The sequence below is a fragment of the Lontra canadensis genome, unplaced genomic scaffold, assembly GCF_010015895.1.
Source record: "Lontra canadensis isolate GAN:19392208 unplaced genomic scaffold, GSC_riverotter_1.0 scaffold149, whole genome shotgun sequence".
Taxonomy (NCBI): Eukaryota; Metazoa; Chordata; class Mammalia; order Carnivora; family Mustelidae; genus Lontra; species Lontra canadensis.
Genome location: NW_022631143.1, coordinates 265,899 through 410,077, shown reverse-complemented (window position 1 = coordinate 410,077; position 144,179 = coordinate 265,899). Strand labels below are relative to the sequence as shown.

Sequence of the window (144,179 nt, the reverse complement as noted above, 5' to 3'; positions counted from 1 at the left end):
TACTCTCCAAATTTCTTTGTACCATATTATGTTAGCAGGAGAATTAGCTGAGCTTTATTATTGTATATTGTTGCCTGTTATAAACAATTTCTGATTCTGTTTTTTTATTGAGACAGAAAATAATTCATTTACATTAGTAACTATATCCTTTCAGCCTGAGGCAATATCAAATTTTCTCTAGCAAAGGAACAATATCGGGCACCACAGCTGAGATCTGGGCTGCTACCTGATAGGCCACTGGATTAGTTTCCTCAAGCTACTGTACCTCAGGCAAAGTACCACAAGCTTGGTAGCTTGAAACAACAGAAATTAATTCTCTCATAGTTCTTAATACCAGAAGTCGGAAATCAAGGTGCTGGCAGGGCCTTGTTTCCTCTGTAACCTGTAAAGGAGGATCCTTCCTAACTTCTGGTGGTTGGCTCTCAGTCCTTGACATTCCCTGACTTGAAAACAGCAATTCCATCTTTGTGTCATCATGGGGAGTTCTCTCCTCACCTGTCTGTCTCTCTTCACATGTCCAATTTTCCTCTGTGTTTGTCTCTTCTCTTCTCATAAGGACATCAGTCATATTTGGATTGAGAACCTACTCTATACCAGTCATCTGATCTTAACCAATCAGTTGTACCTCCAGTGAGCCTATTTCCAGATAAGGTCATATCCTGAGGTATTGGAAATTAAGACTTCAGCATATCGTTTGGGGGGAACATGCTTCAACCTGTAGCATTTATAGTAGCATACTACAATCCTTCCAGGATTATCCAGTGTTTGCCAGGGCCATACTGGTGAATACATGGTGATATTAGGGAAATCTCTACCCCTGTGCCTTACAAAATTCTTGAGGCTGGCACTAATCCATGCCTTCCCATGCTCTACTATGATGTGATACAGTTTTGTATTTATTATCTTGGCTATAAGTGGTTGTTTCGAAGTTTCTATGTGGCCTCTCCCTCAAACCAAGAACCCAATGTAGAGTTTGTACCAGCTTTATCAGCTACATCTGCAGATCAATAGATCCACTGTAACTACACCTTGGCCAGGACTCCCATTTATTATCTGATCCTTGTATACCCAACCTGGGGCCATGAGGACACTTCAAGTCTTTGGGTCTCATTGTCAGCTCATACCCTCAAATGCATAGCTTTCAAAATAAGTGGACTTAAGACCCTTCAAATAAAGAGCAGAGAGATGATGACTGTATATACTTGGTGTTGCAAAGTCCTTTTAAAGACCTAGCCACCTGCTCAGTTAATACAACCAAGGTTTGAAAATCAGCTCACATTTGGACACTGGGCAATAGATTATGATTATTTTCTTGGTGTTACTTTGCCCCTTGGAATGTTGTATTCTATTAACCACCTCCAAAACTCTGGCTCAGTTGCACTTAGCTGCCACTCTGACCTTGCTGCTCATGATAGTAATTCTGGCCCTGAATTTCAGTTTTTTTATCTCCCATCACTTGACCTCAACAATTTCTTCTCTATTGCTATGAATGATTTAAATTCTGTAATAACTTCTACAGTCCTATCCTCCAGAGATAAACTACGCCTAAAATTTTTAGTGATGCTTATTGTCTTCTCTCCAGCATATTCCTTATGGCTTTGATGACTGTTAAGTCTTCGGGGTCTCCCTGTGAAACACAATCATTTGTTGGGTCCTCTGATAATGCAAAGCATTTCTATTTCAGCATGCCCTCTTCACTAACCTTCCTAATCCGGTTCTCCACCATCCACTACACAATGATTCTGGCTGTTCAACTTCACTCAGCACAGGACATCACTTTTTCCCTGTCTCTGGGAGCATCCTAGTAGTGAGCTGATACATCATCTCCAAGGGTTCTAAATCCCTCTCTAATTTTATCTCCAGTCTTCTTGATCAAGCATCGTCATGCTTACTTTGCAATGGCTAGATCCTGTAGCTTCATTATATATATATCATATATATATATTTAGGATATATATATATATATGATATATAAAGGATATATATGTGTATATATATATATATCATATATATACATGCATGTCTATGTATATGTATGTGTATATATATGATAAGTCCTTTCGGAATTTTTTTTTTTAAAGACAGAACACAACTCAGTGGGGACTTATCCAGGTCATGCTATGTATCAATAGATCTTTCCTTTGTATTGCTGATTAGTATTCTGTGGTATAGATGTGCCATAGTTGGATTAAACAATTTACCCATTGAAAGATATCTAAATTGTTTCCAGGTGTTGGTTTTTTTTTTTTTTTTTACTGTTATAAATAAAGCTACTGAGAGCGTCAGTGTACAGGCTTTTATATGAAGTATATAGGCATTATAATGGAATAAATGCTCAAGAGTGCAATTGCTGGTCATATGGCAAGTGCCTAATTCATTGTATAAGAATATCATAAATGTTACTCGGCAATGGCATACTATTTTACATTCCTGCCAACAATGTCTGATTGAACCAGTTACTCAGCATCCTGAGTAACTCTGGCTTCTTTTTTTGTGTGTTAGCCATTATGATAGGGATATAGTGATAACTCATCAGTTTTAACTGGCAAGTTTGCTAATAGCTAATGATGCTGAATGTCTTTTCATGTGTTCATATGTAATCTTTATCCTCTCCATTGTAATGTCTCTTCAAGTCTTTTTCCCACTTTCTAACTGGAATGTTTGATTTTTTGTAAACTGTTGGGTTTCTTCAATTAATGAACTCTATTGTTTGAGAGCAGTTTTTGGTTCACCGTAAAATTGAACAGGAAGTACAGAGAGTTGCCACATATCCCTGTTCCCATACATACAGAACTACAGTATCTTGCATCCCAGTATTTGGCTTTGTGATGATTGATGAACCTACACTGACACATTAATATAACCTCAAATCCATAGTTTACCTTAGGGTTTACTCTTAATGTTGTACATTTCATAGGTTTTGACAAATATATAATGGCATACTTTTACCACTGTAGTATCATACATAGAATATTTTTACTGCTCTGAAAATCCTTTGTGCTGGACCTTTCATCCTTCCCTCTCTCCTAAAAGCTGCCAGCCGCTGATCTTTTTACTATCTCCATAGTTTTCCTGACTATCATATAGTTGAAATCATACAGTATGTGCCTTTTCAGATTAGCTCTTTTCACTTAGCAATAGAATTGAACATTCCTGTATATCGTTCTAAGGTTTGTTAGCTCTTTTATTTATTTGTTTATTTATTTTTTAATTTTATTTTTTATAAACATATAATATATTTTTTCCCCCAGGGGTAGCTCTTTTATTTTTAGCACTGAATCAATATCCCATTGTCTGGATGTGCTATGCTGTATTATCCATCCAGCTACTATAGGACAGCTTGGTTGCTTCCAAGTTTTGATAATTACCAATAAAGCCAATGCTGTAAACATTTGTACAAGTTTTCAGTTTATTTGGGTAAATACCAAGAAATGTGATTCCTGGATCACGTGGTGTTGAGTTTTATGCAAAACTGTCAAACTCTCTTCCAAACTGGCTGTACCATTTTTCATTGCCACCAGCAAGGTGTGAGAGTTACTATTGGTCCCCATTGTCACCAGCATTGCATTTTGACCATTATAATAAGTGTGTAGTGATACCTCATTGTTTTAAGGTCATTTCTTTTTTAAACATGTCTCATTCATTTTCATGAATTTTAACCACCCCTGATCCTTTTTTTTTAAATTCTGTGTTTCTTGCTGGTCATTTGTTTTGTTTATTTGCAGTTAAGACAGGTGTAGACAGGCTGATGAGATTGTTTTAATTTGCAATTTGCTATTGACATATTATGTAAAAGGAGTATCTTTTGATATGCTTACTTGCCATCTATATATCTTTTTTGTTAAGTTGTCTTCTCTGGTCTTTTGCCCATTTTTTTTAAATCATTTGTTCATTTTTCTTACTATTGAGTCTTAAGAGTGGGTCGAATAATCATTTATCAAAACTGTCTTTTTTTTATATAAAGATTTTATTTATTTACTTGATGGAGAGAGAGCAAGAGAGGGAACACAAGCAGGGGGAGTGGGAGAGGGAGAAGAAGGCTTCCCACTGAGCAGGGAACCTGATGCAGAATTCCAGGGCCCTGGGATCAGGACCTGTGGCGAAGGCAGATGCTTAATGACTGAGCCACCCAGGCACCCTTCTAACTTTCTTTCAGAGTTTTTATCAAATGATCTGTTCACTGTTCTTCCATTGTTATTATATGATTTCAGTATTTTTATTTTATTTGTTTATTTGAGAGAGAGATAGAGAGGGAGGGAGAGGGAGGGGAGCAGAGGGGAGGGACAGACAGAAGCAGACTCCTCACTGAGTAGGAAGCTGACACTGGGCTCAGTCCCAGGACTCTGAGATCATGACCTGAGCTGAAGGCAGATGCTTAATCGACTGAGTCACCAAGGTGCCCCTGACTTTTTTTTTTTTTAATTACTTCACTTTATTTTATTTTTTTCATCATGTACTCTTTAATCCTTATCCCTTATTTCTCTCATCTTCGCATCCATTTCTCTGATAACTATCACTCTGTTCTCCATAGCTAAGAGTCTGTTTCTTGATTTGTTTCTCTTTTATTTCCTCCTTGATCATTTGTTTTGTTTCTTAAATTCCACATATGAGTGAGATCATACATTTGTTTTTCTCTGACTGACTGACTTCATTTAGCATTATACTCTCTAGCTCTATCCATGTCATTGGAAATGGTAGGATTTCATTCCTTTTTATGGTTGAATAATATTCCTACATGTGTATTTGTATGCATACAGAAACACACACCACATCTTCTTTATCCATTTGTCTGTTGATGAACACTTGGGCTGCTTCCATGTTTTGGCTATGCTAAATAATGGTTCAATAAACATAGGGATCCGTGTATCCCTTTGATTTGATCCAAATCCCTTTGATTGTTTTTGTATTCTTTGGACAAATACTCAATAGTACGATTGCTGAATTGTAGGGTAGTTTTATTTTTAATTTATTTCAGGAACTTCCATACTGTTTTCCACAATGGCTGTACCCATTTGCATTTCCACCAGCAGTGAGGGTTCCTTTTCTCAGCATCCTTACCAACACTTTTTATTTGTTGTGTTTTTTATTTTAGCCATTCTGACATGTGTGGAATGATACCTCATTATGATTTTGATTTGCATTTCCCTGATGATAATTGTTGTTGAGCATCTTTCCATGTGTCTTTTGGCCATCTGGATGTCTTCTTTGGAGAAATGTCTGTTCATGTCTTGTTTCTATTTTTAATTGGATTATTTGTTTCTTGGGTATTGAGTTCTATCAGTTCTTTGTCAGTTTTGGATAGTAACCCTTTCTCAGATACATCATTTGCAAATACCTTCTCCCAGTCAGTTGGTTGCTTTTTAGTTTTGTCGACTGTTTTCCATCCATGTGCAGAAACACTTTTGAGGTAGTCCCAATAGTTTATTTTTGCTTATATTTCCCTTGCCTTAGGAGACATGTATGGAAAAATGTTGCTGTAGCCGATGTCAAAAGATTGCTGCCTGTGCTCTCTTCAAAGATTTTTATTGTTTCAGGTCTCACACTTAGGTCTTCAATCCATTTTTTTTTTGAAGATTTTATTTATTAATTTAACAGAGAGAGAGAGAGAGAGATCACAAGTAGGCAGAGAGGCAGGCAGAGAGAGAAGGGGAGAAAGCAGGCTCCCCACTGAGCAGAGAGCCCGATGCAGGGCTTGATCCCAGGACCCTGGAATCATGACCTGAGCTGAAGGCAGAGGTTTAACCCACTGAGCCACCCAGGTGCCCCTTCAATCCATTTTGCATTTATTTTTGTGTATGGTGAAAGAAAGTGGCCCAGTTTCATGCTTTTGCATGTGGTTCTCTGGTTTCCCAACACAGTTTGTTGAAGAGACTGTCTTTTCCCATTGTATATTCATTACTGCTTTGTCAAAGATTAATCGTAGGTTTTTTCTGGGTTTTTCTCTTCTCTTCCACAGATCAATGTGTCTATTTTTATGCCAGTACCACACTGTTTTAACTATTACCACTTGGTTATATAATGTAAAGTCTGGAATTGTGATACCTCCAGTTTTGTTTTTCTTCCTCAAGCCCACTTTGGTTATTTGAGGTCTTTTGTGGCTCCATATAAATTTTAGGATTGTCTGTTTTTAGTTTTGTGAAAAATGCTGTTGCTATTTTGATAGGGATTGCATTAAATCTGTAGATTACTATGGGTAGTATAGACATTTAAAAAAATGTTTATTATTCTAACTCATGAGGGTGGGATGTCTTTCCATTTCTTTCATCATCGTCTTACAGTTTCCAGAGCACAGATCTTTCACCAATTTGGTTAAGTTTATTCCTAGATACTTTACTAGTTTTGGTGCAGTTGTAAATGGGATTTTTTCTTGATTTTACTTTCTGTAGCTTCATTATTAGTGTATAGGAATACAACAGATTTTGTACACTGATTTTTTATCCTGTTACTTAATTGAATTCATTTATCAGTTCTAACAGTCTGTGTGTGTGTGTGTGTGTGTGTGTGTAGTCTTCAGAGTTTTCTATTAATAGTATCATGTCATCTGCAAATAGTCAGAATTCTACTTCTTTCTTACCAATTTGGATGCCTTTTAGGGACTGTTTCATTTTTTATAAAAGAATGAGGAGTGATTAATTCCAGCAAGGGAGGAATTTGTGTGTCTTATAGATATCCCACTCTGAAGAATGGGATTCTCAATGTTAGTGGAATTTTGAAGCCTCAGACACAAAGACCAATAGGGAGATTAAAATAAGACTCTGGGGGAAATGGTAGAGGAATAAAAAGTGAGGTTGAAGGAAATACCTAGTGCAGGCACCCCTTCATATATGAGGTAATTTGAACTTCGCTTACCTTAACATATGATGCAGTGGGAAGAATCACCTTTTGGTGTCATTCAAAAGACATAGAGTATGTATTTAGTCAAAAATGGGAGCAACTGAGCTCTCTAATAAGAGACTCTCTTTTTAGGTATTTTCAGACATTTTTGGTTTTAATGTGGTGATTACAAAGGGCCAGGCATCCATATATTTGGGGAATCTCTGGCTGTTGAAGGGAAAACGTATGCCTTGAGAAGTGGCCTGCTGCTACATTGTTAACAACCCATGGGCCTTGGTAGGTGTTAGGAAATGTACAAGATACTTTTGACCATGCCTCTTGTTTGAAATCCTTTTGGGAGAGCGAAACGTGTTTTTATTTCTTGGCCAAACAGGACAGTTAAAACGTTAAAAAATCACCCCACAAATGCTGGCATTCAAATTATAATGCCTGTAACTGAAGAACTATGTTGTTCCCTACCAGTTACGTACCTCAGAAACAGATTAAAAAATGTCAGAAATGAGATCAGCTACTTTGTCAGTGGGACATTTTAAAAAGTATTATAGTATTTAAGTCGTATTCTTTTTTTCTTGAATTCTTAACATATGCTGATTACCCTGTTCTTAGAGGTGCTTTGAGGTGAACATCAAACAATGTCAGGTGTAAATACAAACCCGAGTATATTCAGTTTTATGGTATGTGAAGACTAAGTTTCATGCCTCTGCTTCCTCCCATTGGATAGCCTGCAGAAGGTATGGGTAAAAGTATAGTGGGGAGTGACATCACATAGAGCCATTCAGTTAGGATTGGGCTGATATCAAAGGTCCCTTTGCCTGTTTCTCTCTGATAGTTGCCCTGGACTCTCATTTTCTGGCAGTCTCTGATGCGGTTTCACTCCCACTTGGCAACCTGCCCCATGTTCAGAATATTCCCAGGGTATAGTAGCTCTGTGTGTATTTTTATCTAGAGCCATATTCCACTTTGATGGACTCATTCTGCTTATACTTGTCAACTGGAAATTCCTGAGATTTACCGTTGTTTGCTTGTTTGTTTTGTTAAAGTATAGTTGACACAGAATATTACTTTAGTCTCAGGTGAACAACATAGTGACTCGACAATTCTCCAAGTTATTTTTATAAGCTTGAGCTTCACACCTTAGAAGGCAGAGGACAAGGGAGCCTATTTTGTTTGCTACCAGGGATCCTGATGAGTGGCTGCTCCGCAGTGAGATGAAAAGACCATGTATTTTGTAATACAACAAATAATGGAGAAAATGATTGAGCTCTGGATTGTCAGTTTCCTCATTTACAAATGGAAAAGGTAATAAGTATACCATGGAGCCACTGGGAAGATTGAGCTTATGTGAACAGTGCCTAGCATACAGTAGGTACACAAAGTGGCTTTGAACTGTAAATAAATTAAAATAGAAAGCCAGATATTCCAAGGCCATAGGGTATGGAGGAAGCATGACTGAACCTAGGGAATTGATATTTTAGAGGACATAACTGGTTAGCAGAACGTTTGTACATGAATCAGAATGTTAGCATGCAGCTTAATGTAGTCAGTTGTTGAGAACAGATGAACTATCATGCTGATTGCTGGTACTTCACTTTTGTGCTAGATATTTGGAACAGTGTTTCTGTCAACATAGGTCCATCATAACACTTGTAAAATTATGCATGAAATGATTTTCTATTTTGAGACCTGCAAGAGATTTTTCTTGGCCATTTGAAAAGGAATGCGTTGGTCTGGCCAACAGTTGAGTAAAATGATGCTACAGAAAAAAAAAAAATGCTGGGTCAGCTTCTTTTCTAACTGATACTTTTCTCTGAATAAACCAAGTCACAGCAGTCACACTTTTATCTTGTTATCGTTTCTTTTCTTTTCTGCTTTTCCTTCCCACCTGGAGAAGCCACCTTTCTCCTAGGATATGTCCTTCCACTCTCTGTACTTTTTATTCACACGTCTCTTCATTTTCATTGAAGCTAGTAATTGGCGTACTGACAGTCCCCTGGTGGTTGGCAGAGGAATCCTTTAACCATTTTCAGCTTAAGAAATCCATTTTTTTGCTGCTATGAACATTGGGGTGTACATGCCTCTTCTTTTCACTACGTCTGTTATCTTTGGGGTAAATACCCAGTAGTGCAATTTATGGGTCATAGGGTAGCTCTATTCTTAACATCCTGAGGCAACCTCCACACTGTTTTCCAGAGTGGCTGCACCAGCTTTCATTCCCACCAACAGTGTGAGAGGGTTCCCCTTTTCTCCACATCCTTGCCAACATTTGTTGTTTCCTGTTCTGTTAATTTTTGCCATTCTGACTGGTGTAAGGTATCTATCTCATTGTGGTTTTGATTTGTATTTCATAGCTGCAATGTCCACAATAGTTAAACTGTTAGATGCCCTCCAACAGATGAATGGGTAAAGAAGATGCGGTCCATATACACAATGGAATATTACCGCCATCCGAAAGGATGGATACCCACCATTTGTATTGACATGGATGGGACTGGAGAGGATTATGTTAAGTGAAGTCAAGCAGAGGAAGACAATTATCATATGGTTTCACTCATATGTGGAACATAAGCAATAGCATGGTGAACTATATGGGAAGGGAGGGAAATCCAAAGGGGGAGAAATCAGAGAGGGAGATGAACCATGAGAGACTGTGGACCCTGAGGAATAATCTAGAGGTTTCAGAGGAGAGGGAGGGAGGGGGTAACAGGGTGATGGGTATTGAGGAGGGCATGTGCTGTGATGAGCACTGGGTATTATGCTTAACTGATGAATCATTGAACATTACATCAAAAACTAATTAAGTACTTATACAGGGGCTACCTGAACATAAAAAAAAAAATTCCTTTCTTTGTTGTTGTTGTTGTTGGAGGGGACTCGTCATAGTCCGCTCAATCTTCTGAGGCTAAAAAGGCATACTGTACCCTGCTAACACTTTCTGACAGTCGGAGCTTACTGCTAAGTTTTCCATCAGATAAAAAATGTCCCATCCATTCATATGGCTGTGGAAGACAGATTGCAAAGAAGGCATCATTCTACTGTGTGTCTGTGTGCGAGATGCTGCCTTGGGGAGTTTGTTCATGTGTGTGTTTTTGGATTGGAAGTTGATTTTCAAGTTTTTTCAGAATTTGGGCAGTTCTTTGGTTTTGGGGGTTTTTTTTTTTTTTTTTTTTTTTTTTTAATTTTACTTGCACCAGGCCCATCATCAGAGACTCAATCACAACCAACCTGTGAATAGAACCACATTGTTTCTAAGCAACCTCACGAATAAAAAAGGCAACGATATTTGCCTGTGATTATGGGGGCGAAATTTGATAAGGAAACAGATGGTACTTCATAGCTTCCAGGAATTTTCAATAAACAAGCTGATATTGGAAGAGGCTTGCAAAAAAAAAAAAAAAAAGAGAGAGAAAAGAGAAAAAGGAAAGAAAGAATGCTTAAGTAGAATATATTTTTTGAAATTGAGTATACACTCAGAGTACTGAGCAATACCATTGTCAAAGCTTACAGATCTCAAAATTTAATAGTTCTGGTACAGTCTATGGCAACCAGGGCTCATTACGGACATTAGCCTTCCTTTGCATTCATGCACTACCTTCCCCAAATTGGAAGCCCAAACACCACATTAATTACACAACAGGTGGCAAAACTCCTACTAATCAGTGAGTCAAGAATGAAGCACATGTTTAAAAAAAAAAAAGAATGAAACACATGTTAAGCAAATATTGTGGAGGCTGTATGGCCTCACAAGGGCTGTATTTCAGGGGACACCAGTATTTTCTCATGGCAGTATTTTGAGTTTTCAAAGGACATGCTATAAATATAGTATAGCCTCCTCATACCAACATTTAACATATATTAAACCACATGCACTTAGGCCTCTGTCTCATGGTATGAAAATATTATAAAGTGATACTGTCACAGGGATGCTTTATTATATTTTGTATATTACTCTATATATTCTATACACATTGATTCTATATACATGTTGAATGTAGTCAAACCTCTATGTGTATTTATGGGGGAACTTTTAGGCATTTTCAAAGATAAAGTTGACCCCAAGTGCTACTTGCCTATGCAGTGAGTTTGAATTATCCCCTGTCACTACAAACATTTGCCCTTAAATAGTTTTCATTCGCCCTGCTTTCCCTCTGCTCATATTTTCCTGGCCTCTTCTCTCTCCCTCTTGCTTGGGTTCCTGCTTTTGCAGTCTTTGTCTGTGATCATTGACAACTTGAGTTATTTGAACTTTGTCCTTGGTTTATTTTCCCACATAGACATATTACTTGTATTACTTGCTTTTGAGGTTTTGTTATTTTGTGCTTTTCAGCCTTATTTCTCATTTCTTTCTCATTCTTCCTCCTTCTATTCCAGGATGTGATGGGTAGCAAAAGTCAAAAACACACTAATGTAGGTACTCTGATCCTAGAGGCACTGGCTTTTTTCCATGGGTCCATGGTATCTGGCTGCCACCATGTCAGCTTCCATTTTATGAGGCTGACACTGTCAGGAGGCTATAGATGTCATTGAGGGATACCTGCTTCAGTCACCATAAGGCCATCCTTGACACCAAAGAAGAGGTGGGACTCTCTTAGATACAGATCAATTCTTCTTCTATCATGCTGGCCACGCAAGCATTTTAGGGCAGTATTTAAGGTTATGGGTTTTGGAGGAAAATTGTCTTGGTTCAAATTCTAGTTCTACTATGGATGAACTGTATTACCTGAGTGAATTAAGCTCCTTAAACTCTCTAAATTTCCTAACCTGTGGTAGAACTTGATTTAATTTTGTTGTGAAATTGAAAGGAGCCAATGCATGCAAATCGCTTAAGGCGCTTCCTGCCATGTAGTATGAACTTCCAAAAAGTTAGCTTTGTAACATAGGTTAGAAGCGATGTTATTCTGCCATTCATTAATCCTTTCAACACGCTTCATCAAATACTTTCTAAGTGTCTTACTCTCTGCTGCTCTAGGGAAATAAGGATAAATCCAACAAAGCATCTGCTATCAGAAACCATAGAATCAAGACTTAGAGACAAATGGAGCCAAAGTGCCAACAAGGTTATTGTCCACATACTTCCTTCACCTGACGAGCCAGGCCTTACCTGAGATATCAGTTTCAGAGGATGTTTGTGGGCTGACCAGACACCAGTCTCTAAAGATCTGGGGCCTTTACTCAAGAGTTAAAGGCAGGTGGAGAGGCAGACTCCACTCTCTGGCCTCCAGGTGTGAAATCTGTGAAGGCATGGGCCCTTCCTCCTGAGAAGTTCTTAGGAAACAACATATATGCTGCATCCTCAGCAGAAAGCCAAGGCTTCGTTATGGTAGGAGGTAGGAAAGTTCTCTGAACAGATATGAGTGAAGAGAAGTTTTTATTTTTACCATGTGCCAGGATTTCAGAGAGTCCAAAGTAAAAGGCTGCATAGAACAGAACTGTGGGAGATTGTGTCAGGAGAAAGAAAGCACAGCCAGGTATACACATGAGAATATCAGGCTCAAAGATGGCTGACAGGGCGTATAATTTTGAAGTGACCAGGGGCTGGCAGAGATGTGACATGTGGTAGGATTAATTGCCTATAGATTTTCACACAGAGCTCTCCACTTAGGATTTTTGAGTTTCATTTTGTAATATTACTTCATGAATGCATTGCATTATCTAAACACATATATGGAAGTGAAACTGTTAAGGTCAGGGCCAAGGCCTTCAGACAATAGAGCAAATTCTCTGAGCTGCTCAAAAGGCCAAATTTTTTTGGCCTTATTTCTCATTTTTTGTTAAATTTACCCCTGTGAGAGGAACGAACAGAGTTTTATATTATTAAAAGAAACACCAGAACCTTAAAAAAAAAAAAAAAGTACTTGCTGATTCACACATTCATATTGGAGCACTGACAAATGTTCGGGTTGTCTACACTGTCCTGATTTAAAATGGCTTATTTTCCACCATGGACTCAACATCTAATTCACTTCAAAATACTTTATCCAAACTGATCACTTTATTTTATCAAGTATAATGTTCTTTTGTGATATTACTATCTACTAATTTATGGGTCTTTAAAGCCACTTCAAATGTATAGAATATTCCATTGATGGTTGTGCCTCTAAAATGGATCAAATGATGTTATACTAATGCTTTGTTAGCTTACCATTGTCTGTTTTAGTGTGTAAATGGTGGAACACCAGGACGAATGCAATCACAACAAATCAAATAAATGTAGCTGTCAGAACCAATCAAAGTAGTCAAGCCTTGGGATCATTGTCCAACTTTTGCCACAGACATCAGGCTATGCCACAGTAAGAAATGAAATAAATTTTCCAGCTCACAGAATAAGCTATTGAGAAACTTGGGAATGGAAGCTATCAGTATATCATAAATATATTTCAACACTTGCTTTATGAAAAAAATTAATTCCCAAAGCCAAAATGTGAGGCGGATTTGGTCACCCTACCCAATATACATAGGAAGTCATTAACATGTTATTTTTTTAATCTCTGGGTATGACATTTTTATTTGTGAGATGTATCAAAAGTGTAGAGGTGAATTTAAATAAGTCACTTCTTAGGATAGTTGCCCTCGGCAAATGGTAGACTCTGATTAAGACAGATGCAATTTAAAATACTTAAATGTAGATAATCACTGAAGAAATACATGTCATATTCACTTGGGCGTTATTTATTAAAAACTGAGGCTAAGTGTCAAAAGCACAGCCACTTGATACTGGAGAACTTAATGAAAGTGTTGGTAGTGGTGGTTTGGCTGAGGGAAGGCAGAGTTATATTATCTCCGAGTCAACATTCACACATTCAGAAATTAGACATTACAAAGTCATCAAAAAGTAACCAGTTTCTGGGGAAATACACTAAACTCACAGGATAATGATTTATTAAATAAAAAATAACACCAGGAGTTGTTTATCTACCAAAGTTATTATTCATTGGAGTGGGAGATTTCCTTTTGTATATTCTGAAGAACACATCAAGATCAGGAGGTAACTTGGTATTCTTAAAATTCAAAGAAAAAAAGAGAAAATGAAAACTCATTTTAAAAATTAAAAGCCAAAAACCTTTATTTCACATGAACAGACACATCTCCAAAGAAGACATACAAATGGCTAACAGACACATGAAAAAATGTTCATCATTGTTAGCCATCAGGGAAATTAAAATCAAAACCTCATTGAGATACCACCTTACACCAGTTAGAATGGCTAAAATTGACAAGGCAAGAAACAACAAATGTTGGAGAGGCTGTGGAGAAAGGGGAACCCTCTTGCACTGTCGGTGGGAATGCAAGTTGGTGCAGCCACTTTGGAAAACAGTGTGGAGGGTCCTCAAAAAATTAAAAATAGAGCTACCCTATGACCCAGAAATTGCACTACTGGGTATTTACTGCAAAGATACAGATGTAGTGAAAAGAAGGGCCATATGCACCCCAGTGTTCATAGCAACAATGTCCACAGTAGCCAAATTGTGGGAGGAGCTGAAATGCCCTTCACCAGATGAACGGATAAAGAAGACTGGTCCATATATGCAATGGAATATTAATCAGCCATCATAAAGAATGAATACCCAACTTTTGCATCAACATGGATGGAACTGGAGGAGATTATGCTGAGTGAAATAGACAAGGAGAGAAAGTCAGTTATCATATGTTTCACTTATTATGGAACATAAGGAATAACAAGGAGGACATTAGGAGAAGGAAAGGAAAATGAAGGGGGGGGATTGAAAGGGGGGATAAACCATGAGAGACTATGGACTCCAAGAAACAAACTGAGGGTTTTAGAGGGGAGGGGCTGGGGAGATGGGTGAGCCTGGTGATGGGTATTAAGGAAGGCACGTATTGCATGGAGCACTGGGTGTTATACACAAACAATGAATCATGGAACACTACATCTAAAATTAATGAAGTACTACATGATGACTAATATAATAAATAAAATAAATTTTAAAAATTAAGTTGCAGTATCCTCATACTATTTTTGGATAAGATAATCTGGCACCACCTATTAGAACAATAGCATAAACAACAGTCTTTAAAAGTCTGAAAAAGAGGGTTTCTGGCTGCATGTGTAAGGAGCTTAGAAATTATCACCCCATCCTCACAGTAATGAAAAGCTGAGCCCTGAAGTCTGTAACTATTGGATCCATAAGAACAGGAGGACGCAAAGAAAACTGTTGCCCCAAGATTGAAGAGACAGACAGGTGAATATCGAAGTCATGGCTTAGCAGAGTGGAAACTCAAGAGCAGAAACCATGACAGGAACTACTCCATCCAGCAACAGCAGAGTGAATATATTGCTCAGGCTTTCATCAATCATCTGATAAAATGAGTACGTGTAGACTATCCAGCAGCAACACAATGTACAAAGCATTCCCTGTATTAGACCACAGTGTGAGTTATAAAACAAACCTTAACAAATATAAAAAAAATAGAAACCAGAAAATGTCTGTTCTCGTACTATAATGAAATTAGACACAAATAACAGGAATATAACTAGAAAATCACAAATAGGTGGAGATTAAACAACACATTTCTAAATAGTACACAGGTCAGAGAAGAAATCTCAAGAGAAATTTTAAAGTGTTTTGAACAAAATGAAAATAAAAACACAATTCATCAAAATTTGTGGAAGTCTGTGAAAGCAGTAGTTAGAAATTTATAGCATCAAATACATTTATTAGAAAAGAAGAATGACAAAATCAGTAATCTAAATTTCCATTAGGACAGTAGAAAAAGAAAAGCAAATTAACCTAAGAAAGCAGAAAAAAAGAGAAATAATAAGAGCACAAATCAATTAAACTAAGAATAGGAAATCAGTAGGAAAAAATCAACTAAAACACTCATTATTTGAAAAGAGTAATAAAGCCAATAAACCTTTAGTGAAACTAAAAAGAGAGAGGAAAAAATTACTAACACCAAAAATGAAGGGACTTCTTAGAGATCCCAGGAACACAACAAGAATAATAAAAGAAAACTGTGACCAACTCTATGCCCATGAATTTAATACCTAGATTAAATGGACCAATTCCTTGAAAGCACAATGTGCCAAAACTCATACAAGAAAATACAGATGATCTGGATGGGCTTATGTCTCTTAAAAAATTAAAATAATTAAAAACCTTCCAAAACAGAAAGCTACCAGGCCCACATGGGTTCCCTGGTGAATTCTCTCAAACATTAAAGAAGAAATGATACCAATCATGTACAATTTCTTTCAGTGTATAGAAACAGAGAAAACACTACCTCTTTCTATGACACAAGCATTATCCTAATACTAAAACCAGACAGAGATATTACAAGAAAACTAGAGACCAACATCTCTCATGAACATAGATGGAAGATTTCTCAACAAAATATTGGCAACTCAAGCTCCACATTATATATACTAAGAAAAAAAAAATGAAAGGCTGATTCAACATTTGAAAATGAATTAATGTAATCATAGCCACAGACTAAAAAGAAAAAAAATCACATAAAGAGGTGCAGAAAAAGGATTTGACAAAATCCAGTGTTCATTCATGACAAAATATCTTAGCAAATTAGGAATAGAGAATTTTCTCAACTTCATAACAATTATCTGTATAACATCTATACCTGACATATTTAATGATGAAAAAATCAAAATGTTCCCACTAAGATGAAATTCAAGGCAAGAATGCCCTTTCTCACCACTCCTTTTCAACATCGTATTGTAAGCTCCTAGTAGTAAGCACAAAAAGGAAATAGAAGGTCTACAGATTGGGAAAGAAGACCCAAACCATTTTTGTTGCAGGATGACATGATTGTCTATATAGAAAATCCAAAAGAATCAATAGTAACAACCACAAAAAGCTCCTGGAGCTAGTGAGTGAGTATAGCTACATACAAGATATGATTTTAATATATGGATCAGTTACTTCTCTGTATATTGACAATAAAAAAACCTTGAAATTAAAAACATTATACAATTTACATTAGAAAATGAAATTCTTTGGTATAAATCTAACCAAATACCTGTAACACCAATATGAGGGGAGCTATGAAACTAGGAGAAATGAAATGAAAGAAAAACTAATTAAATGGAAAGAGCGTCCACATTCCTGGATAGGAACAATTAATATTTTCAAGGTCTCAGTTCTTCCCAACAGGACTGACAGGTTCAAAGGAATCACAATCGCAATCCCAGTGACAAGGTACTTCTAAAGTTTAACACAGTTTATAGTTAGCCTAAATGTATATGTGTACATATATAGAGAGAGAGATTTTTAAAAAGAGAATGAAGAGGACTCCCGGTTTGTTATTCTTCCAGATCTCTTATGGTAATATAGTCTTTTTTTTTTAAGATTTTATTTATTTATTTGACAGAAGGAGAGAAATCACAAGTAGGCAGAGAGGCAGGCAGAGAGAGAGGGAGAAGCAGGCTCCCCACTGAGCAGAGAGCCTGATGCGGGGCTCGATCCCAGGACCCTGAGACCATGTAAACAGTTTAACCTAACAACTTTTCAGAGTCTTTGTGATGATGGTGCTTTGTGAATCTATAAGATGGAGTTTAAAACCTACAAATTCTTCTATTTATTTTAGAACTTAAGCCTTTCTCCATTGTGGTTCTTAGCTTTGTTTTCTTCCTCCTCAGATTCTTATGGAATGGATATTCTTCTTCAGAATAAAGAGAAATAAATTTAACCCTATATTCCTCACATTAATTAACACCATTTCTGAGAATTCTGCTTCTGTGGTTCACTGGGCTTGTTTTCTTCACCTTGATTTTAATTGGCTGTAATTTCAGATGGCAATATTATTTGATCACTTCCCAATAGAGGTGACATTTGAGGTTGAAGGGGAGTTTTTCTTATCCATAATATCTTGAGGGTGTCTTTAGATCCCTATTCGCTAAGACTGCTAATTGGTAATGAGTCAAGAAGACTTGCCCCTTTAAAAATTTATTTTGAAATAATTGTAGAATCATAGAAAATTGGAAAAAAAAAGTGTTGAAGGAGATCTTGTATGACTTGCACTCAGTTTTCCCAAGTGGTAACATACTTCATGACTACTATAATACCAAACTAGAAAATTGACATTTGTACCATCCACACATTTTACTCAGATTTTACCAGGTGTGTGTGTGTCTGTGTATGCACACATATCTAGTTCTCTTGCCTTGCATGCTTTAAGAATGTGAACTTAGGAAGCTCTTATAAGATAGTACTAGGACAAATGTGTGGGGTTTAATTTACCCAGGACAAGTTTGTTGTTGTTGTTGTTGTTGTTGTCTGTAGTTGTTTGTTCATTATTATTTCAGAAGTGCTTAGAAGACCCCTACATTTCCTTTTTTTTTTTTTAAATATATATATTTGGTTTATTTCACACAGGGAGTGAGAGATCACAAGTAGGTAGAGGCAGGCAGAGAGAGAGAGGGAAGCAGGCTCCCTGTTGAGCTGAAAACCCGATGTGGGGCTCGATCCCAGGACCCTGAGATCATGACCTGAGCTGAAGGCAGAGGCTTAACCCACTGAGCCACCCAGGTGCCCCAGAAGACCCCTACATTTCCTAAATAACTTCCTCATATTGCGTCCTCATGCTGGATATGCTTTTAGTTAATGGATAAAGCTTGTTACAATAAAAATTTAATAATGGTTTTACAGATGCCTATTTAACAAGTATTTAGTTAGGTCTTACTATGTGCTAGATTGTTAAACATTTTAGGGAAATTACAGTGAACAAAACTGTAAATCTTTACTCTCATGGTTTTTTTTTTTTTCTTTGTTCTTTAGCTGGGGAAAATTAGAACATCCACCAAGCATAAAACCCACCAGATGACAATAAGGGTTATGAAGAAAATTAAACTGGGATTAGGTGGAGACAGGGGCTACCTCATAAAGAGCAGTTAAGGAAGATCTCTCCAATAAGGTGGCATTTAGAGTCCATCTGAAAGGAGAATGTGAGAAGCAGTGTTTGAAGCTTTCCTTGTAGAGGGAACAGCAAATACAGAGCCCAAAGTCTGGAGCATGCTTGGTTTGTTTTCAGAACAGCAGAGAGGCTGGTGTGACTCTAGCATGGGAACGGAGGGAACTGCAGTACGATCAGAGAAGTAACAGGGACCCAACCGTGAGCAGTTTTGTAAGCCATGGTGACAAGTTGGGGTTTTACTCTTAAGTCATCTGAGAAGCTGCTGGATACATTTAAGAAAAGAATGTAGGCAGTTTAACTCATGTATTAGAAAAATACACATACTAGAAAAATCACATGCTGTCTTCATGGAGATCAGCTGGAAAGGACAAGGGTAAAAATAGATCAGTTACAAGGTTCTTAGTCACAGTGCAAGGGAGAGTTGATGGAGGCTTGTGCAAGAGTTGTAGCAATAAAGGTGCCCATGGATATGTACGTGGGGAATGAGACAGAGATGAATCAAGGCTGAATGCCCCATTTTGGCCCTGCTCAACTTAAAAGGCAAAATTGCCATTTTTTGAGTTGAACAAGACTGTGAAGATTGCTAGTGTAGTGCAGAAGGGTGAGGGGATAATCAGCTCAGTTTTGACCGTGCTAAGTCTGAGACAGCTCTCAGGTGCCCTGGCAGCCAGGCACACAAATCTGGAGCTGAGGAGAAGAGTGTAAGCATCATCACGATGGCACTGATGTGAGAGGCCGTGGGACTGGATGCGAACAGCCAGGGAGAAAGTTAAGATAAAGAGAAAAACCTTTGCTGTAAACCAAGCAGAGCTCTAAATTCTTTGTGTTTGTTTGCTCATTTAATCTTCTCAACAACCCTGTAAGGTAGGAACTATTCTTTCTCCCTGTTTTACAGATGTGAAACCTGGAATTTAGAGGGCTTATGTAAGAACTTATGTGGCACAGTCAAGATGGACTCCAGAGGCCTTCTGGCTGGTAGAGGGTCGACTTTTAACCACCATATTTTATCGGTCAAGCTTGACATTGAGAGAGCAGCAGAGTTAAGGCACTGACTTAAGTGGCCCGTTAGCTGGCAATGACTGGTAGCTGCTCTTTAAAGGACAGCAAACTTTGCCAAGACCAGAGAGTAGAAGAGTTCATTTACCTTCTTAGAAGAAGAACTTCCAGTATGCGATCTTGATCTTATCATTATTAGCTATCCCCAGTGAAGCAGAGCAGAGGTTACCAGGGCTTCCCCACCCCCACGCCATGGGGCGTAGGGTAGTCCTCAAGGCAGATGAGACTCGTGCAAGAGGATGTAGAGCTCCATGACCTGAATGTTCCTTATCTACCAATGCTCCTCCTCTTTGTGTTGGTGCCACTGGGTGGCTAGTCCTTCATAGTTTTTGCGTTGGACCCTATTAAGGGGACTCATCCTATCTTCCTTAAGAGTCATTTTCTGATCCCAGTTTTCCGTTTGGACTGGGATGGGATCATCCATGCATCAGACATGTATTTCTGGTGTGCCTCTTATGAGACAAGTATTGGAGATAGAGGAATGAATAAAACAGAAGCAGTCTGTGCTCCACCAGGTGAGCTTTCCTTCCAGTAGAAAGTAAAAGATCATGGCATGTATGCAGACAAATAAATAGAATAATGAACAACTGTGACAAATTCTACAAGGAGAAGAATGAGACAGCTCAAGCAGACAGTAACGGGAAGATCGAGTAAGGATAAATAAGGAAGGTGTTGCAAAAGAGGTGGTATTTAAGCCAATACCTGAGGGAGGAGCAGAAAAAATACATGATAAAAGTAGAGAAGGACATTTCCATATAGTGAGGTCAGCAAGGGTCACAGGCTCTGAGATTTCAGCAAGCTTTGCTATTTTGGAATAGCTCAATGTGTTTGGAGAAAAGTTTTGAATAAGGGGCTGTGACTTTTTTCTTTTTTCTCTTTTTCTTTTTACACTAGAATGTGAAAGAAACTAATCTAAAATGACTTACATATTGCTTTCCTTCTGTAATTCCATTTAGGCAAAAAATATTACTGCTAATTCAAGAAATCAAGTATTTTTATGGCAGAGCCAATATATTGGTTTTGAAAAGGCCACCAAGACCCTGATCCTGTGTGGTCACTTGAAGTTAATATGCATTCAGTCTAATTGTCTTGGGAAATGTTCTTCTGGCAATCTCAATAACCAGCTGATGCATAATCAGCTGCATTAGTCCGTAGTTGTTGGCCTGCATGAACAGACCATAGCTAATCTTCCATGTCTTACCCCACAGAAAAAGAACCATGGCTGGACATTTCTGTACTGCTTTGGCTCAGTCCTTTTTTAATTGCATGCAATAATAATATCTATTAGTCACTTTCCAAGATGTGTAAGGACCCCAAAGAACTTTCCCATGTAAGAGGGAACAAATGTAGATTTGTTCATCTGTATAATGTTCATTTGGATAAACGATTAGGTCGGGCTTACCTCCTTGGTTGTCAGAGGTAGGAGTCCAATTTAAACTAAGACTAAAACATCCTGTCTATTTTGTTTGATTCATTTTTTACTGGTTTATAAGTGCAAATGATGAAAAGGGGAAGAATAGAAAAAGTCTCACATAGGATGGATCCAAGAGTTTGAACCCCATCCAGTTCATCTTCTGCTCTGTCTGTATATGGGTTTGATTCTTCCTACTCTTTGGGGGTTTGCCCTGCAGTGATTAATCCCATAAAATCTTACTGGGCATCTACATATGTAAGCACTGTTGAACTCTGGACAGAGAGTATTACTCAAGTCAAATCAACTTTATATCAGGGTAGATAGAACTCCATACCCTTATTACCGTTTTATAAAAGATAAAGATAGAATTCAAATTAAAAACACATTTATACATAACCTAATTTCAAATAGCAGTACATTTTATAAAAAGAAGCAATGCCTCATAAAGTATGGGCCATGCCTTGGGGAGGAGAGTGATTTGCTTTCAACAGGGTGGGCAGGGGAGTCTCCTCTGAAGAAGTAATCTTTGAGTTGAGACTGGGAGGAGTAAGTAAAAGCAGAGCTCCAGGACAATGAACTTTCAGGAAGAAGTCTCAGCAAATACAAAGACTGCAAAATGCAGATGATGAGTATACGTGGGGCAGAGATGAGGCTGATAGGAGTGGAGAAAAGCTCTCCCTGGCAAAGTACCTAGATATGGAATAGATAAGGATCTATTCTTGAAGACCTGATAGTCCATGGAAAAGGGGGCAGATTTTATTTCAGCTTTAGTAGAAAGTCAATGAAAAATTTGTGGCCAAAACTGAAAGTATCAGGTTTAATCTTTAAAAATACCTTTCTAGCAGGGAACAGGGTATAAGAGGTCACTCCTGGAAGCAGAGAAGCAGGTAGGAGGTAGACACTCCAGGCCTACTGAGAAGTCACAGTGGTTTGGACCAAGGTGAAAGCCATGAAGTTAGCAAGAAATCTCTCTGTTCAGAATATATTTTGACGCATCCTTGCAGATAACCACTTGTCTAATGAAGATGAGAAAAAAAAACCAGTATCGGAATACGAGGTCAGAAGGTAAGTATGAAAGTATTGTTCTTGGAGAGCTAATACCATTCATTTTTCTTAAAACAGTTATCCCTGAGTGCCAGACATGGTGCTAAGCCTTGAGGAGACATAGTTGAATTGCATGTTTTATTCAATTAAAAAAAAAAACTTTTTCTGATAGTTTTATTGGCATAATTATCAAATAGCCAAAATAATAAATTGAGGTATAACATATCAAAGAAGGTGAATGAAAATAGAATATTTCACTTTTTTTTTTTTTTTTTTTTTTTTTGGCTGAAGAAAGATTTTCAAGGCTGAATAATTTCCTCTGTTCTTTCTTCATTTCATGTATAGCCATGGGCAAGGAACTCCCAATAAAGCATTTCTATTCCCACAACAGGTTGTAACTTCCTCTGGCATGGCATAAAACTTCATTTCACGTGCCCCAGCCAACACTGTTTTCCAAAGCTCAAGCTAATTATATGAGATTTATCTGTGTGGAAACACAGGGATTAAGCAAGCAGGAAAAAGAGGGAGAATTTATTTAGTGGCTGTGTTTAACAAAGGATAATGAAAACAAGAGTTACACAAAACAAAATCTTCCCCAAAATAAATACCTAACCAGTGAAGGGAATCATGAGCATTCTGCGGCTGCGTTTATCCTGCTCTAACAGAAGCTGCTACCAGTAATACAGAAATACAAAATGGGTATTTCTGCCTTAAGCCAGTACTGGAACCTCCACGAACCTTTCCTCTTTGACATACTTGTTACTAAGCTTGCCAGTTCTAAGTTTTGAATTATTTCTTAGTAGAATTGTTGCGAAAATACCTTATCATTGCACTATGTTAATTTTCCATGGAAAGCAGATTATTAAGAAAAATACTTTAACCTGCAAATAATTACTTATAACTAATTGTTTTGTCTTTAAGCCTTAATTCTATTTGTCCAAACATCCCCACCCAAGAATTAGTTGTTTTCCTCTTATTACCTAATTGCACATTATATCCTGCTCCAATTTTCATATTACTCAATTACTTCATCTGAGGGAAAAAAGAGAATGTGAGTATTTTATTTCCCTTATTGCATTTAGTTTCCTCAATTTGTAGTCTTAATATATATCTTTTTCTTCATGGAGTTGTTTGTAATATTTATTTCTGTGATGGCCCTAATCTTTCAAACATGAGAAGGAAATCTTAAAAGTGCTACATCATAGACATCTATTATTTAGATGGCAAGCCTTTCATAAGAAATCAGGATAAAAACATGGCTGTTTATTTATTGAGGTTAAAGCAAATTTTCAGAATTTAATTAGTATCCACCTTTTCATCTTTATTTACCATTCTTCTCCCAGAACAAACAGTTCTTCGAAGTAAAGACATTCTTTCCACTTTGACAAGTAGCTGCACAGTGGATTTCAGTATCACCTCAAGTGGAACCTTGGTGTCCTACGGTCTACTTAGGATTTAGGCTTAAACGGAAACATACAGACTCCAGAGTAGTTTCCCTCCCTTCTAAGGCAGCAGTTCTGGTTTGCCAGTTACAGTTCACTTGAAACAAAATTTTGCCTTTGGTGTCTGAAGACGTGGGGTAGGTTCCTGGCCTGAGGACTGGGGTGTGTTCCAAAGTCACTTCTCTGTGGTTTTGGGTAACTCTCCTCAGTAGCTTCTCCTCTTTTAGAATTTCCTTATCTATAAAATATAAAGAAAAAATACTTATGAAGGTAAACTGTGCAGACCAAATGCGATAAGAGGAAAGAATGCAAAGAGAAGAATGCAGTTAGAAGAAGGCAAAATACATTTGTATGTTAGTGTATGATAAAAATAGACTAAACATGCTGAATCTTGGGACTACCAATGGCTGCTGGATCTGGAATTTCCATACACACAGGCACCCAGAGAGTGGAATCTGACCAGAAGGAGGACAGGACGTGGTTGTGAGTTGTGTTTGCATAAGCACAGTTTTTACGCATTAACTTTCTGGAAGGCATACTTCTGAGAATTTCTTGATAAACTTCCCGTGTTCCCCCTTGCTGGTGCCTTCAGGGCCGAGACGGATCTGTTGAGTTGGCATTAACAAGCTCCCTTGCATTCTGGCTTCCTATGGGGTTTGACAGCAGTGCACCTTGGCTTTGTGTTGGTGGGAAAGAGAAGAATGAACTAAGTTGTTCTTCCCCTCCTTCCCTTCTTGCAGAGCCCCTCTAGCTTGGCTCATCTCTTGACCAAAGTAACAACTCCTGAGGGGCAACTTCTCCACTCAACTCTCATTTTTGGTCTGGGTTCCATTATACTCCCTTTTGTTCCTTCAGGACTGGAAGTGTTTATTGTCCCCAAGTTTGCCAACACCATGATTCTGTACTATCATTTGTCATGTTCTTACACTCTGCTTATAGGTACTGCATTGGATTGCTCAAATTACCCACTTGGGCTTTTTGGAGGTTTCTGTTTTTGTTTTTGGATTATGCTGCCTGGGCAGGTAGGATAAATGCAGGTTGTTGGAGGGGGAGTTTGATGTCGTAAATTCGGTCCAGGCTGAGTTGGTTCGTATGTTTTTCTCTTCTCTGGGCACTTTGTTTTTTGGAGAAATGACAGATATGCAAATAAGTATTTCCAAAGGATGATGAAATTGAGGCTACACAGAGACCCTAGCAGCCAGTAACTCTCCGGCCTAAGTGATGGCAGTGATAATGATGATTTTTGCATCCCTGCCTTGGGTCAGACCCCTGCCATATGTCACATACCCTATGGTTATAGCCCCCAGTCACTTTCTCAGCTGCCTATCTAGTGAAAACCACTCTCCTATTCACGTCATGCAGTGATATGTCTCAGTATCCGGCATAAAATACTATCTTCTTGTCATGATAAATATGGTATTCTCCTATGTTTGGCCCTTGCTCACCGCCCTGGTCTTCCCTTAGACCCTACCTGTATTTATTCATTCAGCAGCAAGAAGTGCTGATGATTTTCAGGAATACTTTCTGCTGAGTATCACCTGTATGTTTTTGCTGCTTCTATTTCCTCTCCCTGGAATTGGAAGCTCGCCTGTCTGATGAATTTTTCTTCACCATCTAATCATAACTCACAGGACATCTCCTTTAGGAAGACTTTTCTGAAAATTTCTTCCACCACCCCCATAACTCACATCACATAAATGTCCCTCTACTATGATCTGTAACACCCCCTGTACATTTTATTCTTTATATCTGACACACTGTGTAGTATTTATCCCTTTAGGTGTGTCTTAAATTGCAAGTCAATGAGCCTGATCCAATCTGGCATTATCAAGACCTATATCATTAATTAGTCTTTAATTGAATCAGTTGATTGACATATTTAATGAACCACTCTCTTGTAGATAATAGATGAATTAACTGTTTGATCAACTTAATTAATTATTTGAATTCTTCTCCTTTAACCCTCTAATCTCACCAAACACAACATACTCAGCCTAAATATAGGACAAAAATTCAGGTACCATATTGGAAAGCATTGCCAGCATTGTTCTATTGTGAATCATGGAGTTGAGCTTTTTATGATTTTTTTTCTGTCCATATTCACCCTCTACTTCTCTTATTGTGAGAAACCTGGCCCAGACACATGTTATTTCATTGGGAATGGGCCTAGGCACCTGACTCCAGGAGCTCACACCCTGGCTCCATCGTTTATTAGCTGTGGGATATTGGTTGGGCTACTAAATCTCTAAGTTTATTTCTGAATTGATTAATTTGGAATTGTATTAGTATCTGCCTCATCTGTTTGCCTTGAGGATAGCAGTGTGTAAACTGGTGGTGTCAAAATGTAAAACTCATGTAAAAATAAGTAATTTAGGAATCCTAACCCATATAAATATCCATAAATGAATTTTATATGGACTGGAAGACCTAAGTATGACAGTCAAACTTTAATGTTTTTAGAAAAAAAAGCAAACAATTTTATGATCTGTAGACAGGAAATGACTTTAAAATAAAAACACAATAAGCACAAAGCATAAAGTAAATATTTATAAATTTGAGTATTATTTTAAAAATTTATTTAAAAAAGCAAAAAAAAAAAATTCCCGTGACTGGGAACAGATGTTAATAATATAAGTAACTAATAAAACATCAACATCCAGAATAAAAACAATGCCAACATGATGATACAAAAAAAGTGAGAGCTTAATTAAAAGTGTGACAGATATAAGAACAGAAATGTAGAAGAGGAAAAAATCTGGCTACAAAAGAAACTTGAAAAAAATGTACTCCATGTCACTAGTAACAAGTGAAATGGCATTTAAACACAATTTAATTTTAATGGGCATCCATCAGATTTGCCGAAATGTCCACATTTGATAATATCAATTGCTGAAGAATATGCAGAATAAGAGAACCCCTTGTACATTCTGTGGAGAACAATTGACCATACTTGGTAAAGTTGAAGAAATTAAACATTTGGCAGTAACTAATACGGTTGAGAATGTTTGTTGCTTACATAACAATTCAGTTTCTAGGTGTGTGTTCTAAGGAAAGTCTTGTACATTTACACATGTGCATTGTGTAACATATAGATATTATATTCAGAAACAAATGTAGTGGGAAAAAAAACAGAGAAAAATGGTTAAATAAACTTCAGTATTTTGTCAAAATTGTATAATATTCCATAGTGAAATTGAAGAAATTAGAGTTACACATATCAAAGTGGATGGCTATCATAGCATATACTTGAATGAAAAACTTTCTGGCTAACGTGAAGGACAAATGCCATAGATGGAAATGAAAATAAACTAAACATTGCTTTATATCATCTGGGATTAACACATAGAGGCAAAGTATAAAAAACGGAGATATTAATTATTGAATTCTGAATATTAGTTACTTGGGATGAGGGGGTGAGGATGAGGGAGTGTATCCACAGGATTTTCGGCAGATACTGATTTTCTTGTCAATGTTTTTACTTGATGTGGATGTGAATACAATCTTATTTAAAATAAGTGTAATGACTTCTTGAGGATTTTAGTGAGAATTAAGTAGGCTGTACATGTCACACAGTGAACGCAGTGCTAAGCATATGTAGAGTAGACACTGGAGAAGTGTTAGGTCTCCCGTCTTCCTTCTTTTTCTAAAAGTAGGCATCACTTCTGTGTTCTCTTCTCATCTCTCCATTTTGAAAAGCAGGGAACATCTGGAAAATGTACCGGCTCCAACACAGAGCCTGGATTCAAATTTCTGATGTCAGTCAAGACTGATCTCTTGTCTCGGGTCACACAATTAACCTCTTTGAGTCTTCATTTTCTCCATCTGAACAACAAAAAGAGACATTATGTTTATGTTGCTAATTTAATTTTATATGAATGGATTCCACATAAAATGTTTAGTAAAAACTTTGGCCTAAAAGAAGAGTTCATTAATATGTCTGTTAGTGTTATCAGCTGGCCAAAAATCACATTACCGGTTAATGACATAGTTAAGCCTACTAAGATTAATAGCTATGATTTATGAGTAATCATTTTGCCATGCACTCTGTAAAATTACATTTTCTAGATAATATCTCATTTAATACTCACAACCTAGAAATTAGATACTCTCCTCATCCAATTTACAAATGCAGAAATAGAGGCCTGGAGCCTAAATGATCTCAGAGGTAAAGTGAAAGGATCCAGATGAAAACCTACATTTTTCTGTTTGATTTCAAAGCCCAGCATATTAATCATTAAGTTCTCCCGTCAGTTTTTAATATTCTTCCTTGGATGTCATCTTGCTGCCTCACAGATACACAGTAATGGTGTGAAAATGAAGACTTGGCTCTATTAACTGATCAGTGAAGGCATTGTTGTGTGAAAGAAGGAAGCGGTGCCTTCATTGCTTTCCCCCTTCTATGAGCGAATGCTCATTTTGTTCCAAATCCATGCTATGTAGAGATGATTACTGATGGAATAGTCGGCCACTGCAGTTTGAATCAACCAGTTAGATCCTGCGGTGCTTTTACATAGAGGTCTCCTTGGAACCAGAGTTTGAAGAAAGTCCATTAAGGAAGTGTAGGTTACTTGGAGAATTAAGTATGTTGCACATGATCCCACTGGCAATTGGTTTGGACTTAACTCTTTTTTAAAATATCTATCAAATAGTTTTGGGGGTTTGCATAAATAGTTCAGTGAAGAGAGAAAAGTCAATGAAACCAGTCGCTTGGCATTGTGTCAGTAAATGACCAGCCGATTTTTTCAAACTATAAACCAGTTTGTTCCATGTAGGCAATATTTTTACTTAATGTAAAGAACACCTTACATGCTTCGAAAAATGGAACAAAATTCTGCAGGAGAGATGTGTGTGCTTGTGCCTTGGAGGGAGGGAGTATGATGATTCTGTTCCTCTGGAATTGCTACAGTCAGCATTTCCAAAGTCATATTTCATCAGACTTTATAGAGACACTTGAAGCCACTATCTGCACACTATCAATCTTCCCATCACCCCAAATCACAGAGGTTCTATATCAGAAAAAGCAAAACCATTCTGTATTTGGTTGCTTAAATCTACTTTGGAATTCTCTAGATCTCAGTTAAATAATGGCATAAATATTAATAGAGACTGTGTATATGAATAATAATATTTTTTCATTTTAGTGTGCAAAGGACTAACATGCAGTCCATAGTAACTTTGAGCTTTGGGCAAGGTGATTAGTTATGTCCCAGTTATCTCCAGTCTTTGTAATGTTCTTCATCTGGTAGGCTTCACCAGGGTATGTTCCCCTGCTTAGAGGTTCAAAGATAGGTCATGTGACAACATTCCCCTGATTTTTTTTTTCCCTTATTTTAGGCTCAAACACATGAAGTTGTTGTAGTCATCCATACCAGGTTCATACTTGGAGCCATTCACTAATGATGCATGCCAATGGCATCAGTGCATGTTTGCCAGCACATAAACCCACACCCAATCCCTGCACCACATGGAGGTTTAAACATTTCATGGCATGATACATTGCCATGCATCTTACTTATCTTCTTATATTTACACTGTCATAGTCCATGAATAATATGTTTTTACTCTCCCCATAGATATAAATCCTTGAGAATATGTATTTTTAATGGTGTTCTTCTTAGAAGCATTTTAGTTATACAACATGGGCTCACAGAATTTATGAATTAAGAGCCCGATAGATAGTTGGTTATGTAGAATTTATGAGCTCTTGGTTGGACTTTAATTTGAATGGAGCTGACTCCACAAGTCTCATCAATTTTCACAGACACATTACTGGTTTTCTTCTGAACAAACCTTAACAACTTGTTTGTTGGTGGTGTTGGTTGTTGTGCTTAATAATGAGAATTTTACAGAGAGGCACCCTATGAATCATTTATTCAACAACCTATTATCTTCCAGCCTATTTTCTAAGAGATGAAGACATGGCAACAGACAAGATACAGCCCTTGCGGTTGTGGAACTTAAATATTTGTAGAGAAAGAGGACGTCTGTCAAACAGTGGCTTTTTTTTTTTCCTCAACTCCCATGAAACAAGCAGTGAACCCATTACTTTCTGAACAGGAAACGTGTACTGCCTTCATTTATTTATTTATTTGAGAAAGTCATAGATAGCAAGAGAGAGATACAAGTGGGGAAGGGAGGGAGAAGCAGGCTCCCCACTGAGCAGAGAGCCTGACGCAGGGCTGGATTCCAGGCCCCCAGCTCATGAGCTGAGCTGAGGTCAGATACTCAACTGCCTGAGCCACCCAGGTGCCCCTGTACTGTCTTTAAAGTTATGAATAGGGAGTTAGCTTTCAGCGTTCAAAAAGAGATGATAAGCCTTAACGTTTTCACAGCCAAGTTAGTAGCTTCATGAAGTAATAATTGAGAAGGGCTGGACTCTTTGTTGTTCATGGTCCTGAATGCATCTAATAGCTACAGAATAGACAGGAACATTGCTATTTATTTGATTGCTGGAATAAATTTGATAACATTTTAGAGTAATTAAATGGATGCCAAAAATGTATATGCAAACATGGCCCAGTCATGGCTCTCAAAAAGGTTTTGTGTTCATGAGAAAACTTCCCTAGGTCACTGTATTAATTTTCAAACAATTCTTTTTGTTGTGACCTAAGTATATGCCACTCTAACAGCCTACATGATAGAATAAAACTAGGTATTGATTATAGGCAAGGGCCATACTGAATAACTTCCTTTGGCTGTCACTTTTGCTACAAGTTTTATTTTCTCTGTAAGTGAAAAGAGATGAATGGATAAATGATTTTGTGATCAGTAAGCTTACTTTCTTAACCGGTCAAGTGCATTAGTATTGGGTATCTGTGTTACTTGAGGATTTTATAGGAAGTTACCTAGGCTGTAACTTCAGTGATGAGAATTTTGTTTACTGCCATGGAATCAAGTTCTGAATATATTGTGAATCTGGACTGTAATATGATTTGAAAGTGACACTTTATTAATTTAACTTTTTTTTTTAAGTTTATTTATTTATTTATTTGACAGACAGAGATCACAAGTAGGCAGAGAGGCAGGCAGAGAGAGAGAGGGGGAAGCAGACTTCCCACGGAGCAGAGAGCCCGATGCGGGGCTTAGTCCCAGGACCCTGAGATCATGACCCAAGCCCAAGGCAGAGGCTCAACCCACTGTTCACCCAGGAGGCAGACCTTTGAGAAATCAGCCCCTGGACTGCCCAGTTCCAGGGACCCTGGCTCCCGTCCCCGTGCCAACCCCTCCCCCGAGCCCCGAGGCCCTGGGCCCACAGATCTCTATTTATCCCCAGCACAGGGTACCATGAGTGTGCGGGGAGGGGTAGCCATTTCTGCTGTCGGCAAATTATTTAAGAAATCTGCTTTGTCATTTTACTCAAAAAAAAACTACCAGATGACTTCTCTGGAGATAACAATGCTTTTTCATAATAAAGACTCTGCCTCTGTGGAAAAAAAAAAAAAAAAATTAGGCAGGAGGCTTAACCCACTGAGCCACCCAGGAGCCCCATGAATTTAACTTTTTTTTTTTTAAGATTTTATTTATTTATTTGACAGAGGCAGAGGCTCAACCCACTGAGCCACCCAGGAGCCCCATGAATTTAACTTTTTTTTTTTTTTTTAAGATTTTATTTATTTATTTGACAGAGACTACAAGTGGGCAGAGAGGCAGGCAGAGAGAGAGGAGGAAGCAGGCTCCCTGCTGAGCAGAGAGCCTGATGCGGGGCTTGATCCCAGGACTCTGGGATCATGACCTGAGCCAAAGGCAGAGGCTTTAACCCACTGAGCCACCCAGGCGCCCCATGAATTTAACTTTTAAATTGTCATTTTTAATGTAGTCATTAGTTTATATAAGACATATTACACGAGTTATTAAGGCAGCCAAAACTTTTGTAAAAAAAATGCATAAAATGAAACAGGTAATAATGTTGAGATAATGAGCACATATGGAGGCCCACGATGAAATTTTTACATTGGAGATAAGTTCCAGAAGTTCCTGGATCACAAAACCTTGACATGAGCTTTAAAATATTAATAGGGACAATCTTAAGATTTCTTTAAAAGGAGGCATATTACAGGACTATGTTAGACATTAATTTCTTGAATATTTGCATATTTCTGATAGATGAATATTGATGAAATGCTAAAGTAAATACTGATGAAAGACAAAGTCAAAATATGCTTCCCTTACATTAGTGCAATAGAAGCAATGTGTGAATGGCTTCTTCATTGGGAGATGATAGTTTTAATGTAGAAAATTGAAAGGAGATTTACTATTCATTGTGTTGGGTTGTTATTTGATGAAAACAAAAAGCATCTCAGAGAATATTAATACTCTTTATTGCAACTTTAGGACCACAAATCCACAAACCTAGTGATTACTGTCTTCGTAGTTATTTATCTAAATGAATAAAAGTGAATTGAAAGATCTGCATGAGGAAAGATGTGCTTTCTGTCTTTTTAATTTTTTATAGGAAAAAGAGAAAACTAGAACAGCAAATTTCTCCTCCTTACTGTCTTCTTTCCCAGTGGAGATAAAAATCCTTTCCTCTTCCCATTCATGCTTCAGGCATAAATTCCTCCAAATTACTAGATTGACATAAAAGAGAATTTAAGCCAATAGTGTTCCTTCTGGAGTAAGTTTTGTGGAATTTTAGTCCCCAGATTCTTCAACAGTGCCCCCTCAACTCAAATCACTAACATTGTGTTTATAAAATCTTCACTTACCAGGGATATGAATACATTAAAATTTATTAAATAAATTGGAAGCCACCAAATGCTCGATGTTGATTTTCAACTTTGTAGATAATGGTTTAAAACAAAGGGCATAATATAGATGAAAAATCTCTCAGTTCACTTTTTCACTTTTCATATAATGGTAGTTCTTAATCTTATAAAGAACTCTAAATGGTTGAAAGACCTCAATGTGAGACAGGAATCCATCAAAATCCTAGAGGAGAACATAGGCAGCAATCTCTTCCACATCGGCCCCAGCAACTTCTTTCAGGATGTGTCTCCAAAGGCAAGGGAAACAAAAGCAAAAGTGAACTTTTGGGATTCATCAAGATAAAAAGCTTCTGCACAGCAAAGAAAACAATCAACAAAACCAAGAGGCAGCCTACAGAGTGAGAGAAGCCATTTGTTAATGACATTACAGATAAAGGTTTGGTATCCAAGGCCTATCAAGAACTTCTCAAATTCAGCACCCAAAAAACAAATAATCAAAGTAAACCAATAAAATAAATCAAGTAAAAAAATGGGCAGAAGACATGACAGACACTTCTCCAAAGTCATATGAATGGCTAACAGACATATGAAAAAAATGTTCATCATCGTTAGCCATCGGGGAAATTCAAACCAAAACCACATTGAGATACCACCTTACACTGGTTAGAATGGCCAAAACTGACGAGGCAAAAAACAACAAATGTTGGAGATGCTGTGGAGAAAGGGGAACCCTCTTATACTGTTGATGGGAATGCATCCCAGGAATGTTAACTAAATATAGTCCTCATATTCTGTAAGAATTTGGGCTTCACTATTTTATACTGGGCCCACTCTTTTATACTGGCTTTATATAAATGGATTTGTATCTGGGAATAGCCACGTAACACAAATTTAAATTACAAAACCAATAGAAAAATTGATCTGTAAAAAGAATCCTATTTTTTAGTGCTAGGCCTTAACTATAAAATAAGTATTGTTGCATTTGTTAATTTGTTTTCCATACTCCTAAATAATTGTAGTGACTAAGTAATATTTTGCAGATATTCTCTTTAGATTCACTAGATGTCATTTTAAATCCTGGCTGACATAATATTTTTGTCAGGAGGTAAGAAAAAATCAGAAGCTTATTGAATCAGGAATGGAAATGTGTTAATTGTAATAGCAAATATAATCTATAGGTATTTATTTGATACCTGAGTACCACATGACTATGAAGACACATGGAGATAGTAATTCCTGCTATCAAGAAAACTATAGTAAATTGATAAGATAGAATAAATATAGTAATTTTATTTGTGTAATTTAATAAGAATATATAAAAATAGTTGATCTTAAAACTTCAGAAAATAAAGATATGTCATAAGGAAGTACACTCTTGGTATAGTAAGGGGCTTCATAGGGTACTCACCAACAGTTTTTCAGTTGCTAAGGAGATAAATCATGTTCAGTTGACTCACAGGCCAAGGAAATCCAGAGATATCCACCTCCACATATGGTTGGACCCAGAAGCTCAAGTAAGGTCTTCAAGAATCTGTGGTTTTTCCATTTGTTGGCTCTTTTGTCCCCCATTTTTGAGTTTAGCTTCAGGCAAGCTCTTTCCACATAATCATAAAGGGCTTCCCATAACTTATGGCTTATATCCCACCGCATTTAGGCTAACCACCGATTAGCAACTCCACAAAAAGACAGCTCCTCTTTCCTAGTAGTTCCAGCAAAACTCTTGGGATTGCATTTATTGCCCTATCTTGGATGATATATTTAATCTTGACCCAGGTAATAGGACTGATTTGCTAGGTTTGATCAGAGGCCAGTCATGATAGCTAAAGGATTAATCACCTTCATATGAACCGTAGTTGGTCATTGGGAAAAGAATGTTCCCTATGCAACAGAAGACTCTTAACACAAGAAAGAGGGAATGAACATTGAAGAGGGAAATATAGAGGCCTACTACTATATGTTAACTGATTTAATCCTTGAGACCAAGCTCTGAGCTAGTACATGTTTTTTCCACTTAGATAGAAGGAAACTAAAAACCAAAGGTGATAAGCAAGTTTCACAGACTCATAATTCCAATAGATGGTGAATATGAGATTGAAGATCTGTCTGACTTCAAAGCCTATACCTTAAAAGTTATATGACACTGCTTCCATTATATCTTTACTTATTTTTCAAATGGTTCTTCTTTTAGCATAGAATAGGTTGACAGCAAAATTGAGTGGAAGGTACAGAGATTTTATTTTGTTTTATATTAAAATTTTTTATTTAAAATTCAATTTAATTAATATTTACTATTTTATTTATTTATTTGTTTGTTTGTTTGACAGATATCATAAGTAGGCAGAGAGGGAGGCAGAAAGAGAGAGGGGGGAAGCAGGCTCCCTGCTAAACAAAGAGCCCAATGTGGGGCTCGATCCCAGGACCCTGAGATCATGACCTGAGCCGAAGGCAGAGGCTTAACCTACTGAGTCACGCAGGTGGCCCTAATATTTACTATATTATTAGAGGCAGAATTCAGTGATTCATCTGATGCATACAACACCCAGTGCTCATTACTTCAAGTGCCCTTCTTAATGCGCATCACACAGTTATCCCATCGTTCCACCAACCTCCCTCAGTTTGTTCCAAATAGTTAAGAGTCTCTTGTGTTTTGCCTCCCTCTCTGTTTTCCTCTTATTTTTCCTTCCTTTCCCCTATGTTCATCCGACTTGTTTCTTAAATTCTACATATGAGTGAACCATATAGTATTTGTCTTTCTCTGATTGACTTATTTCGCTTAGCATAATATCCTCTAGTTCCATCCCTGTCATTGTGAATGACAAGATTCCATTCTTTTTGATTGCTGAGTAATTGTCCATTATCAATATCTGTATTTGTATCTGCATCTGTGTCTATATCTGCATATCATATCCTCTTTATTCATTCATTAGTGGATGACCATTTGGGCCCTTTCCACAGTTTGGCATTGTTGATAATGCTGCTACAAATGTGAGGATGCCTGTACCCCCTTTGAATCTGTATTTTTCTTAATCCTTTGGGTAAATACCCAGTACTGCAATTGCTGGGTCTTTTTGAGAAACCTCCATACTGCACCAGTTTGTATTCCCATCAACAGTGTGAGAGGGTTCCCCTTTCACTGACTCTTCCCCCACATCTGTTGTTTCCTTTAATTCTAGCCATTAATTTTAGCCATTCTGACTGGCATGAGGTGGTAACTCATTGTAGCTTTGATTTGGACTTCCCTGATGCCAAGTGATGTTGAGCATTTTTTTCAGGTGTTTCTTGGCCATTTGGATGTCTTCTTTGGAGAAATGTCTGCTCATGTCTTCTGCCCATTTCTTGACTGGAATTTTGTTGTTGTTGTTGTTATTTCAGTGTTGAGTTTGTTATTTATAGATCTTGGATACTGTTTATTTGATAAGACATCTGCAAATATCTTCTCCCATTATGTAGATTGTGTTTTAGTTTTCTTGACTATTTGCTTTACTGTGAAAAAGCTTTTTATCTTGATGAAGTCCCAATAGTTCATTTTTGCTTTTGTTTCTCTTGCCTTTGGAGAACTGTCTAGCAAGACGTTGCTGTACCTGAGGTTAAAGAGGTTGGTTCTTGTCTTCTCCTCTAGGATTTCAGTGGATTCCTGTCTCACATGTATCTCTGTCATCCATCTTGAGTTTATTTTTGTGTATGGTATAAGTGGTCCAGTTTCATTTTTCTGCATGTGGCTGCCCAATTTTCCCAACACCATGTGTTGAAGAGACTGTCTTTTTTCCATTGGACATTCTTTCCTGCTTTGTCGATTAGTTAACCATAGAATTGAGGGTCCATTTCTGGGTTCTCTATTCTGTTCCATTGATCTAGATGTCTGTTTTTGTGTCAGTACCATAGTGTCTTGATGATTACAGCTTTATGATACAGCTTGAAGTCTGGAATTGTGATGCCTCCAGCTTTTATTTTCTTTCCAACCTTCCTTTGGGTGTTCAAGGTGTCTTCTGGTTCCAAACAAACTTTTTAGGATTATTTGTTCCAGTGGTGTGAAAAATGTTGATGGTATTTTGATAGGTATTACATTGAATATATAGATTGCTTTGTGTAGCATAGACATTTTTTTTTTAATTTTTTTTTATTTTATTTTTTTTTTTTTAAAGATTTTATTTATTTTTCAGCGACAGAGGGAGAGCGAGCGAGCACAGGCAGACAGAGGCAGAGGGAGAAGCAGGCTCCCCGCCGAGCAAGGAGCCCGATTTGGGACTCGATCCCAGGACGCTGGGATCATGACCTGAGCCGAAGGCAGCTGCTCAACCAACTGAGCCACCCAGGCGTCCCAGTAGCATAGACATTTTAACAATATTTGTTCTTAGAATCCATGAGCATGGAATGTTTTTCCATGTTTTTGTGACTTCCTCAATTTTTTTGTTAAGTGTTATATAGTTTTAGAGTATATATCCTTTACCTCTTTGGTTAGGTTTATTCCTAAGTGTCTTTTGGTACAGTTATAAATGGGATCAATTGTTTGATTTCCCTTTCTTCTTCCTCATTGCTAGTATAGAAATTCACCTGTCTTCTGTGCTTTGGTTCTGTGTCCTGCCATGTTGCTGAATTCCTGTATTAGTTCTAGCAATTTTCTGCTGGAGTCTTTTGGGTTTTCTACATAGAGTATCATGTCATCTATGGAGAGTGAAAGTTTAACTTTTTCTGGGCTAATCTGGATACCTTTTTGTTCATTTTTGCTGTCTTATTGCTGAGGCTGGGACTTCCAGTACTATGTTGAACAACAGTGGTGAGAATGAACATCCCTGCTGTGTACAGAGATTTTATATATACTCCCTTCCCCGACATGTGCACAGCCTCCCCATTTCCGTTATCAACCTCTTCCAATAGAGTGATATGTTTGTTATAGCTGATGAACCTACACTGACACATTATTATTACCACATTACACATTAGTATCACCCGAAGTCTATAGTTTACATTAAGATTCATTTTTTATTTGATAGTTTTGACAAGTGTATAATGGCATTTATCCACCATTATAGCATTGTGTAGAGCACTTTCACTGTCCTAAAACATTCTTTCTGCTGTATTTAACCCTTCCTCCCCTCACCCTTGACAACCTTGGATATTTCCGCTGTCTACATAGTTTTGTCTTGTCCAGAATGTCATGCAGTTGGAATCATATTCTATGTTCTCTTTTCAGATTGCCTCCTTTTGCTTATTAATATACATTGACATGTTCTCCATGTCTTTTTATGGCTTAATAGCTCATTTCTTTTTAATACTGAATAATGATCCATTATCCAGATATACCACAGTTTACTTATCCATTCATCTACTAAGTTGGCTGAATCCTAAGTTTTGGCCATTATGAATAGAGGTACTATAAACTTCCCTAGGCAGGTTTTTGGGTAGACACACACATTCAATTCCTTAGAGTAAACATCAGGGGATATGATTGCTGAGTGGTATGGAAAGTGTATGTTTAGTTTTAGAAGAAACTATCAAATTGCCTTCCAAAGTAGCTGTGCCATTTCGCATTGCAACTAACACTGAGGGGAGTCCCTGTTGCTCCACATCTTTGCCAGCATTTAGTGTTGTTAGTGTTTTGGATTTTCATTATTCTAACAGATGTGTAGTAGCATCTTGTTCTTATACTTAGAACACCAGGTACAAGTCAGAACACTTTTTCTTTATACTTTATTCTGCTCATTTTATCCTGCTTTAGGCTTTTTCAGATTCTCTATAGAATTGTGGGGCCCTGCAGTAAAATACATTGCAACAGCAAGTAGCTTATCTTCTTGTTTTTGTTCTCAAAGAGAGTTCCTTGACTGTGAATATCCTGAACATGGAAATATTGCTTTGTTTGACTCTGCATTCTTGCCTCATAGATTGTCTAGCATATGGTAGACATTCTTCACAATGTTTAGCAAAAATAAAATTATAACATTTCTGATCCCATGAAGGTAGAAGTTAAAATGTATTTCAAACCTGGGCACATACCTCAGAGACCTGTCTTTTGTTTCAATATGTCTTTGGTCAAGAGGCTGACTCTTTGGGATGTTAATTCCTTTATCTATAAAAGTGGGATAATAATATCTAATGGTTATTTAATGTTTATCTCATAGAAATTGAGATGATGTATGTAAAGCATTGTTTTTTCATGGAAATTGGTTATTTCATAGAAATTGAGATGATGTATGTAAAGCATTGTTTCTGACACACAGAAAGTATGCAATAAATGACAACTATTATCAGTATAAATTATACCATGGCCCTTGAAATAGTGCTACAAAAAAATTTATATATTCCACAAAAACTGCAGTAGAATTGTTGATATAGCCCTGCATGAACTTAGGCATGCAGCACACACCCAAGACTTACCTGTCTGTGTGTCTGAATGTTAAAGTCCATGAAATTTCTACAATTCAATCAGTCTGGATCTGTAACACAAACTGATTTGATAAGGGTGAGATGCTGAAACTATTTTGTGAATAATTCCTATCTGCCAGTTCATCTGTGAAAAAAATTTACTTGATTAAAACCTTTATATTTTAAAACCCATTGCTTTGTATATTCTTAAAATTGTCAGTTACATCAAGAAAGGCTGCTTTGTTTCACAAATCAGCTTTCACCATTATTATTAACTTCTTCTCAAAAATATTTTCCCATCATGTATCAACATAAGATTATTTAAAATGTTGCTAAATTACTATAGTGATTAATTCTGTCAAAATTCTATTCAAGTATTAAGTTAGTTGAGAGATTTTTCTTTTTTTTTTAAGATTTTATTTATTTATTTGAGAGAGAGAGAGTGAGAGAGAGCATGAGAGCAGAGAAGGTCAGAGGGAGAAGCAGACTCCCCATGGAGTTGGGAGCCCAATGCGGGACTCGATCCCAGGACTCTGGAACCATGACCTGAACCGAAGGCAGTTGCTTAACCAACTGAACCACCCAGGCACCCCTGAGAGATTTTTCAATTGCATGTGACAGAAACCCAATTGAAATTGAGTTAAGGTGGGGGAAAGAAGGGAGCCAGGAAGAGAGGAGGAGAGGGATAAGGAAAAGGAGGGAGATTTATTGGTTTATGTAATTGAAAAGTTCAAGTCTTTTAGAAAGGCTAGATCAAGGGATACAATCACTGCCATTTCTTAATCTCAGTTTTGCTTTGCTTCATTTGTCTCAGGATCAGGTTTTCTATCCCTTTGGGAGGGTAAAATGTGTAGCATCATCTCCAGTTTTGCATTCTACTTGTTAAGTAACCTCAGTGGAAGTGAGCTTCACTTAAATTTCCATTAGAAGTCCTGGGATGACATTGGCCTACCTTGATCAAATGCCTTTCCCGGAGCTAGTCATGGAGGCTGGGGTAGGTACACTGTACAGATAGGCCACACCTAGCTTCTTTTCCTCTTCTAGAAATAAGAGATAGAGTCAACCTGAACTGAACCACATGGACCCAGAATGGAGAAGTGGTAGTTCTCAAACCTAATGTGAGGAATGTGAGTGCTCTTAGTTTAAGAAAACTTAATTGATGTTGGATCGGCAAAATATATAGGATGGCTTTTGTACACATTCTTAAATTTTTCTCATTATGTAATAAAAATATAATAGTGTTTTGCTCTGATAATTGTAGGAAGATTAGAAATCTTGCCATTTCATCATATGATTTAAAATGAGACGCTCAGGAGCGCCTGGGTGACTCAGTGGGTTAAGCCTCTGCCTTCAGTTCAGGTCATGATCCCAGGGTCCTGGGATCAAGCCCACATCAGGATTCCTGCTCAGCAGAGAGCCTGCTTCTCCCTTTCCCACTGCCCCTGCTTGTGTTCCCTCTCTCGCTGTGTCTTTCTCTGTCAAATAAATAAATCTTAAAAAAAAAAAAGGAGAGATGCTTGTCACCTACTTATATTTCCCTTACCCTAAAATGTAGAAAGAGACTTAAAGCAAGAATCTTATATTCAAAACTCAAATTCAAATACCAGTGTAAAATAATTTGAAAGGAAGAAGTCAAGATTTTCTGACCTAATGACAAATGCTCTTAGATCATAAATGTATAGCAATTTACTACATATAATCAATCATCAATTCTGAGTCTTTTGAAAAGGGGTCAGGTTGGTGACATTCCCCACTGAGATTAATATGACCTCTTCCTGACATAAGGCCAACTAAACTCCCCCCAAACCATGTCATTCTACAACAGATGACAGGAGGTCACAAGCTTTGAGACATTAAAACAGATTTATTTAATGTATAACACAGAGAAGGCTAGAAATGACAAATGGCACGAAGATTTTTATATCCTGTTCACCTAAAAAGAATGTAGCCTGTGATAGATTTTCTTCCTTTGCACTGAGAGGCAAGAGACTTTGAAGCTACTGGCAGGCCACAGACTACCTGGGGAGTTCAGCTCTGGCCCAGAACTCGGCTGTATAGCACAGACACATGGGCAGTGGGGGTGGCTTGAGATCACAGAACACAGATATTAATAAATAATAAAAGATAAAGTTAGATCAAGGCTACTCACAGAGCTGGAGTTTGACAGCTTTAACCAGTCAGAGAAGGAATGTATTTTTAGTTACACAGCTAATTCATATATTTTTTAACAACAGCTGTAGTGTAGAGACATGACTGTGAATCAAAGTGGCTTCTAATATAAAGAGCAGCAAGAATAACCCAACTGACCAGGGCTATACAGGGAAGAATTAAACTGGCATGATAGAAGATAAATAAGGAAGATCTGTACCAATCTCCATGTGCTAGAAAGGAGAGAAGATTTCTCTCTTCTTCTGACTCGCAAAAATTAATATCTAAACTTAGTTTTTTCTGTGTTCAGTATCAAACAAGAAATGTGTCTTTCATGGTCCTGGTCTTTAGGAAATCATCATAAGACATACTCAAGTTTGGAAAAGATAAAACGTAGGCAATTATGCAGTTAATTTCAAAATTTTTAATGAAACAGAGACTAATATTCTGATAAAATATAACCAGAACACCTATATATGGATTAGATGAGACAATGAGTGCTTTGAGTGAAGATATCATTGGATTTAGAGCCAGAATATTTGGATTTGAATCTAGACTGTGGATCTTGATAACTGTGTATATTGGGACAGATCACCTATCTTTCACAATACCCATTTCTTCTGTGGCACAAGTGGTGATGTTAGTGCACTTACCCCCTACAAAGTAGGCACATTGAAAACAAAAACAGGTACTGCATCTGACAGCATCTAAAAGATGTCTACTACAGAATTATAGGAAGTTATTAAGTCTTATAAGAGGATTAATGCAAAATTAACTAAAATATTGGATGGTCCCATTTAATTCTTGGAAAAGCTGATAATCATCATGGAAGAAGACAATATCAAAAGTCTCGATGGAAGCAAGTAGGTGATAAAGAGATGGGCCAACTGGTTAAGAGAAGATAGTGAAGCCTTTCATGTTAAGAATCAAAAAGACATCCGTTTTAATCATTTAAGGAGAATGTTTGGACTATCTGACAACAAACAGGTATTTGAAACATCTGAATGACTGAGATTTTAAAATTTCATTCAGATGTTTAGGGTATCAAAGAAAGAATGTGTGTGTGTGTAGAAAGAGAGAGAGAGAGAGAGAGAGATTATAAACTGTTGATATTGTAAGGAAAAACAAAACAAAGTGTTTGAAAACCCACTCACAAAGATTAGCCAAGACTTTTGCAGGTACAAATGACAGAAGCCTAACTCTTACCTCTATGCAAAAAGAGGTAAAGAGACATAGGTGAGTGAAAATGGACATTTAACAAGGAAATCAAGGTGGTGGTTCTGCTTCAGGCAAAGTAGGATGTGGAGATTAAATTGATGCTATTAATCTCCCGTTCACTGTCTCTCTGCTCCCTTTTTAGATTATTCTATTGAATTTTTTTCTTCAAATTTGTATTCAAGTTTCAGTTAGTTCCCATACAGTATAATACTAGTTTCAGGAGTAGAATTCAGTGATTCATCACTTAAATATAACCCCTAATGCTCATCACAAGTGCCTTTCTTAATACCCATCTCCCATCTAGCCCATCTGCCCACCTACCTCCCTCCATCATCCTTCAGTTTGTTCTTTATCATTAAGAGTATGTTTTCTAATTTGCCTCTTTTTTCCCCCTATGTTTTGTTTCTTAAATTCCAATATGAATGAAATCATAAGGTGGTTGGCTTTCTCTGACTTATTTTGTTGAGCATAATACTCTCTAGCTTCATCACATTGTTGCAAATAGCAAGATTTCATTCTTTTTTGTGGCTGAATACTACTCCATTATATATGTGTGTGTATATATGTGTGTGCATATATAGACACACATACATACTGCATCTTTTTTATCCATTCATCAGCTGATGGACATTTAGACTCTTTGCATAGTTTGGCTGTTGTTGTTAATGCTATTATAAACATTGGGATGCATATATTCCTTTTAATCAGTATTTTTGTGTCCTTTGGGTAAATACCTAGTAGTGCAATTGCTGGATCATGGGATAATTCTACTTAACTTTTTGAGGAACCTTCATACTGTCTTCCAAAGTGGCTCTACCAGTTTGCATTCCCACCAACAGTGTAAGAGGGTTCCCCTTTGTTTCCTCACCAACATCTATTGTTTCCTGTGTTGCCCATTTTCACCATTCTGACTATCATGTGGTGGTATCTCATTGTAGTTTTGATTTGTGTTTTCCTGATGATCAGTGATGTTGAGTATCTTTTCATGTGTCTGTTGGCCATCTGTATGTTCTTTGGGAAAAAAGTCTATTCATATCTTCTGGTGATATTTTAACTTGATTATTTGTTTTTGGGGTATTTAGTTGGCAAGTTCTTCCTGGATTTTTGACAATAACCTTTCATCAGATACATTATTTACAAATATCTTCTCCCATTCCCAGGTTGCCTTTTAGCTTGGTTGATTGCTTCCTTCACTGTACAGAAGCTTTTTATTCTGAGGAAGTCCCAATACTTTATTTTTGCTTTTATTTCCTTTACCTCAGGAGACATATCTAGTAAGAAGTTGCATTCCAGTCTCACATTTAGGTCTTTCACCCACTTTGTATGGTGTATGAAAGTGGTCCAGTTTCATTCTTTTGAATGTTGGTGTCCAGTTTTCCCAGCACCATTGTTGAAGAGACTGTCTTTTTCCCATTGGATATTCTTACTTGCTTTGTCAAAGATTAGTTGGCCATATAGTTGTGGATTCATTTCTGGTTATTCTATTCTTTAGCTCTCTCCTCACCATTGCATAGACCATGGAAGCTGCTCAGGATTTATTTTCTTGGGGCAGCTGGGTGGCTCAGTCAGTTAAGCGTCAGCCTTCAACTCAGGACATGATCCCAGGGTCCTGGAATCAAGCCCTGAATCAGGCTCCCTGCTCAACAGGGAGCCGGCTTTTCCCTCTCCTTCTGCCATTCCCAGTTGTGCTCACGCTCTCTCTTTATCTCTCTCTCTCATGCCTCCCAAATAAATAAACAAAATATATTTTTTAACAACTTTTCTTCTTAAATGTCACAATCCCCCAATCCTTCTTCTTCTTAGTGAATATATCATTTATTTTAAAAGTAGCACTGGTTGGTCCTGCTTGCAGCACTTTTTATTTTTTGCTACCTGTTCTGGATTGGGTGCTATAATTGATCCATCCAGATTGGAAGTCTGTCCCTGTGGCTGGGAAATAGAACCCGAGATTGACACCCTTATCAGTAGCACATGGAATGGAGGAGGAGTGAGACCTAAAAGGTAGGTAGACAAAGGCCATTAAAAATATATAAGAGGATTTGATGTTCACTACAGTTCCCTTAACAGATTTATAACAGATTGCTTTTTATAGTTGTAAATATTGAGACAGAGAAAACAACATCCCTTCATTGAAGGTAAAATAAATTTGCATTTCTTAGGTTGGCCACTTGAACTGTAATGTTCCAGTGGGAATGTCAGAGTAGGCTGATAGCAGCCCACGAATGATGAGATGTGGACTTCTGCTGGGACTTGATAAGGAGATCAAGGCTGAAACAAACTTACAGTTTTGAAGTTAGGAAAGTCAAACAATCCCTTTGACCCAGAGAGGGAATCGTAGAGAGAACTAAAGTATCAACTCTTGTACTGTGTAGCAGAGCTCTGACCCTTCCCTGACTAGCAGGACTTCGCATACCAGAAATGTCATGACTCTCCCTTTTATAGAGCCCATGGTAAGACATCAGCACAGTCTGAAGTAGCCTTTAAAATAGGTTAAAATCCAACAAACAAATGTGATCAGATCATCAGAGCAATATCCTCTTGGAAAATTTGAATGCATATGGAGAATATGAAGAAACAGTGTACAGATTTATTGATAACAAGAAACAAAGAGTGACTTCAGATAGTTTATTAAAAAACCAACTTATTAGAAGGCTACTGTGCAGTCATGCAAATGAAGGCTATATGAAGAAAAATTAAAACCTGGTATCCCTGTGGATCTAGGTAGTAGGAAGGAATAAACCATTTCATCAGGAAACTGCTGCTGGTGTGGATCACCTCTAATCAGTGTTTGTGTTCTCCAGTTCATGTGTGTCAGGAAATGGTAGAGCCTAGTGCTAGAGAGTGCTCTCACACCAGACAGGTCTGAATTTAAATTCCATGTCTTCTCTTAACTATTGGCTCCTTGGAACATTTGTTTCATTTGTAAGATTGGGATGATAATAGCATCTAGTTAATGGAGTTGTTGGAGGGACCCCATAGGGCTTAGATTGAGGCCATTGCACATGAACAAATATTAAGTAGTAGTAGTGTATGTAAGATTTGAAGTCCTAGAAAGTAAAGTCCAAGTGGTCAAGCATAACATCTTGAATAATGAAGTGATTAAGACCACCCTGTAGGAAAAGTTTCCCAAAAGAGCGTTAGAGTATGGTAGAGCAGAAAGGATAATGGAAACTGGGAGGTAAAGCACAGCAGTAGCACAGCAGTGTCCACTAGAGTAACCAATCCAAGGAATGTACAACTCCCTCTGAGTTCCTCATGGTTTTTCTCAAATGGACACAGCATCCAGTCAGAAACTGGATTTCATAAAGACAGTACTGAAAATTTGGTGACTTGGTGGCAAGAATACATTAATATGGAAAAGTTCATCCTGGTATTCACATCCACAAAAAGGACCAAGTTGAAACTCTGACTGTGGTCTGCAGTACAAATCCAGGCTTTGGCTAGTTTTTGTATAGCCTCTGAACTAAGAATGGATTTTACATTTTTAAAGAGTTGTTGAGGGACCCCTGGATGGCTCAGTGGGTTAAAGCCCTTACTTTCGGCTCAGGTCATGATCCCAGGGTCATGGGATCGAGCCCCATATCGGGCTCTCTGCTCAGTGGGGAACCTGCTTCCCCTCTTTCTCTGCCTGCCTCTCTGTCTACTTGTGATCTCTGTCAAATTAAAATAAATAAATAAATAAATAAAAATAAAGAGTTGTTTAAGGGGAAAAAAAGAAGAAGAGAATAGAAGAAAAACCTTATGTGGCCTAAACGCTTAAAATATTTACTGAGCCACTTACAGAATAAGTTTACCAGGTCCTATACTGAAGTATGTTTCTAGAACATGAGTCTGAATTCAGATAGACGTGGCCTTAGAGTTTACCTCTGCCACTTATCAGCTCTGTGGCCCTGAGACTCAGTGTTCTCATCTTCAGCATAAAGTAGTAATTAATGTCTAATGTGAAAGCTAAATGGCATTCTAGGCAAAGCTCTCCAAGTGGCTACTCACAAAAAGAGCAGAGAGTAAATAGTATTTTTTCTTTGTTCTATTTGGATTCCATGAGGTCTACTACACTTTCTGTGCTCACAGAAGAAAAGCTGAAGTACAAGAAAGGCAACTCGTTTTCAGGCCAGTATGTGAACCAAATCTCTTAACTACCCTGCGATTTGCCCTGCCATCCATAGTGATAGATTCAAGGTCTGGCACACCCATTTAAACACACACACACACACACACACACACACACACACACACACCGTAGGGGACATCGTGGCAAATACATCCTATGGAGATGCTAGAGTGGAAGGAGAAAAATAGAAAAATTGTTTAGCTCTAGGTTTTTGGGGGAGAGGGACATAGGCTGGAATAGAATATCCCTAGTGAACACAGAGATGGTGAGAGTGTGCATTATTGCTAGGCCATACTCTGAATGTGATCACTCAGCTCATGATCCTCACAGAATGCTTCACAGCATTAATGTCAGGAGCAGGAGAGGGAAAGAGATTAAGAAGGAAAATGGGCTTTCTAATTAGAGCATTGGACCTGCCCTGGAAAAGGAAGCACGAGAAAGTGGCTGAAAATAGGTGCTTTTCTTTTCTTTTTTTTCTTTTAAGATTTTATTTATTTATTTGACAGACAGAGATCACAAGTAGGCAGAGAGGCAGGCAGAGAGAGAGAGAGAAGCAGGCTCGCCGCTGAGCAGAGAGAGCCGGATGTGGGGCTCGATCCCAGGACCCTGAGATCATGACCTGAGCCAAAGGGAGAGGCTTTAACCCACTGAGCCACCCAGGTGCCCCAGTGTGTGCCTTTCTGGGCCTCAACTCTCAGGAGAGGAGGGGGTGAGGGACAAGACTGGAGCTAGGAGTGGAGAAGGAAGAAATGAGGAGCGTACCTGTGTGCACGTATCCAGAATTCTCTTTCCTCAACCACCGCCATACTTGCAACTTTCAGATGGGTAACTGCATTGATTGCAGTGGTCTGGCAACTTTCTGGAATCAAAGTTTACAAATAATAATGCAAAAAGCAAAGAAAAATTATTTCATCAAGTCCTTTTCATCAGGGAGCATGCTTACTGGATGTCCATCTGGCTTCCTTGGGTTTATGAGAACTTACTGGGGAGGTAGATTTAAGACTCCTCTGTGTCTTAAGACATGATGACAAATGATCCTTGGTTGAAGATTCATGTAACTTTGGGGAAGTTGTGAGCACCATCAGAAGGGCCCAGAAAGCTTTGTGGACTCGAATCTTCCTATCCTATTTCCTTTTTAAGCCAATAAAATTTGTTCTGGAAAAAAAATTGTACAAATCTCTTCTGATGCATGTAAGAAAAGCAAATGGTATTTATACAGTAGTGCAAGAGCGCTTTTGTTAACTCCCTCAAACCCTGTTCTGTCTATCGAAGTTGTGGCCTTGGTCATCACTGGTCTTTGGTTCTGGTCAGCACAGAAAAAGCCAGAAAATGCTCTAGGCTAAATTGCTTTGTGTCTAAACTTTACTTGTTCAGTGCTGATGTGCTGACTTTTTTTGACAAGTTATCGAATGAAAATTAAATATGCGGTTGATTCTTGAGGGCTTACAAAGTTTAGTAAATGCTTACTGTTTGGCAGTTTTGAGTAATAAATAAAGAAGCATCCTGAAGTAAATTTTATATAAAACTTGCTTTGGTTTTGCTTACACAAAATCCCTAGGAACCAGGAATTGAAATATGTTTCTGTATCTGAACTTTTTTTTCCCCTTTTATCATTGAGCACATTTATTTATACTCTTAGTCTAAGGCTGTTCTGGACTGTTAGGTTGCTACTTTGATTTATTTTGGTTTTCGTTTCACTGTGGAAGGAAAAATGAGCCATTAAGCACTTGGCTTTGGACAGAAGATCTCCCATGATACTTTGAATGACATGCTTTTCCAAAACAGACTTGGGAAACAAAGTTTAGCACTTAGATTTCAACTATATTCTAGTTTGGACAGCACAGTTATAAGATATGGAGCCTTGGGGTTTTGGAAATAGGGAGTATGGAGAAAGAGTTGTTCTTACTCCCTTTTCCATTGTCTAAATCAGGAAAAATATTGCCAAGCATTGCTCTAAGGGCTTGGCATGCATTATCTTATTTAATCATTCATTCATTCATTTGACAAGTATTTCATGAAGGCCTACTTTGTGTCAGGTTCTATTCTAAAGGCTAGGGAACAGAAGTAAACAAAAAAGGACAAATATTCCTGGCCTCAGGGAGTGTATTGAAGGGCATGAATAAAAAATAAGAACGTAAACTACAACATTTGTTAAACAGTGACAAGAGATTAGGAGGAAAACCACACAAGGAAGTTAAATACAAACCTCAGTTAGGAGCTGGGGAGGTGGATGTTTTAGAAGATACCTAAGGAAATCTTCTTAGAGAAGGTATTTTTAAAGTAAAAACCTGTATGTGAGAGGGATATCGTGTAGATAATGTAGGAAGAGGCTTCAAGCCAGTGGAAGTCAACTTCAGAGGCAGTGAAGTGGCTGCAGACCAGGTGCATGGGAATGGCCAGGGATCCAGGGAATGTGGAGGGGTGAACAAATAGAAAAGCAGTGGAGAAGAAGTCAGAGAAGTAAGGTGAGGGCAGGGGGCAACTATGTTGGTCTTTATAGGTCATAACAAGGCATTTAATTCTTCCTGTGAATAAGATTAGATTCCACTGAAGGGCTTCCAAGAGAGGATTCACATTTAAGTGTTATCAAGATCACTCAGGCTTCTCTGTGTAGACTAGATAGGGTATAAGAGTAGAAGCTAGAATAATAGAAAGATATTGCAATAATCCAGATGAAAGGTGATGATGACCAGAACCAGCACGAAAGTGATAGTCGTGGTAAAAGTGACTGAATCCTGAATATTTTGAATTCTGCCTGTCTCAAAAGTAGAGCAGAAAAGATTTGCTGATTCACCAAGAGATTAATAAAATGATGGGGTACATCCAAGCTTCTCCATTTTACTTCTCAGAATGAATAATAGATTTTTCTATCTATTGATCAGTTGATACACCACTTATCTTTATTACCTGTATATATCTGTCAGTACATCTTTCAGAATCTGGTTGTCTTTTCACCCATCCATCATTTCTTTTGTTGATACAGCTAGGGAGTGGATAAAAGGGAAGGCAAAATGTTTATTATTGGCATCTAGTTATAAATGGACAATACTAATTAGAAGGGAAATTCAGTAGTGGAGCTAAATATTAAGAAGGAAATAGCATCATCATCGATAGGTAGAAATAAAAGGGACTTAAATTAATTTGTGAAAAAATAAGAAGTTTAATCTGACTTTGACAGGAAGGAGAGCTAGGACAAAGAAGGAAAAGAGGCAGAGCCATGGAATGGCTTGTATAAGCATATCCACAGGTATTAAAATATTCTAACCAAATAGAATTAAAGGTTTAAAAAGTCTTTCAAAGTTGCCTATAGTTATTGCCATTATAATGAGAAAAATTAGTGCAAACAAAATCATAAGTAATGGCAAGTCTGTTTTATGCTGGGTAAAGTCTAGGGCAAAGTTTGGGAAGAGATTGAGCTTAGACAATAAAGTAATACATGAAGATTACTATATATATAGATATATGATTATATATCTATATATATCTACATATGTCTACATATATTTTATATATATATACATATATATATATATAAAATATTATGCTGCCATGTGTAGGAGAGCCTTTAGGTTCTGTCCCAGATCCTGATAGACAACATCAAATCAATATAGGTAGAACAATATATATTCACTTATCCCCATTGTTTTACCTGCTCTACTTCCGGCATTCCTGTTGAGAAGGAGCCCTGATGAGAAGATGGTATAAGTTCTACTGGGATGAGACTACCTGCACAGACCATCCTTATTTTGTACCCCAGGTTTCCCCTATGTAGGAAAATTGGATCCACCCAAACAAGAGAGACAACAGTGTCCATATGGCAGTGCATTTTGTTTTCTATTTTTTATCGATATTAATTGACATAATGTTTTATTGGCCTCAAGTGTTAAGTAAATTGATTCAACAATTCAATACATTACTCAGTACTCACCACAGTAAGTGCAGTCACATAATAAAATGTTACTACTATATTGTTGATTATATGCCCTATGCTGTACTTTTCATCTCCATGACATTTATTTTATAACTGTAAGTTTGTACCTCTTAATCCCCTTCACCTATTCCCTCACCTTTCTCTTCCCCACCAGTCTGTTCTGTTTGTTTAAGTCTGTTCATTTTTGTTTCCTCCCTTGTTCCATTCTTTAGATTTCACATATAAGTGAAAACATGTGGTATATGTCTGTCTCTGAGTGTCTTATTTCTCTTAGTATAATACTCTCAAGGTCCATTCATGTTGTCAGAAATGGCAAGATACCATTTTTTATAAGGTTGCGCAATGTTCCATTATATAGATACAGATTATATAGATAGATCTCACATCTTCTTTCATTTATGGATGGACACATAGGTTGCTTTTTTTTCTAGTCTATTTTGAATAACGCTGCAATCAATAACAGGGGTGCATATATGTTTTTCAATAGAGTTTTCATTTTCTTTGGATAATCACCCATTAGCACGGTTAGTAGGTCATATAGCATTTCTATTTTTCAATTTTTGAGAATCCTTCATACAATTTCCACAGTGGTGGCACTAATTTACATTCCTAACAGCAGTGCACAAGGGTTCCATCTTCTCCATATCCTCATGAACAGTTGCTACTTCTCGTCTTTTTGGTACTAGCTAGTGTGAGGTGGTATCTCATTGTGGTTTTGATTTGCATTTCCCTGATGATGAGTGATGTTGAGCATCTTATCCTATGTCTCTTGGCCATCTGTATGTCTCACCTGGGAAGATTTCTATTTAGGTGGTTTGCCTATTTTTTAATAATTAGATTATTTGTGGCTTGATTTTGAGTTACATAAGTTCTTCATGAATTTTGGATATTAACCCCTTATCAGGTATATCATTTACAAATATCCTTCCTCATTAAGTAGGTTGCCTTTTTTCATGTGTTGATGGGTTCTCTTTGCTGTGCAAAAGCTTATTTTGGTGTAGTCTAATAGTTTATTTTTTATTTTATTTCTCTTGCCTCAAGAGACAGGTAAATATCAGTGCTTGGGCCAGTGTCCAAGAGATTATTGCCTGTTTTTCCTTTTAGTAGTTTTATGGTTTCAGGTCTCACATTTAGGTTTTTAATCCATTTTTAGTTTATTTTTATTTATGGAGAAAGAAAATGGTTTATTTTCATTTGCATGTAGCTGTCCAGATTTCCCAACATCATTTATTGAAAAGACTGTTTTTTTCTCCTTTGTATACTCTTGCCTTGTTTATTATAGAATAATTGACCCTATAGACATGGCTTTAGGCTTTCTATTCTGTTTCATTAATCTGTATATCTGTTTTTGTACCAGTACTATACTTTTTGATTACTGCAGATTTGTAGTTTATCTTGAAATTTGAGAATGTGATGGCTCCAGGTTTGTTGTTCCTTTTTAGGAGCTTTGGTTATTCAAGGCCTTTTGTGGTTCCATACACATTTTAGGATTCTTTGCTCTTGTTCTTTGAAAAATAGCACTGGTGTTTTGATAGAGATTGCATTGAATCTGTAGATTGATTTAGGTAGTATAGACATTTTCTCTGAAGAATTAGTATTAATTTTTCCATTCCATAAGCATGGTATATCTTTCTAATAGTGTTATCTTCAATTTCTTTTTTTATAGTTTTTAAAAAAATTTTAAATTTAATTTTATTTATTATGTGCGTGTGTTCCAAAATTCATTGTTTATGCACCACACCCAGTGCTCCATACAATCTATGCCCTCCTTAATACCCACCACAAGTCTCATCCAACCCCCCACTACCCTCTCCTCCAAAACCCTCAGTTTGTTTCTCAGAGTCCACAGTCTCTCATAGTTTGTCTCCCCCTCCGATTTCTCCCAACTCACTCTCCTCTCCTTCTCCCAATGTCCTCCATGTTATTCCTTATGCTCCACAAGTAAGTGAAACCATATGATAATTGAGTCTCTCTGCTTGACTTATTTCACTCAGCATAATCTCTTCCAGTCCCGTCCATGTTGCTACAAAAGTTGGGTATTCATCCTTTCTGATGGAGGCATAATACTCCATAGTGTATATGGACCACATCTTCCTTATCCATTTGTCCATTGAAAGGCATCTTGGTTCTTTCCACATTTTGGCGACCGTGGCCATTGCTGCTATAAACATTGGGCTACAGATGGCCCTTCTTTTCACTATATCTGTATCTTTGGGGTAAATACCCAGTAGTGCAATTGCAGGGTCATAGGGAAGCTCTATTTTTAATTTCTTGAGGAATCTCCACACTGTTCTCCAAAGTGGCTGCACCAACTTGCATTCCCACCAACCCTGTAAGAGGGTTTTGCCATTTTACTTAACATGTGTCTTGATGCAGGCCTCCTTGGGTTTATCTTGTTAGAAATTCTCTATCCTGGGGTGCCTGGGTGGCTCAGTCAGGTAAGCATCCCACTCTTGATTTCAGCTCAGGTCATGATCTCAGGGTCATTAAATTGAGCTCATGTTGGGTCTCTTGAGAGTCTTTCTCTCCCTCTGCCCCTCCCCATGGTCACACTCAATCTCTTGAAACAAAGAAATGAAATCTTTTTAAAAAAATTCTCCGTCCTTTTGGACTATCATTTCTTCAAATAACTTTCCAGCCCCCTTCTCTCTCTTCTCCTTTTAGGATCCTTATAATACAAATGTTATTACATTCGTTGATATTGCAAAGTTCCCTTAACCTATTCTATTGATTAATGGATGGATATTCAGTTTGTTTGCTCTCCAGTACCCTGTCTTCCAGATTGCTGATCCATTGTCTGCATTGTCTTTTCCACTGTTAATTCCCTCTAGTTTATTTTTCATTTATTGAATACTTCAGCTCTGACTGGTTCTTTTTTATATTTTTTCTTTGTTGAAGTTCTCAGTTCATCAGTTCTTTTCTTCTAGTCTATTGTGTATCTTTATGAGCAGTACTCTGAACTCTTTTTCAGGTATATTACTTACCTCCATTTCATTTAGCTCTTTTCCTGTAATTTTTTCTTATTTTTTTCTTAAGGGACATATTCCTCTCCTAATTTATCTAACAATCTGTTCTGTGTGTGTGTGTGTGTGTGTGTGTGTGTGTGTGTGTGTGTATTAGGTAGGTCAGCTAAACCTCTTGGTCTTGGAAGTACTGACCTTGTGTAGAAGAGATGTCATGTTACAGTGCTTCCTGGTAGCATGAAGAAGAACCAGGTACATGGAGAATGTCAGTACTGACTTCCTTAAGTATCCAGCTATTTAGGATGGGGGAGAGAAAAAGAAATGACACCCACAAGCACTTTTGTTTCTGGAGAAAACTCCTGCAGCTTTCTGCCTCTCCAGTATACATTCTAAGATTGGTTAATAAGTCTCCTTCACAGATACCCCAGGTGTTTTACAAACTGCTGCTCCTCTCCTGTGTGTTGGGCTGAGTTATTTAGTATGCTAGCTCTTTAAGTGTAGGGTCTTGGCTTTGTGTCACCCTCTGGCTTTCCTGAAATTAAGCTGACTGGTTTTTAAACTCCCAGAGTTAGGCCCCACTGGTTTTCAAAGCCGAAAGTTATGGGGACTCTTCCCAGTATAGTTTGCCGGGAACAGAGGTGCCCAGTGTGGGCGTCTCATCACATGTTCCTTTCTGCTTGTGATGTCCCTCCTTTTCGTGATTAGCTGCACCAGAAATTTGATTCTCGACCATGTCTCTGTCTCTCCTACGCATTTTGATGTGGCCTTCTTTCTGTGACTGACTTTGGATGATCTATTCTGCCAGTTCAGGTCATTTTCAGAGTTTGTTGTATAGATGTAGTTGTTACCCTGATGTGTTCATGTGACAAGGTGAGCTCAGGATCCTCCTACTCTGCTATTTTCTGTTTCTCTAAGGCAATGCATTTAAAATATTTATCTGTAAAGCAGAAGCACATCATCAACAATTATATAGGGAAGTACATGAGTATTTAATTAATAAATGAAATGTTAATTAATGTTTCCTTATATGAAAGGCAGATAATGCCTATAGTTTGCCTGGTTTGATAGTCATTCAGTGTACCTAAGGTTAAACTTGTTCTGCTATTGGGACACCTGGGTGGCTTAGTCAGTTACGTGTCTGCATTTGGCTCAGGTCATGATCCCAGGGTCCTGGGATGAGTCCTGCATCAGGCTCCTTGTTCAGTGGGGAACCTGCTTCTCCTTATGCCTACCACTCCCCCTGCTTGTGTTTTTTCTTTCTGACAAATAAGTAAAATCTTTTTTAAAAAATTGTTCTGCTACACTAAGAAAATGCTCTAAATCTCATATCTTATGTCTTCCCAGGTAAGAAAGAAGTTGCACACTATAGAAGGCAAGCGGATAATAGAAATGCATGAAACAGTAGAGATGCATGTCTAGTTGTAAAAGACCCTAAGTCTGAGTTTTAGGGAATTGTCTTCAAGTAGAAATGTAACCCAAAGATGTTAGATGTTCATTTTTGTCCTAAGGTTTTAATGTGAAATCATTAAAAAAAAAAAAAAGTCCTTTATTAGACCAACCAAGACACATCTACAGGTTATTAGTTTGACCCATGTATCTAAATTTTCAAACTAGGAATGTACTATAGGTTAATGGCTAGGAACCCAGACTTTTAACACAACCTAGTTTGAATCTTTCCTTCATGCTTATTCATTGAGTGATCTTGGGAATTTACTAAAATTCTCTGAGCCTCAATTACCTCAATTGTGAAAAGAATATAGTCCTTAAGTTCTAGGGGTGCTTGGGTGGCTCAGTTGGTTAAACGTCTGCCTTCAGCTCAGGTCATGATCCCAGGGTCTTGAGATGGAGACCCACATTGGGCTCCCTGCTACTGCCTCTCCCTTTCCACCTCCCCCTCACCTCAGTCATTCTCTCTCTCTCTCCCAAATAAATAAATAAAATCTTTTTAAAAATACCTATGTTTTAGAGTTGTGAAAACTGAGATTGTATGTCAAGAGAGAGTGGTGATCAACAAATGTAACTTCAAAATTCTTGCTACTCTGATTGCCAGAGTTTTATCACCTCAATCCCATTAGGCTGAGTGTTCCAGTCTTTTGAAAAATATATACTAAACACATTCCACAAAGGGAATTGTACAAAGTCTTTGTATATGAATTCTGTATGCAGAGTTTATTCCTCTTAACTTTTAAATAGGTGCTACTCTAGTACCTGTTCACAGGTGAGAATATGGAGGCAAGGCTAAGCATTTTCCACAAACTAAAAAAAAAAAAAAAAGCAGTTGCAGTTCAAACCCAGTTTATCTGACTATAAAACAGAACTCCTAATCACAGCCTTATACATAAAGCTTCCATATATCTTCGGCCTATATCAAGAGGAAACAATAAGTATGAAATTAGAGAATTTAGACATGAAAGAAGGATGAAGAAGAAAGTAGCAGACAGTAATTACCAAAGTTAAGGGACTTCGTTAAATCACTGTAAGTACTTCTGGCAAACAGTGTGATGGGCACAATATAAATGAATTCGTTGTTTCTAATATCCAAACTGAACATTTTAACTTCCTTTTGGGAGCATGTGAAAAAATAAATCCTTGTAGAAATTTATCTCTGTATGTATCCTAAAACTCAAGACTTTTTTTTTTTTTTCTACAAAGAAATCACTCTATAGCCAGCTTATCCAGCAGAAATACCTGGCGAACAAGGAAATGCCCACCTGAAATGAAACTACAGGTCGGAGCATTCTGGCTAGCATAGCAGCTGATGTAGAAGCAGTCAGATGGGATATACTGTTAAATTGTGCACACTGTATCTGGTTGCATGGAACATTACAGTGTATAGAGATTAGAGAGCTAAATTCATGGAGCTGTAAATTCCTTGAGGAACTTGGCAGGATTAGGTTTAGTTGTGGGTGTAAGTTAATTCACCAGAACAGTGAACAGACCTTGGAGGCAGCCACAGTCACTGAAAAGAGATTTTGATGGATGTCTCAGTCCTGGATGCATGGTGTTCAGAGGTGCTCATGCACTTCGGAAACAGAATCGGGCCAGAAGCTGAGCACATTGCAGGTACTGTGGGGGTGTTCCCTGAGGAGAATATTTATTAGGAGTGGAGAAGGAACCAGAACTTGGAAAAACTGACGGGAGAGGTTAAGAAAAATGTTGGTGTTTTTTTCCTATAACGTCTGGAGCAGGAGGTAGACATGACGCACAAGTGTTTTTCTATGGTACAAGCTAATTCCTCTTCCAAGAATGACCACGATGTTGATGGGAATCAGGAAGAACCAAGGAGACTCCTGTTCCCCTGTCCTTCTTGAGCCTGTTCTGATACCCAAATCTCTTACTGTTGTCTTTATTATTCTTAGCTAATCTGTAGCAAGAATTCTTTTTTTTTTTAAGATTTTATTTATTTATTTGACAGAGAGAGAGAGATCACACGTAGGCAGAGAGGCAGGCAGAGAGAGAGAGAGAGAGAGAGGAGGAAGCAGGCTCCCTGCTAAGCAGAGAGCCCGATTCGGGGCTCGATCCCAGGACCCTGAGCCAAAGGCAGAGGCTTTAACCCACTGAGCCACCCAGGCACCCCTGTAGCAAGAATTCATGTGGCAAATGCTATGCTAAGGATATTACATTCTTTATTTCACATTTTTAGAATCTTCATGAGGTACACCCACAAAGTTAGGGGAGAAAATGAAGAGTCTGAAAGGTGGTCATTTGCTTAGGGCTCCCATCCAAGCGCCAAACCTGAGAGTAAAATCCAGAATGATTTTACCTCAACCTTCCTGTTATTTGCAGTTCCTTACACTGTACTTCATTTTCTTAAGAGAAATAGATCTTTGAAATCTTTGATATCTGTGACATGATCACAGATGATCAGAGATGGTATGTGTTGAGAAAGAGCATTATCTGGGAGGTAGAAGATAGGTTATGTATTTTTCTTCCTTCGTTTAGCTCTTCCCTTATTGAGCTGTGGAATCTGAGGTCTCAGTTTTCTTCTCAATAAAGGAAAGACTTAAAGTAGGTAACTTTATAGTTCACCCCAATTCTGACTTCTCCAGTCCTCTCTATAGTGTAGGGATGAGTGAATGGTGGGAGACATCAAGAAGTGAAAATAAGAGGATACATTAATTTTAAAATATTTTTATTATTTAATATTAATGATGTTAAATCCCATTTTAAGTATGATAAAACATTATCTATTTATACTCCATAAATTTTCTGTGCCATAAGTATATTAGCACTATATTACCAGTTAGGAAGCTGAGTGATAGGGAGGTTACCTTTTCCCAAGTCTGTACTGGATAAAGACAGTACTCAGGTCTTGGTGCTTCTGATTCCAAACTTCATCACGTTAAAACCAAACGATAGCTTTCAGTGTCTATTTTTAGATAACAATGATGATCCTTGTAACCAATCATTTCATCCTGGCAAAAGTAAAAATAGATCCTGAGAAGTATACTTGGTAATGGAAAGTGCACATTGTTTTTAGAGCTTCAAGGACAAATCCTAATGAAGAGAAAGCTCAACTTGGAATTATAGTGCACAACCTTTTCTTCAATGATTTGTAATTATTTTGATTTTGTTGATTCCATTTTGGGGAACCAGGAAGGAAAATGATGGCCAGTCATTGAGAAATCAATCATTTCACAGCATGGTTAGTAAGTTGGTCTAAAATTAGCTCATAACCAAACAGAACACAGTCAGTTTGATTGATAAAGTGACAGCCAAAACTTGATTATGGCCTCCTCTCTGTGGCAAAATAAATAGAGTCCATCCTCAGATTCACTGTTGGAGGCTTTTTATAGTATCTGGTTGGATGAACAGCTTATTACTAATTATTCCTAAATTATTGCTTACCTTAATCTCTCTACAATCTCAAACTGTTCTTTATAGTACTTAATAAATTGCATGGTAAAGACTACATTAACTTATGAAGCTACTCAGTCCATTTTTGGTAACCAGTTTTGATGAGTGTGAAGTTTTGCAGAATGAACTGAAAGCTATCTCCCTATCTCTCAGAGGGGCCATATAGAATCTTTACCCTTTCTTCTTCAGAAATGAGTTATAATTTTTTGGTGATTTTTTAAAAATTGTCTTTAAAATTGAGGCTATGTTGTCTTACAGTTCATTAGATCACTACGGGTTCCTATTTTTCCTTTTAGACCTGGTTCCTACAGAAATATACATTAGGAGGATGATTATTTCACTTTGTCTGCTGAAATAAATGTTTGTGTTTTTACCCCCCAGCCAGGAATTCCCAAGCACATTACAGGAATTTTCATGTATAGTCTTCAGAACAACCTTGTGATTTGCCAGTATTATTTGCCTTCTCCAGGCAAACAAACCAGCAAGTCACAGAGCTAATAATTAAATGTTACGGCATTCACATCCAAGTGTGTAGAATTCCATGGAAATTGTGGGCTTTATGTGCTGCATGTTCTGTTTTCTTCTAGACTGTGAGCCTCTTAAAGGCAGGTCTGTGTTTATTGATCACAATATCCCAATAGTTAATAAAGCATCTGTCATGAAATTGGCACAAATTTCTATTTAATTAAATTGGACTATAAATTTCAAAAGTATCTATTTGGTTCCTATCTTGTAAATGTTTAAATCAGTGAATTCAATTTGATTCTTTCTATTATCAGTGTTCAGTTATATCAGTGTTGAGATATATTACTTCCTTAATCTCCCTCTTTTTTGTTCTCTGTAGAATATTTTGGAACACTTGGGGATTTTTATAAGACATTTATTTGGGGATATTTTGAAATAAATAAATATTTTGCAGTACTTGGGATATTTTTGCAAGCCACAGATCATACAGGGTCATAGCTTCTCTTTACATGCCACTTCCGTATATCTGTTCTTGCTAAGTCCTTTCTAGAATTGGAGCATATTGCAATTATGACCTGAGAAAGGAAATATATTTATTTAAGAGTTTCCCTAAAAGGATTATAGGCTTTGGCAATTTTTCCCCCTAAAATCACTGTCCTTTCACCAAAACTCTTCAAAAAGTAATAAAAAAAAGTTTATTATCATCATCAAAAATAACTTCATTAAAATAGAAAACAAATACCTATAGCCCCATGGTAGAGCAGCCACATAAGAAGGAATTAGCTGTTTAAAAGATATTATGTCATATTGGTATCATATGAATTCTGCATATGTTTTGTACTTTTGAAGTAGGTTTCCCTAACCAACATGCATTGGATATGATGGTAGGCAGGTCCATTTGGAATAACCACAATATGATTTCTTATTGATGTTCTAGAGTCATGGACATAAATTCCTTTGTACTAATATTGATGATTCTTATAAGAAGGCATTATAACATTTTTCCCTTTTAATTAAGGCAAATACCTCTTCATAGATTGTGTTTGCACTCATTCATCAGTTTTTAAATTAAAATCTACACTGTGTCAGACAGTCTTCTAGGTATTGAAGACACCAGAAAGAAAGAACTTGGTCCTCAGGAAGTCTACAGCTTGGTAGACAGACAGCCCATTATAATACAAAATGACAGTTGCTACAATGTAGCTACTTACAGCCTGGATGAGATTATAAGGACTATGTCCCTAAGTTTGGATAAGGTAAAAGAAAGCTTCACAGATGCAGTAAGTTTTAAGACACAAAAATTAAGAAAACATACTCAATTACTTGGAAGCATAAAGGAGCTCAACATCTTTGAAGATCAGCACAAGAATTGATAAAAGTGTGATGTAAGAAAAAAGAATGAGGTCGGAAAACTATAGTGGCTGGATCTTGGGGGAGCCAAAGATCTTTCCAAGGAAATTGTATTTAATCCTGTGAGCAACAGGAAATGGCTGCAGAATTTTGAGCAGAGGAATGACTTAATTAGATGTGAGTGCTCAATGCCAATTGATTTCAGAGAAATGACAATTTTGCTTTTGACAATAAGTCAATCCTAGCTCAGTTCTAGCATCTTATGAGGCTTAATGTCCAGGGTTCCCTGGTTCCATGTCTAATGTTCTGTAATTTTTTTATCTAGAAGCAGGCATGGGTATCACTGTAGCTGTTACACAATATTGTAGGTGGTAGTTCTTTGGGCGTTCTGTGAGCACATTCTCCTTAGATTGTCATGCAACAGATTCAGTTACTTTCTCTGAGTAGTTCATAGAAGTATGGGTGCCTACACATCGTACATTCCATGGCAGAGTGCTGACGTTTGAAGATAGAGAGGTAGACAGCTAATTCTCATCTTGATCTGTCTAGAATCCTGATTACTGTTTGCTTTAAAGAAGACCATTGTGAATGCTTGGGGGAGATATGTCAGATGTGAGGCAGTAGCAATAAATTAAAGCAACACTCCACATGTCAAAAGAACACAGTAAATAAATTTGAGAATGTCATGACATGCCCTGTTTTATTGGTACCCATGAACTTGAGGTTCCACTTTCAAGCTGAGCTCCAGAGGCCATTTTCCAAATGTTCTCTTTTTTTAAGAAAACATTTTATGTTGAATTCATTTCAGATTCATAAGAAGTTGAAAAAATAGCCCAGAAAGTTTCTATGAGCCCTTCTCCCAGGTTCCTCTAATGTTATCGTCTGTAATTATAATACTTTATAAAGACCAGAAAACAGACACTGGTATAACACTACAAACTGAACCATGGATCTTACTCAGATTTCTTTAAGGTTTCAATCACCAAAATTCACCCACATTTTTTCCCCTCAATTCTTCATGTATTTCCTAATCCTTTTTGCTTTAAAACCTCACACATGCTGTTCCATCTGCTTTGGGTACTTCTTCCTGTTTTGACTACTCAACTCCCATGGATATTGAATCAATTTTCTAATTTAGATATCTGTGTCCCCTTTCAGTTTCAGTTCGTGTATCATTTCTTAAGGGAAGCTTTCCAGAGCCCCCCCCCCAATAAGGTGTATCTGCCTGCTGTGTGTCCTCATAGCTCTCTGTCCTTCTCCTGCTTGCCATTTATTATAATTAAAAACAAATAGTTCTCTAATTATTTCCATGGCAATATATAAAGTTTGTGATGGTTAATTTACAAGTCAACTTGACTGGGTAATGAATGCCCAGATAGCTGGTAAAACATTCCTGCATGTAGGTGTCTCTGGAAGAGGTTAGCACCTGAATCCGTAAACTAAATTAAGAAGGTCATCCTCAGCAGTATGGGTGGGCATCACCCAATTCGTTGAAAGCCCTAGTAGGACAAAAAGTAGGAGGAAGGGTGATTTTGCTTTCTCAGCTTGAATAGAGACATTAATCTTCTCCTGTCCTTACACATTGATGTTCATGGTTCTTGGGCTTTTGGACTTGGACATACACCATCAACACCCCTAGTTGTTTGAGTTCATACTCAGACTGGATTACATCACTGGCTTTCCTGGTTCCTCAGCCTGCAGATGGCAGATCATGGGACCTCTCAGCCTCTGTAACTATGTAAGTCAATCCCTATAATAAATTTCTTCATATCTATATGTCTGTATCTAGATATAGCTCCTCTTGGTTCTATTTCTCGAGTGAACCCTGAGATGGAAAAATTATGTGTTGTTTTCGGGGCTTTTAGTTTATCATGAAAGAGTAGGATGTTCCCTTATTCTCAAGGGAAGTAGACAGGGCCCTCCCGGTACTTACTGATTTCAAGTCAGCCCTCCCCTGAAAATCTATAAATAACATTGGAACACAACTGGATCAACTGTAGAGGTTGACTCATAGTGTTTAATATCTTTGGTAAAGAAAATGTTTCATTACTTTCTTTGACCTGGAAGCCCCTTAAATACAAAGGAATCTCTCTTTATTCAACATTTAGAATTTCTGTAACATTACTGGAGAACATGGAATAAATACACATGGAAGGATATTTGTTCTCATTCAACTTCTGCTGATGAAGTAAAGAGAAGGCAAGTGAATGAAATTAACAAACGCATTATTCATTCTTGTATTCACCCATCCATCTGTATTCAGCAAATCCTGTTACAGCAGAAGTTTTGGGTGGTGTGTTCCAAGGAATATATGAATAAAGTAAAACTCATGGCCAAGTAGAACTTACAACATAGAAGGAATATAAAAAATCATGTGGAGTGATGGGAAGGTGAGTAGCACTGGAACCACTAGGAATTTAAAAGTATATGTAGAATGTTATCAGACATACACATTCACAAATCTGTGACTATGTATAGTGATAGATATTAACTAGATTTCTTGTGATTATTTCCAAATAAATACAGCTATTGACTCACTATATTGTACACCTGAAACTAACATACTGTTATATGTCAAAGACACCTAAATTGAAGAAAATGAAATCATACCCAAAAAAAAGCAAGCTTATGAATACAGGTTGGTTGCCAGGGGCACGAGTGTTAGTGGAATGGGTGAAGGGGGTTAAAAAGTACAAACCTGCAGTTACAAATAAGGCATGGAGATGTCATGTATGGCAGGGTGATTCTAGTTACTGATACTGTGCTGTGCATTTGAAAGTTGCTGAGAGAGTAGATTTTAAGTTTTCATCGTAAGAAAAAAATTGTAGCTGTGAGGCAACAGAGGTGAACTTACTATGGTGCTCGTTTCACAATATATACAAATATCATGGCACTCTGTTGTACACCTGAAACTAATGTAATGTTATATGTGGATTATATCTAAATTTTTTACAAGGGAGGAAAAGGGGACAGAAGGTACATATTTGGGAGTTAGACATACCTTTTCTCATATCTTGGCTCTGCCTCTCTCACTTTAAATCAAACCCTCTGAGCTTTGGTCTCCTCTTCCACTAAATGGACTTAATAATATAACTTAACTGTGGGGTCGTGAGGCTCCAGTAAGATCGGGAATATAAAGCGCTCTTTTTTGTGGTGCTAGGCAGACAGTAAAAACCTAATGCTATCTTTTGTTATTATTTCTCCTGAGTCTCATTACTGTCGAACCTTTTCTACGAATAGCCTGACACCCCCAGTTCATTACTATTACAGTTTTCACTAAAATATTCTTAGTGGCTTCAACAAAAATAAAAAATTTTTGATCTTACACACATGGCAAGTGAGAATAGCAGAGCTGTATCAAGGGGAGATGCTGGGTGTTTGTCCAGCCTCTTGTATTCCCTTTCTTTTACCCTAGCTCAGAGCGAGTGTGATTTAAATTCCTAACACAACGGTATGACAAATTTTACAAATTATGGAGCTTTCAGGGTCACTTACAAAGAGTTGAAACTGAAAATGTTATGTTCACAACGATGCCAAGGATCTGTTTGTACCTAATTACATATAACTCTGGCACGCAAGTGATAAATGCCAGTCAAGGGGACTGACTGATCAGGTGTGCAGGGAGTCAGAGCAGGGAAAGATTGCATTTTCAGAAGCTGTTCAAGGCTGCAGCAAGAATGTCCTTCTCAGAAAGCACATATTTATCTCTTACCATTTGAGGACTGAACTTAGTTCTAATGGAACTGGTTTGAGTCCTCAGAGCTGTATGAAATAGAAACTTGTAAGGTAAAGGTAAAGTAAAGTAGAGGTAAAGGTAAAGTTCTCTTGGTTTCTGGTGGCCCAAGAGAAGTGGCCAAACCTCTCTAATAAGCAGATTTGAATAGCAAACAGCCATCACTCTCTACTAGCAAAACAGTAATAGTGAGAATTAGCATGTTCTGGATACTTACTATCCCAAAGTGTGGTATCCCAGCCTTTTGTATTACACAGCCCACTACAAGTAAAGATAAATTAATGAGTTTTCCCCAAAGAGTATTACCAAGATTTTAATTTTATCACAGAAATGTATAATTTGTTAAAGCTACAATTACTATTGCTGTCTATTTTTTTTTAAAGCAGGAAGAACATAATCTGTATAAATAAAATGAAGTCATTCTTCTTATGCTTTTTAATGCATTGCACACGTGTAAGCATACGGGTTTTCAGAATTTGAAGAGTATATGTCTAGGACAACCTGACTTAAAGTATAGACTGGTGTCATTGATGTTGGGAAAGTGGGGGTGCCCCTCAAAGCAACAGATGCCTCCAGAGCACATGAACCTGAGCCTACAGGAGACACCTTCCTGATGGCTGGTGGAGAGACACAGGCATTGCATTCTGAGATTGTCAATGCCTCAGAGAGAGAAAACAGCACTGATTTAAATGGGAACCCCAGATTGAAGCCAGAAGGGCAGATGTTCTAAATTACAGGCCTTGATTACAGTCATGCTTTTTCTCAGGGTATGTATCCTGCTGTAAGCTAGGTGTAGCAGCTTTTTATTTAGTCAATGGTGGTTAAAGATTTTCTCAAGTATTTCATGGGAGGATGGCTGCTATAAGTATTAGAGAGGGCACGGATTGCATGGAGCACTGGGTGTGGTACAAAAAACAATGAATACTGTTATGCTGAAAAAAAAAAAAGAATAAAGGACAGTCTTTATTAAATCACCGAATTTGGATTATGAAAATTTCGCTACTTTGACTTTGTTTTTCTCATTATCTTGAGGACCAGAGAAAAACTTCTGAAACACTCTGCACTGGTCCTTGGAGGGAACTGGACAGCAGATACCTCTTCAGAACCGTGGAGGCCTAGAACCCATGCCTCACAGGGCCTGATTGAAATAGTCATGAAAGGTGTCTATGCTTCAGAATTTCTAAAATGTTCTCCTTATGAGTATATAATGCAGCCAGGGTTGAGAACCACAGGTCTATAGTAGTGCAACATTTCTCTCCCTCTTTCACTGCTTCCATCTAGAAACTGTCCACTTCTTAAAGCTGTATCTTACACGAGCGCACCTGGATGCCTCCTTTCCCAAGCAGCATGCATATTCAGTGCCACACCACCTTAGGCTTGAAGAAAGTCTCCAAAATAAATTCAGTAGTCTCTCTCTTGTTTGCCCGACTGTTCACTGAGGCAAGAGAGAATTTTCTGTGGAGCAATGAGAGATTCACTTCCCACACCATGTAAGTAGATAGATGACTGTTACCCAAAGGGTTAAAATATGTCCCCAATGACTACTGGCCATACTCCCTTCAAAGCCAGCAGCTGGACGAGATTTAAGAGGCAGCCAAGGCATTATGTTCGCAGTAATTTAGAGCTCCCCATTTGAAAACAGGACATCAATGGCTGCAGTGTGAATTTGCTGAAAGAATAACAGGGAAAAACTTAACATCTGGCATGTTTTCCAGAAGGCATAAAATGGAAACATCATTACCAGAAAATATGATAGAGCTTGGCAGGTAAAAGGAGTATAAAAAAATCTGAAAAGGAGAAAAAAGGATAGGAAATGAATCAGTCAATTCTATAAATTGAGGGTGGTGATGATGATGATGATGATGGTAGTGGTGATGACATTCTTTTTAATTTATTGTTGACATACAATTGACACACACTGTTACTTTATTTTCAGGTGTATAGCATTCTGACTTGATAATTCTATACAGTACTCAGTGCTCACCACCGCAAGCATAGTCACCATCTGTCACCATATAATGTTATTACAGTATTACTGAATATATTCCCTATGCTGTATTTTTTCATTTTTGTGACTTATTTTGAAACTGGAATTCTGTATCTCTTAACCCCTTTCACATATTTCACCCATTTTCCTCACCCACCTCCTCTCTGGCAACCACCAGCTTATTATCTGTATTTAAGGGTATGTTTGTTCTTTTGTTTTTGTTGTTTTTTATTTTTTAGACTCCACTTGTAATTCAAATCATAGGGTATATGTCTATCTCTGTCTGACTTATTTCACTTATTAGTACCCTCTAGGTCTATCCATGTTTTCACAGATGGCAAGATTTCATTCTTTTTTATGGCTGAGTAACAGCCTATCACTATGATATGATATGACTGTTACATATATATGAGTAAAGAAGATGTGGGGTGTGTGTATTTGTATGCCTGTGTACATATACACACAACAGACTATATGATATATATTAATAGATAATATATATTTATATAGATAAATAGTATAAATGTGTATATATATACACAATAGAATATATGGTATATGTTCTGAATAAAGAATGTGTATGTGTGTGTGTGTGTGTAGTGAAATACATAGTATATCTTCTTTATCCATTCATTTATGAATGGATATTTGGGCTGCTTCAGTGTCTGGGCTGTTGTAAATAATGTCGCATATGTTCATGGCCGGTGCGTAGATCATTTCAAAATAGTGTTTTTGTTTTTGTTTTATTTGCACAAATAGTGGAATTACTGAGTCATAAGGTATTTCTTTTTTTCATTTTTAAGGGAAACTTTATACTATTCTCTATAGTGGCTGCACGAGTTTGCATTTGCACCAATAGTGTATAAGAGTTTCCTTTTCTCCACATCCCTGCCAACTCTTGTTATTTCTTATCTTTTTGATCCTAGCCATTCTGACGGGTATGAGGTGATATTTCATTGTAGTTAGATTTCCATTTTCCTGATTATGAATGATGTTGAGCATCTTGTCATGTGTCTCTTGGCCGTTTGTATGTCTCCTCTGGAAAAATGTCTGTTCAGGTCCTTTGCCCATTTTCTAATGAGAGTGTGTTTTTGTTTCATTTTGTTTTGTTTTGTCTAAGTTCTATCTACACTTCGGATATTAACCCCTTATGAGATACATTATTTGCAAATATCTTGCTCCATTCTATAAGTTGCCTTTTTGTTGTTGTTGTTGTTGTTGTTGTTGTTGGTTCCCTCTCCTGTGCAACAATCTATTATTTTGGTATAGTCCCAGTAGTTTATTTTTGCTTTCATTTCCCTTGCCTGAGCAGGCGTACCTTAAAAAAAGGCTGCTAAAGGGGTGCCTGGGTGGCTCAGTGGGTTAAGCAACTGCCTTCGGCTCAGGTCATGATCCCAGTGTCCTAGGATCGAGCCGGGCATCCGGCTCTCTGCTCAGCGGGAAGCCTGCTCCCACCCCCTCCCCGGTGCCTGCCTCTCTGCCTACTTGTGATCTCTGTCTGTCAAATAAATAAATAAAATCTTAAAAAAAAAAAAAAAAGGCTGCTAAAGTTGATGTCCAAGAGATTACTGCCTATGTTTCCTTTCAGGAGTTACATGGTTGCAAGTCTCACATTTAGGTCTTTGATGAATTTTGAGTTTATTTTTGTGTTATGGTACAGGAAAGTGGTCTAGGTTTATTCTTTTGCCCAGGGCTGCCCAGTTTTCCCAACACCATTTTTTGAAGAGACTCTCTTTGTCCTACTGTATATTCTTACCTCCTTTATCATACATTAATTAACCACATGGGTGTGGATCTATTTCTGGGTTCTCCTTTCCATTGATTTACATGTCTATTTTTGGGCCAGTACCATATTGTTTTGATTACTCTAGTTTTGTAATATATCTTGAAATCTGGTACTATGATACCTCTAGCTTTGTCCTTTCTCAAGATAGTTTTGACTATTTGAGGTGTTAGTGGCTCCATAAAATTTTTAGGATTATTCCAGTTCTCTGAAAAAAATGATACTGGTATTTTGATAGGGATTGCATTGAATCTTGTGATTGGTTTGGGTAATATGAGCATTTTAACAATATTAATTCTTCCAGACTATGAGAGTGGTATACTTTTCCATTTATTTGTATCATCTTCAATTTCCTTCATCAGTAGTTTATAGTTTTCAGAAGACAGGCCTTTCACCACCTTGGTTAAATTTATTTCTAGGTATTTTATTTTTTGGGTACAATTATAAATGGGATTATTTTCTTAATTTCTCTTATTGCTACTTCATTATTAGAGTACAGAAATGTGACTGCTATCTGTATATTCATTTTATATCCTGAAACTTTACTAAATTTGTTTATCAGTTCTAATAGTTTTTTGATGGAATCTTTAGGGATTTTTTTAATATATTGTATTACATCATCTGCAAATAGTGACAGTCTAATTTCTTCCTTATCAATTTGGATGCATTTTATTTCTTTTTCTTATCTGATTGCTTTGACTGGGACTTCCAGTACTATGTTAAATAAAAATGGTGAGAATGGACATCCTTGTCTTGTTCCTGATCTGAGAGCAAAAAATCTCAGTTTTTCATCATTGGGTAGGATGTTAGCTGTGGGTTTTCATGTATGGTCTTTGTTATTGAGATATGTTTCTTCTAAACCCACTTGGTCAAGAGTTTTTATCACGAATGGATATTGTATTTTCTCAAATGAATTTTCTGTTTCTGTTGAATGATTATACGATTTTTATCCTTTCTCTTGTTAATGTGATGTATCATGTTGATTGATTTGTGACTCTGTAGAACTACTCTTGCATTCCTGGAATAAATCCCACTTGATCGTGGTGGTGAATGATCCTTTTAATGTATTGTTGAATTTTGTTTGCTAATATTTTGTTGAGGATTTCCGCTTCTATGTTCATTGGGTATATTGGCCTGTAGTTTTCTCTTTTTGTAGTATCTTTGTCTGCTCTCACTGTCAGTGTAATGCTGGTGTCACAGAATGAATTTGAAAATTTTCCTTCCTTTTCCGTTTTTTCGAATAGTTTGAGAGAAATAAGTATTCACTCTTTTCTAAACATTTGGTAGAATTCACTAGTAAAGTGATCTGTTCCTGGACTTTGGTTTGTTGGGAGTGTTTTGATTACCAATTCAAATTTTGCGCTATTAATAGATCTGTTCAAATTTTCTATTTCTCTCTTATTTCATGGTTAGTATATTCAAATAACAGTAAAGTCAGTATTTGTGAGTTCCTTTGGCATAAGAGTTACCTACTTTTATTCATTCATTCCTGGATATAGGAATGGACCAGGTAATAAAGATAAGCTTGACTTAATCAAGCTTATATTCCAATTTGGGGAAATTACTAATTAAATTCAACTTTTATGATGTAGCCGCAAAGTAAGAATCAATCAGTCACCCCAATTTAATAGGAATTTAAAGCTCCAGAAGGTTGTTACCATACTCTAATTGATTAATACCTGTCATCTTGATGAATCAGGACATGTCAGAGGAATTATTATTTGCAGCTTTAGGCATATATCTCTTTATTGTAAAAGGAAAAGGGAGAGAGGACAGGGACTTTCTCACATTTGAGATCATTTGCATGGGCACCAAAAGACCTAGATTCAGATGTTCTCTTGGCCATTAATACGTGCTGTCGTCTTGAACAGATTCTTCCCTTTTCTGAGTTTCAGTTTCATAGAAACAAAGTGAGGCGGTTGGACTAGATCACTTGTTCTCAAAATGTAGTCATTAGATAAGCAACCTTACTACTACCTGGGAATTTATTTGTAATGCAAACTATCATGGCAAATCCCATATCTACTGAATCAGAAACTCTGGGTGGGGCCCAGCAATTGGTATTTTAACAGGTCCCCCAAGTGATTCTGATATACTAAATTTGAGGACCACTGGACTGGAGATAAAATATAAGGATTAAAATTTAAGAGCCAAACAAACCTGGATATGATCCAAGCTCCACCACCGCTAGCTCCATGAGTATTGGAAAGTCACTGAACCACTGGGAGCCTCTGTTTTCTGAACCATCAAATGGGAGCAATAATAGCATCTTTCCTTTTTTTTTTTTTTTTAAAGATTTTATTTATTCATTTGACAGACAGAAATCACAAGTAGGCAGAGAGGCAGGCAGAGAGAAAGGGGGAAGCAGGCTCCCTGCTGAGCAGAGAGCCCAATGAGGGGCTTTATCCCAGGACTCTGAGATCATGACCTGAGCAGAAGGCAGAAGCTTTAACCCACTGAACCACCCAGGTGCCCCTAGTATCTTTCCTATTGGTCTGTTATGAATGAGATAACACATGTAAACTACACCAGGAAATGCTTGACATTTAAGTGATAATCAACATTATCACTTTTGTGATATTCAACATTTTGACACTAATATTCTAAGATTCTGTCATATTTGAAGATGATATCAAGGATACTGACTAGTCCAAAATAATGCCCAGATAATTAAAGAAAAAGAAAAAGTTCCCTTTTAACAACCAAAGTGTAGACTAAAACTGTCAAATTGCAGCTACAAATGATTCTGCTGCAAGAGGTAGTAAGCATTATTATAAACAGATGTTTCATTTTGCATCCAGAGCATTAGCAAGCCATGTCTGTCTGGGTCAAAGCAGCCTGCTCAAATCAGGAGATCCATTGGCTTGCTATCTAGACAAATGGAACCTTGGATGTAAATCCAGACATGTATTAGGCTGGTGATGATGAAATGAATTGAACAAAAGGAGAAGAATATCAATCCAGTCAGCAGATAAAAACTGAAGGAGAGATGCCATTTGAAATGTGTGGATGTGGCACCCTCCTCTCCCCTACTACCATTCCCTTGTATCCCCTGAACTCTGCAGGCAGCAAGATCTAAAAGAGAACTTTAGATTCTTCACAAAAGATGTTAAGCCACTGGAGAATGGGAAGAGGTGAATAGTGACCTGCCACCCACAAGTAATTGAAAGGTGGGTTTAATGTGGTATAAATCCACCTACCCCCAATAAAGGAGTCAAGTTGAAGTTTAAGTCCAGGAGAAGTGAATTCTCCAAGGTATTTTATTTTCTGAGCAAGCCTAATTACAGTAGCTCCGGACACCCAAAAATTTTAGAGATGATACACAGCAGTGACTAAGACCTTAGTCCTTGGAGTTAGATAGCCAAGCACTGAATCTCAACTCTGCCATTTACAAGCTGGATGATCTTGGGCAAGTTTCTTAATAATTCTCAGCCTCATTTTTTCCTACTTCAGTTTTGATGAAATCTTTGTCTATCTATGGGTTGCGCATGAAACTGTACTGAGCCAACATGTGGATTCACTAGTTCACAAGACTGAAAAGTCCTGAAGTAGATGGTAATTTCAGGCATGGCTGGCTTCAAAGCTCAGACAATAGCTTCAGGTCTTGAATTCTGCCATGATAGTTTAAGCTTGGTCCCCAAGAATAGGCAAAATGTCTACAGGACCCCCACATCGATGTAACTCTCACTATAGCAGAAGACAAACCACTTCTTGCAGTGGGTCTAGGGGGTCCTGTGCTTTCCTCTGATTGGTAGAAGCTGTCCAAAGCAGGTCCAATGATCACACACAGCAGAAATCTGGTATGTTGATTGGCTTGGTGTTATAACACATGATCACCCCATGGGTGGCAGGCAGTGCCACCAGGGACCAGGGTCCCAGAGTGAGGGATGGGTGAATGGGCACTAGAAAAATTGGCACTATTGCAGTGGCGGAGAATAATATGTAGAGAATCCATTCCCCCCCCTTTTTTTTTCCACTCAGTTCTTTTGTTCTGCATGTATGTTTAGTCCGTGGCTTTAAGGCATTACTGAACTCCAGATAAGTTTTTCATAAAATGTTGCTAGTGGACAACTTAAATCAGAATTTCCCATAGTGTTGTTAAAATGAACCCGCCACCTGAGAATTATGTCTACACATCTGCATTTTTAATAAGTTCCAAAGTGATTCTTAAAAATACTAAAGTTTGAGAATCATTGAAACAGATAATGAAGATAATTTCTCCTGTAACAAAGCATTGATTTAATATATTACATTTTACTGTCACTTCCTTATGTCTGTCTGTAAAGTAAAGACAATAATATATGACCTCAGCAATCTCAAAGAGCTCTTTGAGGACCAATAATTTCTTTAATATAATTTTTTTTCTGGTTCCTTAGAAATAGTGGTAAAATAAGTTTTATTAATTTAGCATACTAATGATACTAAAATGATCTCTTAAATAGAGAAGTAATGCATGTCATTTTTTAAAATTATGATATTGAGTTGATAAAATCTGTGTCTAAGTTTACTCATCCATAGAGAGGGAAAAAAATCTCTATCAGATTTTAATGAGAATAAAATAATTAATTCACATAAAATCCTTGGGATTTTGACCCATAGTAATGGCTCAATTGATAGTTACTCCTAATAGTCCCTTACCGTGTATTTTCTCACTTAATCCTCATAAATCCTGGTATTTATTACTGAATCTATTTACAAATGAGACTGAAGGCTCCAAGATGTTAGTTCACTTGTTCAAGATCACAGAGCTGGTATGGCAATTAAGTCAAAATAGAATTGAAATTCACAAGTATTTAGTGGATGCCTTTTAAAAACTACTCCTGATAAATTCATGATTTCTGAGTCATTTAAGGGTGTTTCAATTTTATTGTGTGGAAGGACCAACCAATAGAGTACTCTAGTTGGAATGTAGACCATAAGTCTTTATTACATCTGAGCATATACTACTACTACTATTACTTTCCATTGTCCATGCTACCAGACTAAGAAAATAAAACTGAAACTTCAGATACATAATCTTGACAGGGTATCCATGAGAATTACTTTCTTGAAGACTTCGCTTTCTGAGTTAGGGAGTGAAAGTTACCTAAATTACTCCTAAAGACTCATTTACACAACAGGAAAATTAAGCTCAATATGTTGTTTATTTTTTGCAGGGGAGTTTGTTTATTCTCAGTTGTATTTTTTGTCAAGATTTATTTGTAGACTGTTTCCATTTTTTATCCAACCAAAATTACTGGCCCAGCTATATTTAAAATATAAGAAATGTGAGCACTTGATAAGCCTGAGATAACATCTACTCTTAAGAGTAGGGGTTTTTTGTGTGCCTGCTCCCCATCTTGCCCCTGTGTGCTCAGATAATCACGGATTCCATCTTGCCATAACATGTCCTCTTTATCCATGCCGGTCTCCTCACAGTCTTCCACACAATTTCACTTTACCTGTAAACTTGCCCACACTGCTCCTCCTCCTAGAACGCTGGTCCTCCTCTGCTGCCCACAGCTCAGTCCCTCTCTCCTGGCTCTGCTCGGGTCTGACCTTCTGTAGGAAGCTTTTCTTGACTGCTCCACCCTAAAGTGATCATTCTTCTTTCTCTTACCTTTACTTTCACTTTTTCATAATTTGTGGTTCTCCTGAGAAATTGCTTGGAATTGAGCTGGAAGACACTGTGCATTGGGTGAATAAGCAGGTTGTTTCCTTTGAATTGCCTGCTAGGAAGCTTAGAACAACTCTCAGGGCTGCCCAGAGCAAGGGAAAAGCCTTCAGAGTAAGCATTCTTACCTGAGCTTGGTTTCTGGCTCTGTTTCACATCCACATGTTTTCCCTTCACACACACACACACACACACCCCTGACCCTTTCTTAATCATATTGGCTAATCTCTGTTTCATTTTTGTATTCTATGTAATTTACTAAGCCTCCTTATGTAATTGTTCCAGGGTGAGTGCAAATTGAAAATGAACAGCTATAAGAGAGATGTCAGAAGTGTTTTTGTTGCAAGTGACAAAACATTACCCATCTTAAACTAGCTCAACTGATAAAGAAAATTTGTTGGTTCATCTAGAAAAAAGAAAAAATCTAGAGGCTTTAGCTGAAACTTGATCTAGAAGTTCAAATTTTGTTACCCAGTGCCTGGCCACCTTGTGAGATACTGATCTCTGCTTCCTGCAGCATGGGCTTTCTTTTCAGACCTCACCATCATGGCGCTGGGAGGTTCCAACCTCTCTCTCCCCTGGGGAGCAGAATGAAACTAAGCATCCCAAACATCCAAACCTCTAAATTCATAGGAGGAAGGAAGGTTTCTTAGGATTATTTCTGTAGGATAGATAAGATGATTTTCTCTTAAGAAATGAAGGTGTCTTATCTCCTCATTTCAGATTGGGACATTTATCTTTTCTTGAGCAAATCATTTACTTCCAAGAGTATATCAGAAGTGTTACAATCACTGATTGAAAGAAATCTTGTTTAAAGTGGGGGGAAGGGTGACCTTAAAAAGAAATTTGGGGGTTGCCTAGGTGGCTTAGTGGGTTAAAGCCTCTGCCTTCGACTCAGGTCATGATCCCAGGGTCCTGGCATCGAGCCCTGCATCGGGCTCTCCGCTCGGCGAGCCTGCTTCCTCCTCTCTCTCTGTCTGCCTCTTTGCCTACTTGTGATCTCTGTCTGTCAAATAAATAAATAAAATCTTTAAAAAAAATAAAAAGGAATTTTGGGGTACTCTCAGGAAGTTGGAGTTAGAACCCTGGGGGCCAGAAACTTGACAAATTCTCTCTACATAAAAAGTTTTGGAGTTTTCCCCGTAATTGTTTTAATCATGTCTAGGTGCTAAGCATGTCTTCTGCAAGGTGATGGCAGGATCCTTAAGTGTGGGGATGGTCTTGGGCTTTTCTCATAGTTTTCATAGTAGCCAGCATAAAATCAAGCTTCCAGCTGGTACCCAGCCCACCTGCCTGTGGCCCTAGGTAAATTTATATTGTAGTTCACTTGCACAGCTGGGCTCTACACTGTATCTCATCACCATGAAAAGAGAGCTAGAGGAATTCTCCTTGGGGATGAATTTATGCCATGGGGGAACTTCCAGGCCCAATACAATGCTGACTGTCCCAGGGACCTTTCGGTACTTGGCAGTTCTGGGCTGAGATATAATTCATTAGAGCTTGGATGGAAGATAAACAGTGTTCTCCTTGTACTTTGTCATAATTTCACGAGGAATATTTTCTCTTTTCTCTCTCTATATCCAGAACCGTGAACTCAGGGATGGGGGATCGAACAACTGATACGAGAACTGAATTAAGGCCTCTTTCTGCTTTCCCCGTGCGGATATCCTGCACAGCATCAGAAACAGGTAACGTTGCCAGATTTAGCACACCCCGTTGCATTTGAATTTTGGATAAACCACAAATTAATGTTTTTAATACAAGTGTGGTCCTTGCAGTGTTTATAGCAGCGATACTAGTAGTGCTAAATCAGGCAGTTTAGTCAAGACTGCCACTGAGTTTTGATGTATCTCACTTGCATGATGGCTAGCAGCTTTTGTGGTACATCAGTGTTTGTGCGAATCAGGTGTGGGGTGGAGTTCTGTTTCCATTGCTAACAGGCTACGCTACCTTATGTAAATTTCCTAAGTTCTTTGCACTACAGCTTTATTATCCCCAAAATAGAGAAGATAATTGCCCCACCTCACGGAGTGGTTGTGAGGATTAAGTACCTTGGAATATGTAAAAGTTCAATTTAGGGCCTGGCATACAGTCAGCCCTCCATAAGTAATAGGCAGCCAGTGTGAAGGTGTGTGTTTGCAGCGCTCATACAAACCTTTTAAATTCTGCGTAGTAATTCATTTCCCTGCCGGTGCAACGTGGAACAAAAGGATATTGATGCTTAATGAGGAAAAGTTTAACTCGTGCTGTGTTACTCACTCCACGAGTATTCACTTAGGGCTCACTTAGAACACAGCAAGCATGACGGCATGCTGGTAATAGGGGTAAAAGTGTGCACCCGGCCACTGTTCTCATGCAGCTTTGATTCATGGGGAGGGAATATACAGAAAGATAGGCCGTGCCTGTGCGATTTAAAGATTTCAGACAGAGAGTGAGTTCACATAAACTTTCACAGATGATCTGCCTCCAAATAAACTGTTACCTTCTGAGAGAGCATTTTCTCTTCAGTGGCTTTCACTACACATGGCATATAGAGGGATTCAATAAATATTTGCTAAAACAGAAGTAGTATTAAATGAGAATGGTTTTCCATCCCTTGGTAGACAGGGGAAAGATTGTGTAGCTTCCAAAGCAAGTAGAAATCCAGAGAATTGGCGTCTCCCTCCTATTAAAAGGTGGCCCACATCATTTTTCATCCAAATGGAGACCCTTCTAGAAAAGTGAAATAGGATGCTGGTAACAACTGGACAGAAACAACCAGAATAATAGTGGGGCTTTCACAGGCAAGGAAGGATATATGTTCACCCTACTACAAACATCACCTAGCAGCCAGTGGCTGAAAAATGTAAAGGGTTTCAGGTAAAAAATATGTATTCTCCCTTTGAACAAATACATAATTCTGATATGAACAGAGAATGTGGTTTCCCAGGTATGTTTTTTGCCATGGTCTAAGCCATGCCTAGAATTGATATTTAATTGCTTAACTTTTTTTCTGGTTGAGAATCACTAAATCATCTTCAGATAATGTACTGGGACTGCAACATATAATCTTCAGCCATCATTCCTGGAAAGAGCCTAGAGGTCACACGAACTCATGGTTCCCAAGGATGTAGAAGCAAGAGTGAAGCACTTGGGATAGAGTGAAAAGAATACCGGACTTTATCAAAGAACTGTTTTCAGTATTTGTCAATTATACCTTTAAAAAGCTGAAGGAAAAACAAAAAAGATAGCATATAAATCTGTCTGCATATAAATTTATAAATCGTATAAAGTCTCTGATCCAAGTGCTAAACTCTGGCCCAAGAGACAAATGCTGCCCAGTACTTGTAACTAGAATCTCATCAGAACACACCCACTCATCTTTGTACTATAGGTGACTACTTGATTAGACGACAGTGGCGGAATTGAGTATTTGAGAGAGAACCAAAACACCTACAATATTTACATTTATTATCTCACCTTTTACACTAAATGTGTGTAACTCCCTGCCCTAATCTGATGATAGTGGTCTGTTTCTTCTACCTCATTGTCTTCTGATTCCTCCTCCTCTTCCTTTTAGCCACTAGTCATTGAATGCCGCACACCAAACAGCAGACTAAATGCCCCACATGCATGCATGGGTTTGCTAAATTGCTCCAAACTCCTGAAAGGGTAGAGCTATACCTGGTAGTCGTTAGCACAGACTCTTGAAGCTGACCGTGTGCTTTGCATCCCAGTTCCATCACCAGCCAGCTCCAAGAACTTTATCTGGTTATTTAATCTGCCCACATCCTCATTGATTTTCATCTTAAACATCTAAAATGTATGTTCCCTAATTAGCCCATATTTCACAGCTGAGAACATTGAGGCTCCCTGAGGTTAAGTTTCAGAGCCCACACTGAACCTCCAAGCAGTCTGGCTTCAGAACATAAGCTTTTGAACCATGTTATACTGTCAACATAAAGCTAAAAGAATACACTAGACATTAAACGCCATTTCAAAACACAACAAACACTGCCAACATGAGAAGCACACTGTGGTTATTCCTTCATTATTATTATTGTTCTACACTCTACAATTAGGGAAGTCCCACATCTTGGGATTGATTCCCAGCCAAATTAACTCATGTTCTTGGGTCATTGTTCATTGTTGCTCAATATCAAATATTGATGACAATAATGGTAATTGGTGTGACTTGCGTCTAGCTCATACTCTTCTTCCTGTCGACCTAATTTGGTTATGTACTTTTCAAGTTGGTTTTCCATCTGCATCTCTTTGCTCTGCCATGAGCCCCTTCCTTGCCTGACTCGGATTTATTTCACCAAGTAGAAAAAATAATCTTACTTGCATTGCTTCAAATTAGCTTCGCACAGCGTTTGGATAACACTAATTGGTACAATTATTTATAATAAGAGTGGATGTGGAGAAGCCACTGAATTTGTTTACCTGTTGGAGAATAATTATGTCATTTACCTTCCCTTAGACCACACTTTCTGAATAATAGGTATCTTGGTTTTAATGATACCCTCTTTTTACTAAATAGATCTTGGTATTTGGGGCAGGGAATTGTAGTTTACGCTGGACATAAATCACTAGACGCTTTGATCAATCACTTTCCCCCTGGGTGAGTAAGAGTAGCTTCCCTTAATTGCAATATGCTTGCACACCTGAGGTGGAGGCTACATATTGCTCGCCTTCTGCCAGCAATCATCACCAAAATTAAAAATGGAAAAGAACCATGCCATGCCTAATCATTTCATCTATCCTCTTGTTGAAATAACATGTTTCTGGAGGCCAGTCTTCTGTTTCTTCTCGAATAAAAGAAACTACCAATTCAGTGGGAAAATAAAATTGTTGAGTTTATGAAAACATTGAGCAATTGAGTAAATTTTATAGTTTTCAACTCATCATTTTGGGTCAAGTACCTACAACCCAAGGTTGAATCATCATTATTACAAATAATTTGTAAATAGAGAAGCATGTAGAGTGTTACTAAAAACCAGTTTTTCAGCTGGACTTTAAACTTGCATGTCTTATACTTAGTAAAAGATACAAGAGTATGCAGATATATGCCACTTTGTTCTTACCCATCCATCTCTCCCTTGAAGCCTCAGCCTCTTTGAAAGTTTACTTCTTCGTCCTTAATTTAGTAAGGCATCTCTGCTCTGCTTAGAATGCCTCTCCCTACACAAGGGTCAGGAAAAATGTTTCTAAGAAGTTATCTGGGGTCCTCAAAGGACTCATTTTATGTGTTGACCTTATTTTAAGGAATTCCTAATGGCTAATATTTTAGAACAGTTACTTCATATATATTGTCCACTTTTTAAACTCTTTATGGTAGAAAGATAAAAAAAAAAAAACCCAAAGTTCAGTATCCCTCATAAGTATAGATCCAGAGACAGTTAACAAAACATTAGCAAATTAAGGTCACCAATATGTGCAAAAAATATTACATCATGGCCAAAAAAATTATCCCTAGAATGAATGGTTGGTTTAACACACAAAAGTCCCTCAGTGTAGCTGACCATATTAAGGGGATAACAGAGAAAAATATATTATAACATTTAATATCTTTTTATTATGAAAAAATTCTCAGCTAATTAGGAACTGAAAGAACTTCCTCAGTCTGATAAAGGACAACTCAAAAAATCTAATACTATACTTTATGGTTAAAACAGGGAAGGTTGCCAGTACTCCTTACTTCTATCGAAATGTTATTGGATGCCCCAGGCAAAAGAGTAAGACAAGGGGAAAATTATGTGTGTGTATATATATACATATATATATATACACACATATATACATATACATATATATGTATATATACGTATATATACATGATAGATATATAATAAGTATTTAAATATTAACATACATTAGTTAAAATGTATATAATTAAGATATATCTTAGACAGATAGACAGACATAGAGCTTGTGACCACGGCTGAGTATATACTTAGTGATACATGATTATCTCACTTAGAGGCAATAAAGTGCAAGAGAAAAATGCAGAGAAACAAAATGAGAGAGGATTTTGAAGAATTCCCATAGTTGGCAGGGTATGCCCACTCTAGAAAACTGGAAGTAATCATTGCCTCTTCCTCTTGTTTCAGGCATATAACTAATTACAGTAGCAGGGTCCTGGCAATACAATTTTTCCCCCCCTGGCAATATCATTTTTAAATTGTCCTAATTTGTTAACTTTTCTCCATCCCCACTGCAGTCTCCCCATTTGGAATTTCCATCTTCTTTTGCCTTGAGAATTGGAATAGTAGTCTTCAGTATGATGCCATTCCCACATTCACATTATCTGTTACGTATAATTCAGCCTAATCACTCTTTCTAAAAGAAAATATAATCCAGTTAATTCATTTTAAGCCCTTTAATAGTTCTCACTTCCCTTTCAGTAACACCAAACACCTCTGTAACTTTTAGAGCTCTTCAGAACTTGATCTTATTCTTAAGCTCATCCCATATCTCTTGCCCCTTTCCTGTTAGCACATTACTCCCCACTTACTCTTAGCTCTTTCAATTCCTTCATAGTGCCCTGCACTCCAAAGAGCACTCTCCCTCAAATCCTGTCATCCATCCAGTTTACTTTCCACATTTATCCTAACCATTGCAGTATCAGCTTAGTATGACTTCTTCTGAGACACCATCCCTGATCGCTGAAGTATCGGGCAGGTTTCCTATCCTGTGTTCTTATAACATTCTGTAGACTTCCCTCCTCCTTCAAAGGTACTTTTTGCACCATGATTGATTGTTTCATTGATACTTTCTACACTGCCACTGAAAACAGGCATTGTCTTTCTTGTTCAGCACAGTGCTTGGTACAGAGAATATACTAGTTAAGTAAATGTTAACAGTTGAGAGAATAAACAGGAAGAGAAGTTAGTGAAGGGGTGTTTGGAAAACGAGACCCTAAATCAGGAAAGTAAAAGAACTGGCCCTTTATAACATTCGTATTTGTGAAATTCTTTAAAAACATATAAATTGCTTTTCCGTGATTCTTTTTTGATTTGCAGAACATTTTCATGCTATGAAGTGTCTAGTGTTTACTGTCTCTAGTATACAAATGTTGGAAGTAGTGTCTTATCATAACCTATGCCCAGATGTGGTATACCTCAGATTAGAAACACATTTTGATTCTAAATTCATGTGTTCTAGCGAGGGTAAGAAATGCTAGCTGCTGTAACAAACAACTCAGAAGTATAGTGCTTTATACAATAAAGGTTTCTTTCTTTTAATGTTAAAGAATCAAGTGTAGGTGGAGGTACAGGAGGGCTCTGCGACATACATGCTTCAGGGACCTAGACTTTCCATGCTGTGCCTTTTCCATTTCAGGAAATGACTTCAGTAATTTGATGATTTATAGGTGTCATCCATTTGGCAGGGTTAAGAGAAAGGTAAGAGACAAGAGCAAAGGATAGGTAAATTGATCATAGCTTCTTAAACCATACTGTAAAGTAGCTTTTCCATTTATATGCCATTGATGAGAACTAGTCATATGAACCCCTAAAAGCCAGATAGGTTGGGAAGTGAAGAGTGTGTACTTGGGAAGAGAAGATGGGTTTTAGGAGTATCTAGTTAAAAAAAAAAAAAAAGGATTATCTAGTCAGTTGCAGCCAAAATATATACATAAGATAATTAGTTCATTTATTTTTTTACACACACATATATATTTTTATCATTAAAATAAGGAATTGTTTCAAAATATGGAGAAATGTTGGCGAAGAAAACATAATCTCAAGCCTCTTGAAGCTTGTATCCTAATGAAGATATACGGACTTAAAAAAAAAAAAGAAAAAATATTTTCTTTAGAGAAAAACAGTATACAAGGAGGGAGGTATTATTTATACAGAATAGCCATACAAAGTATCTCTTAGTAGCTGATATTTGCAGGCGAAGCTGAAGGAAGTAAAGGAACAAGGAAGGTGGTTATAGGAAGATAAGCATCTTGGCAGAGAACAGGAATTGCAAAGGCCCCTTGGTGCTGGGTATGTTCGAAGATCAGTAAGGTGGCTCCTCTGGCTAGAGGCATGAAAGAAGGAGAGGGTGGTAGAAGATGAGGTCAGCAAAGCACTGGTTTTGCAGTTCAAGTTGGTTCTATAGACCTGAGCTGGGAAGACATTGGAGGACTAAAATGATAGGACACATTTTCATAGTGTCACTTGGAGGAAGATAATTAGGTAGCTAGAGAACAGCCTAATAGTTCTTTGAACTGTAGTGACTTCTAATCTCTCACCCTTTTTACTTAAAAAAAAAAAAATCGACGTATAATGTACACAGAGGAATAGTCATTGTTTTTGGAGTAGAGTTCTGTGAATTTGGACGAGCACACCTAGTCACGTAACCACCACTACAATCATTACCCACCCACCCCACCCCCTAATTCCCTTATAGAAAACTCCTCCTCCATCCCCATGGCCTAGCAATCATGGATTTATTTTGTGTCCCTGTGGTGTCATCTTTTCCAGAAAATCCTCTCAGTGGGATCAAGTGTGCAATCTTTTGAGCCCAACTTCTTTATTTAGCATTATGTGTTTAAGATTCATCTCTGCTATTGTGTGTTTCAATATTTTGTTCCTTTCCATTGCTCTGTAGCATGCTACTAAATGGAGGTACCACAGTTTGTTTTCCCACTCACCAGAATTTTTGTTTCAGTGTTGAGCAGTTATAAGTAAATCCTCTAAAAACATTAATTTTTTTTGTGTGTTAATGTAAGTTTTCATTTGCCTTGGGTAAACATCAAAGTTAGGGTAATTTACTTTTAAAGATCTTGTATAACTAAGCATTAAACTACATAGTAAAGTCATTCATTAGTTAACTAAATGCATATGAAGGACGTTCCTGCACAAAGTATGAAAGCTACCACAGTGATGATGCCAGGCAAAGTCCCCTTCTCTGCATAATATGGAGACACGGATATTCCTCTTAAAATATATCAGGCATTGTTCTAGACACTAGAAACACAACAAGGACAAAACTGAATTACCTTTTTATGTCATATCAGCAAACTAATAATCAAGAGAAGAACAAGCTGTGATAGGTACCAAAAACTTAAATTTTAATTTAAATTGGTAGTGGGGAAGAGGGTACCTTTATCAGAGGAGATGTCTCTGAGAAAGGCACATGTAGACGGATGCTGGAAAGATAAGGAAGAGCCATCAGTCCTAAGATCTGGAACAAGAGTATTTAGGGCAGTGGAACAGTTAGGACAGAGACCTAAGTGTGGGAACAGGCAATGGATATTTAAGAATTGGAATAATTGACAGGTATTAAGCAACCGGATGTCAGTCAAAATGCTAAGTTATTAACTTGTGTTCCAAGTTTTAGCATAGGCTTCATTTAAATAGAAAACCTGAATTGCTGGTAAAAATGTTAACCTGTAAAATACAGAGTAATAATTAGACCTTATAAGGAAAAACGTCCAGGTATCCACGTATCAAGTCTCTCCTAGCATGGGGATCACCACTGCTCTTCTATGCTAGAAATAAAGCTGAATGAGGTAGTAGGAGGAAGCCCATTACATAGCCGTCTGCACATACAGTGGGTATAATTTAACAGTGGTGCCTCAGTGCCTTTCACAATGGCATCTCACTTACTCTAAAAAAAAAAAAAAGAAAAAAAAAAGAAAAAAAAAAAAGAAAGAAAAGAAAATGGAATAGATAGCAAGCCAGAGGTCTCAAGCAGTATGTCAAGATACTTTATAGAGCCAAAGAAAAGCTGTAAAACAAAGCAAACCAACAACCAAAAATTCACTGACAGCTAAAAGAAATAGGCTGCTTCAAGCTGCATTTTCTCCGGTTCTGTGATTCAATGTCCTTCCTTCCCCAATGTACATTTTTTTTTCTGAGATATTAAAGCCTCATGGAGAAGACGCATGGCATTTTCATTTCAGTACAACTTTGTACCAGACTTCATGATATTTCATTATGTCTATTTGTTGTTAGTTTATATCGATGTGGCGATTGTGGGTATAACTTTATAATAGTAGGTTAGAAAAGTCCATCCAGAATGAGAACTTACTTTGGATCAGTCCCATTATCTAAGCGCTCGGAGACATAAGAGACCACAACTCAAAACACTTGTCTAAACATTGCCACCTATTTTCTGCCATTTAACTACGTGAAGATCAGAATGAAGATTCTATCTGATACATAGTGATATTTCAGAGTTGCAATCAACCTGAGAACAGAGTAATCAAATACAGGGTTAGGACTTAGGCCAGGAGTATCTTTAAATTTATGGATGTTGGTAGGTTTAGAGGTTGGTGTATATATGTATATATATTGTGAATGGGGAGATATATTGAAATTTGGACATGGGACTTTAGACTGCTAACAGGGATTTATAATTGTATGTTTAATCTTCTCAGTTACTGAACATGTGAACGGATGATGTAGAATTGGATTAAAGGAGCTCTGGTCAAGTGAGGCAGATTGAGTCTACATGTATGTTTATGCTTGTTACCTCTCAAAACACCAGGGGGAAAAAAAGTAGAAGTTAAAAGACAAATAAAGATAAAAGTCTACAAAGAAAAACTGAGAGTGACAGAGAAGAGCCTGGAGGAAAGAAAATTGGCCACAATTCAGTGTTAGCCCCAGAACCTCAGAAACGTTCCACATTTGGAGCTGTGGTATAATTCTCCAGGAAAGGAGAGGCAGGAGGCTGAATTGCAAGGACTGAGAAACGATGTGAGATAGAGTTAGCTCCCCGTTCTGCCCCCACCCCATAGGCTCCTCCCTCCATCCTCACACACAGGCCACCGCTCTTGGCTCATCCTCAGAGGATAAGGGTTTCATTTGCTGAGTAAGTTGAACCAGATACCTTTGGATTGGCATCAGACCACATGACTACAACTTTCTGTCACATTTATTTGTGTATATTTATTTGTTTTCATGGCTGCTGATTATAATGCTACACAGATGAACCATATTCATCTTTTTTTTCAGTGTTATGAAGATAGTTACCTTAAGGTTTGAAATATTTGTTTATAATTGAGAACTAGGGGCAAACTTTCTTTGAAGTAATTATTAGAGTTTCTCTCTCATTTTGCAGCTTTCCTCAACATAAGCACTTACTCTTGGGGTTGTCATGAGTGTTAAATGAGAAAATGTGAACAGTGTACGTAAAGTCACAGCAAATGCTACGTAACTACTTATGTCTATTGTTTCTTTTAAATTTTCTTCCTTCTCCCTTATAATGGGCATCTTATTTTATGCTTACAGTATCTAGTCCCCCATTTTTTTTATATATAATTTTATTTTTTATAAACATATATATATATATATATTTTTCCCCCAGGGGTACAGGTCTGTGAATCTCCATGTTTACAAACTTCACAGCACTCACCATAGCACATACCCTACCCAATGTCCATAACCCCCCCCCAACCCCCCTCTGCCCAGCAACCCTCAGTTTGTTTTGTGAGATTAAGAGTCACTTATGGTTTGTCTCCCTCCCAATCCCAACTTGTTTCATTTACTCTTCTCCTACCACATTAACCCCCCCATGTTGCATCTCCTCTCCCTCATATCAGGGAGATCATATGATAGTTGTCTTTCTCCGATTGACTTATTTCGCTAAGCATGATACCCTCTAGTTCCATCCATGTTGTCGCAAATGGCAAGATTTCATTTCTTTTGATGGCTGCATAGTATTCCATTGTATATATATACCACATCTTCTTTATCCATTCGTCTGTTGATGGACATCTAGGTTCTTTCCATAGTTTGGCTATTGTAGACATTGCTGCTATAAACATTCGGGTGCACGTGCCCCTTCGGATCACTACGTTTGTATCTTTAGGGTAAATACCCAGCAGTGTAATTGCTGGGTCATAGGGTAGTTCTATTTTCAACATTTTGAGGAACCTCCATGCTGTTTTCCAGAGTGGTTGCACCAGCTTGCATTCCCACCAACAGTGTAGGAGGGTTCCCCTTTCTCCGCATCCTCGCCAGCATCTGTCATTTCCGGACTTGTTAATTTTAGCCATTCTGACTGGTGTGAGGTGGTATCTCATTGTGGTTTTGATTTGTATTTCCCTGATGCCGAGTGATATGGAGCACTTTTTCATGTGTCTGTTGGCCATCTGGCTGTCTTCTTTGCAGAAATGTCTGTTCATGTCTTCTGCCCATTTCTTGATGGGATTATTTGTTCTTTGGGTGTTGAGTTTGCTAAGTTCTTTATAGATTCTGGACACTAGCCCTTTATCTGATATGTCGTTTGCAAATATCTTCTCCCATTCTGTCAGTTGTCTTTTGGTTTTGTTAACTGTTTCCTTTGCTGTGCAAAAGCTTTTGATCTTGATAAAATCCCAATAGTTCATTTTTGCCCTTGCTTCCCTTGCCTTTGGCGATGTTCCTAGGAAGATGTTGCTGCGGCTGAGGTCGAAGAGGTTGCTGCCTGTGTTCTCCTCAAGGATGTTGATGGATTCCTTTCTCACATTGAGGTCCTTCATCCATTTTGAGTCTATTTTCGTGTGTGGTGTAAGGAAATGATCCAATTTCATTTTTCTGCATGTGGCTGTCCAATTTTCCCAACACCATTTATTGAAGAGGCTGTCTTTTTTCCATTGGACATTCTTTCCTGCTTTGTCGAAGATTAGTTGACCATAGAGTTGAGGGTCTATTTCTGGGCTCTCTATTCTGTTCCATTGATCTATGTGTCTGTTTTTGTGCCAGTACCATGCTGTCTTGATGATGACAGCTTTGTAATAGAGCTTGAAGTCCGGAATTGTGATGCCACCGACTTTGGCTTTCTTTTTCAATATTCCTTTGGCTATTTGCGGTCTTTTCTGGTTCCATATAAATTTTAGGATTATTTGTTCCATTTCTTTGAAAAAAATGGATGGTACTTTGATAGGAATTGCATTAAATGTGTAGATTGCTTTAGGTAGAATAGACATTTTCACAATATTTATTCTTCCAATCCAGGAGCATGGAACATTTTTCCATTTCTTTGTGTCTTCCTCAATTTCTTTCATGAGTACTTTATAGTTTTCTGTGTATAGATTCTTAGTCTCTTTGGTTAGGTTTATTCCTAGGTATCTTATAGTTTTGGGTGCAATTGTAAATGGGATGGACTCCTTAATTTCTCTTTCTTCTGTCTTATTGTTGGTGTAGAGAAATGCGACTGATTTCTGTGCATTGATTTTATATCCTGACACATTACTGAATTCCTGTACAAGTTCTAGCAGTTTTGGAGTGGAGTCTTTTGGGTTTTCCACATATAGTATCATATCATCTGCGAAGAGTGATAGTTTGACTTCTTCTTTGACGATTTGGATGCCTTTAATTTCTTTTTGTTGTCTGATTGCTGAGGCTAGGACTTCTAGTACTATGTTGAATAGCAGTGGTGATAACGGACATCCCTGCCGTGTTCCTGACCTTAGCGGAAATGCTTTCAGTTTTTCTCCATTGAGAATGATATTTGCGATGGGTTTTTCATAGATGGCTTTGATAATATTGAGGTATGTGCCCTCTATCCCTACACTTTTAAGAGTTTTGATCAGGAAGGGATGCTGTACTTTGTCAAATGCTTTTTCAGCATCTATGGAGAGTATCATATGGTTCCTGTTTTTTCTTTTATTAATGTGTTGTATCACATTGATTGATTTGCGGATGTTGAACCAACCTTGCAGCCCTGGAATAAATCCCACTTGGTCGTGGTGAATAATCCTTTTAATGTACTGTTGAATCCTATTGGCTAGTATTTTGGTGAGAATTTTTGCATCTGTGTTCATCAAGGATATTGGTCTGTAGTTCTCTTTTTTGATGGGATCCTTGTCTGGTTTGGGGATCAAGGTGATGCTGGCCTCATAAAATGAGTTTGGAAGTTTTCCTTCCATTTCTATTTTTTGGAACAGTCTCAGGAGAATAGGAATTAGTTCTTCTTTAAATGTTTGGTAGAATTCCCCCGGGAAGCCGTCTGGCCCTGGGCTTTTGTTTGTTTGGAGATTTTTGATGACTGTTTCAATCTCCTTACTGGTTATGGGTCTGTTCAGGCTTTCTATTTCTTCCTGGTTCAGTTGTGGTAGTTTATATGTCTCTAGGAATGCATCCATTTCTTCCAGATTGTCAAATTTGTTGGCATAGAGTTGCTCATAATATGTTCTTATAATTGTCTGTATTTCTTTGGTGTTAGTTGTGATCTCTCCTCTTTCATTCATGATTTTATTTATTTGGGTCCTTTCTCTTTTCTTTTTGATAAGTCTGGCCAGGGGCTTATCAATCTTATTAATTCTTTCAAAGAACCAGCTCCTAGTTTCGTTGATTTGTTCTATTGTTTTTTTGGTTTCTATTTCATTGATTTCTGCTCTGATCTTTATGATTTCTCTTCTCCTGCTGGGTTTAGGGTTTCTTTCTTGTTCTTTCTCCAGCTCCTTTAGGTGTAGGGTTAGGTTGTGTATTTGAGACCTTTCTTGTTTCTTGAGAAAGGCTTGTACCGCTATATATTTTCCTCTCAGGACTGCCTTTGTTGTGTCCCACAGATTTTGAACTGTTGTATTTTCATTATCATTTGTTTCCATGAATTTTTTCAATTCTTCTTTAATTTCCTGGTTGACCCATTCATTCTTTAGAAGGATGCTGTTTAGTCGCCATATATTTGGGTTCTTTCCAAATTTCCTCTTGCGATTGAGTTCTAGCTTCAGAGCATTGTGGTCTGAAAATATGCAGGGAATGATCCCAATTTTTTGATAACAGTTAAGACCTGATTTAGAACCAAGGATGTGATCTATTCTGGAGAATGTTGCATGTGCACTAGAGAAGAATGTGTATTCTGTTGCTTTGGGATGAAATGTTCTGAATATATCTGTGATGTCCATCTGGTCCAGTGTGTCATTTAAGGCCTTTATTTCCTTGTTGATCTTTTGCTTGGATGATCTGTCCATTTCAGTGAGGGGAGTGTTAAAGTCCCCTACTATTATTGTATGATTGTCGATGTGTTTCTTTGATTTTGTTATTAATTGGTTTATATAGTTGGCTGCTCCCACGTTAGGGGCATAGATATTTACAATTGTTAGATCTTCTTGTTGGACAGATCCTTTGAGTATGATATAGTGTCCATCTTCATCTCTTATTATAGTCTTTGGTTTAAAATCTAAGTGATCTGATAAAAGGATTGCCACTCCTGCTTTCTTCTGATGTCCATTAGCATGGTAAATTCTTTTCCACCCCCTCACTTTAAATCTGAAAGTGTCTTCGGGTTTAAAATGAGTTTCTTGTAGGCAACATATAGATGGGTTTTGTTTTTTTATCCATTCTGATACCCTGTGTCTTTTGATTGGGGCATTTAGCCCATTAACATTCAGGGTAACTATTGAGAGATATGAATTTAGTGCCATTGTATTGCCTGTAAGGTGACTGCTATTGTATATTGTTTCTGTTCCTTTCTGATCTACTACTTTTAGGTTCTCTCTTTGCTTAGAGGACCCCTTTCAATATTTCCTGTAGAGCTGGCTTGGTGTTTGCAAATTCTTTCAGTTTTTGTTTGTCCTGGAAGCTTTTAATCTCTCCTTCTATTTTCAATGATAGCCTAGCTGGATATAGTATTCTTGGCTGCATGTTTTTCTCGTTTAGTACTCTGAATATATCATGCCAGCTCTTTCTGGCCTGCCAGGTCTCTGTGGATAAGTCTGCTGCCAATCTAATATTTTTACCATTGTATGTTACAGACTTCTTCTCCCGGGCTGCTTTCAGGATTTTCTCTTTGTCACTAAGACTTGTAAATTTGACTATTAGGTGACGGGGTGTGGACCTATTCTTATTGATTTTGAGTGGGGTTCTCTGAACCTCCTGGATTTTGATGCTTGTTCCCTTTGCCATATTGGGGAAATTCTCTCCAATAATTCTCTCCAATATACCTTCTGCTCCCCTCTCTCTTTCTTCTTCTTCTGGAATCCCAATTATTCTAATGTTGTTTCTTCTGATGGTGTCACTTATCTCTCGAATTCTACCCTCGTGGTCCAGTAGTTGTTTGTCCCTCTTTTGTTCAGCTTCCTTATTCTCTGTCATCTGGTCTTCTATATCGCTAATTCTTTCTTCTGCCTCATTTATCCTAGCAGTGAGAGCCTCCATTTTTGATTGCACCTCATTAATAGCTTTTTTTATTTCAACTTGATTAGATTTTAGTTCTTTTATTTCTCCAGAAAGGGCTTTTATATCTCCCGAGAGGGTTTCTCTAATATCTTCCATGCCTTTTTCGAGCCCAGCTAGTACCTTGAGAATCGTCATTCTGAACTCTAAATCTGACATATTACCAATGTCTGTATTGATTAGGTCCTTAGCCTTTGGTATTGCCTCTTGTTCTTTTTTTTGTGGTGAATTTTTCCGCCTTGTCATTTTGTCCAGATAAGAGTATATGAAGGAGTAAGTAAAATACTAAAAGGGTGGCAACAACCCCAGGAAAATATGCTTTAGCCAAATCAGAAGAGATCCCAAATCGTGAGGGGGGGCGGGAAGGGGATAAAAAGAGGTTCAGAAAGAAAAAAAAAAATAAAAAAGAAAAAAGAAACAAATAAAAAAAAAGAAAACCAATAATGAAAAAAATATAAAAAGGAAAAAATATATATATATTAGATAAACTAGTTAAAAAACGTTAAAAAAGAAAAGGGTAAAAGTTTAAAAAAATTTAGCAGAAGAAGAGAAAAAAATTGAAAAAGAAAAGAAAATTAAATTAACTGCAAGGCTAAAGAATCATGGGGAGAAAGCCATGAGTTCCGTGCTTTGCTTTCTCCTCCTCTGGAATTCCGGTGCTCTCCTTGGTATTGAAACCGCACTCCTCGTAAGTGAACTTGGTCCTGGCTGGGTTTCTTGTTGATCTTCTGGGGGAGGGGCCTGTTGTAGTGATTTTCAAGTGTCTTTGCCCCAGGCGGAGTCGCACCACCCTTACCAGGGCCCGGGCTGAGTAATCAGCTCGGGTTTGCTTTCGGGAGCTTTTGTTCCCTGAGCGCTTTCCATAGAGTCCGGAGGACGGGAAGGAAGATGGCGGCCTCCCAGTCTCCGGCCCGGAGGAGCCGAGAGCTCGGGGTCCCACTCCTCAGTGCGCCCTCAGGGAACAGCGTCCAATTACTCCCGTCTACCTGGCCTCCGGCTGCGCTCCGAGCTCACCGAGCCTGCGACTGGTTCAAGGTAAGCCCGAGCTGTGAGCTCACTCCTCGGCTCCGTCTCTGTAGCCGGCTTCCCTGTTCTAATACCTGCGAGCTCTGCGACACTCAGACACCCCGATCCTTCTGTGACCCTGCGGGACCTGAGGCCACACTGGCCCCGCGTGGGCTTCACCCCAGTTAAGCCTCTGGAGCGATGTCCCTCAGTGGAACAGACTTTTAAAAGTCCCGATTTTGTGCTCCGTTGCTCCGCCGCTTGCCGGGAGCCGGCCCCTCCCCCCGGGGTCTGTCTTCCCGTCCCTTTGGATTCACTTCTCCGCCAGTCCTACCTTTCAGCAAGTGGTTGATTTTCTGTTTCTAGAATTGCTGTTCTTCTCTTCGATCTCCCATTGGATTTGTAGGTGTTTGCAATCTTTAGATAAGCTATCTAGCTGATCTCCCGCAACCTGAAGTAGTCTCAGCTGCTACTTCTCCGCCATCTAGTCCCCCATTTTTATGGTAAAAATACCCATAATGTTCTTATGGGTATCTCTACTTAATTGGTAATACCTGTGGTTTGAAAAGCACAGACTTCATGCAGCCACCAAGAGGTAGAGCTAAGACCTAAATCTAGCTCTTCTACCCCCACGGTAAATGGTTACTGAGCTATACACAGCACAGGCCAATCTGATCAGAGCCAATACATAGAGTTTACAAGAACTATTGAGGGAGAGAAGTCCCTTCCACAAGCATTGCTAGACAATGAGAGGCAAGCCTAGAGTCACTGGTGACCACCATGACTGGGGAGCTTGACTGAAATTGAAGCCAACAAGGAGATTGCAGAACTGGGAGTTAGAGCTTAACTGAAACCAAATGATAGTATAAATGACCCTGATGGAGCTATGCCTGAACTTTGCAGTTAGGTTAGCTAAGAAATCTCCCCCACTTCTTTCCTAATTCAGGTTGAATTGAGTGTATGGCACTTCAAATGGAAGCATGGGACATAATTGCATTCTCACATCCACTCTGTCCTTTTAAGATACACTTGTCTATTAAGTCTCTTTCCTTGCCCTTTGTACATTTTTCACTGCTTCCTGCTTTTTTACTGAATTGTATATTTTATTCAGTATTATTTGCCATATTTAAAGTTTTCCATTTCTGTATACCTATACACTGTTAAATACAGCTGATAAGGGTAAGGAAATGACTAGTTCTGTGACAAATCTTAGTTGTATGATTTGGGGAAATTCTTAATCATTCATAAATCCACTCTAATTAGAATTATTATCATTACAATGAAAGTTCTCTTGTCAAGGTCGCCGATGCCATCCACATTGTTACAGTCAATGCACAATTCCCAGGTTTGACAAATCTCATCACTTCCTCCTCACTGAAAGTGTTTCTTTCACCTGGCATCCAAGAATCCACAATTCCTGGTTTTCCTTCTGTGTCTCTGGCTGCTCCATGTCAGTCTCTTTTGTTGGTGATTCATCTTCTGGTTGTAAATGTTGGAGGGCTTAGTTCTTATACCACTTCCCCATTTTTATTTACTCCCTTGGTACTCTTTGCTTGTCTAATGGCTGTTAGTGCATCCATCCTTGCACATTCATTACCTTCTCTAAACCCAGAGTTGGGGGACACCTGGGTGGCTCAGTCGGTTAAACATCTGCCTTCAGCTCAGGTCTTGATCCCAGGGTCCTGGAATTGACTCCTGCATCAGGCTCCTGGCTCACCAGGGAGCTTGCTTCTCCCTCTGCCTACTGCTCTCTCTCAAATTCTGACAAATAAAATCTAAAAAATAAAAATAAAACAATAATAAATAAACCAAAAAAATGAACCCAGACACCTGGGTGGCTCATTGGTTAAGTGTCTGACTTTAGCTCAGGTCATGATCCCAGGGTCCTGGGATTGAGCCCAGTGTTGGGCTCCCTGCTAAGCAGGGAGTATGTTTCTCCCTCTGCCCCTCCCTCTGCTCATGCTCTCTCTCAAATAAATAAATAAATAAATAAATAAATAAATAAATAAATAAAATCTTAAAAAAAAAAAAAAAGACTTTATCTAAACCCAGACTTAGCTATCTAACTGGCTACTTGGTATATCCTCTGAACATCTAATAAATTTCTTAAACTTGCCCTGTTTGAAAGTGAATTCCTGACTTTCCCATAAAGTGGATATAACCTACATCTTTCCCATTTCAGATTATAGAAACTCTTTTAGTTACTAAGCAAATTTAAAGTTATCCCATACTCCTTTCTCACTCACATAAGCACTCTCCCACCCCAAGGTCTTTGTACTTGCTCTTCCCTCTACTGGAAATGTCATTTTCACAGATACCTGCATGCCTCACATTTTTGCATTGTTGAAGTCTCTGTTCACAGGTCAACTATACAAGATAGTCTTTCCTGACCATGATACTGAATACGCACAGTCTCTGGAGCCACACAGCCCAGATTTGGATGGTGGCTGTGCCATTTCTTCACAGACGATGAAACCACCACACTCAGGGGCTCTGCCCAGAGGTACATTTCTGATCAATGGAGAGTGCCTGTTCTTTCCTTCCAATTCAGCAATCGAGGAATTACTCCTACAGGAAAAAGATAAAATCAGAATGATCTTATGATATGCAGCACAGGTGACAACAGTTTCGTTTTCATCTTCTAGAAATAGCTGCTGTAATTAAGGAAAGCTCTGCCATGAAAGTGAGCTACCCAAGATGCACACATTATTTATTTAAGGTATAATTTTCTGTCTGTTTCACAAGGAAACATACCATGCTGCTTCTTAGTGACATAGGAGCCATGCCTTTAAAACTCCAAAGTAATTACTGACAAAAGAACACCAGTAGATTTTATCTCACAACCAAACAAACAGTGGCTAAGGCAATTTCTATTCACAAAGTTGATTAAATAAATTTGGCTCTATTCTCTTTTATTTTCCTATTTGGCATTGTAGAACTAAAAGAGGGGAAGGAAAGGGCAAACTTCCAAATAACCTTTAATTTCTATTTTCTTTATTTTTAAAAATAATTTTAACACACACAGACATGCATTTGGAAAACTGTATAGAAAGTTCATCATGAAAACATAATCTTGAAAGCTGAATTGTTTTTATTATTTATTAACTATGTAATAAGGGTTAGGGACAATTTTGATGAAAAATGGATATCAAACCAGAGCAGAAGCCAATTTTGTGATTTTAATGTTGAACACAACGGGAGGATGGAGCCATGTGGAAAGATGAGGGAACAGCTCCAACTGCAAATTTGCATCATTTATAATGTCCATCTATTTGACGCAGTTGTGTTTATTTTATTTAGTGTGTGCGTGGTATCATGCTGCAGAGAAATTAGCGGTTTTTCTAGCTCCTTTCTAAGCCAGGCAGGCCATATCCTGCTCTAAATGCATTATTTACCCAGGAACTCCTCCCACCTATAGATTCCAAAACCACTGACCTCCTTAGACCTGTCAGAAAGTAATCTCCTTTGCTGAGCAGTGCCATTTTGTAAAAAATAGAAACTACCATTTATTTAATGGCTTTCATTTATTATTTAAAACATAGATGAAAAGTTTCCTAAATAAGAAAATAGCCCTTTCTATAGAATGTTTCATTGTAACCTTCTTTGTCTCTTGGCATTTAGTTCAGTTCTTTAAAATTGTAAATATTACTTTTCTGTCTAGAGATGACGAAACTTAGACACAAGTAATTCAATAGTGACTAATTATTTTTTTAAGAGAGAAAGAGGGCTGGGGTGAGGGTGGGCCAAAGGGAGAGGGAGAGAGAGAGAATCTCAAGTAGGCTTCATGCTCAGTGCAGAGCCCCATGTGGGAATCAGTCTCGTGACCCTGAGATCATGACCTGAACCAAAATCAAGAGTCAGACTCAACTAAGTCACCCAGGCGCCCCAATAGTGATGAATACTTAAAGCCAAACTCTGAGGCATGTACTATTGTATCTCGATATTTGTCCTCAGAAAAAAGTTTTAATTTAAAACTGTCTTAGAGGGTTTGAACCTGCTTTATGCAGTTCCCATTGAAAGTTCACCCCTATATCTGGCCTTGTTGTTGATGTTGGTTATAGTGCATTTCGATACTGACTTTTATTCTGTTATATAACAGATGCATTGAACATCAACTTTGCTTCCCCAGAAGTTTGAACATCAACTTTGCACAAGACACTGTACTCAACATTGAGAGGGCTTTTTATAAAGCAGTAAAACATGGACCCTTATTAGCTGTTTCCCTTCTGGTGGTTTTATACTATGTATGTGTTCAAATAGGGAGACTCTGTTTGATCTAGGTTCTGTTTATACCCCTTAGAATAATAAGCTGGGATCGTGGGTTGTACAGACCTAGAAGGCAGGCTACATACCATGTATCCATTCATTTAATACATAGTTCAGAGTACCTGCTATGTGCCATACAGTGTCCTAGACACTGAGAATGCACGGATAAAGCCCTAAAATGCCTTGCGGAATTCGCATCACAGTTCATATTAGCATCTGCTCCAAACGGACCTGACAGGTGGGTTCTGACCTGCAGTCTACACAGATGCCGTATATAAACATTCTCAAACTAGGAAGCTGAATAAAGCTCAGCTCCTTTCACTCCAGTTTATGAACTCAAATGTACTTAAAGAGCAGAGTCTGGGGGTGCCTGGGTGGCTCAGTGGGTTAAAGCCTCTGCCTTCAGCTCAGGTCATGATCCCAGGGTCCTGGGATCAAGCCCCACATCAGGTTCTCTGCTCAGTGGGAAGCCTGCTTCCTCCTCTCTCTCTGCCTGCCTCTCTGCTTACTTATGATCTCTCCCTGTCAAATAAATAAATAAATAAAATCTTTAAAAAAAAAAAGAGCAGAGTCTGCAGTTAGAAAGCTTAATAGCTTCCAAAGTAATGGTAAAAAATAATCAAGATCTCAACTTAGAATTTAACTAATCAGTTATGCCTGAGTATTGACTTTTAAAACATTTTCTCTTCTGTCTTAAACATCAGGTAGTACGATATTCTATTGGATCTATTTTTACTACACAATTTTTTGTCTTTACTCCAGAACTTCTCAAATAGTTAGTAAAGGTGGTAACAGTGGAATTCGCGCATGTTAATGTTTTTCTTTCATTAGTAGCATGGTAATTATGTTTGCTCAAGTCACAAACTGGGCTTTGTTGAAGCAGTGAACTGTGGAAGACCTTACCAACAGGTGTTGAAACTCTGCCATATGTGCAGAAGGAGACTTGGTAATGTTTCAACATGATACCATTACATCACCAGAATAAATGATGTTTGGTCCGGTTGCCTGAGTTGCTCAGTCAGTTAAGCATCTGCCTTTGGCTCAGGTCATGAGCCCAGGGTCCTGGGATTGAACCCTGCATTGGGCTCCCTGCTCAGTGGGGAGTCTGCTTCTCCCTTTCCCTGTATCCTTCCTCTTCCCTTGTGTGCTTTCTCTCCTCTCTCTCTCTTTCAAATACATAAAATCTTTAAAAAAAATTTTTTTTAATTTAAAAGAGAATGATGTTAGGTGGATTCTATTTTTAAATTCAGTTTTATAGGGGCATCTGAGTGGTACAGTCTGTTTAGGGTCCAGCTCTTGGGTTCAGCTCAGGCTGTGATCTCAAGGTCATGGGATCAAGCCACCTGTCAGGCTCCATGCTCAGTGGGGAATTTGCTTGAGTTTCTCTCTCCTTCTATCCCACCCTCCTCCACTCTCACACATGCTTGCATGCTCTCATTCTCTCAAATAAAAAAAAATCTTAAAAAGTTCTATTTTATAAATAAAAAAGATTGATTAGGTGACATTATCAAAGTCCCAAATGCTCAAAATGGAAAGGCCAGATCCAGTCCTGCACCTTTCTAAAATTAACCGTGATAAGCATTTCCTGAGCACTTATTATATGCTTAGTGCAGAGATGAGATGCTTTTTATTAATGAACTTCATTCTCCCTCTAATAGTTTAGGAAAATTAACATACCTCTCCCAGTTTATATTCTTAAAATCTGAAACTCAAAGAGATTAACTAATTTTCATAATCTTACAGATCTGATGAAAAGTAGGGGGAATTTAAACTCAGGGAGTCTGATGCAGAAGTCCTTGCTTTCAAACATTATGATATATTGATCCCGATAACCACTGAGAAATATATCTGGGCCCAGTAGTTAATAGCCTGTGGTCCCAGACAGCTATAAATAGTGGTACTACAAATTGAGAGTAGGGTTTTGTTTTTGTTTACTATAGAGCAGTGCTCGTGAGATAGCAAAGGAAGAGAACCAGTTTGAGGGGGAAGGAGATTATGTACTCATTCTGGGATGTGATGAACGAGAAGTAGCTGTGACACTTAGGAAAAATGTTGGATAGGAAGTTGGACAGATGGAATACAACCCAGAGGAGGGGAGAAATGTGAGAAATGTCCTTAGAAGTGAAGCCAAGGTCATAAGTGGTACCATGTAGGAAAAGAATAGAGAGTAAGAAAAGAAGAGTCAGGACCAAACCTTAAGGAGTCCACCTTTAAAGTCCTGGAGAGGAAGCTGAACAAGCCGTGCCTCTGGGTACTGTCATGGATATTGGTTCCCATTTAAATAAAACGGAAGGGAGGTTTGGCTAACCATGCAAGTATTATTCCTATTTTTAAGATAAGACAGTGGAGGCTCTGAGAGTTGAAGTTATTTTCCTGAAGGAAGAACTAATAACTGGTACAGATAGATTTGTGATCCAGCCCATTTATGTCTAAAGCATATACTATTCCTAATAAATCATGCAGAAAGAGCTGATATTTGTAAAAGTGCTTTGTAAGCTGTCAAAAGCTACACAAATACAGATCGCAGTTACAGTAAATTAGTTATTTTAACCATAGCCTATAAAGTTGATGTTATCTTTACTTCACGACTATAATGTTAAAATGGAAGTCTGATGTAACAGTGAAGCAAAATTAACTGCACACACTAGCTTAGCAAATAGATCTTGTTTGCTAAATCCTGGGTACATCTTTTACCATAACCCACTGAGAATCTTCCCTTCTTGCCAATTAATAGGCTTTTGATGAGACCATTTTAGATACATCCAGAGACGTATTATAAATTTTAATTTGTTCTATTTATTTAATGAAAGTTACTGAGACTAATTCTCATTTTCTCGCAAGTGAAAACAAAAAAAGATTTCCGTTTAATTAAAATTAATGACGTTACATTAACAAAGTTTCTTGAGTTCAGAGATGAGATTTAAGATTTAGTGTAAAAGCGTTTCCCAGCACAAGTGTAATAAATTGGAAGCCCATTTTGGCAGTATGATGATAATTTTCTTGGCAAATTTCAGTTCTTTTATCCCTAGAAACAATGAGGAGAGACTGCAGTAAGCTAACACAGAATATGGGACTCTTTGTAGCCAGTGACACTGCTTTGGTTTTGGTCTCCTGCCTCATTTATGCCCAACCATAATATATTACTTATTTTGAAATCTTTGCCTTAATGTGAATGGGTAAAAAAGGAGGGGAATATGGAATTTAAATACCATAAAATCCACCCTTAATATTGTGTCATTTTGCGCACAGTCAAGCTTTGGATATTAATGGGAAAATTAAATTAAAGGTTTTAACATAAAACCAGAAGATTAAGCAAACAGCAAAATATATTTTCCTGTGCATGCCTATTGAGTATACCCCTCGTGTAAAGCCTCCCTGGCATCCTTAAAACTCTATGTATAATTTATTAGAAAAGCAAAAGTAAAATCCCCTCAGTGCTAAATTGCAGAAATTACTTTTCCTTAAAGTCAATGGACACAGTAAGATTTTTATTTATTTATTTATTTTAAGATAGCTGAGATTCCAGGACAAATCCCTTTAAGACTCACTTCTAATCTAAGGTCAAATTTCACTTCACAGATACCATAAAAATTAAAAGGCAAACAAGTGAGAGCAACCACTGTTTTTTTGTTTTTGTTTTTGTTTTTTCCCTAAAATAAGAGGTCACCTGGTTTGGCAGGCTGCAAGACAGGCCTCAGTCTATGTTCCAGTCCAATACAGCAATTTTGTTTCTAAAGAAATACTCTGCCTAGAAGTGGCAGATGAGGGAAAATACCCACAACGTGAAGTCAGAGACCATATTTCCCAAGAACTTCATCCACTTGGTCTTCGGTGATTTGAAAATAAGAATTAAAAAAAAAAAAAAAAAAAAGTTACTGCAATGCAGGAAGAAGAATGGGTTGAGATGGTCTGTTGAAGAAATATAATACCCGTTCAGTCAGGAAATACTGCTTTAAGGGGACTCTCTGGGGAAGTCCCCTGGGAGGAGTGGGTGATTTCTTGCTCCAGAGCGCAGAAAGAGGGAAAGGGGCAGTTTCTGTTATCACTTGTCTGTTGGGCACGTTATTTGAGCCTCATTGTCATGGTAGTGGTGTTGGACCAGGACACAGAAAGGTGGGTTGGCCCAAGGCTGACTGGTTTTATTCACAAGCAGCAAGTTTTATTTAAAAGAATTTTTTTTTTTTTTTAAGAATGTCTGAGATAACGCCTCTGGGTGTGGGGGGGAGCGGTGGGGGAGGGCTGTGCTAAGAGTTATCACACACTAAAGCTTGCCAAAGCTGCCAACATTTAGGGAGCTCTGCGACAGGGATGACAAGTCGACAACAGTATCCAGGCTTGTTTTGATCTTCCAGGACTCATCAGGCTTCGCAGCTGTGCTTTCTCAGAAGCCCTCGGACAGGAAGAGAATAATTAATTTACCCTGAGCACACGAGTCAGGTTCAGAAAGCAACAGTGGGAAGGCTAAGGGCAGGGCTCCTGGGTTGCTGGTTCCTCCCATGCTGCCCTAGGGGCCCCTTCGAAAGCAGGAAAACTGCACGTGGTGTTGCCGTGTGTGCTCAGAGTGACTATGGAAACTAAAGGCTCACTTGCTATGAAAGCTCTAGTTCATATTCACGTGGTTCTTTATCCAGACTTTTCCTGGAGGACAGAATGAGGAGTGTGTAATTATTTCTTTGGAAAAAAGAAACCATTTACTTCACATCTGCTCGGCACCAGGTACTGTGCTAGGCTTGTGAGAAATAGCAAAAAAACAAATGCGTAGAGTCCTTGCCCTTGATAAGATTAATTTAGGGTATTCTGCAAGGCATCAGACAATGACATGCCTGGCCGTGTCAGTAAACACAAAATATGATAGGGCCTCTGAACGAAAAGTATGAGTGCAGTGACAGATGATAGCAGGGACACTTGATTTAGCTGAGGAAGGGTCCTTTCGGCAGAGACGGAAACATAAGGAAGAATCAACAAGGCCCAGGCTATACGGAGTAGCCCAGGTAATATGAGGAGCCTAAGGAGAGGGGAGACCTCATGACCTCTAGAACCAAGAGGAAACAGAAATGATGTAAGAACAAGAAGTTAAAAGGAAAGGTGAAAGGTGTTAGCGTGGCTTATGGGAACTAATAAGCGGAGGACGGAAGGGAGTTGCCTTGTGAGGAATTAATAATCCCATTTATAATTGTACCAAAAAGAATAAAATACCTAGAAATAAATTTAACCAAGGTGGTGAAAGGCCTGTCTTCTGAAAACTATAAACCACTGATGAAGGAAATTGAAGATGATACAAATAAATGGAAAATTTCTCTGTGCCCTGATTGACCTTAAGGCGTCACAGTTAATCAGTAGTCATATTTCTAATACATGTGTCTTCATCTTGGACCTATTTATCCTGAATCACCTGGACACATCTCACAATTGACTGGTTGAGAGACTTGGCACAAATGACCCTTTTGAGACACAAATCAAGTAGACCTTACCTGTTACTGCAATTACTTAATTGATACATTCGCTCTAGAGCATAGTATAGAATGTTAGAACAAGCAATACGCAAGGTATCTGGAGCTTCCCAGCTCTTCACAGGACATGCTTTTGATAATCTGTCTAGAGTGAAGTCCTGCCAGGAAGCTCTAAGACTTACCAAGCCTCTACTACCATCTGGCAATGGTATTTCAAAACTCACCTTTCACATGGTGTTAAGTAGATCTCATACCTGGGGTCTTGGTAAAGTTCCTTAGGAGCACAAATGTGTTTTTGACATGTTTTTGAGCATTACACAAGTCCAGTTCCATAGCAATAGACTGCAGACTGGTGTAGTCAGCTCTCCATAAGACCTGAGAAGGGCTGAATATGGTAGACCAGGATGGGGCTTGCCATAGTCACTTCTTATAGGAACAGACAGAAAAGTGTACTCAGCCAGCTTTTCAAAAAGTCTTTGTCGGCTCTTCTAGTTGAAAAACATGCAAACTGGTATAGGTATTGCTTGATTCTGAACTCAAACTTGACCGCATATCTCAATTAATGTTTCCTCTAATTTCCTCGCCTTCTGGTAGGAAAAGTACTATAGCAGTTTCAAACCTCCTGTCATCCATCTACAAAGCCCTGAAGAAAATAATGGAAGGTTTCTTTTTAACCCCTACATTATGGTAAAGAAGAATTTTTCTTTCTCAGGGTTTTTAGTGTTTCTTTTAACATTTTTAGGGGTGCCTGGGTGGCTCAGTCAGTTAAGCATCTGTCTTTGGCTCAGGTCCTGATCCCAGGGTCATGGGATTGAGCACTGCAATGGGCTCCCTGCTCAGCTGGGAATCTGCTTCTCCTTCTCCCTCTGCCTCCTTCCCCCGTTCATGCTCTGTCTCTGTCTCTCTCAAATAAATAAATGAAATCTCAAAGAAGAGGGAAAGAAAACAAGTATTTTTATAGATGGGGAAAAAATAAGAAGAAATGAAAGAAAGAAATGCTGGAGAAGCAACGAAAAAATGTCTGCTTCACTTCCATTTTAACTCTGTCAAAGAAGGAGGTTGATTTCTTGTTTGTTATTTCTGAGGGGATGAAGTGTAGCAGAGATGCTAAATGGAATAAAAGTCATTCTGCCGCTTCCTAGTTTGGAATTTGGGCTACCTTACTTGTTACCTCTTCTCTCTCTCTGCCCCCATGGGCTTCTCCGTCTTGGATATGTGGCCTCCAGAATTCAGCCAAAAAAGGAAATAGGAAGTTAGGGTCCCCATTAGCAGGAAGACATGTGAATCTACTTCCTGATCCTGGTCAGAATTCTATAAGTCCACTTGTATGACACAGGCTAGCTAGAGATACCCATTCAATATGGCTGCCAGTCTTTTCATCCATTGGATGGTCTGGGTAGGAAATTAAGTAATAGATTGGTGTAAGGGCTTTCTGGCCATAGCAATTGCCCTGGCAGTCCTGAGAGTACACAGGGAGATTCAAAAGGAGAGAGATGACACTAAGAATCAGTACTTTCTAAGGCAGTAACTTCCTTCTTATCTCCTATAATGCATGTCTTCTATTAGGGACATTCTTAAGGACTGTGGACAAAGACTTTTCTCTGGTTATAAAATCCAGTAATTAAACCAAAGGATGGATAAATATCTAGAGCTTCTATAATTTGTCCCAAGGTTATCTTCTGGTGATTGCTGATATAATACCAACTTGTCTCCTCAAAAGATGTCCTACAATATTGTAAAATCTCTGTGTGAACATTTTCCCCCTCCATAACTACCATCTTTAAGTACCTATTTTCAACTAGTTTTTCAAGAGTAAAATCATTTTCTCCTTCCTTCTAGAATCCTGTTGATAATATTGAATCTCTTCTTATGGGAAGAGATTGGGGGCGCCTTGGTGGCTCAGTTGGTTAAGTGTCTGACCATTGATTTCAGCTTAGGTCATGATCTGAGGGTCATGGAATCAAACCCCTTGTCAGGTTCTATGCTCAGCAGGGAGTCTGCCTGAGATTCTCTTTCCCTAACCCTCTACCCCTTTCCCTGATCTGGTACATGTGCTGTCTCTCTCAAATAAATAAATCAGTCTATAAAAAAAGAAAGAGAAAAGAAACTAGACTAGACAGTGTATAGCAGAATAGTTTAAATTTCAAACTCTGCTACCAGAACATGGTTCTGGTCTTTCTTAGCAACTTGCAAGGTCATATCCTTAAGCAAGTTACTTAATGTTCCTGAGTGTTAGCTTTTTTTTTTCTTTTTTGGTAGTGTTAGTTTTTTTACCCATAAATAAAAATAATTATAAGCTCATTACCAAAGGACTGTTGTGAGAGTTTAAAAAGATTTGTGTAGCCTCTAGTCTGTGATATATGCTCAAAATATGTTAGCTGTTATTAACTTTGTGTCTTCAGTGGCAGCAAGCACAGGACCAGAAAAATAAATATGTATTTGATTATATAGAACCAAGTAAGAGATCTGCAGCTGTCTAGGTATTTAGAACACAATGCAAGGAAAGCATCAAGAAGCAAGTAAACCACTGCACTCAGACACCGTGTTTTAAAAAAGATGTGTCCCTAGAGAAACTTTCTCATCTTCAACTAGTCGTGAAGAAGTGTGGTCTTTCCTTCGGCCATTCCCTTGACTAGTTCTTTTTCCTCATCTGCACTGGTTTCTGTGAATGCTTAGGAAATCTCTAGACATTTTCTTTTCCTGTATAAATGTGCTAAATTTCTTTGAATAAAATCCATTCTCTTTTGTCTGTTTCCTTACGTTTTACAGAAAAACCTATAGGATTTTGTGGCTCAACCATGGTATCTGTTTAATTTGGGAGGGGAGGGATGTATTTTATTTCTGTCATGGCTTATTAGAATGATGAAAGGGTGCTAACTGTGGATTGCACATCCTTTATTCCCTAATTCCTAGAGAGAAAACAGTTAAGGACAAGCAGAAAATTTCCTTAGACTCACCCTGCTCAGAATCCACACGGGTTTCATGCCCTTGTGCTCACTGTTGTGGGGGTTGAAGAGCGTCATCAGCCAGCCTTTGACCATGGTCCTAGCCTGTTCAGTCAGTCACCAACTTTACAAAATGATAGGAAACAATAAAGTCAAAATAGAGGAGAGGAAGAAAGGGAAAGGGAGAGAGACAGGAACAGAGACAGGGAGGGAGAGGGGAGAGAGAGAGACAGAGACAGGAAGGAAGGGAGGGGGAGAGAGAGAGGGTGACACACAAATCCAGCAAACTTTTATTTCCACATTTTGTCTACTCTTGAAGCTTATTTTATTTGGACTTCAGTTGCATCAATCTTCATTTTTAATTACTTTGTGGAAGATAGTCAGTTTTTTTTTTTTTTTCATGGTCCAGGTGATAAATCTTCACAGTCTGTTGGGTTTTGCAAAATTGTAAATGGCTAATTTATTTTACATTTATTTTTCTGCCAGGGTTGAAGGGCCATATCTGACTTTGCATTTGGCACGAACTTTTAGCGCCTTTTCTGCGACAGCATTTCTTCTCCTCACTGACGTTGACTCCCTCAGAAAGCTCATGAATATTAAAAGCTAGCATCTGGTAGTTGACTTTATCTTATTGTTGTGTTGTATGTGCAGAGGTACACCTCCCCAGCCCTCTGTGAGAACTGAGGAGCTTCCCCCAGATGCTGAGGATATTGGTGGCTCACAGCACTTAGCAGAATCCCTCTGTGAGTGATGTTAGCAGCATCCTTCTGTGAGTGATGTTAGCAGCCAGAGTTTCTTCCAAGGGGAGGTCAAGCCCTCTGTCTACCATCTGGACACACCCTACCCTGATCAGCACAGGCTTATGAAAGCTAGGCCCTTTGCCTCAAAGGGAATGCTTTAGAAGAACATCCCATTTCTGTGGGGTTGACCGAGGCCTTTCTTGGGACTAAATATTTCTATCTCTTTTTCAAATGTGTTGATCTTGAGAGCATTTTCAAGGAACTACTGTCTTTATAGGTTTTGTTATTATTTAGGTGTGAAGGAGATGATTGCCACTGGGAAGATAGTTACTCAGTTCTCAAGAAGAGGGGCCCCACTACACAATGGTGGGCAGCACAAGGAGGCACTGGGGTCAGTCAGGAGGCAGTGGGAAAGGGAGGGTTAATGGGATTTTCAAGCAAAGGGACAAATGAGGCAAGTTTTATTAAAAAAAAAAAAATGTCTACTCACTGTTACAGAGGCTGCCCTTACTTGCCTGGTACCTGGCCCTGGGGTGGTGAGGACAGGTAGGGGTGTAAACTCTGGATTGTTAGGTTTGCCTTTAAAAAAGCACATTTGTGGGGACACCTGGGTGGCTCAGTGGGTTGAGCCTCTGTCTTCAGCTCAGGTCATGATCTCAGGGTCCTGGGATCGAGCCCTGCATCAGGCTCTCTGCTCAGCAGGGAGCCTGCTTCCCCCTCTCTATCTGCCTGCCTCTCTGTCAAATAAAATAAAAAATCTTTAAAAAGCACACTTTTAGTCAGAGTAGTTACTATCTCTAGAAATTGGGCAGCCCCCCTAGTGTTGGCCAAGCCCCAAATGGCAAAGCATCGGAGTACAGAAAATGAAAGTCAGGTCTGAGACAACTTCCTACGCATATATCTTCATCTCAGATTCTGTCTCCCCGGGAACCATATCTAGGGTGTCTTTCATCTTGATACCCACAATGCACGATGTATAGGCTCATAGTCCTCCGAATGTTGTAAGGGCAAATGCTTAATAACTGAGTTTTCAAAAAGAAAAAAAAAAAAAACTTAATCAGTGGCAGTTGCCAGTTTGCATGGTGTAATGCTTCTGTCATGGGTGATTTCAAGCCATTATTGATGTCACTGCAAGTGGAGCTGGGAAGAGATGCATTCAGTCGGTCCTGAGGAGCCCGTGGGAGCTGGCTTCAGCGTCTCACTGGCACATCCTCAGAGAGAAGGAAGATGTTTTTATGAAGCATTTCCACCAGCTAGGTGATAGCAAAACACTACATCACTAAGACTTCATGAGTTTTCCTCCCTAATTCCTTACATACCGTTTCCCACATGTTGTCGGTTTACAACCTGGTTTTCTCTAGGGTTTGTTCTAACATAATTTGGAAACTGTTTTTGTGAAGGCCATACTTTATTTAATGATTAATGAGAAAAAGACAATGTAATTTGTTTTCACGTATTTCTTTAGAAGTCTGCACTCAAAAATCATGAAGGGTAAGAAAGACTCTTAAATCACTAAAGCTTTAAATATACCTTACACAATCTTGTTTGTACAAAAATACAAGTTAAATATAAACATAAAGCAATCATGGTAATTTTATTCAAATCTGTTTCATGTGATCTCCAGTTCTATATAAAAGTTTCTCAGTTCTGTTATTTGTGAGGAGATCAGTACCAGATTGAATTACTATCTCTTGGCATTAGGCCCTTAAAAGCTTAGTTCAACATTAATCTTTCACACGATTAAATGCATTTCCTAATTAGAGGTTACCTAAATGTTGGAGAAAACAAATGAGAAGGGCAGAATGTTCATAAACCAACAAATAGCATGGCTATCATAGAACATAATACATATCATAGAACATAAATACATATCATAGAACATAAATACATCTGTAGAGTAAGTGTGTATTACATACACACATGGATGCCTGCTTACACGTGAGCCCATACACCCATGAGTGCTCACATATCTAGTCATAAAGCAAGGCCTAATGGGATGCAGTTTCTGGATCATTCTTTTAGTTGTGCATTTTTTTCCCTCCCTTGCAATCCTACCCCTCTTGAAGACAGTATGGAGAAGATGATGACCAAATTCTTCAAGGTATCTTTTTCTCAAGTGTAGTAAATTTCTCTGCCATGTCCTATGTCAAGATAATCAGCCTTTTCTGGGCCTATGTTGTAATTAGAACCTGCATCCTTGAAGACATTAATCTCAAGGCTATGCAGTAACTGAAGGGAAAATTCAAGAGATGCTTTGTTAATTTCTGAAACAGAGCTCCACCAGCACCAAAGGAAATACTTTAATACACCATTTTTTTGTTTTTGTTTTTGTTTTGGCTTTGGTTTATACCTTGTGCAATCTTACATGAGGTCTATCTGTACCATCCCCTTGACTAACTCTAAGATAACATGGCAGCAGCTTGTTGCCCTTTGAATTCTCAGTAACCAGGAATTTCTTACCTAAAATATCTAAACTCCTTAATATAGTGTTAAGAGGATTTCCAGAAGCAGGTCTCATTATTAGTGGTGCCTCTGTACAGTTTGATACCATTAAATGTCTTAGATCTTCATCCCCTATTGTCTCATACTATATTATAAATGGTACAGCTATCCTTGACTACAAATACAGGCACCAATGAAAGCTATGTTACTCTGTGCAAAAGCATCTTTGTCATGGTCTTTCCCTCAAGCTGCTGTGATACTCTTCTCTGCCAATGGAACAGAATAGCCTGGAACAGGATCTTTTGTTCCATATTTTTAATTAGAGCAATCCCTGCTACTGTATGTGTTCTTGTGAAGTTAACCAAGTGAGCAGGTCCTCCAAGCCAGTGGTGTCTTGGAAGGGGACTCCTCTGTAGCCAAAACCCTGTAACTTGTATACCAACTAGGTGATCATAATTTTCTAAGAAATATTTTACCAATATTGTCTTTTGCTTTTTAGAATTTGTAGCCACGGTGATTGGATACCAGGACTGAACAAGAATAGTCTCAATCCACCTCGTAAGCCAGTAACACTCTGACTCTGTGTTTTCTACTATGAAGAGAATATTTCCTCTGGCAGTGGCAGAACCCTCAGGAACAACATTTATTTCTCTTGGAAGATGTCTGTCATGTTTCTTAAGAATGTAGTTCCTTCCCTTTTCATTAAAGACACCATCGTGGGGCGCCTGGGTGGCTCAGTAGGTTAAGCCGCTGCCTTCAGCTCAGATCATGATCTCATTCCTGGGATCGAGTCTCGCATTGGGCTCTCTGCTAGGCAGGAAGCCTGCTTTCCCCTCTCCCTCTGCCTGCCTCTCTGCCTACTTGTGATCTTTGTCTGTCAAATAAGTAAATAAAATCTTTTAAAAAATAAAAATTAAGAAAAAAAGACACCATCTGGGAAAGTTCACTAATCTTTTATTTTGCAGTGTCTCTTCTGCTGTGCATCCTACCTAGTGAAATTTTTATTTCAGACTCCATCCTTTTCACTTCTGTAAGTATGACTGGGTCTCTTTTAGATCTCCTGAGCTTTTACTTAACTCAGTCTTTCTTCCAGCTTGTTGAGTGGATCAGCTGGAGTGCTGTCCATGTTTTATTTCTTACTCTTGATGGTGGATACATGGTGTCTTCTTTATATTACATATGTTATATTATATTACATTGGTAAATTTTACATTTCTATTTGATGCACTTTTCTACGTGTGTATTGTATTTCAAAATGAAACATTAGATGGTTCAAGAAATCATACAAGCTCCACATTCGAAACATCCCCAGTTCAGATATTTCTCATCATTTCCACCATTTCTATCCCCATCCAACCCTTCATTGTTCCTTAACCTGACAGTAGTCAGCACCTCCCCACTGGACTTGCTTCTTCTGTCCTTGCCCCTCCAGTCCACTTTGAGCTCATAGGCTAATGACATTGTTTTCAAATCCAAGTTGGATCATGTCATTCCTCTGCTCAAACCCCGACGGCCTCCCATCTAATTAGAGTCAAAGTCAAAGACTTTTTGTATCTTCTATAGCATTAAAAATGATTATTTCTATTGCAAAAAAATGATCCGACATCCTCTTATCTCGAACTTTTTTCTTCCAACGTGTTCCCTCTACATTAGCTACACTAGCCTCCTGCTTGCTCACCTTCCTCAGAGGCTTTGCACCCCATATAGCCTATGTCCCGAATACTCTTCCCATGTGGCTCCCTTCCATATTCCCATCAACTCTATATTCACATTTTATCTTTTTTTTTTAATTTTTAAATTTTTTATTTCTTTTCAGCATTTTATCTTCTTTGTGAGACGATTCGCATTTCCTGGGTTAAATTGGTGTCCTCCCATACGCACCCATATTCGCTTTTCTATTTTTTTTCTATTTTTTTATTTTTTCGAGTAGTACTTGCCACCATCAGTCATACTGTATATTTTATGCTCATTTGTTCTTCATCTTCTTCAACCTGAACATAAACTTTGTAAGGGAAATTATTTTGATCACTTTTAAAAAATTAATGGCTTGATGTTTAATGCCTGTATCATGGTCTCATGTGAAGTATGTACTCAGTAAATATTTGTTGAATGAATACTCTTAAATCATTATTCTCTACTTTCAGGTAATTTGTCTTCTTTGAAATTTAAAAAAAAAAAAGCTTCTATTGTTTATTTCAGTGGCTTGTACATAATGTGCAATTAATAGCTGTTTGTTGAATGAATGACTCCTTGCCTAGCTAGTGGCAATGTAGTCCTGTTTTCCTAATGGTTACAGATGGGGAGTAGGAGTATGCACTCTGATGTTCTATTCTTGGCTTTTTCTCTGACTGCATTCAGTATGCATGAATATTCATTAGCTGTTTATTTTGGGACGGAAAGATCAAACACTCATTTAGTAAACATGTTGGTATGGAAAACACTGGACAAGCCACTGCGGATTAAAACAAAGACCACATATTCTAGCAGGCTCCCAAAATATGCCTATAAAATGAAATGTGTCCCTGCATTCTAGGGCATGCTGCTAAGTGTGCCTTTGCATATGCAGATACTGGATTCTGCCCACAGATCAGTTAATTGCCAATACAAAGCAGCCACTGAGGACATATTTGCTTCTCTTGTAAAGGCCAATACAGTTGTGTGGGCCACAAATGAAATGCATGCTGTTGGATCTGCAGGAATAGTTTCAGAGACAGGACACAATTACCTCTTTGTCAAAATAAATTAGGGAGCTGTTGGTGTCTGTTCTAAAATCCCCCTGATTTCTCAAACAGGAAATACTGCTTGTTTTCCATGAGAATATGCTGCTGGCCAGAGAAAAACCAAAAAACTACCTTTGTACCTCAACCCTGGCACATTTGGAATGACAGCCATCATTCAGCTATCTTCATTTGTGCCTGCAAGAGCCACAGAGTCCCCAGAAGGAGAGGTCATGTGATCTTGCTGCTGGGTCGCAGTGTTCCATGGCAGTGGCTCTGTCCAGTCTTGACCCTGCTCCACGTAGGGAAAAATCTCTCTGAAATGCAATGGCCGGCCCTACAAAGAGGACTTAGAAGCTGACCGATCAGTACAGACAGTCATAGAACTCTTTCCTATTTTGTGAGGATCTACTTAAAATATTTAAGAAATATTAGAATAGGTGTCTGATCTACCATCATCAGCAGGCCCAGAAAAGTGAAGGAAGGGACTTGTCCAAAGCCACAGAACTAGTTACTCAAAGGGTAGGATTAAAACCCAGGTCATCTGACTTCTCTTACCATGGTCTTTCCACTGTGTTACTGTCACAGTCAGGGGCCTGCCTGTTAACCACCCTGGCTCTCTGATGTTCACATTTCTAGGAAGTCACCCAAGAAGCAAATTAAAAATGTAGATCTTTGGGACTTGCTTTTCAGGAACTCTAATTTGGAAAGTCAGAAATAGAGCCTAGGAATTATGCTTAAACATGTACCCTGGGTGAATTTAGTGTAGGTAATATCAGGCCATAACTTGAGAAATTCTGGTACCTGGCAGAATACCATCAGGGAAGATAGATGGTGCATAGATTAGCCCTGTGCTTATCATCTTGGCCTTGCCACTTCCGGACCAGGTGTATTTGAATGGTTTTATTTCACAGCTTCTCTGAGTCTCAGTTACCTGACCTATAAAATGAGAACTCACTAGGCTCTTGGGAGAATTGTATACATATAAGTATGTGTGTGTATGTGTAAAACACTGTGTGCCTTATGCACAGTACATGCTTAATAGATGCTAGTTACTGTTACTGATTTTCTATCATATGGTTTTAAGTATTTTTTAAGTAGCAAGTGGTATTATTGGCATTTTGGGAGAGCAGCTAAATCATTTAACAATTTCATTTACACATGTAAGTAATATAGTGTATGTAAAAATATAATATAAATATATTTCCCTTTGGCTCTACCCTAGTCTCTATTGTTTCTCCCTCAGCCCCACCAAATCTATAACAGAAAATACCTGTGTGGGAGAACAGCTATGATATCAACGAGATTGTTCATCTGTTCTTAAAAATGTTATGTTCTCTTTCCTTCCAGTGGGGCCCTAACTAGAATGGCCAATGGCATTCAGCAGGCCTGGTGAGAACTCTCACTTCTGATGGAGAGGAGATATGTTTAAGTAATTTAGACATTTCAACGTGTTTATTCCCACCTACACTGGAGGTCTTTCGGTCCAGCGAGCTTGTCAAGTGCAGTGAAAATAGACTCAACCTAGGTTTTCATTTCTATGTATAAGCCTACAGGATCCTGAAAAAGTCGACCGAGAGAGAAAGTAAATAAGGGCCTCAGATCATCCAAAATAGTGACTTGAGTGCTACTTTATCATCAGTTGTCGAAAATAACTTGATTGCAAAGAGTCTGAGGCTAGATGGTAGAAATAAACTCAAGTGGGACATGACATGTATGCCAGGGAAAGTGGAGATGGATGTCTGAGAATTTTGAGCAACTTTGGGGCTCTCTGAGTGCTTTGATAGCACACATCACCTGGGCATCAGACACTCTGTGATTGACCTTCCACTGTTTTTTAAAAAGTCTGGAGAGAAGCTTGGCTAGAGGGATGCATTTTACTAATGAAAATGTACCCTAAAGATCCCGTTCTGGCTGGTGCTGAGAGTAGTGGTGATTTCAGCACTTGCAGAGCATGAAAGGGTCTCTCTTTTTTTCTTCTAAAAATCCAGGTAGGGGGGTGCCTGGGTGGCTCAGTGGGTTAAAGCCTCTGCCTCCGGCTCAGGTCATGATTCCAGGGTCCTGGGATCGAGCCCCGCATCGGGCTCTCTGCTCAGCGGGGAGCCTGCTTCCCTTCCTCTCTCTCTGCCTGCCTCTCTGCCTGCTTGTGATCTCTGTCAAATAAATAAATAAAATCTTTAAAAATCCAGGTAGGGAGCATAGCGGGGGAATGCGGGACCATGGAGTTGAAGAAGGAAGGCCGGAATTTCAATACAGTTCCATACTTTCCCAATGTGTGAAGTTGGGCAGATTTCTTGTGATTTTGAAGGTTCAGTTTCCTCATCCTTAAAACAAGAGTTGGTCACTGTCCTTAAAGGGTAGCTTAGAATAATGTATGAAATACATATATGTAAATATATGTATATATGTATATATACATATATTACATATACATATATGTAAATTATTTAATGTGTAATTTAATTATATAAAGCACCTGAATCATAGGAGATGATCATCAGTAAATGCTTTCTGCTTCACAGCAGGATCACTGGTAATAAAAGTATCAGAAGAAGCAGGGCACTTTTCATAATGATGTGGCCTAATTCTACTTTAATCTTCTGTCTAAACTTTATATCTAAGTTGTTTGAATGATAGCCTACTCAAAAATGCATTTTCCCAACAGAAATAAATAAATGATGAAAATGTCAAAGAGAAGGAAGAGATTCAAAATAGTCTAGGATATTTTAAACACATGAAGACCAACAGAACAGGCCAGAGTATATGCAATCTATGCCTGTGCCTCAGACCTGTAGTTATTACTACACTTTTCGGTCAGTAGGTAGGGTCTCCATCTGAATCTGCTTTAAAAACAGATAATAAACCCCAAATGCTTTTATCCATTGCTAGAACTGTCAGATGCCAAGGCCCTGAGCAAAATGCTTAGATGACTAGATTGCTATCGCTCCCTCCCCAGATGGGGGTAGGATAGAGACGAGTTCCAGGTTTCCAGGGGCCAGCTGAGCCTTCCTGAGTGCACTTCACCTTCCTCTCCGGGGCCCAGTTATCCTATTGTTCATCCTCCTTTGGACCCATCAAACGTTGCTCGCTGGAAGGACGTAAAAAGTTTAGGGTCTAAGTGTCTGATGCAATTTTGTACATCTTCTCAAGACAGTATTTTTGCGGGATTGAAGAAGAGTAAATCTCTGTATATTTAACACTAAGGCTTAACTAATGAAGGATTTAATGCATACAGTTTCAAATTTTTTAAAATAAATAGCCACTTTCACACGCACACCCAAAACTGCTACACTGTATACTTATTTATAAACTTCTCTTACATACTGAGCAATTCATTTCATTATATTTTTACATCGTAATTTTAATAGCTATAAGTTATTATATCATGTTACCATTCTGAACTTGGGTCTCCTAGTTGGAAAGGTAATTGTTCCTAAGACTTGGCTTCTGAGAGCTAAATAGAGATTAATATTTTCATAGAGTAATACTTTGAGAATTTCATGACAAATTTCTTAATGTTATAGAAATAAAATTGCCAGCTCATACGGTATGCAAATTTTTGAGAAATGGTAACATATTATCAAAGTGAAGATTCCCATCCGAGTGAAAGAGAATGAACACTTTCCCACTGTTCCTGTCATGGGGTATCCTTATTAAAAGCAATCTAGAGGACACGTGGACTCATAGCACGTTTTTTTACCCGATTATGTGGCCGATCCGTGGTAATGATGGAATATCATTGCCTGCTCTGTCGAAAGGCTATTTTGTCCTCTGTTTTGTTGCCAGTGCTGCCCCTCTCACAGCTATTAGAGTCGGCAGCTGTGGACATCTGCAAGCTTGCTAAGAGTGCCGTGAGAGTATGGTGAAGGAAACAGGCTTCTCTTTCCCTCCGTACTAACAAAGACATAATTTAACAGTTTCTGAGGGCCAACGCAGTGATGCAACCCCAGTGGGTTTCCTTTAAGAAGGAAACTGCATGTGTTCACGTCTTTCTATTTTAACAGTGCAATAAACACTTACAAATAATGTTGCGATGCTGCTAGAAATAGAAGGATTCAAAGATAGGGCCTGTACCAAATGTCAGTGTGTACAAAAAATCCAATCACCATTATGATCAGATAAGGCCTCTTTCTCCCTGTGGGCAATAGGTTGTTTTTCAATATACTTTTTTTTTTTTAAAGCTATGAAAAGCAAAATCAATTCTTGCTTTATTTTTATCTGAAATACTTACAAAACCATTTTTTCCCTTCTGTAATCTGAAGTGGGAAAACCAAAACCAAACTGAAATTGCCTTTTTTTTTTTTTAATGGAAGTGCATATAATTAACAGTTGCCCCAGGTGGTCCTGTAACTTGGAGATACATGGTTTGCTTTGGAGGCCTCTGTTTTTACAGAAACAATCTGACAGGGGTAATTAGATACAAACTCTAGCATCATTTCCTCATGAAGTAATAGGAAAATAAGACAAAAATCATCTAAGTATTAAAGGCATTCGGTCTCCATTCTAGGCTCTTATCTCTTCATATGCGGAACCCTCTTCCTTAACCATCTCCATCCCACACACTGCTTCAGTCACCATGGATTTGACAATGACTGCAAATGTGTATCTCTCAAGCAGAAATTCTCTTTTTAGCTTCCCATAAATCTTAACGTCTCATCTGGTAGTTCCCTAGTTCCCAGAGAACACGACAAGTCTGAAATCCATAAGCTTCTTCCTTAAAATGGATCTTCTCCTACCCTCCCTGAGTGTAGCAAAGAGCAGTAGACACCCGATCAGGAAATCTCATCCTTTTCTCTGTCTACATCTCTTAAATGCATTCATTTCTTCACGGCCGGCCCTTGTCTGGATTCAGTTGCTGCTTCTGGTACCTGCATGGGCCTCCTCCCTACAAGCCACAAGCCACCGTAGTTAGTACCCTTGACTCCCACTCTCCCTCTCCTGCCCCTTCTCTGCCCTTTCAAAGGTCTTCTCCTAAGAACAGTGGGAGTAGTCTTCTTAGACCTCAAACATGATCACGTCACTTCCTACTTAAAGTGTTCTAAGGAATACTCATTCATTGGTGTTACTGAAAAATGTCTTGACAAGTCCTGCTCAGGCATGGGCTTTTCTGCCTATTTTACCATTCTTATTTTTCATTATTCTCTGTTCATTTTTTGGGCTAAAGCCACACTCTCCTTCTTTTGGTTTCTTGATCGCATCATGCTGTCACCTGACAGAGGCCTTTGCACACCTGCCACACAACTCCCCCCCACATACACATCCCTCCCCACCAAACCCAGGACATGCTTGTCTTTCTCTTCTGTTTATCTCTTGTCACTCTTCATCTCTCACCTCCAGCATCACGTCTTTGGGAAAACTTCGACCAATCATTCTAGGAAAGATTTCTCTAGTCTCTGCTTTCACAGAATTGCATTTCCTTCCCTCATATTACTTAGGCCAATTTTATAATTACACACGTGTTACTTGGAATTATTTGATTAATGTCTGCCGTAAGACAGACAGAAGCTCTGTGAGCAGGTGGCCTGTATTAGTTTACTAGGGCCCCTGTAACAAGTTAACGCCAAATGAGTGGCTTAAACAACAGATGCTCATTGTCTTACTGTTGCAGAGGCTAGAAGTCTGAAATCAAGGCATTGCTAAGGCTGGTTCTTTCTGAACTCTGTGACGACAGGACCTCTTCCTGGCCTTTGTCCTTGGCTTAGAGTTGGTCACCTTCTCCTTGTGTCTTCACGTCGTCTTCCCTCTGTGTATATCTGTCCAATGTCCAAATTTCTCCTTTCTGTGAGGATACTGGTTATATTTGATTAATACGTACCCTAATGACCTCATCTTAACTAATTACACATGCAGTGGCCCTATTTCTAAATAAGGTCACACTCTGATGTACTGGGGATTAGGACTTCAGTACCTAAATTTTGGGAGAGAGAACTCAACCAGCAGCAGCGGCCATGTCTGTCTTGTCCAGCTGCGTGTCCCTAGTGCTCAGCGATGTCTGAATCATAAGTGAATAGACAAAGGGTATTTCTTAGCATTCATGCAGTGACAATTATCAGAAGCAGGGATTAGATCCTTAACATGACAGGATAATTCCTGTATTATTTCTCCTCTTCCATCTTTACCATAAATTTTTCTTAAAAAAAAAAAATAGAGCAGGGATACATTCAAAGACAATTTTTTAGTACAACATCATGTAGCTAAGATGGTTACCTGAACTCAGTGATGTGACTGTACCAGAGAGACTGGCCCTTTGTGGGAACTCAGTACATTTTTATGTAAGAGAAATGGGTGGATGGAGACAATGGCAGAGATGGGGAGGAGACACTATTTCCAGTGGCTTTATAGACTTGAAAACACAGCCTGGAGAATGACCAGAGATGCCTGCTGTTCTTCATGCCTGAGACACCAAATGTGACATCGCATTTTCCAAAGATAGCCACTGCAAATCTCCCTCCCTGCGCTCTTCAGCACTGTGGTTTTGTCATTCCCACACAGACAGTCTGTCACTCCATACCATGGAAACTGGGCAGGCCTGTGACTACCTTGAACAACACAATGTGGCCAAATGGACACTATGCCAGTTTGTGCCTTCACCTGGCCCAGCAGTTTTCATTATTTTCTCTTGAAAGTCAAGCACATGTAAGAAGTGTGACTCTCCTAAGATCACCCATTGTCAGAAGACCAAGCCTCATGGAGAGGCCCATGGAAGAGGCCAGACTATATGGACAGAGGGAAGGAGGAGAGGAACAGTGGGAGGGCCAGATTTGAGTAATGAGGCCATTATGGATTCCAGCCTCACTGAGCCTGCCCCATGACTCCTACCCTAGCTGCTGTCTGACTGAAACCTCACGAGAAACCCAGAAGCTGTGGGGGCAAATAGCCCTGCTGACCTGAGTCTACCCTCAGGGCTGGTGCACAAAATATTACATTGTTGTTTTAGGAGAGTCAGTTTTCAGGTGGTTTGTTATGCAGCAGTAAGTAAGCAAAAGTGTCCAGTAAATATAAAAGCCTTGCATATAGCAGGTCCTAAATGCCTTCTTTTTGGTGAACGCATGCGTTTGTCTCCAGGGTCCAAAAAGAATGGAAGGAAAGAAAACAAAGAAAGGGATCTTTTGTGCAAGATGTGAAAAACCTCCTAGTGCAAGTTTCCTGTCAGAATGTTTTTCTTTGAAAAGCCTCCTCCACTGGAAAGCTTTCAAGACTCTAAGAGAGCTGACCTTAAATGTTTCTTTCCACTGTCAGGTCAGGCAACCAGCTTAGACCTCGGGGACTGCAGAGTCTTTATGAGGGAGTTCTGGATAGTGAGAATGAGAGGTGTGAGATAATTTTTTGGTTGGCAGCTGGAAACTGAGAATTTCATTCCTAGAAAGTGTTAAGATTTGAAGAGAAGGCATTTAGGCACTTGAATTCAGTGTGCCTCATTAAAGTGGTACCCTCTTCATCGCCCCGCCCCTACCCGAAACCTCCCTCTGGATCATTTCGCTAAGTGCAGTGTTTTTATGTAACTAATCCGAGTGATGAACAATCTGTAGTTGGAGACTGACCACAGGCAAATGAGTCAGCCTCCAGTTGCCTTAATTTTCACTTGCCGGAAAGGCCGGGGTGATAAAGAGAGGTAGTCATTCCTTTATCGATCAGTTTTACATAGGATTAAGAGAGCTTTATGCATCAAAGCAGACCCTTGCTTATAGAAATAAGCAAATCTCAGATTTTAAAATTAAACAAAACAAAACCAAAAAACCTACTTTCACACCTAAATGCAAAATTGTCCAGGTATGGGAAAAATTGTTAGGTTAGAGCTCTCGAAATATAATGCTCCATACTTACGTGTACGGACACATCACCACAGCTTTATTGTACATCCATACCCTTACTCATACCTTATGCGCGCGCACACGCACACACACACACACAAGTGCACACATACACACATCTTTTCAGAGGTTAGACCTCAACTTTTCTAACAACCCTCACATAATCCACTTCCAATCTCTTTTTTGTCTTTTAAAAATTAGATCAGGGGGTGCCTGGGTGGCTCATTGGGTTGAAGCCTCTGCCTTTGGCTTGGGTCATGATCCCAGGGTCATCATCCTAGGGTCATCATCCCAGGATCGAGCCCTGCATCTGGTTCTCTGCTCACTGGGGAGCCTGCTTCCCCCCACCCCCCTCTGTCTGCCTCTCTGCCTACTGGTGATCTCTGTCTGTCAAATAAATAAATAAAATCTTAAATAAATAAATAAATAAATAAATAAATAAATAAAATAAAAATGAGACCAGTGCACCTATTGGTAGTCAAGAGCCATGTAATTTACATTATTTACATCCAGACTAGGTAGTGTTCAAAGGCTATATCACACGTAAACATTTACAGGATTATGTCCGGAGAAGTGTAGAAGAGCTTGTAATTTTCCACACACACACACATTTTACTTTTGAAAACCTGGTAGACTAAGCATAAACTGTTCAACTATAGTCCTATATAATCTAAGCCTCGTCGTCAACCAGAACATTTTATTACTGTCGTTTGTATCTCAGAAATCACCAACATGCAAATGTCTACCCTAGGAAAATACTTAGAACTGTCTGCTGTTTCTTCACTATAAACGTGTAATCCTTTAAACGTTTTGGACTAGTGGAACACCAAGGCCCAACGGGAGTTCTGTCATACCACATGTGAGTGATTAAGAAAATGAGCTTATTTAAAGTCCATAGTCCCTCATGGTTCACCGCGGCAGGTGGGAGGTTGGGGGAACCAGGTGGTGGGTATTGGAGAGGGCACGGATTGCATGGAGCACTGGGTGTGGTGCACAAACAATGAATACTGTTATGCTGAAAATAAATTTAAAAAATAAAAAAAAAGAAAATGAGCTTATTTAAAAGAAATAATGATTATTAGTGGACAAATCAGTGGCGGTTTCATAGGCAGGTATTCTGCAAAACTTTCTGCCTGCATCTTTCTATGGCTGAATATATATTCTCTTTACTCTAAGCAGTACATCAGCAAAATGTACATACATACCTATATATGTACATATATACATATTACTATCTATATTCTAATATTATTATATTACTACATATATTACTATATATTACTATAGTAATCTATTACTATACGTATACATATATATGTATAGTAACCTTTGCAACACATTCTTGGTCATTTTCTGGTACTCTGTGTCTCTCGTTGCCAAGCTTTAGAAGTACTTTTTCTTTGAGCTTTAGACATTAGGTGATTCTGGACTCTAAGGGGTGTGAAGAGTACTGAGAAGAACTTCTATAGAAATATTAGACATTACAACCCACCTGTCTGGGAAAGTTTTGTTCTAAGATTGTCCCATGTTCCTCATCTGCATTTCTTGCATTCCAGTGCTATGTAAACTAACCTGGGCTGCTCCATGCATTCTGAGGGACCTGGTGCCTGGGCAGTTTCCTCTTACACTTAGCTGCGTAAATAATCCATCTCAGACATGACGGTCAAGGAGAAGACTCATGACCAAACCATTGAAAATCAAACCTCTTCGTCAGAGGCTCCCAGGCAGTTAAAGAAGATGGAGCAGTCTCTAAGAGGTCTTTCTGTTGTTGTCTTTCAAAGAGAATGGGAGACAGAGGGTGGTCTAGTCCCAGAGTGTAACTATGGCATCCAGCATAGCCCTTAGGAGGGTGGGAGGCCTTGGATAGATAGATACGGTGCTCTGTACCTTCATCATTTTCATCAAGGAAACAGATCTCAGTGCTGCAGACCTGAGCAAACAGGAACTCTCATCGTCTATTGGTCAAGCCCTCTTCTCCTTCTGACCATTGTTGATCCTAGTAAATGTATCAAAAAGAAGTAGCAGAAGTTTATGGACTTAAATTCTAGAAAGTTGTTCTTGGTTTTACATTTCTTAACTTCACTGTGCACATCACCTTAATGAGATAGTAGAGAGGAAGCCGTGAGTTTTGACATCAAAGAGAGTAAGATTTGAATCTCAACTGTGTCCTACTTGCAAAATATGGATAATAATGTTTTCCCTAAAGTAATGTGCTTTTTGGACTTAATGTGATGATACCCAGAGGGCTCAGCACATATTATAGTTTAATGAATTACTAGAATTGTTGATTTTCACTGGTCTTACTACTGTAGAGCTTATAATGTTCTTGTAACAGAAAAAAGTATTTCTATGGTATCAACAACACCAAATTACCTGTAAAAACATAAAAATTTCAGTAGTAAGAGATATTACTTTTAAAAAAAAAAAAGTAAAACTACAGTTTTCCCAAATATAAAAGTCTGTATTGTTTTCTAATTATAAAGCTAATATATGCTCATCATAAAATTTAAAATGATAAACAGTTAATATGGTAGAAAGTAAACATCTCTTAATTTTATACCTTCAAGACTTGGGTTTAATCTTTCAGATTTATATAAATGTACATTCACACATACATGCAGGTATGTGGACCAAGATTTTTTACTCTTTTTTGGCTGATCCAGTTTAGCTCTACAGTATGACCTAGAGATTTTTATATGTCATCACACAGAGCTCATTATTCTTTTTTTTTTAAGATTTTAATTTATTTATTTGACAGAGAGAGAGAGAATGATCACAAGTAGGCAGGCAGAGAGAGAGAAGCAGGCTCCCTGCTGAGCAGAGAGCCTGATGCGGGGTTCAATCCCAGGACCCTGAGATCATGACCGGAGTTGAAGCCAGAGGCTTAACCCACTGAGCCACCCAGGTGCCCCAGAGCTCATTATTCTTAAATCCTGCATAGTCTCCCAGTACTTTGATAAACTATAATTTCATATATTATAATGCTGGACATGAAGATTATTTCAAATTTGTAGCAATCAGAAATTATGATAAAATGAAAGGTACATGCTAGAGAATGGCTACCCATTTTTCTAATCTTTTAACAGAATTAATAAAGTAGTTTCAGCTGGATTGATATTAAAATTCTTTTTATATTAATAATGAACAAGATAACATTTTAAACATCTTAAAGCCACTTAAATGCTAACACATATTTTAAAGGCCAGAGTGTTCTTTGCCCACATCACAGCAAAAGTTTAAGCACATATTTGCAGGATATATCTTGAAAGAGAGAAATGTGTCAAAATGAGATAAACGAAGATATTTCAATGACATTTACCATCAGATGAAGTAGACATTACCATGGATGTAGGAAAAATGGAGGCACTCGAGGCATTTATTTTGGGGATTTGAGGAGAAAAAGTGACTCTAGCCAGTCTTAATGATAATCAGAAGAAGAATGTGGTATGAGAGGGTCACAAGTAAAAATGAGTTGCATTGTGAGAAATGGTTTTGTTTGCTTTTAATTCTCACAAATAGTGAAATACATTTTAGAATGCATGACAGATCTTACAAAACAGACAAGGTATCAGAAACTGACTATAGATAAATACTGTGCCAGTTTTCATTTTAAAAAATAATCACTTTAAAAGCTATAAATTAGCAAACCTGATTCTGATCACAAAGAAAAATTCATGGATAGCTTACTAACTGCCAGACTCATGAGTGTATGGAAAACAAAATGGTGTCCACTAGATACCCATGGGTGCCCATAATGAACAAATCATATTATTAATAGTCTAGTTTTTAAGTTTTTCCAAATAGGCAGATGATAAGGATTTCATCAATACAGCTTAGCAGAAATATCACCAAAAAGTCTTGACAAAGTCATGCTTGCTCTGCTGTGGGTAAGATGATGTATGAATGACCAGATTTTTAAGCTCTTTAGAAGAATGACTCTAAAGTTATTCCTTAATGGTTTTTCTTTATAAAGCTTTCATCAGTTACTTGGATAAAACCAAAAGTGAGCTCTGTTTTTTTCAGATGACTCAAGGCTAGGGAGAACAAATGGGTACAGAAACAAAACTTTTACAGAGTGATTTGAAACATGATTAGGAATTAAAAGCAAAAATCATAACCTTGAAATCTCACAGTGACTCTCACAACCAACTTTCCCTTGCTTCTATCATGCTGTTGAATTCAATGAAGGACGTAGTTCCTGTCCATATGATCGCACAAAATTTGAAATAACTGGGCTACAGTTTTAAATCCATTTAAAAATAAACTGTTCAGCCTTGGGCAGGTTAATTAATAATTTATCTTGGAAATAAGATTGAATTCCCAGTAATACTGTTTATATAAAGTAAAATGCTGACTTCTCTTCATTTTTCTTCTCCCTTGTTCCCATCAGAGTATTTATTGAAAGCCAACTTTAAGACGGGTGCTATGCCAGATGCTATAGATGTATTTTTCTAAGATAAGTGAGACAGGTGCCCTGCCACCAAAGTTTAGAATTACATAATTTTGATTACATGGTGTATTGTATAGATGAAAGACTTAAGCATAAAAGGAGATTTTTTATTTTCCATTTTTCTACTTCCCCTAACTGAGGTCTTTTTGGTAAGTTACTGAGACTGTTTTGTTTTGAAGATTTATTTATTTTATAGAGACAGAATGAGAGAGAGAAATGATTTTTAATTTTTTCATCTCCGTACTTCTAGTTATAACTTTATATCATGGAAATTTTCAAACATACACAGAAATAGACAAACAGTAAAATAAACTCTTATGTGTCCATTGTATACCTTCAACAATTATCAACAGGTTTTGCTTATAAGTAATTCTTATTGGTTTTCTTAGCTTGTTTATATTACCATTGTTTTCCCCTCTAAATACTTTTATGCTTTTGATTATGTCTTTGACCCAAAAACTACTGAGGAGAGACAGAATAGTAAAGTGGTCAAACACACACACACACACACACACACACACACACACACACACATACCCCGCCACCCATCTACCCACCCACCCCTCTCCCCTTCACACACACATTGTAATTAGACAGCTTGGTTTAAATCCCACATATCCAAATTACTAGCTGAGTAGCTTGGCACATCTTATGTAATCTCTTTCTTGCCATAAGCTTATTCGCCTGTAAAATGGTAATAATAACAGTATCTATTTAATAAAGATTTTGTAAGGATTAAATGAGCTGATTAAGACAAAAATCTCAGCATGCTGCAAGTATGTAGTAAACATTCAGTAAATGTTAGCTATTATTATTCTGATTTCTAAGTTGTTCGAATTGATTTGTTTGTGCTGGTGTTATTAATTTGTGGCTTTACGGCATTGATTATGGAGAAAGTAGGCTGCATCATGACTTTTCTTGATTCTTGATTTATTGATTGAAATTATGCTTTTGGAATAACACAAGGCAGTGTTTTGCAAATATTCTATGGGTCCCTGAAAAGAGGGTCTATTCTTGGTTTATAGAATAGAGAAATTCACTGAATAGCTATAAATCAGCCTCAATAATTATTTTATTTCCTACTTCCACATTTACAGCCTATTTGATCTTTAAAAAATTGAAGAGTCTTGGGACGCCTGGGTGGCTCAGTGGGTTAAAGCCTCTGCCTTCAGCTCAGGTCATGATCCTAGGGTCCTGGGATGGAGCCCCGCCTCAGGATCTCTGCTCAGTGGGAAGCCTGCTTCCTCCTTTCTCTCTGCCTGCTTCTCTGCCTACTTGTGATCTCTTTCTGTCAAATAAATAAATAAAATCTTTTAAAAAAAAATTGAAGAGTCTTTTTAAAGTCTCCCCTAATATACTTCATATACCTCTTGACACCTGCTTTCTTTTTTCAAGTAACCAACTAAATTATCTCAAGGGTGAAAACAAGTCACTTTCTTGTGTGCCCTGTTCTTATCTGTTGGGTGGCACTGGTTACATGCTGCAGGGATTTGCCAATTCCATTCCATTCGTCTGGAGCTCCCTTCCCACTTCCCTTCCCTTGGATAAAGGCGACACATCCTTAAAGTCTTAAGTTCCCTGATGTCCTCATATATTAGGTCTTGGTTTTAAGTGTTCCCCATAGCATCCTGTGCGTTCCTTTCTTATCACTTCTGTGATTATAGTTCTATAGTTCTTATTGATGACATGTAGAAGTCTAGCTACCTCCAAGTACTGTAAATTCATGAATGGTGGCGTTGTCCCTCTTGTTCCATGCAAAGCACTCTGCACAGAATCTAGCCACGGAAATTTAGTACCCTGGCTTTGAGGCTGAACAGCGGCGTCAGAATTCCTCTGTTTAAATACTAACTTTGCCATTTGCTAGCTGTGTGTCTTTGGGCAAGGCAGTTAGCTTTTCTGGCATTGGTTTTCTTACATATAAAATGGAGATGGTTAACAATCATCTTATGGGATCGTTATGAAGGTTGGAAGAGATGCGTTTATAAAACAAAACATTGGCAGCCATGTTCCTAGGTCCTGGGGATATGGTGATAAATGAGTCGGAAGAGGTTTTTGCTATCATATGTTTATATCCCAAGGGGCGAGTCAACAGAGGGAAAAAATGAGACAAATATTCAAGTTAAGGAGTGGTAAGTGAAATCAAAAGTAGAAGGCAAAGAAGAGGAGGAAGAAGAGAAAAAGTTAGCAATGTCAAGAGCCCGAGTGGGTTTAGATTGGTGGTTAACATACGTTGAATATTTGGGGATGTCCTTTCTGCAGATCTGGTATTTAAGCTGAGATTTGAATGGCAAAAAGGAACTAGTTATATGAAAAACTGAGGGAAGAACATTCTAGTCAGAGGGTTCAGTAAGCCTCTGCCATAGAAATGAGATTTGGGTACCTGGGGACAGCAAGAAAGCTGGTGTAGATGGAGTACAATAAGCCACAGGGAAATTATCATCAGTTTTGCCCTGTAAACACTACAGTGGGCAAGAGAGGGGAGGCACTTAAAATCCTGACCGGCCCATAGCAGGCACTCAGCAAATGGGAGCTGCTAGTGTTGTCATGGTCATGTTTTTAGTTATTTGGAACAACAAACAATGTCTGAATGAATAAATGAACGTTTGAATGGAAATGAATATGATTGCTTTCAGGGAGGATGAAAAAACTGGGTCACAGGATCATTAAGGAACTTAACAAAGCCCACGAACACTTTGCCTACTGCAAACAGGTCGAGCTTGGGGATAGAAAGGTAAACCTGATTTTGCTTTGAGGAACCAGCAGTGAACCATCACATGAAGTCAGAAGAGCCACCTGCTTTGAAGGAAGTACAGCTAAAATGGTGTATTTGTTGAGTGGATGCAGGATGTATTGTTAGTCATTGAAGTTCACTGTTCACTGGAAGTTTGTTGGGATAGCCTAACTTTAACAGTCTTCATCTCTTCTCTGTTGGGTAACATACCCCGCTTTTCTTCGGAGTTACCCTCTTTCTGTACTCAGAGTACTTGTGATGTTAGTGGGACAGTGTCTTGCTGGGGTGTGGCCATTTCACACATTTGCATGTCTTACGGACAAGGTCAAAGACTATATGATACAAACTTATCTTTTATCATAAGCCAATTCTGGACCTTTAGATGCAACATTTGAGGGAAATATTCTTTTCCACTGGATATTGTTAAAGTTTTGTGTCCCCTTACAGCCCGCTATTCCTGGTCACGCTGCTTGGAGGAATGAAGAAATAGATAAGACGGAGAGTGGTGGGCAGCAAAGCAAAGTCTATTGAGCAAGAGTACAAAGCTCCCAGAGAGGGAGGGGGCCCGAATGGGTTGCCCCCAGAGTTTATAAGTTTAGGAGTTTTTATGAGCTCTTTTTGCAGAACTTTCTTAAGCAATCAGGGTGTGCTGATTCGTGCCCATGAGGGCTCTGGTCACGTATCTGTCTACTTATTAGGTCAATGTCCACAAGCTGATAGTCTATTTTTTTTTTTCTTGCTGACATCCAGGAGCTTAGGTCTTAACTGCTCCCCTGGCCCATGATTTGACAAATGCTTTTGTGATGGATTGTCTTATTTTAGGACTTTCTAAAGAGGTCATTTCTGCAAAGTCTACAAAGCAGAATGTCAGCGCGGTCGTGTCTAAGCTGCAAACCAGGAGGATGTCAGTGCCTTTTTATTTTAGCTTCCTGGCTCCATATTTCCTTGTTGGGGACCCTGGTCCTGACTACCTAACCGCCCAACTAACTCCTAACAATATGATATAATTGTGAAATTGGCAACGACTCTGTGGCCTCAAAAGGAGCTTCAGCTTAAAAATGGAGGCAGGAATGAAGTCAAGGCTTAAACACGGAAGTACCACCGAACACATTGGTGAGCGCCTACGTACCACCTTGCCTAAATGCTCCTAAACACTCATGTATTATCGATACAATAAATTCTACTTAAGCTCTTCTGTCACTTACAACAGAACAAGTCTCTGTTGGAAGAGAGGTTTTAAAAGATGGGTAATATTTAGACATTGAAACGAAGATTAGGGAAAGTGTGAAAAATACCTAAATCATGCTAAATGCTGAACAAATGTAGAATGGCTTTTTATATAACCTGTCAGATGTGGCTTTCCATATATGGGCTTTGGGAGTTGATTATTAGTTTTTCTTAACAGAAAAGGTATGGGGGGGCCTTCTACAAGTTAACTCTTGTATCCTTTCCCTTAAGTGCTTTTCCTTAATAGCCTCTCTGCTTACCCTAGTCGCTTAAAAACTTCAAGAGATCATGTCAACGCAAAACTTGCATCCAACTGAAACAGGCAGGGTAGGCTTTATTCAAGCTGATTGCCTTAGGTGGGAGAGGACAGAGCTGGGTTTGAAATAAACTCTGCTCAAACAAAACAGAAGGGTTTTGAAAACTACCATGGTGGGGGGTGGTTGTTTTAGGCCACCAGCATTTGTTAATTGACCTTACCAGAGGAGAAGTAAACATGATTGTATCTTCATGTATCTTTTAAGCTAGGAGGGAGGGTGGCATCACATTTGGACCTCTCCCCCACGATGGACACTCCCCAGATGCAGGCAAATTCCCTCAATGTTTACATTTCAAAGGCTCCTAGGTCCTTGTGAAAAACAATCCCAAGCAGCGACATACAAAAGATCTGTCTCTTGAAGGAACAAAGAAAGATTTAGAATTACAGGTCTTCTAAAGAAAATGCTTCAGGAAAAGGGAAGTCAGCAAGAAAACTCCTGTTTGATTGAGTTGAGGGAAATGTTCAAGCAGTCTTGGTCCACCAAAATGAGATGCCCTGAACATTTCCCCTGAGCAGTATCTTTGTGTGCTCAGCTAAAGCAGCTGCATAAATGAATTTAGCATCTTTTTGGATTTGCTCACGTTAAAGCTATTGGAACTGGTTCCATTTCCCTCGGAACATAAATTGAGCCCCATCCTGGATGCAGCTCTCTTGCAGGATTAGACTGGTTACAGAGACATTTTGTCCTCCCTGGACAGAAATTTCCATACCATCCCTACCTGTGAAGTTGAGAAAGTAACTATTTTGCATAGCAATTGCAAGGACAAGAAAAAAATAAATAAAAACATGCGCACCCACACATATGTGTATAAAACAGCTGACAGTAACTGACACCTAGTAGATACTCATTATTTAAAGAGTTACATTTTGAATTAAAGAGTATAAAGAACTGTGTGATTATTGAAGCAGAGGTTATATACGGAGGTCCCTGGGCTGAATTTTGCTTTGCTTATTGTACGGATGCATGTTTTTTAGTTTTATAGATTTAGATTAGTTGATAATATTTTTAAATTAGAGGATTCCACAATCTAAATTGAACTATTTCCTTTTTGATGGATGTTTAGATTGTCTCCACATTTTTGTTAATGTAAACAGTGCTTGAACATGACTTCCTTTAGAGACCATTGAGTGTCTCCCGGGTAGATTCTGTGATGTCAAACTGCTAGACGACAGGGAACAGGCATTTAACATTTTAAGGGATATGACCAAATTGTCCTCCAAAGCACTTAAACTGATCTACAGTCCCACCAGCTCATGTAATGGTTCCTAGTTCCTTGTAACTCCTTTTAGGTTTTATACTGTTTTTTCCCAATTTAATATATTAAAATTTTATTTCGTTGCTTTGTTTTATACTTTCTTGAGGACTTGTGAGGCTCACCTCTTTACCTAAACTTTTTGGTGGTTTGTGTCTCCTTTTCTGTGAATTCTCTGAATCTGTTCTTCTTCAACCTTTCTGTGGAAAACTCCAGATTTTTGAAATGTTCTTCTCTTGTGAAATATTCCCCATCTTCCCACCTACGTCCTCTCCAACATGGTCCTAGTTAATGACTTACATCATTGTTTTAGTCAGTTTCTTCCCTAGATCCGTAGGGGCCTATTTAGCCAGAGCGGCCCCACCTCAATTGAACAGCCATTTTGTTGTTTATGCAGTAAAACTTAAATTGATCCTGCCCCGCCCCCCCCAAAGGGAACTTATTTAAAAGCAAGTCCAGGAAACCAGTCCCAGGTAAGAAAGCCCAAATACAAGGGTGGGTCAGATCAGGTGGAGATAACAGCCGGAATGCAGGGATGAGTCGGGTCAGGTGGAGACATACAATCAGTAAAGCGTGTATACTGTCTCCCTAGCTAGCAAGGAGTGTGGGCCCCGCCTTTTGGGCACCAATTCTCACCAAGGTGATAGGCTAGTTCAAATGTCTGCTATAGGGTAACTTGTAATTCAATTGGTCACTTATGTGTGACCTAGCATGACTGTGCATATTTCTCTATGTGTTACAATCTCATTGGCCACCTGTGTGTGGCCAGGCCCAAACACATGGCCTTTGCTCTATAAAAGTTAGTCTGTGAGGCAGGGAGGGGTCGTGCTCTCTGTAAGAGGCATGGCTCTGGCTGGATGGTTTGATTCTCAATGCTTGGTGCGAAATAAAAGCTTTGCTTGACCTTCGCTTTGTATCAATCTCGCTCCTTTAATCACGGACCCATTATTGGGGGACCCAACATTGGGGACCCAACAGATCCACACGGTGGAATCTGTTTCATCCTTAACACATTTATCAGATGACTTTCATAAATGTCAGTGACACCTGCCAGCACAAGAATGCCAAAAAGAATGAACTTCCTGGATTTGAGGGACTAGGTTAATAAAATAGAAGAGGTGGGGGATATGTGGGAAAGAAGCATTGCTGTCCTCTCCATTTTGAGGAGAATAAATCTGAGGTATAGTAAATGTTTGTTCAGTGACTGAGTACAGGGCAGCTTTGGATAATGGATTATTACAAATATAATCAGTCCACATTCTTGTATGCCTCTAATCAAATTTGCCCTTAATGACAATGAGCTGATTGCGGGGCCTGCTTGCTCTCATTATGTTAATCCTCTAGGAGAATGTGTATTTGATGGAGCACTTCAAAGTGTTTTTTGTAAGCTTTTTCCTTGGTCACCCTTAATGCCTTGGCTGATGAAATGAGGGAGAGGGGCTTTGCTTGCCTGCTTTTAGTTTGTTAGTTTGTTTGGTTTTCCACCTTCGTTCCCAAGCCAAGCCAGTTATTTTCCTTTCCCCATTTTGCACTTTCCAATTCAAAGAGAAGAGAGGGAAAAAATAGAATATCGAGTTGTCAGCAAACACTCTGTCTTAAATAATTGAATAACAAGCACTATTATCCCAAAATACCTCCAAAAAAAGATGTGCAGCAGATAAAGAGGAGAACAAAAATCTCTACCTTCTACAGGGCAAACTAGGTGACAGGCTGAAACTTCACATTCACGACAACATGCAAAGCACAATATCCACATCCATGCTTTATATATGCTTATTTAACACCGATGGCAGGTGCAAAATAGACCATCGTTTCTGAGATGCTTCATGTCTGCGTTCAACTAATAGGCCTGGAGAATACATGCGAGCATAGCACGACTCTGTCTTCCATCCCAGGATTTAATCTTTTCCATTGCTTATTCAATTGGAAACTAAGTCAATTTACAAAGTGAAGGGAAAGAAATAGCCCATCCTTGAGTGGATAGCTCTGGTTTAAGTGAGAATTGTTTACCCTGGGTTATCGAAATGCTCTGTTCCGCCCTATTTTAAATAACTTTCTGCGACGTCTCCTGGGACAGCATGCCAGTTTCAAGACTTGCCTATTAGGAAAACCTTGCTGATATTCAGCCTAAGTCAACAATTTCTCTTTTTCTCTAATTGTTCCTTCTCTCTCTCTCTCTCTCTCTCTCTCTCGGGCTCCTCGATGACCCGCAGTGAGTGTAAACCAGCGAGGCTCCTGCTACCTTTCACTTTCTACCACCTCCCGTCTGTTGATTTCCATCTGAAGATTCACCTCTTCTTCCCATGAAACTGTCCTTTCCTCGTGAGACGTCTCATAACATATACTCTCTTATTAATGTCTTTAGAACTACAGAATGGTAGCGTTGGAAAGCCTTAGAAAGACTTACGGATCTCCCCTTTTCAATTTGTAAATGAGACGGATGTAGTCCAGGTATGCCGCATGATTGACCAGCCACGTGAGTAGCTGGTGAGAGGAGAGCAAGAGCTGAAGCCTGAAACCCTGGTGTAGAACCAAAAAAATGCCCACAGGCTTCAGGCACCTGGTATAAATAAGTGAAGTGAGTTGGGCGTATGACCATAGTTGGAGGGTTGGCTGGTGAAGCAGGGATGGCCTGGAGAGCTATGCCCCGTGCGAAGGAGGCAGCTGTTAGTCAAAAATCACTTTTGTCAAGTATTCTGAGCCTGCAGGAAAAAGCTGGATTCAGGATTGTTGTGTGAAACACCCTGACTTTAAAAATATTTTCAATTAAGAGCACATTTGAAAAAATATGTTCAATTAAGATCACATTTGACCTTGAACAACATGGATTTGAACTGAGTGGGTCCACTTACATGCAGATGTTTTTCAGTAAATACACATACAGTATTGTGAATGTATTTTCTCTTTCTTATGATTTTTTTTTCTTTTTTAAAGATATTATATATTTATTTGTCAGAGAGAGAGAGCACACAAGCAGGCCGAGCAGCAGGCAGAGGCAGAGAGAGAAGCAGGCTCCCTGCAGAGCATGGAGCCCAATGCGGCACTCAATCCAGGACCCTGGGATCATGACCTGAGCCGAAGGCAGCGGCTTAACCAATAGAGCCACCCAGGCATCCCTAATTTTCTTAATAATGTTTTCTCCATATACTTTATCATAAGAATACCATATGTAATATGTACACAAAACATATGTTAATCAACTATTTATGTTATCCGTAAGTCTCCCAGTCACCAGTAGGCCAGTAGTAGCTATGTTTTGGGGGAGTAAAAAGTTACATGCAGATTTTCGTCTGTGCAGAGGGTTGGTGCCCCTAGCTCTTGCCGTCGTTCATGATCAAACGTACTTTAAAATACTCTGCAGATAAAGTAAGATGATTGAATCCAGCCTGCAGAGCAGTAGTTTACAAATAATACTACAGAATTTCATAGGATTTCTACATTTGTAGAATGATATTAAGAAATAGAAGTATCCTGATACTTACAAAATCCACCTATTTGAGTTTATGGCTGTGGAAATTAAAAACAAAAGGAAAAATATAATAGCTTAAATTATTGGTCTTCCAATCCCATGTTATGGCCACGTAATGACAAAGTAGACTTCCCTCCCACCTCACTTTAGCCTTGGTTCATGTTCTGCTTTGGCTGATTACTGGTCAGGCAGACATGACACTGTCGGAACTGGAAAGAGCTTGTATGATTGAGCCTGGTCTTTTGCATTGCAACTGTTGGCAATGGGTAAGATGTGCCTTAGCTAACCCTGGCTCAGGGAGGATGAGTGACCTCTGGAACAGACCTAGACTCACACAGTAGCTTAGAGCCAAACCCAGGTGAAGTCAGCCAAGATCAGCCAAACCCCAGCCAACTGCTCAGACGTGTTCTTAAGGAAGAAAGAAATACTTCTTTTAATCTATTACAAGTCTATGGTTTTGTATCACACAGTAATAGCTAAGTCATAGATTCTCAGTAACTCATTACACAGTTGAAGATACACAGTAATTAGATGGCAGAATCAGAATTAGGTCAGGGCTCCAGAATGTGGATCCAGTGTATTTTCTACTCTGATCTCTGATCTTTCTACTCTTAAACTCTCTGATCTCTCTGTCACTTCCTCCGTATTTCCTACAGTCTATTTGTCACACTAAAGCTGGCAAAATGGGGCTGATCTTTGAGTCGTCTTTGCATAATTTTCTTGCAGGAATGATTTCAGTCTTTGTATACACCTACCAGAGCTTTGAATGGAGTTTTGAGATTTCCAGAGAGATAAATGAAAATAATCTAGCTTGAATGCTGCTAGACAATTAAGTTTTGCACAACCAGAATTTGAATTTACATGAAATTAAACCAATCTCTGTGCAAGATGGAGTAGTTCAGAATTACCACTAATTTAATTGAGGTTGCTTAAATGGCTTGTAATCGGTATGATTTTTGCCAATTGCTTGCATCTTCAGCAAGGTAATCAGAACCCACTCAGCAATTTCTACCTCCAAATCAATTAAACTGTAAAACATATTCCTTTTATTTTAAGAAAGTTTTGTGGTTTGGATTTTACTTTATTTACAATTAAGTCTTTATTGCATTCTAATTTACTTGCCTAGAAACATTCATGTAGTTTTTTTTTTTTTTTTTCCCCTTCAACTCTTCATTCATTTTTCCCAGTAACAGATTCTGTGAAGATTATGCCCTCTTTTGGGCTACCAAAAATAATACCAGCCTCTTAAGGTTGTGACCAGGTATAAATTGTTAGACATACATATACTCACAACAGCAGTAGGCATATTGTGAAAGCTCACTATTAGCAACATTTTTTTCTTGCTGTTGTTATAATCTGCTGTTAGGCTTACCTTTCTGGTTCCACCTACCTGTCTTGAAAGTAGCATTGAGGAGAGCCTGGGTGGCTCAGCCGGTTAACTGTCTGCCTTTGGCTCTGGTGGTGAATCCAGATTCTTGGGATCAAGCCCCACGTGGGCTCCCTACTTAGTGGGGCAGCTGCATCTTTCTCTGCCATTCCCCTTCTTGTGCTCTCTCTATTTGTCTCTCTCTCTCTGTCAAATAAATTTTAAAAATTAAAAAAAAAAGTAGCTTTGCTAAGATTTAATAAAGATGAGCTTGGGGTACATGGCTGTGGAATAAATTTCCTACTATCACCCCTCATTGATGCCAAAAAACACATGGACATTAGAAGCTCCTTGACTATGATTCTAAGTGACATCCGTGGCCCCGGAAATGTAAGTGATGACATTTACCTATCAGAGGTGATATGAGTGACGAGAAAGGTCCATGAGAATTAGAAGTTTCTCTTTTGAAGAATTTGAGAAATAAAATATTCCCCTGAGAGAGCTTAATATTGTTCAGGACAGTGCTTCTCAGACTTGGATGTGCACACAAACTCTCTGATGATCTTGTCAAAGTGCAGGTTCTGAGTCATTTTTTTGCAATGGGGCTTGAGAGTCTTCATTTCTAACAAGTTCTGATGATGCCAGTGCTGATGGTCTGTGGACCACGTTTTGAGGAGGTAGTTCTCAAACCCTAACATGCATAAAAATCACCAGGGGCACTCATCAAATGCAAATTTCGTGGACTCTTCCCCAGGGACTTTTACACAGTGGATCTAGGAATTTCCATATCGAACAAGTCCCTGAGCTCAAGAGAACACATTCTGAGAAATGGTCTCAAGGCCTTGAATCTGTGGAGGGGCAGGTGCCTCCAGGATTGTCACCTTCTAAGTCCTGAAGTTGATCTTCAGAAGAATGCTTTTACAGATGGCTAATCTGTTGTACTAAATTAACAAAAAGAGGGAGAGAGAGAGAGAGAGGAATTGTGGTTTCATGTGTAAGCAGTTTTAGAACACTAAGCCAGTAGTGTGAAAATCTCTCTTTACTGCAGGCCTTTCAGCCTCTCGCATGTGATCATGTATATAAAGACATTCCCCACTTGTTATTTCTGAGATGCCAAACATCATTTCCCAGAAGAGTGTTTTTAGAAACACGACTTGGGAAGTGCCACCCTTAACTGGTTTGGCTCTGCTGCTCCTTCCTGAAGAGAGAATAAAATGAGCAGTGGCTGTTCAAATGCTGGGCTCCAAATCTGGGAAGATTGCTGGCCCGTATAGTTGCTGCTCCAATGAAACGATTTTCTTTTGGGACAGTGGACTCTCACGGACAGGATTCTCCGGAACACTCAGTTTTCTCAGAAATGTTGTTGAGGACGTTTGTGTCGTACATTAATGTTTAAATTAATAATCTAGAAGGTGTTTTCCTAGGTGGGGCCCTGTGTATTCCTCTTAGTGTCAAATAGGCATATCAAATCAGATAATGTCAACAGGAGGGGACAGAGACTTTGTGAATGTACAGGGTTCCGTGTGGGTAAGCAACTTTTTAAATGATTTCTAAATCAGAATGTATAAAAATTCAGTGGATTTATTTATATACCCATCTAGCAGCACCCACACACTTATTCCACCTTCTGCTTGTTAACAAGGTGATGTCTCCATGTTTCTTTCTAAAGCTAGTCCCTTCACTATGTACTAGACTCCAGCCCTGTCACCTCCTCGAGGGCAGAGTTCCAGAAATTGTCCTCTCTCATTCCTACATCATTGTTTTCATTGGCTCCTAAACACATTGTTAATTCTGTTACCTTGAAAAATAAAAACTTATTTGCTGTTTCCCTGTATTTTAAAATATTCCTAAAAAGTCACCTATACTACCTCTGTCTCTAATGTCTTTCCTCAGTTGTTTCCTAAGCTCACTCTAACTGTGCATTTCCTCACTGTGCAACTGAAGCTACTTTTGCCAAGATCACCACTGGTCTACACCTTGCTAATGACAGTGGACAGTGATATTCTCATCTTATTTATCAGGAGCATTGGATATATTTGATTGCTCTCCACTTCTTGACATAGTGTTCAGAACATCACATTCTGGATTTACCTCCTATTCCATTGGTGACTTACTTGCAGTTCCTTGGAGAATTTTTCTCCTTTTTCTAATCATTTTAATGTTGAGTGTCCAGAATCTAACTTTCTTTTCTTCCTTCTCTCTTCGTTTCCTTTTTCTCAGCTTCCCTTCTCTTTCCTTTCATTCCTTTCCTCCTCTTTTGTATATATGCTCTCTCTTGGTGATTCGTATCCTGTCTTACAACTTCCAGTATTTTTGGTATATTGCCATTGTCAAAATTATATCTCTGTCCCAGACCTTTCTCTTCAACTTCTCATGCTTGTATCTAATTGCTCATCATCTACACATGGTCACATAATTCAATCTATCGAACCAAATGCATCCCAAACCTAACACCCCACCATACCCTTCAAATCCACTCCACCCACAGTCTGCCACATCTTAATTGTCTCCAAAATGCTTGATGAATCTTGACTCCTTTTCTGCCTCTCATACCCAACATCCACTCCCCCAGAAAATCCTAATGGCTCTAACTTAAAAATATCCACAAAATGGCTACTTCTCCACACTCTCATTCTCTCTCACTGACACTATTTCTTTAGGCTCCTAACTGGTCTCCTTGCTTCTCTCCTTGTCTCTTACAGTCTATATTCAACACAGCAGCTACAGTTATACTGTTCTGGAAGTCAACTTGTGTAGCTCCTGTGTTTAAAATTTTCCAATAGCTTCTGATTTTACAGAGTAAAATGAAATGGCCTGAAAGACTCTATGTGGTCTCATTCCCACATCATTCTTTTCTGAACTGATCTTATAATGCTGGCACTTTGGACTTCTTGGTATCCTTCAAACATGCTGCACACATATCTGTCTTAAAGTTGCTACACCAGCTCTTTCCTCAGTCTGGAACATCCTTGTCCTAGTTATCCACAAAACTAACTTCCTCGTGTTTTATGTCTTTACTAAAAGATTACTTTATTATTAAGAACACAATTTAATAATAATAATAATAATAATAATAATAATATTACAATAAACACTGTATTTATTGTTGCAAAGCATTTACCATCTGCGGGACTCTTGGTCAGCCTTAGCATTATATTCTTTTCCTTATTTCTATTCCATTCATCACCTTATGCTGTACAATCTAATTCTTATTCATTGTTATATATTTTTTTAAGATTTTATTTATTTATTTATTTATTTGACAGAGAGAGAGAGAGCGAGTGAGCACAAATAGGCAGAGAGGCAGGCAGAGAGAGAGGGGGGGAAGCAGACTCCCGGCTGAGCAGGGAGCCCGATGTGGGGCTCAATTCCAGGACCCCGGGATCATGATCTGAACCGAAGGCAGACGCTTAACCATCTCAGCCACCCATGTGCCCCTTATTCATTGTTTTAAATCAGCATTATTGAGTTATAATTTACATACAAAAAAATAACCATTTTAGTGTACATGTTAATGAGTTGAGACAAATGTATAGGTGCATTCATATATATATATACCATCTCTGTCAGATTTAAAACTCTTCTATGTTTTCCTCCCAAAGTTCTCTTTGCCTTTTCCCAATTTCATCTCACATCTCCCACCAGAGTCAATGTTTGATCTGTTTGATAGAGTTGATTTTGTTTTTTATCTAGTTTAATATAAATGGAATAGCACAATATGTGGTTTTTTCTGTCTAGCTTCTTTCATTCACCATGATGTTTATGAGAAGTATTCATGTTTTGTATATCAGTCGTTTATTCATTTATGCTATTTAGTAATATTCCATTGTGTGAATTTTTAATAATTTATTTATACATTCATTTGTTGTCCACCATTTGGAGTGTTGTCAGGTCAAAGCTATTATGAATAAAACTGCTATGAAGATTTTTGTACAAGACTTTCTGTAGAGGTACATTTGCATTTCTCTTGTGTAAATGCCAAGTATTGGAATGCTGGTTCATAATATAAGAATGTATTTATTTTTTTAAGAAACTGCAAAGTTGTTTCAAAAGAGATTAGACCATTTTACATTACTACCGGCAATATATAAGAGTTCCAGTTGCTCTATATTTTCACCTTTACTTGATATTAGCATTTATTATCACTATCATTTTGTTGCTCTAATGGTATGCAGGGATATCTCTTTGTGGTTTTAATTTGCATTCTCCTTCTAACTAATGATGTTGAACATCTTTTCATGTGCTTAGTGTGTATTCATTTATCTTCTCGTATGGGGTGTCCACGTCTTCTGTCCATTTTTTAAATTAGGTTGTTTGTCTTTGAGCTGTAAGAGCTATTTATAAATCTTGGGTGCAAGCCCTCTGCCAGACAGATACATTTGTCATTATTTTCTCCTAGAAATGAGTTGGAAGGCAGCTGAATGGCTCAGTCTGTTAAGTGTTTGCCTTCAACTTAGGTGATGATTCTAGGGTCCTGGGATTGAGCCCTGCCTTGGAGGGGGGGTTCCCTGCTCAGTGGGGAGTCTGCTTCTCTCTCTCCCTCTGCCCTCTGGCTCATGCTCTCTCCCTCTCTCTCTCTATCTCAAATAAATAAATAAAATCTTAAAAAAAAATAAACATTGGGAAGAGTAATGCCGTCTGGGATAGAATTGAGGAAACATAAGTTGACTATCTTAAACTAAAGACCTATGATCTTGAAGCCTTTCCTTGAGTGTTGAGTTTTAAAAACCAATATTTTACTTCCCTGTCAGAAAGCCTTGTTCATTTGTTTGCTCATTTTGGCCACTTTGATTCTTCTGCTCAGCAAGGCAATATGTAATTATGCCAGTGCAAGTCTGCTGGTGATGCCTTCAAGCCAGTCCACCCTAATATCCCCTTACAAAGCCTCTTCATTAAAAAGTAAGTTATCTCAGAGATGATGGCATCTCCTCAGGGTGTAGAATATCCATCTTCTTTTAACTTTTGCAAAATTGCAGAGTAAGGAAGAAATCTTCAGGACAGTGAATCCATTTCATAAAATGGCTCCCACAGTACCTTCCCTTAAGAGGCTCTAGGCAATATCAGCATTCCATGGAGGCTCCAGGTCACTGGCAGTATCCCCAGTAGGATAAGAGTCTCTGCCAAATGAATGTGGAAATAGACAATAGCCAAACCATACTGAGTTTGTCTCCATACTAGAGTAACATACCAGATTTGCTTTCTAAGTTGAATTTCTTCAGTTGGATTGAGTTGTCAGAGTGGAAAAGGAAGGAAAAGATACAATTCAAAAGTTAAAGAAAAGAGAGTAACTGCTAATTATAGCATTGAACGAAAACAATAGTAAATGCAGAGAACATGCCAGCTCTGTATCACTATATTCAAAACTAAAGACAGTGCCAAATAGTTAGTAGATACATATATAATGTTTGTTGAATGTCATCAAGCTAAATTTTGACTAGGCACCAGTCACTGTAGGATCTTTACAGACACTATTCCATTTAGTTCTTACTCCCCTGAACAAAGCATGCATTAGTCAATGTTAACTTTAGTTTTACAAATAAGAAAATTGAAGTTCATAAGGTCAAATTACCTGCCCCAGTTCACACAGCTGTAGAGTCGAAATCAAAACCCAGACTCTCTAACGTGTAACCACCGTGCAAAATTACCCAAAAAGTGAAAGGGTAACATTAATGTTTTTATTTACTGTACTTAACAGGAATTCTACACACTTATAAGTGCATATACACACAGGGTGCCTGGGTGGTTCAGTTGGTTAATAAACAGCTGCCTTTGGCTCAGGTTATGATTCCAGGGTCCTGGGATCAAGCCCCACATCAGGTTCCGTGCTCAGCAGGGAGCCTGCTTCTCTCTCTCCCTCTGCCTGCCTCTCTGCCTACTTGTGATCTCTCTCTATCTCTCTGTCAAAATAAATAAATAAAAATCTTTTTTAAAAAAGTGCATATACACATAACACGGCACTATTAAGTTTTGTACATAAAACCTGTAAAGTACCTAACTTTCTGAGTTTCTTTGTATACAGTCCAACTTAACAAGTAGTAAGAGCATATTTTTAATCATGAGTCAGTCAAAAACGTTTATTAAGTACCTATTTTACTCTTTGCTTTTGGAGTAGCTATTAGAAGGAATGTATATACATAGATATATATACACATACAGGGAGACAAGGTCTGCTACACCCAGAATGACATTTTCATATTACATGCTTAGGGTCTGGCTTCTTTCTTGGCGCATTGTAGTGCCCAATAACTTATAGCTACCACAGTTTTATTGTTTTCTTAATGATTTTATTGCTTATTACTAATGCATTGTTATAACTCAGTACCATTACATGTGTATATATGCGTGAACTTGTTTGGGGGGCACAAAATAGCTAAAAATCTCTGATTTCCTGTACCTTACATTATAGTTGGGGAAGAAGATAATATACAGAATGAATTAGTAGGTCAGATGGCATTTTTACATGAATAAAATAAAAGGAGTGGGAATATATAAGAAGTAATGAAGAGGAGGGTTCCATTTTAGTCCAAGGTCAGAGAAGACCTTACTAAGAAAGTGATGTTTCAAGATTTAAAAGAGATGAGAAAAGAAATGGTATGCATTCATAGAAAGCAACATCCCAGACAGAAGAATTCAGACTTCAAAAAAGAGGTCCCTCTGGTGATAAATGCTTGGAATTGTCAGCATATAAACAGTATGTAAAACCAAAGGATGGAATGAGGTTGAATAAGAAATGAGTGAGATGGAGAAGTCCAAGGACAACCATGGGGGCTTTCCAATGTTGAAAGGGCCCGAGAACAGAGCAGCAGGGGTGGCCAGTGAGAGAGGTGGAAAATTAGGTGATAATGGTGGCCTGGAATCCACAGAACAAAGTGGTTTGGGGAGGAAGAGATGATGGAATGCAGTTACTGTCTCCAATCTCCCCTTTCCAACCCATTCTCCGTAATGTAGTGAGAATGGTCTTCTTAAGTGAAAGTCTTATTGTATTACATTCTTTCTTAAAATACTCTGTGAACCCACATTGCCTATAAAATAAGGTTTCGTCTGCCTAACCTGTCTTATAAAGAGCTTCAGAAACCCAATTAATTACTTCTCCAATTTCGTCTCTTACTACATCTCTCTTTAATTTGTTCATTCAGCAAACTTTCTAAGTACCTCTTACATTCTAAGCACTCTTCTGGATACTAGGCAGAGAATAATATGGAAGGCAGACAGGATCTCTACCCACATGGAATGGACATTTTATAGGGTATGGGATGAATAGATAGTAAGTAAATAAATGAGTAAATGAGGTAGATAGTTCCCTGCTCTCTCCCCAACAACAGTGGAGCTTGAGAAGTTGACCAAAGTGCTCAGTTGGTATTTGTTGAATGAATGACTGAATAAAGGTGATTTCAGATGGCAATTGGTACTATAAAGGAATTTGGTAGGGAAACTCATTGGCGACTGAGAGCAGGCTACTCAGTATGATCATAGAAGACATAAGACCTCTTATTTTAATCTCTAGCCATATGGAACTTCTTTCAGTTTGTTGAGGATACCCATGTTCTGTTCAGTCCCTGGGGTTTTGAAGATCCTATTCTTTTTGTCAAGGAATGCTCTTTCCCTCCTTGTTCTCATAGCTGGTCTTTGCCTAGCTAATTCTGACCTTTTCTAGTTGAGCATTAAGCTTATAACTCCTCTAAAAAGGCTTTCTGTATCCATCAACTCTTTAAACTAGGTTAGGTGCTTCTTGTAATTGCTTGAAGCATTCCGTCCTTAGCTTGATGGTAGCTCTTACCTTGCTGTATTTTCACTGATAACCATGCATAAGAGGAAATCGTAGAGAGGGAAGGAAACTGCTATGATTAATTACGGATGTGGTGCTTTTCTATGGTTTGACAGCAGAAGAAGTCAATGCAGGCTGGTTTCTGCACTGGTTGTGCAGTCTTATTCCTTTCATGGTACTTTGTGTATTAGAGGATTTTTTTCCCCCTTAACTGCCAATCACAGGCAACTAATTTATCTATTGGCTTCTTCTGTTTGTTTACTTGTTCATAGCTGGCTTTATTCCAAATGATCTCTGACATAGAACAAGCATCAATGCCCATCAGTACCTATCAAAGCAGAACTGTAACATTAGTACGCCTAGGATTTACATTTTGATTTTAGAGAAGGAAAATCCTTAATCGTTTGTCTTTCCAAGTGGTTTTAAACTTGTATAGGACCATGAGACCTTTTTGTTTGTTTTGTTTTGTTTTGTTTTGTTTTGTTTTAAATCTGATGAATTCTTCTCCCTAAAAGAAAAAAAATGCATATTTCTCTCTTTCCACACAAAATTTTATATGCAAGTTTTAGGGATTTACTGACCCCAGAAGCTGTTTATGTTTAAGATCCCCTGATAGATCTCAACCTTTAAGCTTGAAAGGCAAGGAAACTTGGTTTTGCAAATTAGGGTCATTAAAGAAGGAACAGACTTTTGAACTGAAAGGTCATGCTGTCATTCTGGTTTGGGAAAGGAGATGGACATCCCAGCTCTACCTGGATGGTAGAACCCATGAGTAATGTATGTGTTAACGGAGCCTATCCTCACGTCCTCTAGTGGGAGGAAAGATAAAATTGGTTCTCTTCAGAAGAAGACAAGGGGTCTCATCCACCCAACTGCTGAAAGACAGGCGAGGTGATGCAGGCTGTAACCGGAAGTGCAGCTTCCAGGACCCTCTGGGAGTTCAGCCAGTAAAGACAAGTTGATTTGACTGCTGACCCACTTGCAGTATCAAACCACCCAGATTCATTCAGGCAGCTCATGAGGTAATGAAGTGTGAGTTTAAAATAGCCTGAAATACATGAGAACCTGACACTACATTTACTAATGGAGATGATTTATGGTGTCACATTTAGCAATGTTTTGGTCCTGACAGCACCGTTTGTATTCATCTTAGCATAAGAAGATCAGAGAGCAGGTATGTAACCAGAACCTCAAGTATTCTGAATGTTTGCATTTGTCTGTGGTTGAGACTTTTGAAGTGGCTTGCCTCTGAGAAGCAGGAGGAGGAGAAATGTGCTTTTTATTAAGATTTTTGGCAAATAATTGCATTATAGGAGCACAGTCTTTTAGGGTCAGCACTTTGTATCCAATTACCAGTGAACATAACGGATGGTTCCTCTGACTTGTCATTTCTGCTCTGCAGGCACTTAAGATAATCCTCTGTAACTTTTCCGGTTAAAGTGAATTTATTGCTAGCAAAAATATTCCTGGAATTGGATGCTGTCTATGAAGGAGGAACACGGTGAACATGCCCACTGGAAATTGGCTTTTCCCAAACTATTTATGAAGGAGCGCTCTCCATAGCAGGAGAGGCCCTTAAACAAACAAACAATCAAACAAACATGCTTCATCAGCATAATTTTTATCTTTTTGCCCGATCAGTGACAAAAATGACTGGATTGGATTTGAGGCTTGTAATTGCCAGATGTGTTTCTGCTACTGTCTTAATGGATTCCCCATGGAGAGTCATTTAAACCTCTTTGGGCTTTCTTGCTTCAGTTCAAATGCCCATTCTGTCCCTTACTGGGGCAGACAAGTCAGTCTGAGCCTCAGTTAGATTGTCTGTAAGAAGGAAATGCCATCTCTCTCGAAATGCTATGAGAGCTTAAATGAATCATGTGGTAAAGTGCTCAGAACTGAGCTCAGCACGAAGCAGGGACTCAGCTGATTACTGTTATTACTATTATCTCAAAGAAATGAATATATAGAGAAGTAGATGAATTGACCAAAGAAGAGATAAATTGAAATGTTACTTGATTTTTATGATTGAAGTCCTGAAAACTTGGTGTTGGAACACATTCCATGTCAAAATAGGATTTTTTCTTTGACTTGATTTTTTTAATGAAGGAATATTCCCATGAAAGACTGTTGGGCTTAAACTTCAATATTTCATTTATGATAAATTTTTCTCCTTTCTTGTTTTCTGTTGTAAACATATAATGTGAATTGTTTGCTCTAATTAAATTAAGCTGGAGGAGCTAAGCAGCAAGGATCACAACTTTAGCCCTGGAGCAGAAAGAGTTCTAACTAATGTGGTAATAAGAAAAATGCCCCCCCCCCCCCACCGCCCACTGTGGCTACAGGTATCCTGTCCTAGTTTCCAGAATCTGGGAATATGCAAAGTTTCATGGCAGAGAGAAATTAAGAATGCATAGGGAGTTAAGATTGCTAATCAACTGGTAAGGAATTTTTCCTGAATTATCTCAGTTGGTCCAGTGTAATCACTAGGGTCCTTGAAAGTAGGGAAAGGAAGTGGGTGTGGAGATTCATGGAATATGTGAAAGACTGGACTCACCTCTGCAGGCTTTGACGATACAACAGGCTTTGACGATGCAAGAAGGGAGCCGCAGACCAAGAAACGCAGAATAGCTCCAAAATCTGGGAAAGGACAAGAAACCGATTTTGCCCAGAAAATCCTTTCCTCCAGAAAGGAATACAGCTTTGAGGACACCTTGATTTAAGTCTAGCAAGACCTCTATTAGATTTCTGAACCCTCAGAATTGTAAGAAAATAGACTAGTGTTGTGTAAGTCACCATTTGCGGGCATTGGTTAAATCAGTAAAAGAAGACGGTTAAAATTCACAGCAGTAATTATGTCTGATTTATAAATAACAGAGTGGTCTATGACTTATATGTGTAAGTCTTCAAACATGATTTCACATATTTTTGAATACGGGGAGATCTTTGGTCATTGACCTCATTGACCGCATTGCATAGAGCAGTGGTCCAGAGCCGTGAGGATGTTCTTAGAGTAACTAAGGCAACAAATGAAGGTGGCTTGACTTTGAGTTCTGTAGTCTGAATGTTGCCATCACCCTAAAATTCATGTCGACATCTTTTTTTTTTCTTTCTAAAGATTTTATTTATTCATTTGCCAGAAAGAGAGAGAGAGAGAGAGAGAAAGAGTACAAGCAGGGGACTGGCAGCAGAGTGAGAGGGAGGAGCAGGCTCAATCCCAGGAACCCGTGATCATGACCTGAACTGAAGGCAACCGCTTAATGAGCTGAGCCACCCAGAGGTCCCTTCATGTAGGCTCCTTAACACCCAGTGTGATGGTGTTAGAAGGTGGGGCCCTTGGGAGGTACATGGGTCATGAGGGGAGGCCGCCCATCAACGGGATTGGTGCTATTACAAAAAAGATGCCGTCAGCTCCCTCACCCCTTCCACCACATCCAGATACGCTGAGGAGTGAGCAGCCCTCAACCATGCCGGCGCTCGCATCTCAGACTTCTAACTCCTAGAACTCTAAGGAATAACTGTCTGTTGGGTCTGAGCTTCCCAGTCTGTTGTATTTTGTTCTAGGAGCTTAAATGGATTAAGACACTAGACCAGTGGAAGTAATAAGAATGGCTCAGATTCTAGATATATTTTGAAGTTGAAGCTATCACTTTTGGTGAGCAGATGAAATGTGGGCCTGAGACAAAGGAAGATCAAAAGTGACTGCAATATTTTGGACCAGACCTTCAACTGAGTTATTGTGGGTGGAGCAGCTTTCCCAAGTAGAGAGAAGTAGAAATTAATGTAATTTATTTCATTTTCATTTTTATTTCTATGAATTTCATTTTACTTCTGTTAGCCAGTAAGAAGCTACGAAGGTTTTATTTTATTCTTATTTTTTATGACAGTAGAGTTGAGATGAATTTTTATATTAGATTCAGGTGTACAAACATAGTGATTTGACAATTACATACATTATAAAATGCTCACCGCAGTAAGTGTAGTTACCATCTGTCACCATATGGTTATTACAATATCGTTGGCTATATTCCCTAGCTTGTAATTTTAAAACTGTGACCTATTTATTGTACAGCTGGAGGTTTATACCTCCTAATCCCCTTTACCAATTTTGTAATCTCTCAACCCCCTTCCTGTCTGCATTTATGAGTCTGTTTCTTTTTTTGTTGGTTGGTTGGTTGGTTGGTTGGATGGTTACTTGCTTTTGATTTTTAGGTTCCATATATATGTAAGTGAAATCATCTGGTGTTTTGGTTTGTTTGACTTATTACCCTTAGCATAATACCCCTGGGTCCATCATGTTGTCACAAATGGCAAGATCTCATTCCTTTTATGGCTCATTAATATTCCATTGTGTATAAATACCACATGTTCATTATCCATTTATCTGTTGATAGACACTTGCATTGCTTCCATAATTTGGCTGCTGTAAATAATGCTACAGTAAACATAGGGATACCTTTGTCTTCTCAAGTTAGACTTTTCATTTTCCTGAAGTAAATACCATTGGGATATTATCTGTCACTTTTATCTTTAAATTTTTTTTAAAGATTTTATTTATTTATTTGACAGACAGAGATCACAAGTAGGCAGAGAGACAAGCAGAGAGAGAGGGGGAAGCAGGCTCCCCGCTGAGCAGAGAGCCCGATGCGGGGCTCGATCCCAGGACCCTGAGATCATGACCTGAACTGAAGGCAGAGGCTTAATCCACTGAGCCACCCAGGTGCCCCTATCTTTAATTTTTTTGAGGAAAGTCTATATTGTTTTCCATAGTGGCCGTACCAGTTTACACTCCCACCAATGGTGCCTGAGGGTTCCCTTTTTTCCACATCCTCACCAACATTTGTTAGTTCTAATATTTTTGGTACTAGCCATTCTGACTGGTGTAGGGTGACATCTCATTATAGTTTAGATTTAAATTTCCCTGATGATTAGTGATGTTGAACCTCTTTTCATGTGTCTGTTGACCATTATGTGTCTTCTTTGGAAAAATGTCTATCCAGGTCCTCTGCTCATTTTTAACTGGATTATTGGGGGATTTTTTGGCATTTTGTGAATTCTTTATTTGTTTTGGATATTAACCACTTATATATATCACGTGCACATATCTTCTCACATTCAGCAGGTTGCCTTCCCATTTTGTGATGGTTTCCTTTGCTCTGCAGAAGCTTTTTAGTTTGATGTAATCCCAGTTGTTTATTTTTGCTTTTGTTTAC

At 38.4% G+C, this 144,179-nt stretch overlaps 1 pseudogene; it reads right to left on the bottom strand.

Moving 5' to 3' along the window:
* Positions 1-74,482: 74,482 nt before the first annotated feature.
* On the bottom strand, positions 74,483-142,435 carry LOC116859174 (annotated as a pseudogene).
* Between the last annotated feature and the right edge of the window lie 1,744 nt (positions 142,436-144,179).